The sequence below is a fragment of the Tetrao urogallus genome (genome assembly GCF_951394365.1).
Source record: "Tetrao urogallus genome assembly, chromosome: 6".
Lineage (NCBI taxonomy): Eukaryota > Metazoa > Chordata > Aves > Galliformes > Phasianidae > Tetrao > Tetrao urogallus.
The window spans coordinates 4256217-4400395 of record NC_136819.1 but is presented as its reverse complement, the minus strand read 5'-3'; the positions used below and the strand labels follow the sequence as shown (position 1 = coordinate 4400395).

At 39.6% G+C, this 144179-nt stretch overlaps 2 protein-coding genes across 2 annotated transcripts; both read right to left on the bottom strand.

Annotated features, from left to right (window-relative positions):
• Positions 1 to 30615: 30615 nt before the first annotated feature.
• SLC17A6 (solute carrier family 17 member 6) lies at positions 30616 to 62127 on the bottom strand (the record flags this gene model as incomplete). The annotated part of the gene is made up of 12 exons (XM_079537220.1): positions 30616 to 30948; positions 31308 to 31435; positions 32547 to 32657; positions 33284 to 33416; positions 36299 to 36448; positions 39947 to 40089; positions 40932 to 41018; positions 41120 to 41207; positions 42847 to 42961; positions 57923 to 58041; positions 58789 to 59041; positions 62042 to 62127. 12 exons carry the CDS (start codon positions 62125 to 62127, stop codon positions 30616 to 30618), a joined length of 1746 nt encoding a protein of 581 aa, XP_079393346.1.
• A 20840-nt stretch (positions 62128 to 82967) lies between these two features.
• Positions 82968 to 129758, bottom strand: ANO5 (anoctamin 5; the record flags this gene model as incomplete). Its single annotated transcript, XM_079537215.1, has 23 exons — positions 82968 to 83189; positions 83920 to 84025; positions 84838 to 85019; positions 86053 to 86258; positions 87037 to 87167; positions 87408 to 87505; positions 88565 to 88734; positions 90592 to 90814; positions 91428 to 91502; positions 94819 to 94970; positions 96385 to 96445; positions 96535 to 96640; positions 98204 to 98338; positions 99082 to 99248; positions 100380 to 100493; positions 100831 to 101115; positions 102225 to 102293; positions 106432 to 106545; positions 107853 to 107894; positions 113585 to 113632; positions 118389 to 118459; positions 120867 to 120911; positions 129698 to 129758. 23 exons carry the CDS (start codon positions 129756 to 129758, stop codon positions 82968 to 82970), a joined length of 2883 nt encoding a protein of 960 aa, XP_079393341.1.
• Positions 129759 to 144179: the final 14421 nt, after the last annotated feature.

Here is a 144179-nt window from a genome sequence, read left to right as displayed (position 1 = left end):
TTGTGTTTGTTGCATGGCGGTGCGATGCATAGAGATCTAAATGTCTTTGTTCTCATTATGTGTGTTTATCATTGGAAGCAAACCATGCAAACTCATAGCTGTGATCAGACAGGCTGATTTAATGGTTGTGTATATAATCAGTAATTTCTTTACATATTGAGAAGAAAAATTCTCTTCTGTGACCTTATGCCACCTTTCTATTAATTATGGGAGCAAGCTGGAGACACCCAAGAACTACAAAGCTACCAAAAGGCTTTCTTTAAGTTGCTGAGTATGTCTTTTTATTTTAGTACAGCTTAAGACATTATTTATTTTCTTGTTTGTTTGTTTTTGTTCTCTGGGCGTGGGAATGCCAAACAAAACAGTCATCTAATACAACTCAGCATTCTGTGACAGCATTTTTGAGTGCTATTGAGACTCTTAAAAACTTAGAGTCATAGTATGGACGTTATTGCCTTCATGACACTGTCTTTTTTCATTCTCCTGGGAGTGCTGGAAGTGCAGCTCAATAATATAGTTTTTAAATCACTTCCCAGGATACTGCTTAGTTCCCATCACCAATGGGAGTCTAAGCCAAAGATGGTCTTTCTTTTCTGACAAACTGGAATAAATGCTGCACTGAAGACAGGAAATACAGCCTGTAGAAAGCTTGAGATTCCAGCATTTGTTTCTGTTCTATTTAGGAGAAAATCATCTAAGTTTTGGAATATCTAAAATGAGAATTTAAAAAACAAACAAAAAAGATATGCTGAAACATCTTATTTTGCTTCATTAATATGTATAAGAAAAAATACAAGCTTTCAGATTAGGAGTACCAAAACTGAATGTTCTATTCTTGAAATGCCCTTAAATTCTTCAGACAAATGATACTTCAGTGCAATCAGAATATTTCAACTTTTTTGTTATGCAAGATACTTCATATCATATACCATATCATATATCACATAAGATACCTGAACAACAGCTTCATTTTTATTTAGTTTATTCTCCTTGCCAAAAGTTCCCTTCTCTTTAATGTCAGGACTTGGAAACAAACTGAAAAGCCTTTAGCTCTAACTCCAAGGCTGGTGTCCTGGATGGGTGATGTCATGCATTATATTATCTGAGTTGCTTCTTCTTCACTGCACATACAAAGCTAATGCTCTGACAGGTTGGTGCATAATAGTGAACTTCTCTTTTGTAAAAATATTTTTCTAGTCCCAGCTGTTCTACAGATTACAGCATCACTACTATTACAGGTAGTTAAGGAGAGGAGAAATCCTGATGTATGTAGCCAGTACGGCCTGAGCACATTCCCCCTTGGAAACTGAAAACAGCACCATTGAGGTAACTGTCTTTAATTGAATCGTCAACATTTCAGCAGAATGTAATTCTTTACTATGAGAGTGGTGAGGTGCTGAACAGGCTGCCCAGAGAGGCTGTGGCTGCCCCATCCCTGGAGGTGTTCAAGGCCAGACAGGATGGGGCCCTGGGCAGCCTGGTCTGGTATAAAATGGGGAGGTTGGTGGCCCTGCATGTGGCAGCGGGTTGGAGGTTCATGATCCTTGGCCATTCTGTGATTCTGTGATTCTGTGTAACCGTGCTTCAGTTTTGTTCTTAATTCTTAATTCAGCCACTTTCACAAGAATCACAAACTTTCAGTTTTTTTTAAAAGCCAATTTCTGGTCCTTATAGAAATGGAAGAAAACTAGGAAGTGTAATGTGATGACACTGTTATGATCCAGTGTCTTAGTGCCCAGAAAGCTAAAAGCAAAGCGAAACCAACCCCAGAGAACAGCTGACTGAACTAAATTTTAATGCATTCAAATTCTGTCATTCTATTTTTCCCCTAATCCCTTAGTTTTTAGGCTTGATTAAAAATGTTCAATTCTGGATTCTCAGATTTCGTACCCTCAAACATTGCACTGAAAGGTAGTGATCCCTTCATTTTGTAGGAGTGCTCACATTTCGTAGACCTGCCCTGGATCACCTCCAGGAGGCCTCCAGCACCTTTGGACACAGAGGAAGTCTTGGCCAAAGCAAAAACTCTGCAGCATTGCACAGAGTACACTAATACTATGCATCTAATTGCAGTGATATTACAGCCTAACATTTTTTAAGAGTAGTTTTATTTCTGGTATGAACACTTCAAGTCATATTGAAATAAACAGGGACACGTGGAAGCACAGATTTTGACTGTGTTATGCAGTCTACACATGGGGTTGTGCAATTTTGTGATGTAAAATAATCCTGGAAGCTATTAGAGTACTGTTTTCTTTTTATAATCCACATCAGATTTCTGCTCTAAAAAACATACTTGAAAGCTCCAGAACCTCTTAAAGAATTGATTATTTTTAGGTCTTTGGAGGGTGTAAGCTCTTTAAATCAAGCCATATTTTTCTTTTTTAACTAAGCCTGGCTATGTGTAGCTATTAGTAATAAACTATTTTGCATAGCCAGTAAAAGCCTTTGGTTTGTATTATATAGCTTAACATAGAAGGCGTAGTGCGTAGTTGAATACAACTCATTTTGCTACCCATGAAAACAATTGTATATTGTATTTTGAAAAAAAGTTAGGCTTATCACTATTCTCTTCTTTGCTAAAGAATGAAAATACAGCTTGAAATGGAGATAAATAATATACATTCTTGATGAAGAAATACTTTTTTTAGCTTCCTAGACATTGTCATAAATCTTAAGATATGGTTTTCAGAGCTACACAAGGTATTCAACTATTTAGTTTTTATATCAATATGAATTGAGCACACACATCCTACAGACCTGGATTTTCAAAGCGCCTTAAAGACTGCTGATTTTTTGCAGATTTCTTCACAGATAAGGAGCCAAACATTTTAATGAGTATGCTGGCCATGGTATTTACAAGTACCACCATTCTACAAGCTTTTTTTCTTTCCACAAGAGGAAACGACATTATAACGGTAGTGACAAAAGGGCAGTCACAAAAAAAGGCTCATTTATGAGTGAAATGGGTGATCAGGATATTGCCAAAGATACTATAGCCCATAGCTGCTATTCAGACCTTGCTATACTAGATGCTGCAGTATAAAATAGCCCATATTCCTAAAAGCATGAAATCCATAGAGAAATGAAGCAGGAATAAAAGCATTACTATAATAGCCTTACGTGGGAAAACGAATGAACTAATGAAAAGGCCCTTCAAATGTTATCTATTAAAGATACCTTATTATGGTTTCATCCTTTGTTTCAATTTCTAGTTCTTTCAGGAACTGAAGTGTCATTTAAAAAAATTACTTGCGCCAAAATCTTCAAAAATATTTAGCCATTGTGTTTCTATTTAAGAGAAGTGTAATGATTTTCAAGGTCAGACTTCAGGCTTGATGATCTTAAATGCATTTGATTTTCAGTTGCACTTAGAGGCTACAGTGGCAAGCGGGTTTTGCATATTGTAATGCCTGCCCTGGAAGATCGTAACTTGATCGTTTGCTGCCATGTGGATTTCACTGCCAAAGTCCCTTAGTCCAGCACAGTACGTAAGTAGTAAGGCTTAGCAATGACATGCTGTGCAAAGATAAGAAGACTGAACAGGGAGCTGTAAAATGCAAACAGGAAATTACGAGAACTCATCTATCCAGGAATGAAAAGGCTCAGTCTGACCTGAGTACTGATCAGAGACACTTTTCTCAGTTCTCAGTTTTCTCTTGAAGTTTCCCTTAGAATCAAGCATGTCAGTCCTTCTTCTGAGGTGAGACCAATCCTCTTTCAACTGAAAGCAGAAGTAGATGCTCCAAAATCCAATAGCTCAGTAAAACAAAGACTAAGGTGGTCTATATTTCCTTATTTTGTCTAACAGATCTTAACTTCTTCCTTCCCTCTTTCTCACTTCTATCCCTCTTCCCCTTTATCTTTCCATCCTTCTTTCTGTATCTCCCTTGCTCCCTTTCTTCTTCTTTCAGTCATAGCCAATAAAACAGCACGTAATAATATGTTGTCTGTCATTTCTGCCTGAAGCTGTCCCACTCTGAGCTGAGGAATTAAATATTTATGTAGGACTACAAGAGAAAGTGCATGTTTGAGACATGCAAAAGAGCTTGCAACCTAATTATAGTATTAAATTAGGAAGGGCAAGATATATTTCTAATTTTCTATCAGTAAGTAATATGAAAAATAAATTATTTATCGGAGTGGGCATTAAGAATCTGATCTCCTTTTTCCATATGCCACTGATTGTGTTACTTACTATTCCTGGTTTTCATTTCTGGACTAAACTATTTATTTATGAACTATGTACTGCTTGAGTGCATTTATCCTAGAGTTTTGTACATGAGAAAGGTTTTCCTAAATTCATATTACACATATCATATACAACATGATGACCATTACCATTTAGAAATCATAGTATAGAGAGCCATGCTGTGTTTGGAACTCAGTAAAGAAAAATTCCACAATTTGAGATGGCTAGAACAGGAAAAGAGAATCCTAGTTTGTTAACACCATCAACCTGTTATTCTCTGGCCTCAAAAATAAATACTAAAAAAGTCCAGAGAAAGGGAATTCAGAAGAATTTATTGATTTCCACACAGAAGATGAATGTGTAAGCTGGAGATCTTCAACACAGGAATGAAGACAACAGAAGTCTTTAAAATTGTGCATAGCATGGTGGTGTGCCATTTGTTATTTCCAACATCAAAAAAAAAAAAAATTCAGGACCATCAAATTAGGCAGGTAGGGACTGACAAAAAAAAAAAGAAAAAGTTTAGAGAGAAGTTGTTCTAGACCTGTAAATTTCCTTTGCTTTGGGATATTTTGGATAATAAAATACCTTGGTTGCTCTGAAAGTGATTTCCCACAACAGATACAAAGAGCACAATAGCACTATTTGATAGACCAAATTCTCAGCACTTTTTTTCCAACATAGTCATCAACATTAGCTATGCATTTTCACCAGCAATGAACAAAAGCCTGCATGCCACCCTCATAAAAATCTGCTCCAACAGATGGGAACCACCGTCACTGTCACCAGTTCTGACATGCACCAACCAACACCTCACTGTGCTCACATTCACTGCTTGCTCTCCACAGATGTTCAGCAAGTGTCGATGAATTTCAGTGAGTGAAATTTTTGACACCAAGAGGAATTCAATACCACTTTTCCTTCATTTGTACTTCCATGTCATGCATTCTGTCTGTCTGCTCCTCTGCTCCCACTTTTCACATGGCAACAAAATCTATCAGGTGGGAAGGTTCAGCCTGCAATACTGTACCACCAACATCCTCCTCTGATATCCTGGGCCAACATAGTGAAATAGGAGGCATTACTTTCAGAGCAGCCACCATACACTGTGTTAAGAGGAGACAAGAAAACTATGTGGAACAGAGATTAATTGAGGATTACTCAGTGGATAAATGCCAGTAGACTTTGGAAATTTTCCAAGCTGAAAATTGTTGGAGGCTGAGAGAGTATTAATGGGAAATATCATGTGTGCCTGCTTGGTTTGTACTGTTCCATGGGTGCGCACTTCTCTTTACTGCTGGAGTCAAAGCTATCTGGGCTGAACGAGTGTGACTGTTTCTGTGTTCTTTGATCCTTCCTTGCAATATGGAAAAAATGTGACTAATTTTGTTAGGATTCTGTGGAATTGATGAGATAAATTTGACAAAAAACTGTAGCATGAAAGATAATAGTAGTGAGGATAAAGCGTTCTAACATCCACTCATGTGTTCATTGAAATATACACGTGCCAACTGATTCATCTTGGTCTTCACATAATTTTTTTATATTCTTGAAAATTAGAAGATGTATTTGGTTATTTAGAGAACAAAACTTTCTTTTCTTCTACAACCAGAAAATGTACCTATCAATCTGAAGCAGCACTTCTGGAGAATTGAGTGTTACAGTGATACATGGGAGGTGTAAACCTAAAAGCCAGAGACATACGTGTCAGCTCTGAAACAATAATAGGTGCAGTTAATAGTGTTTTTATCCTCAGTTTGTCAGTAACAGGAGGAGCAACCCTAATTTGACTCTATGACTTGTGCATAGTAATTCTACCTCAGGAATTCACTGTGAAATTAAACCAAAGAATCCAATTTACTACTAAGAAAATCACGTTGTGTTTTCTGAAGACTAAGCATTTATTAATTTGACAGAACAGTGGATATGAAGCAATGTTGAGATGCTTCCCTTAAGAATATATCCCACAGTTACTTTTTCTTTCTTTAAAATAACTGCACATGTTACAGGAACTAGAGATAAACTTGAGTCCTTGTGTATTCACACTTCCAGAAAATGATCAATCTTAAAAGTACTTACTTTTCAGGTCCTCAGCATCCTTGTAGAAAAGTCTTCCAGGATCCCATTGGTCTGATGACTAGACAATTGGTATTCAGACTTCTGTAATTTACACGTGAGCTTGTACTTTTGTTCCTATGTTACACAGACACAAATTTCATCCACCCCCCCTTTGCCTGTTCCAACTGGCAGATGCTGAAGTAATTTAGATTTACTAATTTCTACAACTATATAATATATTCACAAAAAACAATAAGTGGTGGATGAATGAAACCTTATTTTTATGAAATTATGGACCCTTATTTCTAATACAGATAATTCGTAATTTTCTCCCCATTGTTGTTATTATCTTTATGTTCACTATGGTTCATTTTGAAGTCTCCGTAAAATAGTCATTATCAAAGATGTCTTTGAAGTCTCTCAGGAGATTCTCAGGTGTATCTGTGTAGGTATCTGGTTGACAGGTGGGCTTATTCCATTCTTCTAAGATTGAGTTTTACTCTAGGTGTAAACTGATGGCTGTCAACATAAAGAATCAAAATAACAAAACATATTTTAAATGTTCTGTCATGCCTCCTATTGCTTTTTACCACTTGCCCACTAGCTCCTTTTTTAATCTTAACCTCCACTTTTGTTCTTGTAAATCATAGCTCTATTTATCTCTTCTGAGAGCTAGAACAAATACCATTGTGTTGATTACATCAGTGACAAACCAGTGTAAATTCCTCTTTCTTTGTGGCTCCTGGTGTTGGATTTCATATTACAGGACCTCAAACACTTCTTTTCCAGACTTTACTGAAGAATCTGATCCAACATATGTCCAAATGATTCTCAAAATCATCCTTGAATGTCACATTACAATAATATGTAGTTTATTCTTTCTTCGACGGTATTATTATACTCGTTTCTTTCACATTCTGGTTCATGGTAAAGAAAGAAAATCCCAGTGGTTCATTTTTTTTTATTTTTCAAGCATAAAGCTGTTTTTCCACCTTGTCAGCCACCACTGACATTCTGCAGTGCTTTAAGAGGTGTTTTTTTGTTTGGTTGGTTCTTTTTTTGAGGATAATACCCTGGTGGCCCAAACCCAAACAGCAGTGGCAGCAGCAGTAGAAGCTGAAGTGGTAGCAGGCTTTTTAGTGAATGAAAAAGAAGAACTTGCAGAACCTGTGAGAATGTGACCCATAGGAGGACTTGTTGCCAGCTTTCTCTCTCTTTTATAACTTTTCCTCTTTCTTTTTCATTATATTTGACATTTTCCAGAGACTGAGTTTTGTTAACTGCAGGTAGCTCATGGCAGAGAACAGGGAATATGGAAAGTAGGGCTCTGATGTGGAAAGTAGACAAAAAAAAAAACATGGGAGGGAAAAAGCTTTCAAACATTGAAAATATCATTTGTAAGTACTTATAATCCCTCCTTGTCTTCAGATACTGATAGAAGCCAAAGTGCTCCATTCCTCTCAGAAATGCTTATACACAGAATCAAATGTCACTCACTTCTTCCCCTGATTTTTCCTCTTTACCTTCACTTGTTAAAAAAGCACTAGTCTTGGTTTTCAAGTTAGAATTATACACAGCCCTCTCAGCTGGGCTCCACTCTACCTCTATAATCATTTCGTACATTTGTTTTTCCTTAAAAATCACTAGAATATTGAGAAAAGTGAAAAAATAAGTCATTTGGTTTTTCAGAGATGTTTTCATGCTAACACTATTACACTGGTGCTTACCATGCATACTGGCTTAAATCTAAACACTAGTTTTCACTTCTGTGGCCTTGAACAGTCAAAAGCAGGGTGTCTTACAGGCCATTTGTATAATAGAGATTTCAGATTGAGAGAAAAATAAAATGTCTGTACGTTTTCCTGGTGATAAAATCTCACCACCATTGCATTGCCAGGTTGTGTAGGTAAGCACAGACAATAGCAGCAGGTCCGTGTTGGATGCCACTGTAATTGACTGGATAAGATTTCAGTAGCTTTTAAAATGTTGTCATAATTTTGCTTTTTTAAAGACATTAAAAATTATTGGTGAAACTTGAAAGACCTAAAATGCAGATCTCAGAGGATTCTAATGTCAGATATAGAGACATGAGGTAAATCTAGTCAATTTGGCTGAGGAGGCAGTGTTTTGGGGATAAAAATACAGCCACCAGACCACCTGGAGAAATCCTACAGATTAATTCAGTTTTTATTACTTTTAAATTTGTGACAAATCCTGATGGTAGACAGCAGTGGCAACATCACATCCTTTTTTGTGATGAATTTTTTCTATTTTGTTGCTATGAGACGTGAGGCCAGGCTTCTGCAGCATTCATATCCCCCTGCTCTTTTTAGTATATCTGGCCCGGTGTGCAGGAAGATTCTTTGAAAAATTGCCATAGCAGATGGTAAGTGGTGTTTGTAAGTGATGTGGAGCAGGAGAAGGAGAATGCTGGTTTGCCTTCATTTTGCAAGGTTGCCTATGGCTTTGTGTTGTGAGCCGTACAAAAGCTCAGTGGTCGCATCAGAGAAATGGGAAAAGGGGATTAGATAGGTTCACTATGTCCTTCATCCGCTCTCTTCTTTATTCTACTCTCACAAGTGTAAGCAAACACCTTTCAATTAAGGTATTTTTCTATTTCTTCCATTCTTTCACATCCGTCTCTGGTCACACGCTCACACAATGGGCATTGATTTGGATCAAACTGAATGATGACTGCTTCAAAGAAAAAAAACAACAAAAAGGAAGAGTTCACTTCTCAGATGCAGAAGATAAGGACATAATCCTAAGCTTGAAATGCATTTTTACTGTCTGATCAACTGGGACATTTTCTTCAGACTGTGACAAAAAAGGACCAAAGCCCATGCTTTGCCCCTGGAAGTTGTTATTCAGATTTTTGAAAAAGATCTAGAATTTCAAAGTCCGGTTTATTCTGCTGTTGCAGTGTGACTGTCTGAGTTTAATTTAATATATACAGATGCCTTTTCAACCCGACAAATGCTTTCAGGACCGTATTACAAAGGAAATAATCAGTTACTTCTGTTATAATTCTTTTTGAAGGGTATGCAATATGTTTGCATGATAGAAGAAATTAATGCAACTTCAAACTCAGGGCTCTAAAATCTGATCAATCATTTGTGCCTGCTTAGCTAGGTATGAATGTCTTTCCACCTGCAGATGCTGAGCTGGGGAGCTCTTGACACAATCTTTTCTGTGCTGATGTTTTCCAACCTGATCTAATTTAAAATGTACAGAACAAAGAAATCTGTGTAAAGTATAACACAAGTTATCTGTGTGCATTTGTGCATGCTTCTTTAAAAAGATGCTCTATATCTCTGCAAGAGCTTAAGATCATCATGTGATGCAGGTATTACCATGGTAACTACCTGTGTGCATTTTTAACTTAACAGCACAATGAGAGGGTAAGAAGAGCTGCATAAGTTCCACCTCTCCTTGTTTTTTGTAGCTCTGTCATCGTTGTGATAAAGGCATTGTCATTGTTTTAGGACTGAATGCTTATCTCTTACACATTAAATCCTAAGAGGGCATATCTGATTGACTCATTGGCCAGAATTCTTGCGTATTTGTGATTCATGGCATGGAGAAATATATTTGCTTACACTTAGGAATGAGAAAAAGGAGAGCTTTTTTGCTCATTTATCTCAATGATAATCTACTAGTCATTCTATATTCTTCTGGGATATTTGTGCAGAAACAAACATATTTCTCACGGAAGGAATTCAAAGAATTATGTTCCATGACAGAAACCATAAACAGTGTTTTAAGCTTTTTCAGAAAAACGAGTGCAGAAAATTCACTAAAATTTAATTTCCTCACATAGAATTATGATGCTTCCTCATGCTACTTTCCTTGCAATGCTGTATTTTAACAGTTGTGGAACCTGAAGTGCAGATGTTGTTTCTTAATAGGAGATAATAATTGCATTTAGAAATGCTTATGTCCTAATAATATTCCTCCAATGTTTCTAGTATTTCTAATCTTATTTTCTAGAGTTCCTTTCTCTGGGTGGGACTCAGAGTGGGCAAGAGAAGATGTAGCATATAATCTATTCACTGCTAATTTCTGTGATTCTTCAAGGAGCATTCATTGCATGTCTGCAAAGCCAAGTAGTTCAAAGCAGTTTACTGGAGTGCCCAGTATTATTTTGCTTCTAGCAATTCAATCCTTAAAGGAGAACAATAGAATTTTTGTAAGTAGAAAAGTGTGTCTGCACTCTTGAAGGCAACCTCTGAAAGGAAATAGAGGCTTGTTTTACCCCATCCAGTTATTCAGAGCTCACTGTGATGGCTTAGTTCAAATTCTTCAATGCCTGTATCTGGATAAGTAAAGAACTGGTAAAACACATTCCCAGCCATTCAGCCACAATTTTGAGACTATGATGAGCCAAAGCTCTGTTAAGATCAAGAATGACGTTATCCTTAAACTAATCCAAGTCCAATCCAATTAGACCAAGTGAATGTATATGCATATACCTGCAAGAGAGCACAATGCTTTCTTTTCTTTGAGGTCTCTCAGGTAACATATAGGAAATCTTTAGCATTGTTACCATAAACACAAAACAAAATAGTAGTTCAGCTGTAGCATATCTACACTTTTCTCCTTTGATGTCTTTCTTCCTATCCTGGACCGAGACAGGTGACTTAGGCATTCTGCTTTTCGTCACAGAAGTGAGACTGAATGATGGCACGCTGGACCAGCACCTTGGAACAGTTACATTTTTGTTAAATATCCCTTTGAGGTAAAATGTTATGATAAGTGCTGTATTCACAGCAATCTGTGCTTCTGTTAGCATTTTGTATTAAGATAACCATGATGTAACTTGAATGAGATAAATGGTAATCATAAAATTTAAATCCCAGTTTCCTGATCACTGAGCTTCTACCTTCTCATTTGCTTCAGTGTAAATTCTAAATGCAGAGACCCAAGAAAGGGTAAGAGAAAAAATATTAAATCTTCCTGCTTTGAACAGAGAGGGTCAGACTTTAAAAAATAAAATTGCTCTTGCTTCTTTCCCTTATCCACCATCACAGTTTGCCAGCTGCCAGATTTCAAGCCCCCACAAGACTACATTAGTTTCTGACACTGAGACACAGACTCAAGTCATTCCTTATGCAAGATAACAACTAAAGGAGTTTTTCCTTGATTTAGATCTAGTGAATGAATTAATTACAGTGATGGTGTCTGCTGTACATAGTAACTAGCTCCACTGGAGTGTCTCTATTATTACCAGCATTAATTTCTTTTTCCAAACTAGCATTGAACCTTAAGATCACAGAATGATTAAGGTTGGAAAAGATACTATGAACAACTAGTCCAGCCATCAACCCACCACACCCGCCATTGCATTTTGATTAGAGAAAAAAACAATGCTGTTAGTCTGCTTATATTTGTCTTCTCCTCCCACTTAAGTAGCCCACTTACGTAGCATCTGAAAGCTGCCACATGTGACATTGAATTGTCAGGTGCAAAGTTATAGAGCATCAAGATACATACAGTCCATGTTAGTGCCTTAACAGGAAAAAGAACCTTGGATGTGTTTGGTGTTTTCTCCTGTGTTAACCACTTTCTGAGTGCTGCAGAGACCTCTTGGAAGTTTCAGGTGACAAAAGAGTGCTTCTCTGAGTGGAAAATTAATACGGAATTCTGCAAAAATGTATGCAAAAAATATATTAAAAGATTCTGTTTAGGTTGCAAATAATTCAGGACTTCAAATATTTGAAAAACAAAAATTTAAAATGGCTTGAGAGTTCTTCCTGATGTTCTTCATCTGTACATTTTGTGTGTAATACAAGTGCAAAATCTGTCAAGTGATCCTTGAAAAATGTTATTGTACATGTATTTCAGACACCAGTAATTCTTTTGTTACCAAAATGTTGACAATTAAGATGTTCTTTTAGGAGCAATTTTGAATATAGATACATATACACTATCTCTGGTAACTTTAAAAGGGAGAAATGAAACTAGATGGTATGACTAAGATTTTTCAGACCTCTAGTTAGACAGTGTTACTAGGGGGTATATCCTTAAGAAGGACACAGTTGCCACTAAAAATTCTGTGGCAGATTGTACTATCTGTTGTTACACCAAGAGAGACTGGGCAAAGAAGTACTTGACCTTCTTTTTCTCTTGCAAAGGAACCAAGTGCATTCTGCCAGGTGAGGTAAGAAGCTGCATTGCAGGCGTGCTGCATCAGAGGGTGATACAGTAGAAACACTTCTCAATGACCTCATAAAATATCCTGTTTCCCAGACCTTATAGAAGCTGCCAGCAGTTTCAGGTGGCTCTGTACAGTATCAGATGCTGCTGGGAATACAGCGTGTATCTATTCCTGGACTGCCCATGTAGAAAAATTGGTTGGCTGGCTGTCACTGTTAGCTGCCAGTGTCAATTTCTTAACAGTAAGCATTACAATGAAAATACTTAGATATGGTAACAGTCTGTGCTTTGGGCAAAGATAATTTATCAACAAAAGGAAGATAAATGAACTAAGAGTTTTCCTCTGCATGTAATTAATGCCCTGCCAGTTAAAATACAAATTACTCATAAAGGTTTCTAGAGTGCTAAACGTTAGTTCTGGTATATTTATGTGTATATCGACTATGTAATCTATATTTGCCCATATTTTCAGTTTTACTGAGCACTCAAGCAAAACTAAAAAGGCGTAATAAATGAACCAGCATCACTGTGTGTTGAAGATCATTAAGATATGTTCTGGAGAACCATGTCAGAGGTGAATGACCCTTCACCTTTTCCTATTTCATCTGCACGTTGCTGTCTACTCTGCCTCCACTGGGATGAGCATTTACATTCCACGCCACAGAGCAGCTGTCACAGAGCTCCCATTATTATCATTTTTCCTTTAAAAAGGTGACCTGCCACAAAACATTCCAAGTGTTCTTGAATCCTCATGTGACCAGAGTGATGAGTAGCAGACACCCAATTCTAAGGCACTTCTGTTGCAAGGAATCCTCAGCACTCCCTAGCTGCACTCGTGGGTGGGCTCTGGCCCTACACTTCTGAATGTGTCAGTGCAATGCATGATCCAGGGAGGGATCCAGGGATGCACGTGCACTTATTTTTGGTGGTGCACATTACAAATTATGTTGCTGTGAATTTGCAAGATCTTTTATGCCAGAATCCTGACAGTAAGAATTTGAAACTTCAAATTGTAAATCTGAAAAGGGACAAAGAATTGATTTAATAAGCTTTGGACATAAGGAAAACTGTGCTGGTGAGGGAGTCCAATTAAAACTCAACAGTTGCCTCGTCTAATGTTGAATTGTGCTAAAATTTTAGTTTGAGCCAATGTTTCTCTCCACAATAGTGCAGTCTATGTGAAACTTTGCTGAAAGAAACTCAGCTTGCCAAAAGGAAAATGGCAACAGTTGTCACATCAAAATCCTGTCCTTGGTGCATAAGATGCTAGATGTGATCAACTTCCCTAGTAGAGACTGAGCGGTAGCCTGGCAGCATCCAGGAGTGACACCAGAGTCAGACCCTCTCTCTCTTTTGTAGGACTTAAAAAAGTAAGAGTAGCTATAAATATAAAATGGTGTGTGTAGAGTTTGAACTGCAGCATATCACACTGACAGCTCTTTGGTGCTATATATCTAATAGCCATGAGGTTTTTTATTTATATATTTTAAGTGTAGCTAATAGCCAGCTTTTCACTTTCAAAATAACACTTCAGAAAAGTTGATGTTAATAACTACAACATGGTTAGGCATCTCAGAATTACCTGATACTGACATAACTGTATTTTTCCCATCTCACAATACAAAACTGCCTCCAGCCTTCCATTCTTCATGTAAATAAAGGACAACATCCTCAAATTGTATACTTTGCCACTACATTTGGCAGCTTTGAGATACACAAGTGTTAGTGTCACTTACTATTTATTTTATATTCAGTATTTTTGTCATTATTTGGGTGCCAAAATGTTCTTTGTCAGCTGTACAATATGTTGTTTTTCCCCTTTGCTGAGAACCATTCATTTTTCATAGTCTGGATTTTACAAACTGTATTTCTGATGAATCTTAAAATAAGTGAAATTTCTTATACTCTAGTGGCTCCTTGTGGAGTTGCCTTTTTCAGACTGAGCTCCTGCACAAGATTCGCAGGTTGCTGAAGGTTTTCATTCTGCATTTGCTTTAATCTGCATATAGTTTTTTGATTCTCAAGTAAATAGCTACAAAAAACAACCAAGATATTTGAGGACAAAATTCCTTTGTAAAAGAGCTTACCAGTTTATTTATATTCATTTTCAATTTCAAGCTGATTTGTATCTTGGAGTTTCACCTGGATTTTCTTCAATACGTGTTGACTCATGAAAAAATGCACGTACTGAAGTCCTCAGAAATTTCAGAGGTATTAGGACCATTCTTATTCTTGTCAACCTGTCTTGAGTCATCCGAAGACAGTAGAGCTGCATTAAAAAAGCTGAATGACTCTCCTTGCAAGCCTTTTGCTTTGCTACTGGCAACAGCCAACCCGTTTCTGTCCATCTGCATGAAAAAAGTGAAAACTCTATTTCCCACAGCAAAAAGAAAATCTTTTGGAAATTGAAAATTACTGTAAAATTGAAGCAATATTAAATAGTTTAATAGATTTAAACTGTGAAATACTTAAAAGTGCAACTTTCAGCTCCAGGGTGGCACTTAAATTTGTCATGTTTGTCCTCTGAAATTTAGTAAAAAATGCAGTTACATCGTTGCCTTCAAATGGACAACTAGTTATCTGCATGCATCAAGGCAGACTCCCCATGCAGTTTAGCTAGTGGAGAATCCCTGTGACAAAAGATTCTGTGGGTGATACAGCTTCTTATGGCTGCTCTCACAGCCCCACGAAAGCTTTGAATATGGATAGAGATTTGTGCTATTCCAATGAAGCCGCCTTTGCTCCCATCTCACTAAGTTATCTTAAATACAGAGATGCAGCCAGTATCTGGATAGTGAAATGCTGAATCCTGGGAATACTACTGAAAGAGTGAGCTGCCTTTCTTTTCTTTGGTGGCCATTTAATTACCACTTACTAGGGGAGAACTGAGAAAAAGGAAGCCGAGGCTACAGCAATATGTCATGAATTTAAATTACTTGTCTTTTTGACTTTTTGGACTCTACCATTTTGGTTATGCTTTTCCTACTGATTGGTAAAGAGTCTTGTATCTGTGCCAAATTCCATCTCCATATTATGAGGGGCATTTGGAATCTGTAACTAGTACCTGGTACAGAATCAAGTCTCCTCTATTCTTTGATTCCTCACCAGGAGCCCTGGGCATGAGAGAGCTAGTTTGGCAAATAGTATTGGGAAATGAGGCCAGGTTGGAGTTAGGGGAGGTCTGGAGGCTGGGCTGGGGAAGGACAAGATTAGGGGAGGACAAGCCTGCTGCTGGAGAGGGGACAAGGAATTGAGACTAATGACTGGGGCTGGAAATTGCAGCCAAATTTGGATTGACAGAGAATGAGGCAAGAAACAGAGATTTGGGGATTGGGCACTACTGTTCTTGTAAGATCAATTAATTCATTAGATAGGAAACAGTATGGTAACTGAGTCACAGGATCGCTAATGAAGGAGGGTGATGTTTTAGTCAAGACTGTTGAATGCCATTCCAATAAACTGATTTCCTTTTTAATTATTCCAAAACTTCTAAATTGCTGCTGGGTTATTCAACAAAACAAACAAAACTTCTAGATATTCAAAAATTCTTGTTTTTAGGAAAATGCCATGAGATGATATGGTCTGATCTGATGGCATTAATGCATTTAGAACTACAATGGACACGGGAGACTGCATTCTAAACCTAAGTAGTTTTATTTATTGCCAATTATTCTGAAAAATCAGAATGAATCTGCCTCAAATCAGCATCCTAAATTGGCTATCATCTTCATATTTTTGTACTTCGTTCTCAACCTACATATGCAATCAGGGCCCTCTTCTTAACCTTGGTGCTTGAGGAAATGTGAATCAATGTCTGAAGCACTAGCACACAGTAGTGATGAGTATTATTGAAAAGCGGATAAGGAAATTAATCATTCTGACTCCAAATCAGGATTTAAATGGGGTGATAACGTTGAACAAGGAATATAAAAAAACAGATCTGATAGCTGCTAATCCCATCTGTTATTCATGTACCAAATGACACAGAGGTCTTGAAAAAAAATGCTTTAATGCATTGTTCCAGAATAAATCTGGGAAAGGAGATGACTTGTGTTGTGCTTACACAGTTTAATTTTGATGTCTCATAACTGTGAATACAGCCTGAAGATGAAGGACTGAGATGCACAGTGCAGCAGCACCAAGCACACAGCTGGCCCAGCCCGGGCACAGGGGAGCTGCCAGTGGAGCTACAGCAGCACCTGGCATATCATAGGCTCAGCATGGGAAGGGGAGAAAGAAGAAGGAGGCAGATATTGTCAGCATATAGCCATGTCATCAAGGGTTGCTATATAAAATGCCATCCATTTCATTTTTGCTATATTTTCTTTGTGAAGGATTTTATCTGCTGCAAATCAAATATTAGCATGCAGCTAAATTTGCCACAAGTCCCAGCCTCCCATCGCCGCTGTTACTGACAATTCTGTTGGTTTTGCATGTATACAGGGAGAACAGTGTCCGCAAACTGAAGAGCAAATAGCCTTTTAGGAATATAATGCTGATTTATTCTCACAGAATCACAGAATCACCAAGGTTGGAAAAGACCGTCAAGATCATCCAGTCCAACCATCCATCTATCACCAATAGCACTCACTAAACCATGTCCCTCAACACAAAATCCAAACGTTCCTTGAATACCTCAAGGGTTGGTGACTCCACCACCTCCCTGGGCAGCCAATTCCAGTGCCTGACCACTCTTTCAGAAAAGTAGTATTTCCTAACATCCAGCCTAAATCTCCCCTGGTGCAGCTTGAAGCCATTCCCTCTAGTTCTACCACTAGAGGCCAAGGACGAGAGAAGAGGCCAAGAATTTTCATACATTCAATCAATCACAAGATCAACAGAGAACAAATCAAGTTTGTTTTTATTGTTATTACATACAAGATAAAGAATACTTCAGATACGAACTGAAAACTTGTTCTAATTAGTGCCCAAAAGCAATTCAATAATTCATCTGCATATATCGTCCTGAACTTTGCTAATCATCACAAATTAAATCAATGGCCACGCACACCAGATGAAAAGACTGACTCCAGCATTTTTCCCTGGAAGATATACACTATTTCACTCCAGATGACACAGAGTCTCATGTAGATCCTACCCTGTTTATTCAGGTAACAGAAGCAAAATCACTCATAGTGGGATGTCAGGTTTCAAGCTATTCCATAAACACTTTTCCATATAAGCTCTAACATGTTGACATCAAAAAAGCTTTTAAAAGAAAATTACCTCTTAATAAAAATTATCCAGATCTCTCATTTTGGAAGTGATGGATGGTTTCCCCAAAGTCTTTGAATGCATAACATCAATATATACTGTTGCTGATAGAGTTAACTTTCAATTATCAGCAATACAATTTTGTTAATACATTTCATTGTCTTTTATGACATTTGGTTTGCAGCGCATTTTAATGGTTACCTTTAATTTGCTTTCATTCATCTAGGGGACTGTTGCCTGTCTTATTACTTCTCACGCTTTTCTTTTCCTGTATGCTTTTTAGATTATTTTATGTGGTTCTTTCAGGAGGAATGACATGAATTTGTGATTTCATTGCAGAAAAAGAAAGTCAACGTTGCTTGAATTGAAAGGAATGAGAAAAGAAATAGCAATCTGACAGAGAATGATTAAGTCATACTGCCAAGATGTTGCTGTTAATCAACTTACGGATGATTCACTACTTCATTTTTGTAATATACTTGATAGTGATAGATTCACAAGATTAGAGGAATAAATATCAAAAAGAAAATAAGCATTTCCAAGCAGTACCTTCAGGTTTACTTGTTGGTCTGAGCTTTTTTTCTGATGACATAATGCCTCTGGGTTATGTGTTATTTGTTATTCTATGGAATTGACCTTCTTGTGTGGCACTGCCTTCTCAGATGGTAGAAATGCAGGTGTGTTAAGATGCCTTGCTTAACTGGAACTTGCCCCAGAGCATGTGGAACAGCCCCTGCTTGGGGGATATGACATGTGCCCTTCTCTTTCCTAGTTCTCTTCCTTGCTGTAAGGATGTAACTTCTCTTTGCTTCAAATGCTCTATACTTCATGCTAGGTGATCAGGAGATTGCAGAAAGTTCAGTAATTGAAGGGCCTGAGTACCTGCCTAGGATATGAAAGGCAGTTGTATCAGCAGCCATAGCCAGGAGCTGCTCTGGAGCTGATCTGCTCTTTCTGTGAAATCCTGAGAAGATAAATTAGTTTGTCTTCCTTGTGTTGAAGTCAGTGTCTTCACATCACATTGCTCCCATAAGGAGCAGATCTGGTTATTCTGATAGACAAGTGGTCCCAGTTCCCCAAAGTTTCACATTCTGTGCATTAAAGCATCAGTTAGGGAATAGATCTTAAATAAAACACTGATTGTTACATGTTCAGGAGGTTTGATGAATATCATCGGTATTTCAAGTTCACAGCAATTATTTCAGCTTGCATGTTTTCTGCTGAGCACTTTTTATGTCCTCTTACATCAAATGAATGTGCAAGGACATATAAACCACTCACAAACCAGAGGATTTTATTCTAAATAGAACACCGAGTAATTCCATCTAACAACATAAACAATAAATGATGGTTGCAGTAAAGCTGTCGTTGTATGAATGAGTTTCTAGGTCAATAAAGATACTCAAATACAAGGAAATAAATGAATTAGAAAATGCTTTTTTCTAAATGCATTTCCTTTGTTTTCATTCATATGTAGCACAGACAAAAAAATATTCTCCTGTGAAATTATAGGCCCAAAGAGATAATTCTGCTTTTCTACATCTGTCTCTCTTGAATGTGTTCAGTACACAGAAATGATTGTTTTATTTGACAGGAAAGGTGTATTGATTTATGAAAAAGTCAAATTTTGAGCTTGTCAGCATGACCCAGACTACATCTGAACGAGAAAAAGAGATCAGGTTTTAATTGGCTATGTATGATTGAGACATAAGGATAGGAACCAAAATCACCAAAATTATTTTTTCTGGTATATGACTTTGTTTAAAATATTAAACATATTTAATTTTTAGTGTATTTAATTTTCAGATTGCTTAAAACAAACTGAAATGTTTTTGGAGAATATGTATGGACATATCATGTGAATTAGCTCTGATTTTATAACTCAGAGTGAAGTGATTATTTATATTTTTATTATCGAGTGGCTTATGTCAACAGTAATTGGGATTTGCATGTTCATTCAGTGTAGAGTACTGACTCGTGAAGCACAGTTGGTGTGCCAGTGTCTAACCACAGTCCTATCCTGTTCTTCATAGTCCCACCCTACTGTACACCACCATGTTACCAACTGAGAAAAATCAATGGACCATTGCCTTCAGGATTCTTAAAGCAGAGCAGATGGCTGGGATTCAACTTGCAGTGCTATCACTGATGTTCTGCATAAGGCTTGTATATGCAGACAAGCAATTTTCCAGAAATAGAATTTAATTTGTTGCTCTATCTATTCAGGGTAAACTGTTGTGCTTTATTGATCTTGTAGGCAGACATTACTGCATTGGAAAACACAGCAGAGAAAAAAGTTGAGCTGGGAATTTCCAGATTAAAGCTGCAAGCAGTTGCATTGCTTGTTCTGGTGCTTATCTTGAAGAAGATTTTAATAACCTCTTCATAAATTCGTGTGGTTCATGGCCATCTATGGCAATTGTACTGTGTTGACACATTAAATTGATTATACAAGACAAACTCTAATTATATGGCAGCCTTCCAGTTTTAACAATGCTATCATTTGTTTTTGGAATGCTTTCTTATGTGGTTCATTTTCTCCTTCCAATCCTAATTTTGCTTTTCTTGACATCTGTTTTTGGCATTATAGTGGCCTTTAACCTCCCAGGTGCTGCTGCAGTGTAGAGGGAGATAAATATGAAGGATCATCATGCATGCATCAGGATTCTTCTAAATCTGGCTTGTATCACTCAAAAATATTTTTCAAAATATGTGGATTTTTTGCCTTTCTCTTGATCCTTACATATCCATCCATCCACTTTCATTTTCTGAATATCAATTTAAACCAGACACTGTTTTTGTGGACCTTAACACATTTACATTGCATTTACAGTGCATGTGATATTCATCTGCGTGGCATAGAAATGTTAAGTCAAGCACTTAAACTGGCTACATAGAGAAGTGGCTGATGCCTGTCAATGTCCAAGAGGCATACAGATAATGCCATCAATAACATGCTGTAACTTTTGGTTAGCTCTGAAGTAGTCAGGAAGTTGGACAAGGAGATCCTTGTACTTGCCTTCCATCTGAACCTTTTAATTCTACTCTACTCCGTTCAGCATTTCCTGAAAAATATCATTTTTACTGTGTCAGTGGTAAGACTGAGAACAGGAAGCTTGAAAACTCTCACAGGAAGACTGCAACTGTTTGAATGACTGAAGGAAGTTCCATTCTTCATGGAAGCTCTTCTTCATATTTCTTTTTCAATTGGGAACAATTATAGATGCTCTGAAGGATTGCATTCTGAATTTGAGGACATCCCTGAAGTTGAGGAATATTTTTAGGTCACTCATTCCTCTAGAAATGTTATGAACCTTAACTATATCACCTTAAGGATGGAGTAAATACCAAGGACCAATTTCCTGCATTGAGAGAAAAAAAACAACTGATTTGCCTACCTTTGTGACTTGGAGAATGTAGCAGTTGTACAAGATAAGAGGTACAACACAAAGAGATTTCTGCTAATATCCCTGCAAATGTGTTTTCAGGTCAGTTTTACAGCCCTGAAAAAGTTAGGTTGTTGTTCTGAAGTTCCTCAGGATCTCATACTTCATCATCTTCTCAAAGAGAACAAGATCAACTAAACCTCTTATATATGATTTAGAGAACTTATATATGATTTAGAGAAGCCTAAGGGCTATCAAGAATGACTTCAAGGGTCTGGGGAGGGTACTGGATGGTGTGGGAGTGCAGGTGGTCTTCTCTTCCTTCAGTGGCGGGGAAGGACACTGAGAGGATCAAAAAAGCCCTCCTCATCAATAAATGACTTAAAGGCTGGTGCAGGCAGAAGAACTTTGGTTTTTTTGACCATGGGGCAATTTACTCGGCTCCTGGCATGACGGCTGCAGATGGAGCTCACCTGTCTGCAAGGGGTAAAAGGATCCTAGCCCAGGAGCTGGTGGGCCTCATTGAAAGGTCTTTAAACTAGGTAAGAAGGGGGAAGGGGACAAAATGAGGGCTGCTGAGGTTCAGGTAGTTCGAGGTTCAAAAGAGAACTTGATGGGTGATGAGGGTGGAGTTCGAAGGGATGGAGTGTGGCAGGGGAATGCTGCTTCCCTGAAGTGTCTATATACTAATGCGTGCAGTATGGGAAATAAACAGGAAGAGTTGGAGATCTGCATGCAGTCACACGGCTATGATCTCATTGCGATCACGGAGACGTGGTGGGACAGCTCGCATGACTGGAATGTTGTCATGGAGGGCTGTGTGCTTTTTAGGAAAGATTGGCCGGCGAGGCGGCGTGGAGGAGTTACTCTTTATGTGAGTGAGCAGCTGGAATGTATTGAACTCCACCTGGGGGATAGCTGTATAGCAGTGGAGAGCTTGTGGGTGAGAATCAAGGGGCGGGTTGGTATGGCTGACACTGTTGTGGGAGTGTGCTACAGGCCCCCTGATCAGGAGGAGGAGGTTGATGAGGCCTTCCACAAGCAATTGGAAGCAGCGTCACGATCCCAGGCGCTGGTGCTTATGGGGGACTTCAATTATCCAGATATTTGCTGGAAAAGCAATGTGGCCAGGCCCGCGCGGTTCAGACGGTTCCTGCAATGTGTTGAAGACAACTTCCTGATGCAGGTGGTGGAGGAATCGACGAGAAGAGGGGTACTGCTGGACCTTATTCTCACTAATAGAGAAGGCTTGTCAGGGAAGTAAAGGTCGGGGGCAGCTTGGGTTGTAGTGACCATGAGATGGTGGAGTTCAAGATCCTGAGTGGAAGAAGTAAAGCAAAAAGTAGGATTGCTACCCTGGACTTTAGGAGAGCCAACTTTGATCTCTTCCGGGACCTACTCGGAGCGATCCCGTGGGCTAGGGTGTTGGAAGGTAAGGGGGCCTGTGAGAGCTGGTCGGCATTTAAGCAGCTCTTCTTCCAAGCTCAGGATCAGTGCGTCCCTGTGAGGAAGAAATCGGGAAAGGGTGGCAGGAGACCTGTGTGGATGAGCAAGGAGCTCGTGTGCAAACTCAAAGGAAAGAAGGAGGCCCATGAAATGTGGAAAAAGGGCTTGACTACTTGGGAAGAATATAGGAATGTTGTCAGGGCCTGCAGGGATGCGACAAGGAAGGCTAAAGTCCGCCTGGAATTAAATCTGGCGAAGGGGATAAAGGATAATAAAAAAGGCTTCTTTAAGTACGTTAACAGTAAAAGGAAGACTAAGGAGAATGTGGCTCCCCTGCTAAGTGACGGGGGTGTTCTGGTAACGGGGGATGCTGAGAAGGCGGAGATACTGAATGCCTTCTTTGCTTCTGTCTTCAGTGAAAAAGCTTCCCCTTGCGAATCTGAGACCCTGGAGGTTAGTGAGAGGATCTGGGGAATGGAAGACCTCCCTTCAGTCAGGGAAGAGGTGGTCCGAGAGCGCCTAGGCAACACCAATGTTCACAAATCCATGGAACCCGATGGGATGCATCCATGGGAACTGAGGGAGCTGGCAGAGGTGATTGCTGAACCGCTTTCTGTCATCTTTGAAAGGTCTTGGAGGACGGGGGAGGTGCCTGAAGACTGGAGGATAGCCAATGTCACTCCGTCTTCAAAAAGGGTAAGAAGGAAGATCCAGGCAATTATAGGCCAGTCAGCCTCACCTCTGTCCCTGGAAAGGTGATGGAACAGCTTGTGCTGGATGTCATCTCCAGACAACTGGAAGAAAAGGAGGTTATCAGGAGTAGTCAGCACAGGTTCACCAGGGGGAGGTTGTGCTTGACCAACCTGGTAGCCTTCTATGATGTTGTCTCTGGCTGGGTGAATGGGGGGAGTGCAGTGGATGTAGTCTACCTTGGTGTTTCCATCATTGCTTATTGAAGATTATAGAGGTTTTGAGAAGAAACTTACTCAGTGCTATTTTAATTTGATAAGGGTGTGTTAGGATTTTGATTAATTCAGTGGAAAGATAAAATTATTCTGCATGAAAAGATTTCTCTCTTATTAGTACTCCAAATTTCTATATATTTATATACATATCATGTGATTGCATATGTGTATATAAACCCTATATGGTTCACATTCAATTTTAACTAAAGTTTTACAATTACATTAATGTTATAACCATCTTTTTGTGTATATATAATAATTAATACTTTAAGTAAATTTCTTCCTGCTGCTGACTTGGTTAGGCAATTCATTTTGTGATGTTGCTAATCTCTTTATCTTCTGAAAGAAAACTGGTACAGGTAACAAATCTACACATATATAAATTTTACATTGAAAGCTCATAGTGTCACACTCAGAGCAGATGTGAATAAATCTGTACTCTTTACCATGAGGTGGGGTTTTGCTAATCCAAATACAGCCGTACTGTTTGTCTATGTTGAATGCTCATCTCATTCGCTATTCCTGGTGCACAGAACCTGCCATTTGATCCTCAGGGTACAAGCAACACCTCGTCATCAACTCCTTGTCAGTAGTACAAGGTAGTGTTCCTCTTTATGATGCCTTGATTGCCAGTTTTGCAGAAAATCATTGCTTTTAGCTGCTGACCCCAGATAGTGCGAAGATCAAGAGCATCATTTGCTTGCATACATTTGTGAACAGACCCCATGCCCTTGTGCAACAATGCCCAAGCAGAAGTAAGTGTAAAGATATGCCAGTACTGAAAAGCTTCTTACAGTACAAATAAAGCTCATTGTCTCTAACAGGAGGGCTGGGAATGGGAACAGCAGCTTCCTGTATGCAGCTAAGAAAGCCTGCAGTAGGTTCAAGGATGAAAACTTGATTCAGTCCCATAAAAATACTGGGACAGATGAAACACCTCTTCCTGGATAATGGAGATCTCCCAGGAACTGCTCTCAGGAGGTGGAGCAGAGGTAGAACAGGAGCCAAGAAGAGAACAGAGATCCAGATTCTACTTAGGAGACAAACTAGAGAGAGGAAAGTTCAGGCTTGAGCAGAAAAGCTGCTGCGTCATAGATGGAGGATAGCCAGGATTTCAGAGGAGGCTGCTCAGTACTCTTAAGGCCTGTAAGTGCTCTCAAGGTCCTGATGTATGTTCAAAACAATACTAGGATAGGATAGGAGAGGATAGGACAGGACAGGACAGGACAGGATAGGATAGGATAGGATAGGATAGGATAGGATAGGATAGGGTAGGGTAGGGTAGGGTAGGGTAGGGTAGGGTAGGGTAGGGTAGGACAGGACAGGACAGGACAGGACAGGGTAGGGTAGGACAGGACAGGACAGGACAGGACAGGATAGGATAGGATAGGATAGGATAGGATAGGATAGGATAGGATAGGACAGGACAGGACAGGACAGGACAGGACAGGACAGGATAGGATAGGATAGGATAGGATAGCGTCTTGCTAGAAGATGGTAATAATCTTAAGCAATCATGCCTTAGACACAGGATAGCATGGATTTATCCAGATAGGTAGGACTATTGCTAGGAAGGGAATCAACAGAGTGGGGCCAGTTTGTTCTCTACGTTGCCTGGCAAAAGGGCAAGAGGCAATGGGCTCAAAGTGGAGCACAGGAAGTTCCATCTGCATGTGAGAAATAGCTTCTTCATTGTGAAGGTTACAGAGCACTGGAACAAGCTGCCTAGAGAGGCTGTGGATTCTCCTTCTCTGGAGATATCCAAAACCTGCCTGGATGTGACCCTGGGCAATGTATTCTATGTGATCCTGCTTGAAGCAAACGTGTTGGACTCAGTGATTTCCAGAGGTGCCTTCTAACCTCAACCAGTCTGTGATTCTGTGACTTCATCTTCTGCTTCTTCTATTCACAATTGTCTAGAAAATTTGGCAGCTCTTCTATAAGTTTACCCTGAAGTTTATTTCCTGTAATTTGTGTTTAATGTTCAATACCAAATCTACCTTTGTTATTGCTTCTTTTATGGAGAAATAGAAGTATACTCTTGTGTTCTTACTTTTTTATAGACATGAGCTTGCCAGAGATTGGAGTGCTGCTCAGAAACATATTTTGTGTTGTTCTCTTATTCCTTACCCAGAGCATTTGGAAGAATGAGAGAATGCAACTTCATCTAAAGCAGAAATTGTAAGGATAATATATTTCTAGTGTTAAAATCCTTCCAAAGATGCATTTCTCAACAATCATTTTGTAACAACAAATACTGAAGATCCTTTCAAAGCACTTGACCTCAATATAACTCATGTAGGCTTCAGTAGTTGTACATGCGAACACACATAACACATTTCATTCTTTGTCTTGCTTTGTGCTACAACAGGGTGAAAGAGTGCCAAACAAATCTAGAATAATAAAATCAAACACATTAATTAGATCAGATTGGATATACGTTGATATAAAATTAAAATATCTCTAAAACTTCCAGTGCAACAAAATTATTCACGCAAATAAATGCAGACAAATTCATAAAATGAGCAAAAGCAGTTGCTGTTAAATAGTTAATCTAGACCAGCCTTCACACTCCTTCGCAGCACATCCTAAAAGGAGCAGAGCATTTTATCTTTCAGAGGCAGCAACAAAGACTGTGATGTTATCTTTTCAACATTACAGTTTTGAACTGTGACATTTATTCTGACTTCCACATTCATTCCTACGCTTAGCTTCATGCTGAAAGAGGTCTTCATTCAAATTTGCAGATATTCTTTTGTCACTACAATTCAACCTTTACCTTGAGGATTTCTTTTTCCCCACAGGAAAGTGTTTTTATGAAATTGGGTGAATTGAATTTCATGATCACATCTGAAAGCAAAGTGCATTTTAAGACAGCTTTATCTCTGCAAGAAAAAATATACATTGACAGAAGGGATCTTACCAATATGAATACAAATAATTTAATATGGAGTAATAATACTATATGAGATTGTTTGAGGACATAAAGACGAACATTTGAAGCATATTCTAGCCCCGTCTAGACTCAGATTTTCTCATGATCTCTCTAATGCCCTGTTCTTCACTTAGAAAATAATTGATTGATAAATAAAAGTGTGAGTAAAAAGTGCTTTGTTTTTATTCAGCATAGTGAGAGAATACAAGCACAGGGTATCAGGTAGGGGAACAGAAGAGAAATAGCTGACAGAACAAGACGATCAAGGGACTGTGAATCCTGATTCATAGTGGTAATTTGACTGAGAGAGTTCCAAAAGAGGAACACTGCATCATACCAGTGCAGTGCATCTGTGGAGCTAGTATTTGAACCTGAGTGCAGAGGAGATGCCTCTGGGCAGCAAGAGCACTGTTCAGAAGAGGCTGAATAGTTTAGCCATGCTCTCTATAACTAGGAAGTAGTAAGGGAGAAGCATAAGCGTATTTACTGAGAAAAAATGTAGGAGTCAAGATGAAGGGTCATGCCTCCTCAATTCTTCTTTGCCCTTAAAATAGATCCAGCTGTTACTGCTTGTCTTCACTTAAACAACCTTGGCAAGGAACCAGTTATTTTCTCCATTTTCCTTCCTTCTTTCTCAGACGTTTCTGATAATCGCTTCCTGTATATTTTTTATGTATAGGAGTCTGTGAAGAAAAAACCTTAAAATCTGGCGTGCTTCTCTCCCTTCTTTATTCCATTTTAAAGAGGAAATAAAAGAGTCAAAGCAGAAGCAGACAGCTAGAAAGAGAATGTGGAGAACCTTAAGAGTAGTTTAGCATTTGAAGTGAAGGGAAAAAGAAAATAAACAATGTGTTTTCAGAAGACAGAAGAGCCAGGTAGATAAACAGCTATGACATGAACAGTTTTCATGAAAACATTCTAAAAATACATTGCAAAACACCTTCCTCATTCCTAGAAGCAATTTATTGAGCATTCCAATTAATACTTTTCCTCTGCCTTTCTGTTCTATTAAGTAAAGCAGTTGTTGAGTTACCATGGAACAGTGCACAGCTGAACAGGGCAGAGTATAATGCCTGGATTAAAGTCTTCCCTTTCTTCTAAATAATTAAAAGGTGTCAAGCTAATGAGGAAAAAAAGATTACCTGTGCTTAATGAAAGGAAGCTATTGGAACAATTCCGTAAGATAGAGAATCTGTAAAATCAATCTGAAAATTAAGATTAATAGTTTTAATTTTCTTAAATAGTTTTCATTTTCTGAGCTGTCCTCTTGGTTTAGTAAACACAGCAGTACATTTACAGCCCCTATTTATCCCACTTGTGGATCTTCTAGAATGTTTCCGTAACAACATCACTATAGTCCATCAAGACAATGAGCAGGAACCCTGACTCAGCATCTCATGACTACTGGTGAGAAGTGTGGAGCCCATCACTGTTCTAGCTGCTCTTTGTGGCCTTTTGTTCTCTTTGATGCTTTTAGCTTCTTCTGCTGAATTCAGGAGAATTCCTGAACAGGGACTGTTTTTAGAAGAAAACGTTTTTAATGTAGAATTTTTTGAATTTCACTGATTCCTGTAAGATGAACAAAAAGTGTTATGTTTCAGTTAAGGAGTTTTGCTGCGGGAGCAAGGAAGGAAACAAATTCCAAGGGCAGCAGTCCGTGATAGCCTTTCATTTGCTGTAGAGAATGCTAATCCATACTAGCCCTTAGGCTTATACATTTTTCCCAGTTTGTGTTGTTGGCTGGCAGACTGATTCTCCTGCTCTTTCCTCCCTCACACCTGCTCCAAGAATCCTTATGGGAGGAGGAACAAGAGCCCAGTGACAGGGTCCTGTCTCACCTCACTTCTATGCTGGGGCACAGGAGAGAGCAGGTAATGCAGGACACTGGGTATCCAGCACAGCTCCTACCTGAGACTCAAATATCATCTCTGTGTTGACAGCAGAATTGATTTTGTAGCGTGTAGAAGAAAGGCTGAGCCAACTATATTATAGAGCATCTAAAAAAAATCACAAGAAACTACAGCACTCTTTTTTATATAAAAGGATAAATAGAGCATTTTATTAACACTTTTTGCAGCAACAAAAGTGACACAGTCCACATCTTTTTCATTAAACACAGCAAAAGCTATGGTCACATTTTACATCACTTTGAGGCACAAAGCAAAATATTTTTTTCTTAAGGTTAAGGTATGATTTGCATAAAAAGAAAAGAAAAAAGAAGGAAATAGGCAAGAGTGGAAGAAAGAGTGAAAGAGTGGAAGGAAGGAAGGAAGGAAGGAAGGAAGGAAGGAAGGAAGGAAGGAAGGAAGGAAGGAAGGAAGGAAGGAAGGAAGGAAGGAAGGAAGGAAGGAAGGAAGGAAGGAAGGAAGGAAGGAAGGAAGGAAGGAAGGAAGGAAGGAAGGAAGGAAGGAAGGAAGGAAGGAAGGAAGGAAGGAAGGAAGGAAGGAAGGAAGGAAGGAAGGAAGGAAGGAAGGAAGGAAGGAAGGAAGGAAGGAAGGAAGGAAGGAAGGAAGGAAGGAAGGAAGGAAGGAAGGAAGGAAGGAAGGAAGGAAGGAAGGAAGGAAGGAAGGAAGGAAGGAAGGAAGGAAGGAAGGAAGGAAGGAAGGGAGGGAGGGAGGGAGGGAGGGAGGGAGGGAGGGAGGGAGGGAGGGAGGGAGGGAGGGAGGGAGGAAAAGGAGAATAAACAATCCTCAAGTTGTATATTGCGGTAGCAGGGTTTCCAATCACTAGCACGATACAATGAACAGACCAAGAATCCAGAATGGATTATTACATACAATAATTATCATTTGATTGAATTAGGAAATGGATCATTGTTGTCATTTTAGAGTATTAAGAAGTGGTCTGGTGTTGCTAACTTCAATTTGGTTCAGTTTGGTTTAATCCCAACAACCTCAAATATATACAACAAGCTGAATGAAGGTTAATAGACTAGAAGATTATGCACTTTGTAATGCATTGCACTTATTGCTTGGTACACTAATGTTGCAGTCACTGTTGAGTTATGCTGAAAAGACAAGCATGATGCTTGTTGGCTTCTTTCAACCCAACACTAGTTATTTGCCACTTTGGTTTATTGTGAGTTTATATTCAGTGTCCATTATTAATAGGTTTAATTGAAAGACAAATACAGGTTTTTTTATTATTATTTCAGGGATTTCTAAAATAGGAACATTTTCTATAATTACAGTATTTTCAATAAACTTATATCTATGTATATAACTGTGGCACAATGTGTAAAAATATGAACGCTATTAAGGGAAGCATAAGGGTTAAATTATTCTATGTTACCTCTATTGGTTTCAAAATATTCTGAAAAACAAATACATCCTTTTTCATAGGGCTTCTCTTTGGAATTTTTTTATAAGACTATATCTTTTTCTAGTTTATAGTGTGTTACTTTTTTCTCTTTAAAGACATGGGTACAAACTTGGAATATTCCGCAAAGAAATAGTAATAAATCTTCTTTTTTGATAAAGAGATTTGACGGTCTGCATGAACAGTCAGACTTAACATTACATTTTTTTTCTATTAGTTGATAAATGCAGGGAAGAACATGACAAGGCTTATAATTTCATAAGAATCCGTGCAGAATAGAAATAAGAATTTGTGCCCAAACATTCAGTATAAAACTCCTAAATAATTCCATTATTCATCACAGAGTAGCCTGCAGCATGTAATCACAATAAACATACAATATGCCCTATATGTTCTTTTAGGCTTGATACAATTACCATTAAAGGAACTGGATCAGTCCCCTGTAAATGCCTAGGACTCAACCTTCCTCCTTTAAGAAAGTTCTTGTCTTAGACTAAACATACAATTCCTACATTGCACTGAGTAAACGCGTGTATTTAACACAATCTCTTTCAATACAGTGTAACAAATATTTAAGTGCATTTTTAATGCTAAGTAATTTTGGCTTTCTAAAAAGAGCATTAGATGTGCCAACTTGGTTGCTTAGTTGTGCTTTACTCTGTACTTATGAGTTTTATCTCTTGTATACTGTAAGAATCTAATTGCCCCTATAGTTTTGACCAGTAAACCCTTAAAACTCTAATGTTTATTGAACAAATATAACCTAATGAATGTGATGACGTCACAACTCATACAGATTGCACTTTAATGGTTTGTTTTTTTTTTACAGTAAGACCTTCCCGCTTGATATGTGTTTACGTTTATACCACATTGTATTTCTGTATGCAAACAATCACAATGAATTTAATCACAAGCACTACAAAATATACCCAATATTTAGGTTTGTTATGAATAATCTCCTTCCTTGTAGTTGTATGAGTCTTGTACTTCCTGTTGTACAAATTCCTCTTTTTTCTCCCAACCATTAGGCCAGCCACCGTTGACCTGGGTTGTAGCACCATATGACTTGGTGGTACCATAATTTACATAATTTTGAGTAATGTCCCCTGTCTCTTCAGCTAGTTCATCTTCATGAATGAAGCCACATTTCTCTTCACTTGTCTGCTCAGGGTCTGCCCAGGGTTGTTTCTCTCCTGAAGCAAATATGCCATAGAATATAACACCTCCATAATGAACTAAAGCAGCAATGAGGAAGACATACTGCCACTCTTCACGTGTCTGTAAAGAAGAAATTTGCTAAGTCAGACCAATTCATACACTTATCTAACTCTTCTGAGCTGAAAGATTTAAACTAGTGGTTGAGGCTGTGAAGGCAAAACTAAAACATTTGCATATCCCATTTCCAATTAATTACATACATCTTCCTTTGAAAATAACTATTCATTAGTATACAAAAGCATTGACATTGTGAGCAAATAGTGAGTGCCACATGCTTCAAATTTGCTGGTTCCTGGATGCTCTCTCCTAGAGCTCTCAGTTGGTAACACATATTCTGGGTAAGCTGTGTAATGAAAAGGTCTTTTTCATGGAATGAGTTATATTAAACTGGAAGATTGGAAAACTGCATTGCCACTTACCTTGTTCTTTGTCATTGCTCCCACGATTATAGGGCATACCATTCCAGACAAGGTCCCGACTCCATTAGAAATCCCCATTAATATGCTGGCATACCTTGGGGCAATGTCTAAATGGTTGACATTGAATCCTGCAATGCAAACATCAGCAAACATTTGTACCATAACCCGAGCAATACTACACTTCTGCAAAGTAGTGTAAAGTAATTCACTCGATGGTTTTACTTAGATGTATTTTGGCTACTTATTTGCATTTATTTTTCTCTAAAAGGGTAACAGTACTTAAACACTCTTAAGGTCCTCATTTTCTTTAAAAAAAAAATCATAAAACGATACCAAATATATTTTTCTTCCCCAAACTGAAGTTCTAAAATATATCCCAGTGGTAACTCTTTAGATAAACCAGAAGATATTTAGACAAACTCTGTATTTTCAGATTGTCATTGGTGAGCTTTTCACACTGTCAGTAACCTGTTGTTTCTTCTTCCAGCCTGTGCCACTTCCATTTAGTACTGCCCATGTTCTTCTTTCACATGGACTAGCAGAAGGCAGTTCCCTACTGTTTCTGAGTGGTAGAGTAAAAAGAGGCTGTCTCTAAATGATTTATAATCATGCTTACAATCTTTGATTGTTTCCTTGCATTATCAATACCTCAATCTTGTTCAAATGTCTATGGTAACTATTTAAAATATCTTGAAAGACTTGGTTCTATATAAAGTGACTGAAGTTGTTGTCCCCAGAATAAGTGCTTCTGTAAGTGAAAGCAGAAGCTAGTTCATTGGATATCAAAAGATAACAAAAAGAGAAAAGAAAGGTGTTTATAGCTGGATAGCTTTTAGAAAATAAGACACTCTCCATGTTTTATGAAAAAGCATTGAATAATACGCAGAGGAAAAAAAAGTAAAAGGTCAATATCTAAACAAAGACATATATGTAGGTGTTTGTGCATAATGTAGTTCATTTGTGCTATATGTTTAATTCTGAGAAAATCCTGTGGTGAGCATGAGCACCTCATGGGAAAAAAAAAATAATAATTTGCTGCACTGCATATGGAAAAGATTATTTCAACACCAAAAATGACGAGAAAAATAACGACATGATACTGATTGTAGTTTGTAGTGATCACAAATAATATTTGAATTCAGAGATATGATTTAAATTTTTGTCAATGAATACAAACGAAATGAAATGTTATGTCTCTTAAGATAAAATAATGCATTAATAACAGCAGTATAATCTTACCTGATATGGCAAATCCGCTAAAGCCTACAGCAAGCACTAGGAATGAAATAGCTACTCCTTTACTGTGAGAATATCCCACCACAAGAAGAAGAGTTGCTTCCATACCAAAACCTTGGGAAATTGTAAAGAAAACCAGGCATCAGATTTAGCACCCTCTCATGTGTCACAGACTTTATAGTGGTAATATTGTTCAAGAGACAGATGCAGAACATTACCCTGGAATGGAATAGAATCAGGCATTTCTTTCCTCCCTAAAAAGCTTGTATCTGATAATCTATATTTTATTGTTTATTGTTGCTTCCTGCCACCTTCAAACTCAAAATAAAAACTGTAATTAGGCTGGAACTAATGGGAGTATACCCTCAGCCTGTGATGAACTTTAAAGCTCTCATCACTGCCATGATTCATTTCTGTAAGTTTAGACTCTGAGAGATGAGGTCTGGAATCTGGGCTCTCTTAGTACAGAGGGCTCAGATACATGAGTATGTCAAAAGAGCTCACCTGCTCCTGTAGTAATCGAAATGCTTTTAGAACTATCGAACATGTCTTTTGAAATTGGATGTAGGAACAGATGTGTTTATATTAATTTATTAACAACATCTACAACACACACAAAAAAAACAACCCTGAAGTATTAGTCGTATATATGTAAAACCATGCAAATTTAAAGTATGCAGTACACTGTGTGCCTATTAAGTCTGTACAAGAAACTTTTCTAATGAGGTGGGAAGCCTTACCTCCGCAGTTCATTATCTTTCTCACAGTGGTGGTGGAAAGAATTTGTTTGCTTCTTAAGAAGTCGGCAATTTGTCCCCCAATAGGAACAATAATTGTCATCACTAGATGTGGCACAGCAGATAAGATACCCACCTAAAATAATGATGAGAAATAACAGAGCCTAAATGGCAAGAAAACTGTCATTTTTCACTTTCAGAACCATTCAGACATTGTTTCTCTTTGATTTCAGACGTTTTAAAACTAAGAATTGTTGTTGCATTTCCCAAAGAGCAGACAGATTTTTAAGGACATCCAATGCCTCGACACTTCACATTTATAAACTGTTCTCATTGTTTAGATTTAAACCAGAAGCTTTTTTTCCCTGACTTTATAGCCTTTCCTTTTCAGAAAATTAATGATCTAATATGTCTAACCGAATTGCTGCATTTCTGTTGGCAGTGGGCTTGGCACAGCATCACCCAGCAAAGCTAACATGTCCAGATGTGTGAGGTCTGCAAAAAGATTCCCTGTGGATCACCCTCGTACATACATTTTCCTTTGATTTCTCAGTAAAGATACACTGCAAGTGGCATCTGGACACAGGACCCCTCTGAGAAAATCTGCTTATAGTGAAAGATAACATACTAAATATCTGTTGGTGATACACAAAATGCTCTGCGTATTAGCAAACTGATTTTGTGATGACTGTCCCAAACTGTAATATATTTGTAGATTGTTCCTTCAAAGCAGTAGCAGGTATCTGTGAGCGTGGCTCCAGCTGCCACCCGCTATCTCCTGTAACTGCCTTGCAGATGGCTTCCTTCTGGATGTGTGACATTTTGTTCTGTGAATTCTGATTATTGTCTATATCTCAAAGTGTGTGCAAGGCCAAGGCTTTTGCAAATTTCCTTTCTAAATAGTATATCAGCCTGTCCTGATGGCTGAAGTGAATTACATGAGTGTGCAGAGCAGATGCATTCCATGGGAATGGAAAGAAGTTTTCTCTGTGCTTTCACTGAACTTGTAGCTCCCAATTAGCTATTAACTATGAGTAAGTCCTGGTATTGCAATGACTACTGTGGGGTGTTCCTGAATAAGTGATAACTATTCCTTTACAAGCATCTGTCTACAGCAGATGAAGTGATAAACACTATGTTTTCTGCCATTGGTTACAAAGCTCCACATTTCTTTGAACACACTCTAAGAAAAAATCTTCTAGAATAAAATGACCAGATTAATTCTATACGATGTGACTGTTCTTATTGCATCCATGGCAGAAAATGTTTCAGCTGTAGCAAAGCTCTTTAAAATAACTCCAGCTACATTTAAAATTCCACTGTATACAATTCTGAGGAGTCAGTAGGCTGGCCTGAAGTCTCAAGTACCCAAACTAACGGATGTTTTGCTTTATCTATTAACATGCTACACAACACATAATGATTTGGGACTGAAATTCCAAATATTTTATTTTCCATCCTTATCTATTAACATGCTACACAACACATAATGATTTGGGACTGAAATTCCAAATATTTTATTTTCCATCCTGATGGAACTATCATGAATCATTTACACTTTCACTTTGATCTTTGCATGTAGTACAATATATAGAAAATGGTCTCTGAAGTGACATGCCAGTTCAGTCCTGTTCCAGTCTTTGAACATTGGGATATTATCAATCTGATCCTCTTTTTACAGGTGGCCTTTTTTTTGTTGTTGTTGTTGTTTTTTGTTGTTTTTTTTTTAATGTTATAGCAGGCTCACAGGGTTAGCTCAGAAGGCCTAATTTTTTGAGAAATTAATTTTGATTTTGAAGCCCATCTTTAATTTCAGGCTAGCTTTACATAATTTTGACAATACCCCATATTACTGCAACACTTTGGTACCTCCTCAGTACACAGTAATTACTGCTTGTAATGAAAATGCTAAGTCATGGCTTGATGCAGTGATTGAGCACCTGGTAGGAGGCAGGTCAGCTGCATGCAATGCACCTGAGTGAGCAGAACGGCTGGAGCCAGGATCCACTCCTTCCCAGACCTCATTTAAGAGTTGGCAATGTAGCTGAGGGTGTCTTGCTGGAGTTCCCTGTCTACCTGAGGCTTCTTTCCCTTATTTCTGTGTTTATGGCTGTTGCATTTGAACAAATCCTCACTGCGGCCTAGGACCTTGTTTGTCTGCTGTCATTGCTGTGCTCTCCATCTTGTTTAGTGTGGTTCAGTACCACCTAGAATATCAAAAGGATGTGAATACTTGAAATATACAAGTCCTTATTGCTTTCAGAAGAGGGAAATCTATATTGGTAAAAAGCTTACTATATTTTCCTGAGGCTTGTTTGATTGTGCCCCATTTAAGAGGCTGACTGAAAATTCATGAGCTAAGTGGAATGTTGGGTCAACCCTAAGGTATCATGTTTTCCTGTCAACTGTTTCTCTTCCTAAGTAGAAGAAAGGATGCTGCTCTCCCCACACTAAAAGGAGGTGTAAGACGGTGATAGGTTGGCAGGGACCTCAAGTCCTAATGCCCTGATAAAACAGGTTCCCTATAGCAGGTCATACATGTAGGTGTCCAGAGAGGTTTTGAGTATCTTCACAGAAGGTGAAGAAGGCAGAATGCAGAAGTTCTTGGGTATATCAGGGTGAACTTCCTATGTTCCAGTTCTTGGATGTTGCTCTTTGTGCTATCACTATATATCTCTGAAAATATTCTGGTCTTGTCTAACTGCCTCTCAAACTTTCAATGTTAATAAACATTGATCAGATTCCCTCTCAGTCTTCTCTTTTCTAGGGTGAACAGACCCAGGTCTGTCAGCTTTTTGTCCTGTGGGATATGCTCCAGACCCTTTGACATTGCTATTATTTCACACATAGGTGCTGGTAAATGGCCTAGTAGCCATGAAGGATAAGATCTGAAACCTACAAAGAACAACCACATGAAAATGCAGAACATCAGGGTTTGTTTTTTTCTACCTATAAATACTACAAATGTGACTGATTCTTGCTTAGTGAAGATGAAAGGTTCAGCTTGTTCTTACATACCTTGCTTATTTCAAATCCAAATACTTCCTCAAAGTAAGCAGGCTGACTAATAAGTAACAAGTAGAAAGTCCAGCTTCTACAGAAGTTTGCAACAATTATTGCATAGACTGGCATAGATGTAAAAAACTTTCTCCATGGAGTTTTGTATTTCTGAAACATAAGAAGGGGATACAGTCAATATTTTGATCAATAGTGAATATCTATCTCCCTTTTCTATTCCTACTTTTTACCTATTTTCTAGTAAGTTAATATATACACAATTCTATGTACTGGAATTCCAGTGACTTTAATTGTCCTAAAGTACATGCATCCACAATTGGATGCATTTTAAAACCACTTTAAATTTAATATAAAGACATAAATAAAAATTACACAGTACACAAGTGGGGAAACTCAGTGATCCTGATCTGTACCACAAAGTTCAGTTACAGATGCTGTTAGTTCTATAATGTAAACATGAATACACAATGCCCAAAACTACATTTCCTTTAAAGAAATCTGTATCTAAGGTGTTACTTTCACAAGTACAAGTGTGCAAGTACATGTTTTTGTTTTTTTTATCCACATTTTAATCACACATTTTAATATGTAGAACTTGATCTCCAAAATTTGACTTTAGTTTCAACCAAGTCTCAACTATGAAGCTGTTTGGTCGATATATTTTGCTTTGTTTTATGACTCTTTTTAAATGAATTGTTTAATGAAAAAAGATGACAGATGGGCAGAACTACAGTCCTGCTGAGTGGCAACACCTCTCTGTGAGCTCAGGGTTTGTTCCATCTGTGTTGATTCAAGTGCAGGATCCAGATCCCAGTGAGTGTCTGAAAATTGCCTGAATATTGAGTTTTTTTCAAAAAGAAGTCCAACCCACTGGATAGAGTCATAGAATGGCCTGGGTTGAAAAGGACCACAATGATTATTGAGTTTCAACCCCCCTGCTACATGCAGGGTCGCCAACCAGCAGACCAGGCTGCCCAGAGCCACATCCAGCCTGGCCTTGAATGCCTCCAGGGATGGGGCATCCACAGCCTCCTTGGGCAACCTGTTCCAGTACTTCATCACCCCGTGTGTGAAAAACTTCCTCCTAATATCTAACCCAAACCTCCATATCTCAGTTTAAGACCATTCTCCCTTGACTTATCACTATCCACCATCATAAACAGCCATTCCCTCTTCCTGTTTATATGCTCTCTTCAAGTACTGGACGTCTGCAATGAGGTCTCCCCAGATCCTTCTCTTCTCCAAGCTAACCAAGCCCAGTTCCCTCAACCTTTCCTCATAGGAGAGCTCCAGCCCTCTGATCATCTCAGTGCCCTCCTTTGGACATGCTCCAAGAGCTCCAAGTCCTTCCTGTACTGGGGGCCCCAGCCCTGGGCACAGTGCTGCAGATGGGGCCTCACAAGAGCTGAGCAGAGGGGGATGATCACCTCCCTCTCCCTGCTGGCCACCCCTTTTCTAATGCAGCCCAGAACACAGTTGGCCTTCCGGGATGCAGGCACACACTTCTGGCTCATGTCCAGCTTCTCATCCACCAGGACCCACAAGTCCTTCTCTGCAGGGCTGCTCTCATGGGGTTCTTTGCCCAGTTTGTATAAACACCTGGGATTTCCCTGACCCAAGTGCAGCACCCTGCACTTGGCCTTCTTGAACCGTATCAGGTTTTCATGGCCCCACTTCTCCAGCCCGTCCAGGTCCCTCTGGATGGCTTCCCTTCCTTCCAGTGTATCGGCCGCACCGCTCAGCTCGGTGCCATCTGCAGACTTGCTGAGGGTGCACTCGATGCCCTCGTCTGTGTCGTCGATGAAGATGCTGAAGAGCACCGGTCCCACGACCGACCCCTGAGGGACACCGCTTGTGACTGGCCTCCACCCTGACACAGAACCATTGATCACAACCCTTTGCCTGTGTCCGGCCAGCCAATTCCTAATCCATCCAACAGTCCATCCTTCAAATCCACACCTCTCCGGTTTAGGGAGAAGGATGTGGTGAGGGACCATGTCAAAGGCCTTGCAGAAATCCAGGTAGATGACATCCATCACCCCTTCCCCATCCACCCAAGCTGTCACTCCATCATAGAAGGCCACTAGATTGCTCAGGCACGATCTGCCCTTGGTGAAGCCATACTGGCTGTCTCGAATCACCTCTTTATCTTGTAACAAAGCTTCTAGGAGGATCTGCTCCATGATCTTCCCAAGCACAGAGGTGAGGTTCACCAGCCTGTAGTTCCCTGAGTCTTTCTTTCTCCCTTTCTTAAACATAGGAGTAATATTTGCCTTTTTCCACTCACTGGGGACCTCACCAGCCATTTTTCAAGTATGATGGAGAGCATCTTGGCAACCACATCAGCCATCTCTTTCATAACCCCAGGATGGATATTATCCAGCCCCATGCACTTATATACATTCAATTGCATGAGAAGGACTTGGATTTATTCCACTATGGGACAGAAACCACTCTCCACAGTGTCACCTAGAGGCTCATGGTCCTGGTAGACATGGGAAACCTGACCACCTGTGAAGACTGATGCAAAGCACTCATTGAGTACCTCAGCTTCTTCTATGTCTGAGGAAGCCAGCTCCCCATTATCTTTCATCAGAGGGGGAACACTCTCCTTGGCCTGTCTCTTTCTGCCTATGTACCTTTTGAACCCCTTCTTGTTGTCTTTCACATCCCTCGCCAAGTTCAGCTCCATCTGTGCCTTAGCTTTCCTAATCCTATCTCTATACATTTGGACAACAGCCCTGAATTCCTCCCAAGATACACAACCCCGCTTCCACTTTCTGTATATTTCCTTCTTTTCCCTCAGTTTAAGCTGCAGGTCCTTACACAGCCACGATGGTTGCCTGCTTTCCCTGCTTGACTTTTTCTGGGGAATGGAGAGCCATTGCGCTCTCAGAAGGGTGTCCTTCAAGAGCTGCTGGTTCTTTACATATGCCATTTGTATTCTTATCAAATTATACTTAAGAACATCTTGAGAACATTTTCATATGTAAACTATACATTAAAAAAATATTGCCAGTATTTCTAATTCCCTGTTCAATCTAGATTAAAGTTTTTTTTGCTTAGAGGAAATTCCTGAGGCTTGATAGCATGTCTCCAGCAGTTGCCTCTGTAATGGGGGATGTTCTTATGAATCTACTAGAATGTTCTATTTCATCTGGCAGTCTTTCCTTAAAAGCAAATACAGAGTAGACAGGATTTGCTATTTCTGATGTCTTGAGTTCCTTAAGGTGGTGCTATTCCTCTAGTTTACTTTTATGAAGATGAACACAATTCAGAAGGGATAAATTATGAACCACTTGAACTCAAGGTAGCATGAAAGGCTCAGTAAGTTTTCAATTCCAAATGCAATTCCAGCTTTAGCTCTAGCTCTTTTTAAAAATGTATTTTACATTAGTAGAGAAAGACCAGACATGAATTCCATGACTGATCCTCTCGCACCTCTGTTCTTTTCATGCAGAAGCACTATTCACCAAGAAACCCTTCAGCAGATTTCAGATCATCCCCCATCCCCCCCAGAAAAGTTCAATTGTTGTCTGTCTTAAAATATCCAACATACTGCTATTTTTATGTTGATTCATTTTGGTTTTATTTGTTTGGTTTTTATTGTTCCTATCTCATAGGACATAAGTGTATGAATATTCTTACTTCCATTGCACCTAGTAGGTTGGCACTCTCTCCAATGCTTTCTTCTATGTATCGCCTTTCTTCGTCTGTGATTGTAGGATGCTTTGCAGGACTCTCATACGAAACCAAAAGCCAAAACATGTACCAGACTATACCAAAGCTCCCTTTGGAATGGAGAAAAAGGCTTTCAAAAGAAATGCACAGTAAAGTAGCAAAAAAAGAAAATATGTGGATAATTGTAACGAATTTAAATTGCAAATGTTGTTACTACTTCTCTACCAAATCATTCTAAGAGCCAAATCCTGTAAAAAACAATTCTGTAAGATGTGTGCAGAGCCTTGAAGACTTCTGTTTCATTTACAGAGTGACTTCACTCTACGTGAATATCATTTATATTCTAACATTAACTTGTACTATGCAATGATACAACTCCCCTTTTATGTTACATGTAAATGATGGTCCGTTCTGCTTTAAGCCACTATTGTTTGATTACTACACTACATCTTTTTTTTTTTTTTTTCTTTTTTTTTTTTTAATCTTCAAAGGACAAGATTGTGGCACTGTTTTCAACATAGTCACATACCCCCTGAGTAGTTTAATAATTTTCTGTGATATTTCCCCTTAATTCACATCAATTTTTTGATTGAACACCCTTGGGCCATTTTTTTTTTTTTACTATCAGTGTAATTTAAGGTAGCAGAACTACTGTGGGTAGAGGGGTGTACTCTTAAGTTACAGTTCTGTAAGAGTGATGTTACCTCTGAGAATATGGGTTTCTATAGATTTCCATAGCAGGCTGCACTACTACTAGAAGTGATGGTTTTTCCAGTCTTGTTTGATAATGTTGCTCTCCTTTAAATTCAGTTCATTTTCTTTTTCTCAAAACTGCATTTTTAGATTATGGAGACATTCCTGTTTTGGAGGGGCCTCTTCATGGTTACTTTTACATCTCTACATGGGGTAGAGTAAGGTCATGCAATACTGGAGTGAGATGAGAAGTGCATACCATACACATAGAACACCGAAGACCACCCCGTATATTGCACTAGAATCCCAGCTAAAGGCATTGCAATAACAGCTCCTGCATAGGAACCTACAAAACAAGATATATATGGATGAAAAAGTGAGGAAATTAAGTCTCAAAGTACTCCCAGGTTACAAATGAAAGAGAGACAAAAATGGAAAGTTACTTACCACAAAAGGAAGTGGTTGCTAACCTACTTCTTTCTAATGGGGGGGCCCACTTGCTCCAAATCCCATGGCAGGCAGGGTAGGTGACCCCCTGGGAAATGGGCATGCCACAAGTTAGATGATGCTGATCAATCAAGCAGTTCATTTTTCTTTTTTGTGTGAATATTTGTTTTAACACTGCTACAAACAAGGTGCTGAGAATGCTTTACATTCCTACAGCAAAGTCTGAGCACAGGCACAGGAAAACTTCAGTTTCTATTAAAGCTACAGTGGGTTTTGTTCATCTCTCCTGATCCATCTCAGAGGGCTAACGGTGTAGATATAAAACATAAATATTCTTTTTTACTCTGCCTCCCAGTTCCCAGGACAGAATGGTGAAGAAAAAGAGAATATAAATGCACAAGTATCAGAATCAAAGGAGGGACAAAGGATGGCCTTCCAACATTCCAAATACAGTTTAGCAAATAGAGTTTTCTTTTCCATTGCTCTAAAACAATCAAATAAGATCAACAAGAGTTAAAAAATATAATGTCAGAAGTAATTCACTATCTTCTAATGAACCTTTTTGAGCTCTTAAAGAATTGTGTGGTGTTTTTTGTTTGATTTAAAAGGAGTTATCTTTTATGTCTTTCTTCAAAACCACCCTTTAACTCACAATAGGAAAACTGCAAGGAAATCACTGCATCTTACAGGGTTGAAATTTTAGAAAATGTAATATGAAATATGCTGTGCTTTTTCCCAGAATTCATGCTTGAGAACTACTGTGGTACTATTCTCTGAATAGTTATATACAGCCACTTTTCTCTTTTTTTGTATTTATTTGGTATTTTATTCCCTCTGGAAAAGTAGGAAAATGTTGAGTTTATCACTCTCATGTTACTAAAAGCTCTTCAAATGCTTTCTTTCATTTTCAAAGATTTTATAACCAATTTAATGTGCACTTCAGTTTTTGTTACTTAAGATCACATCTTTTTAAGACTGCCATGATGTATTGTAATCCTTCCTCAAACAGTACTGCATGAGCACCTTAGATTTACCATTCCTTTCAGCAGTATCACAGTAATTAATGATGAATAATTGCATCTGTTTTTCTCCTCAGTGGTCAAGCACAACTATGTCCAAGCAAAGTACTTTTCAGGATTTCAATATTTATACACTTATAGTTCAAGAACTTAAGTGCAAGCCTTCTAACTTCCAGGCATATTCTGTACCTCCTTTTTGAGTCTTAATAAACAATAAAGTGCATAAAATAAAGTGAGCTTGCACAGCCCGTGGGGAGAAAGAAGCAGGAATCTCATGCCTAAAGTCTGAAGTAAATTTAGAGGACAAGCTCATTCTTTTCCCCTCTTCAATCACTGTAGAACTCAAATTGATTTCATCAAGAATCTGATCAGAGAAGCTATAAGAGGTCAGAGTCTATGTGAGAATCTTCATTCATTATTACAGATTTAGTTTGCTGGACAGCAAATAACTACTGAGTATAACAGCAGTGCAAGGCCTGTGCAGAACAGGATTTCAGTAAAACTTCAATGTTAGTTCTTGCTGGCTTCTCAGCAAGGGTAAGCTTTTGTAATTTTATAGGTATAGGAAAATCAAATTGCTGTAATTGTAAAAATTGTAACACTGTACTAAAAAATCAGGAGTAAATTGGAAACTTTTTTCCTCATCAAATGAGATGATTGCTGTTTAAATGCTAATAATCATTTGCCGGTAATTTTATTTTTCCATACCTCTACAAGGCCCTGCAGGATCCTGACAAAGATGACACACCCGTAATGCACCCTGGCTGCAGATGGTATCAACATGTTGAGGGAGGATGTCAGCAGTATGGCAGCACCAAATACTCTGCAAGGGTGGAAAAAAAAAAAAAGTAAATGAAGTAACTTCTGTAATGTTGACTTAAAAAAGACTTATTTCACAGATGTTCACATACCAACACAAATAAGTTTAAATGTATGAAATTTACATAGGGAATATGCTAACTGCTGGGCAGGATAAGCATCTACTTTCATTTAGTCTTATAGTCCGTGTGATAGCACTCAGACCAAGCACAGACATGCAGATATCTATTTTGCCTAGTGTCTTGAGTAAATACATCTTGTGTAATCATACCTGTATCTTACTCTTTATACTGCTCCACTCTTCCCTAATTTTTACTTTTCTTTCAACCAAACCTAATTCAATTCTCTAATATCTGGAGAAATTAGAACTCCAAATGTTTTGTTAAAACAGGTAGCTGGGCATTAGAGAAACTCTCATAGGTGCTTTGATCATAAGAAAGTGGCAGCACGTGTTCACTAATTCTAAAGTAGAATCCCCTCTTATAAATGCCAAAGCAGCAGGAAGAATTTCAAACAGAGATGTAATGTTCTTAAACACAGGAGCATTTTCCATGGGGAATGAATTATCCTTTCTGTTGTTTTTTTCTAGGGGCCACTTACTCATAGATTTTGACTTTGACAGCTTCCCAGCAATTCTGTTGTTTAAAGTACATTAAGAAGTACAAGCATGAAATGAACTATCATTTTAAAAAAAATCCACTTTAAACTGTCCATTTTCTTTGTACAAAGTCATGTAGTGCTAAGAAAAATCCTGAGTATGTGTTAACACTGTGGTATCTGATGTGGAACTGATTTGACAGAGCCCTCATCTGTTTAAAACTACAGCCTGATGCAAACACTTAAATAGCAAGCTGAATATATTCCATGTATAAAAGTTTGACAAGTAAGAAATGGCAGCCATACAGAGAAACACTGCTTGGCACTTAAAGGAAGCTTCATTAAACAGCTTCAAACCTGATCTCACTGTGTTCCCTGCACTCTGTATCTGATGGCAGACACGACTTAGCTCTGTGTGCAGCTTCCTCCTGCCTTCATCTGGCAGCATGAGCAGTGCATTTGCTGGGCCTGACTGGTGTATGTGTTTGTGTCAGCAGGTTTGGCCTGACTTTGGTCATTATTCTTAATTTTTGTCTGTTAGTTGTTCTTTTGTAGCTTTGTGTCAGTGCGTAGCCTTGCTAGAGCTAGTATTAATCAGCACAACCCTTTTAAAGTCACTGTTCCTAGCAAAATCATGTTAATATAGAACGTGAATTGTTCTCTTTATAAGGATGAGATCTTCAAAATTGTTATGTAACTGTTTATTCAAGGAAATTTAGTATAGTTTTTCACTTCTGTATCTGGAATCTGCTTCTGTTTGCCACAGTTGAAAGCCGTGTTTCCTAGAATTTCTTTGTTCTCATGTTCACTAAAAAGTAGCTGTTTCCTTGAATCTGTTCCTTCCAGAAAATAAAGTAAAATGCAATTCAGAGAATGATCTGAGTCATATATCTTCCAAACAAAAAATCTTGCCTGTATTTAACACATAAGTACTAGTGAACATTCAGTTACACTGAGGATCAGATAATAGAAGAACTCAACAATGTTTCTTGAGCATCAGCTCTCTCTCAGAGCCATGCTTTATCAAAATCTTTCTCAAAAACAGATCTGTAATTTTTCTTCCAAATAGCTATGGAATTGAGGTTAGCATAAATAAGAGTTAAATTTATGATTCTTGTCAGAAATGTCTCTCTAATTTGCATTCGAGAAAAAAATTAGAAACTACAATTTTAGTGCGTCTGTTGTAGAGAGCCCATTTCCTCTGTAACTCCCAGTCAATGGCAGATGCATCTTTCATTTGGTTTGCATTTCTTTGCATTTCTCAGTGCACACTCATAAATAATATTATTTTTTTGCCTTCTTACGTTTATTCCCCCCTCTCCCCCATTATAACTGAATCCTTTTTCCTAATGAAGTATTGTGATATGCTTCTGCTTTTTTTGATACAGATTTCCTGTATATTGTTTTAAATATCTCAGCTAACTATTTTTATAATGATTTCTGGCAAATAAGAATGCATTTCTAAGGAATTTTACTCTCCCACGCACCAAGCCCCTGAATTGTATTATTTCAGTTCTTACCATTTTGTTGCCTTTATTAAGCTACTGATTATATGACTTGTTTACATTTTCTCCTCATCCTAACTACTCATTCATCTGCATAAATCTGATAAAAAAGGTCAGACAGATTACGAATATGTTAAGACATGTTTTTCTGTAGGATCCCCGTGTTTCCATAACAAACAGACCCATAGTGTTCATAATTGTACTTACTGCGATTGAAAATGATTACGTTTATTTCTGAACAAACATGATTCTCTTTGAAATGAGACCAGCATGCAAAGGGACAAATATTCCTTCCTATCCAACACTGCACCGTTCTTTTTATACGTGTATGTGTCTGTCCTCTTAATATTCTGGTATTATCTTGAACAGATCAACATGACTCTCAGTGGATACAGTCTTAAGCTACCATGCCTTCCCACGCATTCCTTTGGCCATGGCTTCTGCAGCAACATGGACTTGTGCTGAAGGCTTTATATGTCAGGTGCAAATATGCCAACATTTCTTAAAGAGGAAGCCAGATCCTGCTGTATTGTACTGAGACCAGCTGAGGAATTGCAAGTAGCTGTGCTGTTGAATTTTCGTTCAGAGGTGTCCATAAGCATTTGTTTCATGCTGGGCATGCTCTAAAAAACACAAAACATATCTAAATTCCATGGTATAAATTAAGAGCTTTAGTAGATTTAAGGTAAAATCTGGGAAAAACTGCAGCAAGCCACAGAGATGGAGCAGGCCAATGACAATGCCATTATTCTCTGCCTTGGCATTAGGAGGGAACTAAACTGTTGTGATAACCCTTCAGCAGCCCCTGGATAGGAGGAAAAATTTCTTTCTGACCCCAAAACAGCAAGTGGTTTAAATATATAGAAGAATTTATCCATACACAAAGGACAAATTAATAAACATGGTAGTAGTATGTCAGGGAGGAGGTAAAAATGTAAATCCTAGCCCACAAAAGTGACTAGAATCTTTGAAAGAAAGAATTATGCTTTGCTTATCTATTTCCATTTCTAGACTCAGTAGATTCAGTCCCAAAAGACAGGATCTAACATTGAACCTCAGTGTTTTACTGACAAAAGCATTATACAGAGGTTGTGAGCTGGGACTTGGTCCTTCTGTAATACAAGTAGGAATAACAGCAAAATCATATTTGACTGAGAGACATTCAGGATGGGAACAGAGGAAGGAAATGACTCTGACAAGTCAGGAGAAATACTTAGAATGGAATGAAGTTGTGGGAAGAATTAATCTTTTTGATTTTCAAGCCAGTTGGCTCATTTTCCTCTTTGGGGAAAAACTAAAGAGAAAGAAATGCACTTATTTTCACCTCTGGATTTCTAATCTCTATGAAGTCTCACTATTCACATCTGCTTTTTTCATGCAATCCATATTACATGAGCATTCTGCATGGAAGCGCATTATAGATTTGGTTACTTGGTTGAAAGAAGTGTCAGCTTATAAACTGAACTGAGAGCAGTGGGAATACAGATGCTTGCCAAATGCTGAACACCAGATGGGTGACATATTGGGTTACGCATATGATATCTGAAATTAAGGACTCCTGGTTGGAAGCATCCTTTTACCCGAAGGACTGGGAGTGAAAATTGCTCCAATGACTCCATAAACCTAGAACTCTTTTCCCATGTGCATGGTAGGACTCAATTCCCCAGCTGTCAGAATCTAGTGCATTTCATTGATGTCATTCTTTAATGTCACTGAAGATTTAACATTATGTCTCCTTATTCTCAAATAATTGTGGTCTACTTTCATTAAAAATAAACAGTTAGACAAAATAATATGTCAAATCTAAAGCATATGGAGTACCTTAACTAATGTCCATTCTTTAAAAAAGGAAAAACAGATAGCTGTATATGTTCAAAATAGTAAATTTAGCTATTCATTTCAAGAAGAAAGTGCTTTAAGACACTTTAATATATGCATTATGAATAAGTTATGAATGTCACGTCATTAAAATCCCAAATAATTAAGGGATAGTAAATGCTGGTCACCTAAGACTACAAAACAAGATGATGTATGCTTGGATGGAATAAAATTGGGAGCTATGAGTGCATAGAAAGTATCACATCAGATTTCGTTATAAACTAAACAAGTTTTCAGTGACTTTACTGGAACAACCATCAAGAACAGTAACTGAGTATTTTTCACCTCCAAAAAGTCAATGATCATCATTTCACCTAAAGCCTCTCTGTAGAGTAAGAAAGTTTGTTGTTGTTGTTGTCATGATTTCTTAGGGAATCTTGAAGAAGTACAACATTCCATACTGCTGCGGTAAATTAAATCCGTTGTTCTGATTGAAAAGAGGAACCTATGGAAAATAAAGCCCATATTCCTTTTTGTGACACACGACCTGTCTACTTCACAATTTTACAGTAATACTGATCACGTTACAAGGACTTGATTTTAATTTGGTGAATTATTGGTATTGAACATTTTATACAAATTATTATCTTCTCTTTTAATGCTGTCTGAACTTTTTTAGTGGTTCAATTAATTGCTTTTAGCACCTTGAGAATATTTCTTTGCATGGCTTTTTTGTCATCATCGTAGATGAGTTAGTATGACCACCAGTATTTAATGACTCTTCATTGATGTGAATGCTTTCCCATTTTTTCCCACAGTCCTATGACAGCTAAGCCAGTAGTAACTGAGCACAAGTCTTTCATATAGGCAATTCTTCATACAAAATCCAGTATCTGGCCACTAACAAACACAGAATGTTTTTCCTGGTCTTAGATGAGATCCCTCTGTTTAGCGAGAATGTAAACTAAAGAGGAGTGAAAACATGAACATTTCTTGAAAAGCTTTTCCAGTGTAGCCTAAAAATATTATTGCTATTTCCTTCCTTACAGAAAATAATGTATTATGTTGATGAAAGAAAACTTATTTTATCAGGAGCAGCTCTGGCAGCTGCAGCTGTTTCACATAAATAAAGTTTTTTAGATTATTCTATCAGCTCAAGATTGCTAAAATTTATCTTCTGCTCTGACTTCATGGACTGTCATCTTTTGACAAACCTCCTACAAAGGGCCAGCAACAAAACATAGAGTTGATTATGCTATTTTTTTCTTTCTTTGTTTTTTTTTAACAATCCAAATAATGTCTTGTCTGTGGGGAGCTACAAGGCTGGATATTGGATTAAAACTTTTTAAATGTTTTTATTAGTGAAATTTTTAAGCAAAAAATACAAGAGCTGGCTGGAATGTCTGTAAGCATGCAAAGATTTATCAGGATCATTTCTTCAGCAGATCTTGCTAGCAATGACAATTTATCTTTATCTTCATTTTTTTCTTTGAGTTATCTGTATGTTCAGTCACTGTATATTTCAGATTGTTGGCTGCTACTTAACATTCCCTTCTTACAAGGTGTCTCTCCAACTATATTAAGTGTGATGGGGGTCTTCTAAGACTTTGATGTAGGGCATTTTGAGGACTCAAATTTGCTATAGCTTGATCTGCATGTTTTGAAGATGAGCGAATTCCAAAGTATTCCCAAGTCTTTTAGTAGAATAAACCTTGCAAGGCCTGACTGAGCCAAGTGCCAGAGAGAAATGCCGTGTATGGATTAAGCCAATGTCTGTCAGGAATATGAAGTCCCTTTTTGACCTTCTGCCTTCACTGAGTTCCATTATTACCACTGGCACATAGAAGTCAAACAAAGTCCCCAAATACTTCTTACGAAGATCCATTTGTTCTTCAGAGATATATTTGATACAGAATGTTTTTTTGTTTTGTTTTGTTTTGTTTTTTTAAGACTTTGGCACATGATGACAGCATCTTGGTAATTGATGCTGGATGTAAACCCTCCTGGGCCATTAAATTCTGATCAATGCTCTTCCCAGCAAGTGGATTACATCATCCTTTCATAAGCAGATGAAGTTCCAACTCAGAAGTAATTAGCATGTGCCCTACTTATTTTGGAAGCATTTCCAGCTTGTTACTTCCTACATCTGATAGATATCTTGCACTCATGTTGTCTTATTTTAGCAGTTCTCATATCTGCTGTCTAACCCAATAGCAGTCCTATCTTCTTTCTTTTGCATCACTAAGCAAGCTGGGCTATCTCCATCCCATCTTCCTTTTCTTCATTCATTTGATCACCCAATTAGCCCTCTCTCTCTCCTGTTTGAATTCAGCTGGGAAATCTCTCAAACTGTAGTTTTGTTTTACAGCTCATTATACCCATATATGTCAAGATAAAACTCAGACACATTCCTTCTAGCTCATTAGCTTTGGGTTGGCTTGCTCTTTAAATATGTAATTTGCTAGATCATGTTTCAAACCTAGGCCGTCTCATTCAAATTATCTTACTGAGTTCCATGCCTTGGACTGTGATTCATAACTACCTCTCAATTTAGAGATATATAATGCAGTTATAAAATAAATCATTCATGTTCATACTTCAAAATATTTTATGGATCTGGCAATGTATAAACCCAGAGGCTATATTTGCACTGCCTGGTGGAGTGTTTTCTGATATAAAGACTAAGTGTTATAGATGACAGTATCCTCACTGCTTGGGTTAAATGTGGATTCTTTCAGAGCAAAATGACAGCGACATTAATATTTTTATGCAACAGCCTCAATTGCATTTTGTAGCATGAAATCCAGTGTTGATACTGTATTGGGCTGAAATAACAAAGCAGGTAGAAGTGATTGTGGATACTTGTTGGGAAAAGTGCCTGGCATTATCTATGCTGTGTAAGAGAGGGCTAGATTTTCCCCTCTGAAAGGTTATGAGGAATCATACATTCAGCAGGGATTCTGGAGAATGAAGACCTGGGATAGAGCTGGAAGAGAAGTTAATTGGCAATACTGACATATCTGGATGATATCTTCTATTCTATATCCAAATGATTCAAATAAATCTGCCTCTTGTGGACTTGTAGTAGTCCACTTAAAGTAACACATGTTTTTCTCAGCAAAAAAAAAAAAAAAGAAAATAATAGTTTAGCCTATAATGTTAATGATAAATACAGAGCTTCCAAGCAAATTTCTAACACTGTTAATGATGATTTGCTTACTTCTACCTTATGTCAATGTAAAGAGTGCTTGTACTAACTTCTGAAAAAATTGTTTTTATCCATATTATATTGCGACAATTGTTCGTATTTTTCCAGCTGTTCCAGCTTCAGTGGTTACCTTCTAGACTGCAGACTGTGAGTAGTCAATTTGGAATATTTACATTACTTATGTGTATTCAGTGCGTACCTGCCATGTCACTTGCTCATTCCCTCTGTAAACTAAATAACCTAAGTAATCCTGATAATATTTCTCTTACTCTAGTTATCGTTTCACTTCATAGTTCATGCTGATAACCCTCCTTGGGATATTTTCTACTTCAGTTTGCTTATTTGATATGAATTAAGTGAAAATGAACCCCATGTGGGCTGACGTTCTGCAATGTTATATCATCATTTTGGTTTATTTCTAGCACTGACTCATTTCTGCTTACTTTCTTAACCTTTCTACTGTGGACATATTCACCTTAAATGTCCACCATGACAGTTCATGGCTCTATGAATGATAGACAGAATGTAGAGGTTTTTTTCTGAATCAGGTCCTTTGTTTGCATAAAATGACATAGGGCTAATGAATCTGGGATTATGCCATGAATATTAGAGTGGTCAATGAACTCAGCTGCCTAGCAAACAGGCAGAATAAGCTACCTTTAACATTAGGGGGGAATGCTTATTCCCAAGTGCCAGTCTTTGGCTGAATTGAGAGAATTGAGAGAGAAGATGGAGAGAATTGCTTATAACCAATCTATCCAGTAACAATCTGTGGCCAGAAGCCATAGTACAGCAGCTCTATCTATCTTTTTAAAAACATGATAAAAACAAGTTACTTTCATTCATACACGTGTAGAAGGGAGGAGGGGGATATGTCTGTGTGCCTTTCATACTAAATCCTGTTACAAGCCTTTCATGAAACATTAATATGTAAAAGCCGACCTCCCGTCATCTAATCTAGTATAATAAGGGCTTGGGTACATTATTAATTTTTGTCACACATCTGAGCCCCCCTTTTATCAACCAAAAACCCCATCCAAATCCCTTGCTGCATCATTACATTGTGAAAACAGCTCCATCATTCATGACAGAAAAATGGAAAGACCCTGAGCCATATGGCAGAGGGAACAGCAGTACCAGCCACCCAGAGATGGCTCTCCAGTCCCCTGCTTGCAGTAACTGGTGCTTAAAAGACTCTGCAATGCAGTAGGGCAACAAAATCATCTCATTTGGGATTTTTAGTATGGGTTTTTTTGGATTTTTTTCTTTTTTTGTTCAGAATAGGCTGCTCTGTCTGGAAACAGACAAACCCAACGCCAGTGTCTGGGACTGTAGACCAGTTAGATCTGCATGATTTTGAACTGAATCATCTCATGTCTTCAGAAGTTCAGAATTTGGCTCCAGTCTCACCATTCTGTGGTTATGCACCAAAAAAACAGCAGCATATTATATCTACGTATGGCAGAATGTAAAGATGTGTGGTTGCTTGCTATTTCAGTTTATATGTTTTGTTTTGTTGTCGTTAAGACTAAGTTAAGGAGAAAGATATTATGATTTCAGTGACACGTTAATGACAATGAAAATGTTTGGGTCTGAGATGAAATGCTCTGATGTACAGTTGTCTGAAATATCACTCAGTCTATTCATGAAAATAATCCTACTGGATTATGTGCTGGGTATGAGGTTTTAGCCCTTGATAACAAGATGAATGGCACTTGGAAAACAAGAATTTGAAGAGAGAGTTTGATTTTTATGTATTTTCATTCAGATTGGAATGTGACAATGATGAAGAGTTCAACAGAGATGAGAGATAATTGAGTTGTAGAGAAATTACATTAGAGAATTATCCTTAATGTGGATAGTGCCAGGATTTGTGGTTTAACAGATAATGGGAAATACAAGTCATATCATGGAATTATAAGGCAATTCGTTATATATTTCTTTAACTAACTGTCATTCTATTCTGCTTTCATTAGGTCTTTGTGTAACAGAGTTCTCATGATCAAGTATATACAAGTTAAAATAGTCAGCCAGCATTGCTTTACCAAAAAGTCTGTGATTATTACAAATCTCTTTTTGAAACACTATTTGGCATCTACAGTCAAATGTGTTTATATTCTAAATATGTAACTGCACACCTGGGAATGAATTCCTGAGCATGTATAATCTAACAGTGAGCCATTAACTTCAGGGAATCATTCCTGAATAGCAGTAAGTATGTGTTTAACCTGTTACTTCGTAAATCAGTGAAGAAAGATTGCCACAACATAATAAGGCTTTTGTGAGGACAATGGTTTAATTACAGATTTTCAGTATGTCTTTAAATTGTTTTTAAAGGGTATATCAGAAAATATGACTGGTTACTTTCAACGTTGCTCTTTATACCCCCATTTATCTGGCTGCTTCTTACTGATTCTTGTTATATCTTTCAATCTTTACATCTTTCTAAAACACACATTTACATCCAATGTTTTTTTTTTTTTTTAGTAGAGCTATTTGCATGTTTTATAATCATATTATTTCCAACTACTGTTTTTTATATACTGACACACTGAATATATAGTTCCTGCTATTATTTCACTTTATGACACAATATTCTATTTTATAACTACTTCTGTGACTCTCCTGTAACCCATTTATGATTTTTTTTAAAAACTCATATTAATACTCTTACCCAAATTACTTGCAACAATCCACAGTAATTTCCATTGACCTAAATACACTGACCATTCCAAAGACAGAAAAACACATAGGATTACACTGACTTCCTTACAAGAGGATCACATAGAATAGCTTAAAATCTCACTCAGCATGACAGCTTTCCAGAGCTTTCTCACTCCCTGATGGAGTGTATTATTTTGTGTATTATGGACATGTATTATTTTGAACAAAATCTTTACCAAGTGATCCTTAATATATCACCAGTTTGCCTGATCCATTTTTTTTTACTAATGAGCTTATCAGTGTTCCTGAAATGGCTGATGAAATGTGAATGCAGCAGTAGGTGTTGTTTAAGGACTGCTTAGCATTATGATAGCAGTAGATATGTCCCTGGGCATTACTTGCACATTAATCTCTTCATATTAGTCACACTGGTAGAGTATGACTAGCCTAACTGCAGGCATTCACTTGGTTGTGAAAAACACAAGAAGGGGCTCCATCACACTGCATTTGACTTGGGCAAATATCCTGGTAACCTGGTGTCTTATACAATATACAGGCAGAGAAAATAATATTCTTGGAGACAGAACATCCCTGGAATTGTTTTAAAGCATTTAAACATCTTGGCCATCATGTTCCATTTAAATCAAATACGCAAATGAAATTTGAAGACTACAAAGCACCGATTCTTTTTTCTTCCTCTTAATAAGAGGTCTTCAGCTACTGAGAATTATTCCTTTTTTAAAATTTGTTAAGAAGAGGCAAAGTCTGATTAACCCCAGCCAAAGTTATTTTAATGACTTCGGTAGAAATTAAGACTTAGTGTGTTTAGAAGATTGAGAGTTTCATGGTTTCTATTCATGACATAGTAATTGCATGATGATAGCCCCCCAGGAGAGAGCCATTCTCATGCTCACATGCAAACCTGTAGTTTAAAAGCATTAAAATCGGACTTGTGCTCTTAAATGGCATTAACTGGCACTATGAGTAACAGCTCTGCTAATTACCTAGTTTGGATACACTGTATTAGTGCATAAGAGTTGAGTTTACATGTTTCCTTGCACTTTTTCAGGGAAAAATACCTATAAACAAAACAAAAATATCTCAGGTTCTTCTCACGGAAACCGCACTCAAACAATTGAAAATTCACTCTGACTTTAGTGAAAAACACAGCACCGAATCCCCAATAATCTCAAAAAATATTATCACTTTTTATTCATTCTTTTGAGAGAAAACTTTGATATTACTAATCAGAATGCATTGTATCGACAAGCATTTATCTTACTTTGGAGTTGTTCATCTGTTTTTGACCCTACAGTCTCAGAAGCCCTGAATCATTGCTGGTTTTGTTCTTGATGAATATATTTACGTAAACATCTCTACAAAAACAATTCTACTCTCATTGCAGAGAATATGGGGAGAAGAGAATTATAGAATAAGGCTATACACAAATTAGTCTGTGAAAAACAACCTCAATTAAATACAAACTGTGCTGGATGCTTTGTGACAAAACACTTTCTCAGAGCTCAGAGCATATCTCAGTACTCTCTGCTATCATTATGTAATGCTTCCTTGATGGCAAGATTAATTGCTGATTGACCTAGAGAAAAGATATTGCTGAAATAAACCCTACAAACAGATCTCCACATTGCACTTCCTTTGTTCCTTCAGCCTACTGTGGCTGTTTGTACATTAATTTTGTTCCAGTCCTCCTCTGCAAGAAAAGTTCTCCAGCCTTGCAGCAAAAGGGAATCCTCTATTTCTACACGACTGAAGAGTCACAAGTTTAAAGCTTCACTTATTGCAAATGAGGGTGCACCTGAAGCCCAAGTCCATGTCTTTTGGAATGTGCTGAATGTTCCTTCTTTCTATGGAAGTAAACAAAGGTTGACAGGTTCACTGACCTGGGTTTGTTTAGTCTCTTCTTTCATGTAATTAGTGATAGAACTAGAAGGAATGGCCTCAAGTTGTGCCAGGGGAGATTCAGGTTAGATATGAGGAAAAATTTATTCTCCAAAAGAGTGGTCAGGAACTGGAATGGGCTGCCCAGAGAGGTGTTTGAGTCACCATCTGCAGAAGTGTTCAAGAAACATTTAGATGTTGTGCTAATGGATGTGATTTAGTGAGGAAATATTGGTAGCTGCTGTACAGCTTATCTGGATGATCTTGGAGGTCTTTTCCAACTTTGATTCCCTGATTCCAAGTGCCACTGACCACTGGCAAAGTAAGTGCTCAGGAGAAGTATTTCTCTGTGCTCTCTGGAATTTTACAAGGTGGTTTTATTTGATCACATTGGTTCTACAGCAGCATAAACCTTCTATAATTTATACCTAAAATAAAGCATTTTCCTAAACGCTTTACTATAGCAAACAATATAAAAGACTATAACAAAATTGTCAGTGATGAATACTAATTGAGACCAAAGCTATCTACAGCAAATTTCTGAAAAACTCCATTTACTACTTAAAAATCTGTAAATCACTGTATGTGTGTAAATTGCTATATGTGATGTGTCAGAAGTACAGGGGGCCTATGCATGGTAAGAGCAATGGTTCAAAGCAGAACAGAATGTCTGTGCAGCAGGAGCCTTGAGTTCTAGTTAGCAAAGAATCTCAGTTAAATGCTACCCATTTACAGGCTCCATTGAAAAGAAAATATATTAGAGAGTTCAGAGCTCAGTGTTGCTAATTCTTTATTGGCAGGAGGCATTTTAAAATAAGGGTGGAATCAAAACAAAAGGTTTCAGCCAAGCTTGAAATGACTGCCCTGTGTGTAGAAAGGTTTACTTGATACCACTGGAGGGTCATTTCTTCTATGTGTTATGTCTTAGTGACACTTTCATGTTCTATCAACCCAATCTCTATAATTGGTTGCTAGATTGAATCCTAATGTCGAACAAACTCAGTCCTGTGCACTTTGCTACTCCCTGTTAACCAATAAATCTCACAAAACACACCTTAACCCTCTTCCCAGTTTCCATCCTCGAGACTCTTGACACTTGGGAATCAGTTTTTCATTCACACTATCATCTTTTGATACAATAATTATTTTTTTCCACTCTCGGGGAATGAATTACTCTCCCTCTTGAAAAATCTGGATTTTTTCTTCAACTAAGAACTGTTCCTCATAGCTTGTCTCCAATCTGGAGATGCTATCGTAGAGACTTATTTTTTATGTGGAGGACATCTGACATTATGTTTTCTATATAAATTCAAATTTGCCCTTAGTGCGAAGGAAACTGTTGATTCACAAATTCAGCGATGCTTAAAATAATTTTAAAAATGTCTTGTCTGTCATCCAGCATAGTTTGAATGGAATGGCTGAGGCTGAAGAATATATAAAACAACAGAACTTTACAGCTTATGATGTGATATAGCTTCTAATGGTACTTTAGGCTCCCTGACTTCTTCTGATGTGGGGTTTCTTGCAAAAGGTGTAGACATCAAGCTTTGCACCTTATTTTGAGTGTCATGTGACCCTACAGCAATCCCCTTCATTTCAAGCTGAATATCTACAGATATCAAAATCTGTAGCAGGGTTTGGACTCCTTGATGTGTTGTTGTTCCAGCCACTACATCTAACAATCCAAGTCTCTGTTCTAAGCCATTTTTTATCTGCAAGCTAAATTAAAGTCACAGACATCACCTATATTTTACCGTTTGTAATTACTAGCAGCTAGTTCCTTTAATCTGTGGTTTATCTGGTCATTTCCCTCGTTGTTGTTTCAGAAGCTTTCCATGATGCTAATAACAGATCACGAATCTATGAAAAATTGGGTTAAAATATGTCCAGGTTAGCAATTAGAACTGGCCTACCTTTACTGATGTAAGTGTAAATATCCATATAGAGGAAGAAAGCTTGATTGCCCAAGGTCAGGTAGAACGTGTAAACAAACTACTGAGATTTCTTGGGACTCCGTGCTTTTGTCTTGTAAATCTTTGTAGCTGCGCCACATTAAATCTGTATTGATTCTAATTACTGACATTACTAGGGCAAACAAGGACAGGCTTTTGTTTCTCTGAGTCAGATTCGTCAGTCTTAACTCAGGTAAGACTTCCATTGATCCTGAGAAGCTAGGCTCTGCAAAGATGCCAAAAAAGCTCGAAGAAGGAACAGCTTCAACAGCTGTTGATTGCTACTCGAAATAGCCTCTTTAGATTTCTGAGCTATTAACAAAAAGATGGCACCTGTAAACTCACAGACAATGCATATCCCACTTCAATACATACATTGCATTCTGGGTTTGTTTATCAATGGATGGTTATCTCAGTTACAAAGGATCTGTAATGTAGATATCTGTCTAAAAGGCATTCACCTTGGAGAGAGTATTTTTGCCATAGCTCCCCTCTTTCTCAAACAAATACAGGCCAGCTTTCTTCCCAAGCAAAGTGTATTCATCAGCCTATGCCTACCTTTGATGTTGCACACTTCTGAGAAGAGATAAAGGTATATACTGCTGATTTTAGTATCCATTTACACTTAGTTTGTTATGGTTTTGAAGACTGGCACTAGGACCTTTGCTGTGTCGTCGACCGATGAGCCTGGGGCATTAAGAATGGATGTGAAAGCGTCATGTGTCTTGAATACTCAGCGGATCTAATTAACAGGTAGAATCGCACCCTGGGTGCTTGAAAAATGGCCAGACACCATAGAAACCAGTCCTTAAGTCCCCGCACCATCTGCACTTTCTTTTCATTGTGCAAGTCTCATGGAAACGTGTTTTCGACCATTCTACGTTCGTTTGCGTTAATGGAAAATTCCTGCCGATGGTTTTCTTTTTTCACAGGAGAAAAAAAACAAAAATTCTTTCGGGGAAGAAAATAATGATCTCTCAGGCTTTGAGGAAACAATGAATCTTTGAACTTGCCTCTGAATGCGGCTCTTTAGAACAGCGCTGCCACAACCTCCCCGAGCTAATTTGAACGAGAAAATAACGAGAAAAGAAAAAAAATACGCCGAGATCTCTCGCGAAACCAGCGAGCAGTTTGGGAGGGAGGGTGGAAACAGCCACTTCTCCTGGTTTCCTACTTTCCTTCTTTAGAGCTCCTACATCCCGGCCGGGCGGAGGTTTTTTCGGGGCCGCCCCGGGCGGGGAGAGCGGAGCTGAGCTCCGGGCCAGGAGCCGCCCCTTTGTCGCCCCCGTGCATGAAACTGAGGAGATTTAGGTCGTCGTTACCTGTTGGCTGCCAGTCGGGACGAGATATACCCTCCGGGGATCTGGGTGATAATGTAGCCCCAGAAAAACGAGCCGTGGATCATGCCAACCGTCTCAGGATCCCAGTTAAACTTCGCTTTCTTCCAGAGCCAAGGAACCCGGGAGAGAAAGAAAGAAAGAGAAGAGAGAAGCTGTAATCGTGCTAGATTAAAGAAAGTTCCCGTAAAAAGCTTCACCGTGCCGGTCGAGGCCAGCGATGGCACCCGGGACAAGGAGCTCCTGCTGCCTTCCCTTCCGACTGGATCCTCACCGCACCCACACCGGCCGCCCCCCGGATGGAAGAGCAGCAGAATCGTGCAGACCCCCCCGGCAGGGATGACCGTGGGCTCGCTGTCCCGTTACTCGTCTAGGTGTCACACAGCCTCTCGCCCGCTACGCTCTAAGCAGATTTAACACGGCATTTAACGCCTTTTCAATGCAAATTATTTCATCCTGCTTTATCAAACATTCCTGCATAACCTCCCCGTTTACGTTTCACCCTTTTACAGTCGGTTTATTCGGTGTGTTCCTTTCCCTATATTTATTTCACGAGATAGCTGCGTTTTCCTACGTGATGTGCAAAAGGAAAACGTATCTGCCCGCTCGTTTTAGCCCCAAACGGCTTTGCGCTGGGAACTACAATTGAAAAATAGAAATAATTGGCAGAAATGAATTATCTTTCCCCAACGAAGGTTTCGGGCTACCAAGGGCGGCGGGAGGCGGGCAGAGCCGAGGGGCGGCACGGGAGCATCCTTGCAGCGGTGCCCGGCTGCCTGCGCTGAGGTGCCTGGTCTGAAGCTGGGAAGTGCACCGAGAGGGCATGAGAGTTACGAGGGAAGGATTCCCACCTCTTTAATAATTTTTCCTCCTCGGTGTATGGTGCTGTTATTGACCATGTCCACGATGGCCACTCCCAAGTTACATCGGATCCCGAAGGAAATGCAGAATCCCAGTCCACTCATGATGGCAATGATGTACCTCCGGGGCAGCCCGAAGCAGGTACAGTCGCAAAGCGGGGCTTTCTTCTCGGGCATTTCCATGGGCTTCCCATCTTCCGTCAATTCGATGGTGTCCCCGGGCTTCTGCCTCTTCTCTAGGACTCTGACCGACACAAGAAGGGAAAGTCAAGCCCTGCCTCCCCACTGCCTGAATGCGCAGCCACCTCGGGTAGCTGAACGCTTAAGTTCACAGCCCCCCCCGCCCCTTCGGCTTGCTTTGGATGTTTACTCCTTGTTTTCCGTTCACCTTCACTTGTTCTTCAGCTGTGACCTGTGGGAGTCACGATTAGTCATGCCCAGCTCCCTTCCGCCCCGCGACAGCCCGCTGCAGAAACCCAGGGAGGAGCTTTAGCTGAGAATTGCTCATCTATCATTAAAGACTTCTGCGTAAATATGTAGGACACATTAAGAAGACATCATCTGTAGCCAACTGCGGAGGCGCCATGTTGGGCAGCCCAAGAGGTTGAGCACGGAAACTGGAACGGTGTTCTGGAGAAGGTTTTATTCTCCCTCTGCCGTATAGAAACACCAAGGAGGAACGAGCTCTGCGTGCATTTTGCTTCTGGATTGGGAACAATAGAAAGAGTACCAGAAAGGGTGGGGCGGCGGTATTGCTACTTATTTTCGATTTGCAAAATGGCTGGCACATGCAGTGGGAAATAAATAAATAAATGACTGTCTTTAGAGAACTGACGACTTTGGGGAAGCCTTTGTAAAGATCGCATCTACTCAGCTAGGGTTGGGTTTCTTTACTAACTCAGCTCTGAGCTCGATCTCACCGTTCGCACTTCCTTGGTTTTACACGGGAATCCTATCAGACAGAGAAATCAATGTGCAGGAATCTGGAGGGTGCTGGCCATTTGAAGCTATGTCGAATCAACAGAAAAAAATCATGTCCCTCCCTCTCCCCTTAAAAAAAAAAAAAAAAAAAAAAAAAAGGATGAATTCCCCCTACCCATCCCTCATCCCCCAAAAAATAAAAAAAAAAAAATATCCCAACCCCGCAAAAGATTACTTAGCAAATTCTATCTCTTCTTTGGTGTGAATCTTTAAAAATACCGAGTGGATAATAAAAGATATCGGATGTATCAAGCTGATGCTCCATGATGAATCTCTGAATCTTCTTTTGCAGCAAGCGAGATATTGAAAAGACAGAAATATTAACGGCTTTCATCCTAGCTCCGTTCTTACCCAGGAGCGAGTGCTCCATTTCCCGACATTGGGCTCTCTCCTGCCACTGCCCTAACCCCCGCCTTAGGAGTGTCTTCTCACCTCAGACATTCTCTTCGGAGGAGCTGCTCTTTGAGGTTAACTCATCCGGCTAATAGGGCGCTAACAATTAGCAGAATTAGGCTCAGATTGTTGCCTGTGCTTTGAAGCAAATGGGAGACTTTATCCCGTGGTTACTCGGTTGAAATCCTAACGATTTTTATTTGCCGGGAGTATTATTTCCGTGCTTTAATACTGCATCGTTTCTTATTGTCTTAAATTGCGAATACAAGAAAATCCCCCGTTTTTTTTTGTTAAAAATTCGTTTGTGCGAATAAAAAGATGCACGAATGTCTTCCCATTAAACGGGAATATCTTCCGGAAGACGTTAACATATAAGGGTGGTGAAAAGTATTTGAATTCCTAGAATCGGAAATAAAATAGGTCAATCCTATGCCTTGGAGAAAAAAAAAACAACAAACCAAACAAAACAGAAAAAAAAAAATGAAAGAGGTAACTGGATAATTTATTAATTAATGGAGAGTTCAAACGGAGTTTTACTGGAAAATACAAATGCTTTCTCCATTACTCACTGTATGATAATACAAAAAGCAGTAGAGACCGTTGTTTCATTTATGTTTTGTTGAATCCCTTAGGGGAAAAATAGGAAGTTTATTTCCTTAAGGACATTTTTAAGCAGTTACTCCGGATTATCAATTAGTCCTTTTTATTTTTCCTCACAATTTAAGATGATATAATGATAAAATGCAGGATATTTACTACGTCGCTGTTGGCTTCAGTTTTGCTTTTTTGCTTTTCAAAGCTGTACTCTTTCCACTACAATGAAAATTTCACTTTTGTCTTATCACTTCAGTAACAGTTCCCTTAAAATGGCAGCAGAAGTTGTGATTCATGCTGTGGAAGAACCTTGTGCTTGTGCCCAATACTGCCGCATAGGCACGGAAAAAAAGACTTCTACATGACCTACAGTAGACAGATAAATCCGCAGTTAGCTTTAATCCGCAATTCGAAACAACGCTGGGATAAGTGTTGGCAGACGAGAAGATCCAAAATACATTGGAATTTCACAGGCTATACTCAAACGTCCTAGAGGTCACTAAAGTCACTAGCTTGGATGGGGCACGATGTGTCAACTTTAGTACATACCCTTTTAAATATGCGTGGATTTGTGTCTGTTTTCTGTCTATACAGATCATGAAGATGGTGGAAATTTGTACACACAGGAACATGCAGGCATGCCTGTGAGTTTAGCAGTTACAGTCGTATATCACTTATAAGACAAGTGGATGCTTCTCAGTGCAGATGGATAAATAATTAAACACATCCCTCCATACGTTTCAGCCTCAGAATTAAAAAAAAAAAAAAATCATTTGGACATCAATTATTTATACATATCCTTGTTTATCTTCCTCTGACGGTGGATTACACAAGGGCTAAGACTAATCAAATCTCAGAAAGATTATTATTACTAAATTATTACTATTATTTAATTATTGGTGAAAGCAGTGATAAAGGTCTTGTGAGCACGTTTCAGAATTAATAAAAAGCAAAGACAAGGGGAGCAGCTCTCTGCTGAATATGGTTTCTAGATGGGATCCTGTTTTTGTGTGAGAAAGATGGGGTAATCTTTGGCTACATATTCACTGGCAGCATCCACGAATCAGATAGAGAAGTTACAAGGGTGCCATATTGAGAAGCTTCAGCAATAGTTTCCAGTATCCAGATTACACCGGTGATATATAAACAGCTCCCAGCCTCTCCACCACTAAGCTCCCCAGAGCACACCTATTCCACCTCGACCAGCAGCTCACGATTAACAAAAGCTTTCAATTGTTTCTAAGAACTAGAGTTCTCTAATATATTTTAGTCTTACCTGTAGAGTTGACCAAGAGATTTTCCGGCAAAATTTTTCAATCCCTCCTTGCCAGGGGTCAAAATCCTTTGTTTTACCGACTCCATTCCTGCAGTGATGCTCGCTGGATTCTGCTCTGCTCTGGATAGGGCACTGCTACGAGCAACGATGGTTCATATTGGTTTAATCCCTTAACTTTTTCCCGTCATTAAATGGCTATCAGTGCAGCTCCGAGTAAAGGGAGAGTGAGAGAAAGCGTGCGCGCGTGTTTGAGAGGGGGAGAGACGGCGTGCAGAGCCTGGGGGGGGGGGGGGGGGGGGGGAGGAGGGGGGAGAGGGCGAGGGAGCGCGCCTGTGTGCGGCAGCGAGAGGGAGGCTGAGCGCTGCAGGCAGCCCCCGGCTTTCCCGGCAGCGCGGAGCTGCGAGGCACGGTCAGAAAGTCTTCTCGGCCCCGTAAGCTTCAGCGGTGGCGGGCTCGGAGTGTGCCATAGCCGGCTGGGAGGGGTTGGAGTGCCCCCCGCGGGAGCGTTGCAGAGGAATCGTGGTTTGGTGCCGGAGGTTTCCCCGGCTGTAGAACTGAGGGGGAGGGGTGCGATTAGTCCCGGTAGGCAGTGAGCAGCGCGCCCGAAGCTCCCGGCGCCCCGGAGCTGAAGCGGTCGGAGGGCTCTTGGAGCGCCGGTCCGCTCCGCTCTGCTGTCGCCCGCCCACGTACGCAGGTCGCGCCCCAAGGCGGCGGCGAGCGGCACCTCAGCGCCTTTCAGCACCTCGGTCAGCGCCGCGTCCCACCCTCTCCGTTCTCTTCAGCACCGCGGACAGCGCCCGGCCCCGGGCAGCCACTGGACGGGGCCTCGAGGCGCCGCTGGGCGAGCGTGGCTGAGGCCGAGGTGGGGTGAAAGGACCGGGCCTTCATGCTGTCAGCTGCACTGCTGGGGAAACGGGGCATTTGCTGCAAATCATAGAATCATAGAATGGCCTGGGTTGAAAAGGACCACAATGATCATCCAGTTTCAATCCCCCGGCTACGTGCAGGGTTGCCAACCACCAGACCGGGTTGCCTGGAGCCACATCCAGCCTGGCCTTGAATGCATCCAAGGATGGGGCTACAAATAGTATAGCTCTTGCTACAAATAGCATATATATTTATCTCTTGCTGCATATGGACTTCCAGAGCTTATTTCATATCATATTAGCAATCATTTTCTATTAAATGCTTAATAGTTTAATACTGTTTATGCCCTCTGCATTTGTGTATTACAATAGGCCCATGTGACATTTAGACCCCTTTGGTAGTATATATAGTACAGGAATGAGCTTGGCACCTTCAGATAACAGAGTTACTTTCCTTTTCAGGATCTAGCTGCAATTTTCCAACTGTTATCATTTCACAGTAGATTTTACATACAAAACATTTTATTTCTCTTAAGACTCATGCTAATCTTAAAGCCCCTGTAGACTTGTTAATTACAAAAACAAACAAACAAAAACTTGTGATCTAAATGATTTCTTCTAAAATTATTGATCTCCTTTACTTACTTAGCCAGTGAGAAAATTTGGCTTCCTGTTGAAAATGTATGTTGTAGCCACAGTATCCTAAAAGCAACTGCTCTTTGGATTTATATCAACATTTGTTTCCAATGTTGCCCTCTGGTGTTGGGTTAGTGAAGTTTTACAGCAATGGAATTCATAAATGAAAAGCTAATTATTTTAATGCTGTAATTCCAGTAATGACTGATCTGTAGAATTCAAATATTTCTTTTAAAAGTTGTAAAAGGACCATGAAATATTACAGTAGCAAATAAAACTACATGTAATTGAAACATTTCTAACTAGCATCACAACACAAAGCTGGTTTCTATGTTACAGCATGTACTGAACATGGTTTTCAGCATATGGTTCCACACAGAATCATCATTCCCACTGCACTGCTGAAAGGATATTTTCCTGTACATGCAAACCTAGACAGTTATATAAGCAAATCTTCCCAGTGTGCTATTGCAAATGCTCAAAGGAAACCTATATACAGAAAGGGATGGGAGAAGCATTTAGTAGAGAAAAAATAAGATTGAATTCCACAAAGAAAGCCTTTATAAAAAGTGATGAGTGCTTTTTTCTTTTTTTTCTTTTCTTTTCTTTTTTTTTTCCCTTCAGAATTTGAGGAATTGTGATATCTGTATGGCAAGGGTATTCTGTTTATTTACACACTACAAGCAAGAAGAGGCTCTGGCCCTGATTTAGAAAGCTCAGAAGTGTTGTTGTTTCTATGGCTCAATGTAGCAACATGAATTTACATCAAAATCATAGCATTTCTTAAGGAAACAATATCTGATATTGGAAAGAGAATTTCTTGTACAACATGAGCATGGATTTAAGGGTTAGATAAAACATTCCTGAGTGTTTTCCAAGAGAGAGTAAGTTACTCATTAATTGTGTCATATACCCATAATAGCAAACTATGGTGGGATAATGAAAAACTATTGTGAATAGGCTGCTGATGTGAGCATTCAGAGTAGAAATTTTATGTCTATCACATCCTATACGCTGATACTCTTGAGCTACATCCTGACCAAACTCAGCTCTTACTGTTTGAGATTGAGAATTGATAGGATAGGATAGGATAGGATAGGATAGGATAGGATAGGATAGGATAGGATAGGATAGGATAGGATAGGATAGGATAGGATAGGATAGAAAGATAATGTCAGCAGAGTTATAAACGATGCACAGACTTATCAGCTTTTTAAGTATTATATGTTAATTTTTTAATCCTGGGAGAGTAAGACATATTTAAAGGAAACAAATAATACACTAGTGTATAACAGTAATGTTATCAATATTGTTATCAATAGTTATTTCTATAATGAATAATTGTCCACATTCTCTTCTCACAAAAAGCCTAATTTCAACTCAGCTGAAATAATCATGAGTTGGCATCAGTACCAGGTGAAATGAAACATGATGCAGAAAATTTTAGCATGAACATCATTGCTAAGTAAGTGTTCACGTATTGGTCAGAAGCAAAGACAACCAGCCAAAAGCCATCCAGTGAGAAATAGTTCTGAAAAATCTCTAAGAACATTGGAGGGAGATTTCTGTAAATAACCCATTTTTATAGGTTTTTGACTGAGCTATTTTAATAAGTGAATTCACTCAATTTTTCATATTTAGTTTACATCTTATTCTCAAAATTTTCCACAGCAAACCTCTGAATTGGGTCTAAATATAGCATAATCCATTTTGAGGACCATGAAACCAGCACAGCAGTTTACATTTCTCTTGCCTAAGATTTAGCATTGTTAAAGCAAACTATACCTTCAGCTAAAACATTTAACAGTGATAGAATAATAGAATCACCAAGGTTGGGAAAGACCTCCAAGATCATTCAGTCCAACCATTCACTTACCACCAATGCTTCCCCAGTAAAACATGCCTCTTAATACAACACCCAGAAGTTTCTTGAACACCTCTGGGAATGGTGACTCAACCACATCCATCCTCCAGACAGATGAGCACTGCCTGCCAACTTGGTGTCATCTCCAAACTTACCGAGGGTGAACTTTAATTCATTTTTTGACCTTACCTTTGCTGCTAGTACACTGACAAATGGATTTGCTCTTTCCCAGGTGTTGTGCACACAGTGGTTACAAATGAATATGCATTTCATGATCCATTTTTAAAAGAAATTCTAGCAGATCTAGTGGTTGGCAACTGAGTCCACGGAGGTTACAAATGAATGGTCCCTTCCAACCTATGCCAGTCTATAATTCTGTGTGTTTCTTTAAATCATACAATCACATGTGTTACTTCTAATACATTTTATTTTCCCTGTGCACAAGAAGATGCCAAAATGTTGTTCTTAAAAACTTTTTATCTCCTTTGGAAAAAAAGGTTCGAGTTTAAAATCTTAATTATGCCGTTAAATGCATGCCTGTAATACCAAGACACTTTGGACTGAGGATAGCTTAAATATGCCTTAAAAATTATGATGCAACTCTTTTCTTCTATTTATGGTAGCTGTCTACTGAACCCAATGGAAGTTGATGTCACTTTCAGATAAATGTTATTTTTTTAGGGGGGAACGTGAAACTGTAAAATCCCAAAGTAAAGCTCAAATAATGACCTTGCTTGTCAGGAAGGAGGTTTTCACTACAACCCTGCAAATACAAGTATTAATTTTTCTTTTTTTTTCATGCCCCAAAGAACATGGACATACTGAAACATACTAGAGCATGTATGCATGTGGACAGAAAATGCTCATTCACGAGGACTCTTTCCCTTCTTAGAAATAGGAATCTGGAACTTTGGGCCAAGATCACAGGGGCAAATAGAAAACATAACAGTGTACTACTGGACAGAAGACCCACACTATTCTTACGAGGCACTTGCTACTTCCAGGCTGAATTGGAAGCACTTTTCCTGGAAATCTCTGCACTATTATAGGTGATACGTACTGATGATTTGTTACACAGCCCAGTGCTTGGAAATCTGCTGCTGCTTTCGGAAAAGATAACAGTCATTTACAAATTAGGCAAATAAACAAAAGGAACCCCATAAAAATGTCTGAAAACCGTTCTTTTTGGTAATAAGGAATATCTTGTTTTAAACATACGAGTTCTCAGTGTTATTTCTCAAGGCAGTATCAGGTTTTCAGATGATCCAGGGTGTGTTTGCCTCGCGTTCTGCCAGCGCATTTTTCACCATCGTGTTGAGGCTGCTGCTTCTGCCCCCAAGTGGTAAAAACCACCAGCAAATGACGAGTGAAATCTTTGATTTTCTAATAGCATACCACATTTCATGTGAAAACAAAGCAGCAGGTGGTTAGAAGTTAGCTTATATGGCTACTCCATGACATGAATTTTTCCAGTTGTTCTACACTGAGAATGTCCTGTTTTCCTTTTCCCAATTCTTTTGTAATATTAGCAACAAAGCAACCCTCTAAAAGAAATTCAGCCAATAGCAAATGTCTCTTAGACTGCCAGAGCAATTACACTGGTATTTTAAAATGTTTATTTATTTATGCTGTGTATCTGCACAGAAGTTCAACAGTATAGAATTCAACACTATAGAAGTGTTTATCTTGAAAGTAGATCCGGGTGCTTATCTTTCTGCCAAATAATATAGGAACATCTGCTCCTTTCAATTCCTGTACTTCTTCATGAGTTAAATGCAAAGGACCCCTGAGGAAGTCGAGCCATCTGTCACACTACAGACAGAAACGCACCTACCTCTGAGGGTGAAACGGAGTAAGAATTCTCTCAGAACACAGACGAGCCATGCAACACTTGGTGAGTGGGATGCAAATACCCACAATGAATCTTAGCCAAGGACTGAAGCATATTATCTTTTGCTAATATGATGGGAATCTTCTTTTACAACATTAATCTACCACTTTATTGTGCCACGATATACATCGTTGGTTGGTTTAACGGCACAGGGAGGCTTTTACACAAGAGTTTTATTCTTAAATAATCAGGTCTGTTTTCACTCCTTGGAATACCTTGATATACATGTATCAATTGAAGAATTTATGATGATGCCTGTTTATTGCTAGAATTAGAAAACCAGAAACATCTTTTCTGAAATTGCAGTAATACCTCTCTTTTCTGCCGACTTGTCTCTTAAAATTATTTTAAAATGTATTAAGAGAAGTACTGAGAGGAATTGCTGTTGATCCAGATCACAGCTTTGAGCAGCACTGCAGATATTAGTTTAATAGAATAGCTATTAAAAATAAATCAAAAGTAACTTCACGTGCACCATTTGTACAGGAAACTATTGGTGGTTTAAGAAAAAACAAACAAAAAACAGCTCATCATATGTATTTGAAAAATAGTTGTGCTTACTGTAGCAGGGAACTGACATATGGGTTTGTGGGCAGACTCTTAGACTGCAGTGTTGAGTCTGGGATTGATATTCCTGCCTGAATTTGTCATTTCATTTTTCCATGCCTCAATTTTTAATGTTAATTTTTTATAAATATACAGAACATGGAGAATAATTCTCCCTTATGTCAAATACGGGCTTATTGACAGATTTAATTAAATCATAGTACAGAAAATGTTGTGTGGGAGGAATGTATGGAGAAACTGTTACATTTAATGCAGCTTCTTAACAGAGAAAGTCACATGTAAAACTGTAATCTATACATACAAAGCATAATTTTCTGGTGATAGAAACAGCCAATACGTTTCATCTTCACCACTGAGCTCTGCAGAATAAGTTCCGGTGATTTAAGGACACTTGTCTACTTTCTACTGTTATTTCCTAGCCCTTCTGTGTAGAAAAGTACTGAAATGGTTTGTATAACTGCACCAATCACCGGTTCAGGCTGTGACTTAGCATTTCCACTACAGGTTCTTATGTCAAATCTTTGCATCTGCATCAAACCACGCAAATTTTTGGCCTCTTCTCCCAAGCAACAAACAGGACCCGCAGAAATGTGCACAAGTTGCACCAGGGGAGGTTTAGATTAGACATAGGGAAAATCTTTTTCTCTCAAAGTGGTCAGGCACTGGAATGGCTGCCCAGGGAGGTGGTGGAGTCGCCGTCCCTGGCAGTGTTCATGAGGTGTCTGGGTGAGGAGCAACGAGATCTGGTTTAGTGCTTGTGGTAGCAATGGTAATGGGAGGACAGTGGGACTAGATGATCTTGTGGGTCCTTCCCAACCTTGTGATTCTATGATTCTATAAATCCAAGGAAGCAATGCCAGCATATCCTTACCTTACTAATATTTTAATTGAAGATCCCATCATTTTACTTAAAATATACAGTCAAGCATCACTGATTGTATGAACACTAGAGTGATCTGACTTTCTGAGCCACCATTTTCCTGTCTTTAGTAATGCCAGCCTCCCACTAGCCCTTCTCCAGCAGGCCCTGCAGGATCTATGTGAACTCGAGACCTCCCATGCATGTTCCCAAACGCTTTCCTGCCTGTGTCTTTAGTACTGTCACGCCATCTCTATGCCTTTTTCCTCTCTCTCGCTGTCTCTTTTTTTTTTCTTTACAAAAGTACTTCTGGTAGACTACTTCTCTGGAACTTAGAGGGAAGTCTTAACTCTGGAACTTCAAAGCTTCTGGAAAATTTGAGAGGAAAACGTTCAAAAATATTGATGAAGGGAAACAATACAACAAATACTGCAAGTCTTATTTTATTAGAAAGCTGGATTGAAACAACCAGCTTTCATTACTGTGGTTTTAGTTGATCTCAGAAATCATTACTGTATAGGAACTGTTGAGTCATGGCCTGAACCACTGATTGAGCATCTGGAGAAAGGAGCTGGTCAGCCCCAGGAGCACAGGTGAAGGCAATTCAGCTGAATGAACAGAAGGGTTGGAGCCTGGCTGCACCTCTCTTAGACCCCATTTAAGGCTGACTGCTATTGAGGAAGGATCTCTTCCTGGAATTCTTCCTTGGTTAAGCTTTCCTCTATGAGCCTAGAATCTTCTGATATAGGTGAGCAGTCTTTTTCCCTTCCTTTATAGTACCTCTCTATTGTGTCAGTCCTTCCATCATCATACCTTTGTTGTAACTCCTTTCTCGTTAAATTGGTATGTACAGCTGCTACAACTATGAGTGGAAGTTATCCTCAATATATCTTTTGAGATTCTTTGCTTTGTACAAACCATTAAGTTATCTCCACTTTGATCCAACAAATATTTAAAAAAGATAAGTACCCGATATTTTCTTTGGACAATATGTTCATGGTTTTGAAGGTGTAGAAGCTCATGTTACTCTTCTTACCACAACATGTAAAGGAAAACCAATAACTTCAGAGGTAATATGAGCTCAGGGAAGGTCTTTCCGTTGCTTTGCTGAATGCGTAAGCTGTTCCTCCTTCCCAGAAAGCCTTGGGACAATGCATATTTCAAGATAACAGGAAAACCTTTGCTTTATTTTAGGGCACTGTTGACTAGATCCATGTTAATTACATTGTGTTCTGTGGAGCGTGGGGAAGATCGGGGTATCACATAGCCAGCTTGTTGCCAAGGCATCAGACATCTGTGAGCTCTAAATGTAACTAAAATATCAATTCCTGAATTAGGAGCCTTTTTCTGAATGTCAGAAGGAGTATCTTCAAGCTTAGACTCCCATGTGCATTTCATTTTATAATCTGGTGTTTTGGTGTAAACATACATTTTTTTTTTCCTTGTTTTTTGTTATAAATACGTTGTCACATACCTGGTAGATTAACTACTTGATTCCACCAGAGGAAGCTGTGATTCCAAGTATATTGTGTAGTGCCATGGGGTGATACGAACTTTGACAGCTGTATTAGAGTGGCACTGCTCTGGCAGGAGCAGGCTTTGTGGACACAAATTGAAATGAGTATTGTGTTTCTGGATCCCTATTTAGCATGCTAATTTTATATATTTACACACAGGATTAAGGTTTTGCACGCCCGCTTAGTTAAGAGTGTTGTTCTGATTCACTTCCAGGTTTGTCCTTCTCCTTCCTTCCCAGGCTCCTCTGAATGCAGTGAGCCACAAACTGAAATGTTTCAAGGAGTCCTTCTGGCTGACTCAATTCTGTCTGTGTCAAACGGAGCCTCCTGCGTATGTCTTATCTCATCTCTGTGTGCCCAGTTTGGGTATTTTTAGCTATGCCAGGTCTTCTACAAGGGAAGCGCATGGTAATTCCATGTTTACTGGTCTTACTAAACTTAAAAGTTCAAAATGTTCGAGAGACTTAGTCTCTACCTTCAGCCCATACCAGGTTCAGGCTTTGCTCCTCTGTCTCTTAAGTTGGCATTTGCGTTCCAGAAGCCAGAAAGAGCTTTTCTGCCCTTTGGTTTTCAGCCCAACAGCCCTCATCTGAATAGCTGATGTCTACACACGAGTCTCTGTGGCCTTCTGCTGCACCATGTCTAACTATTACAACTCATGTTCTGTAGCTGAGAAACTTACTGTCTATTCCTGTGGCAGAGGCTTTCTGGCTGCTTCCTTTTGAACCTTATGGGCACTCTCTAATGGGGAGGTCTTAAATAGCTTCTTTTCTCACTCTGGGAGAAGCGATCAGTTTCACCATTAATGCTATCTCTGTACACTGCAGTGTATGAGCCATGAATGCTGCTCTGTTTGCTAAAGACAAATATAAGAGTGTAGACAGATCTTACGAGGCAGTGCTCCTTATTCTGTTTTAGTGCTACATAAATTTCTCACTACACTAGAAAATAATAATTTAAAGGAGGAAAAGGACAACTGTCCAAGTCTCTGCTTGGGCTGCATTCCTCCCTAACTGAGCAGGAGGCATGTCTCAGCAGAGTAACAATAAAGGAATTCAGGATTTGGCTTTCTGCATGGAACTAACCTTAATGTGCACATTGCATTTTACCAGCAGTCTATCTTTAGCTAACAGCCCCTCATATACAGAATCACATCCTCTACAGCCTGCCTGAAGAAGTGATGCTAGGTCCTCAGAAGTTCTCTCACCATTTTGTTGTTCTAAAGGCCTATGAGGGGTATGTATTTCTTACAAACTAAGCCTGCTTTATTAACAAAAAATATGCATTACGCCACAGTCAAGCAAAAACCACAACTGAAATGTGTAGAAATATGAAAGAATACGAGCACAGTTCTATGCTGTTTGCCAGGTGTCCTAAGATCACACCCAAGGGGCTGCAGCTAGGTAATTAATTTTTGTAACACATAACTTGTTAAATTTAGCTGTTCACTTTCTTGTTCTCTCACTTAATATTTTCCTCCAGTTCCAAACTGTAGGTCTTAATTTATATATAAACTCCTGTAAAATCACCAGGGCTATTTCCAGAACAAAAAAGTAAATTGTCTTATAGTCATCTGAATCATGCTATGAGTTTTCTGCACGGATGCCCTTTTTTTTTTTTTTACCCTTTATCATGCTGAACTGGAGACTTGATCTAATGTGTCTGCCTTTCTGAAGATATAATTAGAAGGGGCTAGAAAGTCAGCAGCTGAGTCCTTCTCCCACCACGTTCTTCCTCACCATTTTCAACCCTGATGCCAAAAATCACATTTAGCTCTAGATTTTAGATGAGGATTAGTGCACTTTCAGCTTCCCTGTTGCAGATTTAGCTTCCCAAACCAGAATTCATTGTATCAGCTGGGATAGCTGGTGATTTTTGTTTGTGTACAAAAGTGGTGTTTCTTTCTTAACTAATTATTTAGGAATTACTCATACATTAAGTAAAAATGGGATAAACTGGAAGTTTTAGACCACATACTTATATGTTGGTACATATTCTTTTCTTTCTTGATGTCTTATGCGTTCCAAAGGGCTGAGCATGTCAAAATCATTTCAATGGTTACCTTCTGTGGTCTTTGGATTGGCATGGTTCATGGTGTTTTGACTTTCTATTAGGAATAATAATAATACAACAATCAAAGCTCAGAAATAACCACATTCCCAAACTGAATGGCTGGAAAGAAAATAGTCTCCAAAAATGCGTTCTGTTGGTAACATCTTCTTCACTTCCAAATTCTCATCCACTGGGAGGCCCCATGGCTCATGGAAACACCTTTCCCTGGAGGTGTTTTATGTTTAATAAAAAATCTCCACTGAATCCCTGAGTTCAATCCAGCTCATGTTACTACATCACTGGTGATGGATCAATCCGCTCTGCTCTCACAGATGAATTTTCTTGACAAACTGCCAACTTCTTTCCGTTTACGACAAGGATATGAATCATTCTCAGATTGCTGCGTGCTTCATCACCAGTACACGTCATAAATCACTGAGAGGTAATTTTGCATCTGGTTAACATTACACCTAAGGGCTTCGTGCAGCACGTGCCATTGCAGTGTGTATGGGCATCTTTCCTTCGTTCGTGTCTTGTATTGTGTTTTCCAAAAGGCTTCATAAATTGATTGCTTGTCTTTCAAAAGCTGCCCCATACACTACAGCACTTTTAATAGACCTCAAAATGATCCATGTTAATCCTTTTTCACTAAAAGGATGGATGACTAATCGTGCATCCTGAAGGAAATGGGAAACTATCTCCAGAGAGGGAGAAAAAGAGCAGGATTCCCCTCATAAGCCTGAGTGGAGTATAGAAGAGGTCAGATGGTATAAATAAAAAAAACCCTCAAGTTTCTCTACTGAAAGTCCCTCTCAAGGAATAGGATCTTTAATACAGTAGGAATTTCCCATGATTTCTAGCTTTTTTTTTTGTCAGAAATAGCTACAATATCTACAATGAAGCACGTTCTGGAATTGCTTTCCCACACCCCTGACAGGTTGTCAGCCTGAAAACAGGCCAGAACTAGAACTTTCTTGGGGTGGTGAAAGCTGTTTTTATTTCACATACATGTGCCCTTCCCCCCCCCCCCCCACCAAATTCTCAATGCCTCATCTTCCCCTGTAGTAGGGTGATAAAAAGTTACAGCTCCAGTGGTTTTTGTGTATGCATAAATGTTTAATATCAACAGAAGTGGGATGGCCAATGTATGGAACAGCTGAATTAACCTCTTCCTCCAAGCTTTTTATTAATCTCTTTTGTCAAGGATTAGAGGGATAGAAAGAGATCACCTTCAAAACTAAAGTAATTGCAAACAGTTGATAACATTGACAGACATTGAGGCCAATTTCCAATACACTTAACACTTAAACATAATTTTTCTTGCTATTTGCCACTTCAAGAGAAATCAGGCTCAGAAATTCATAGTTTTCTTTGTATCAGGAAAGAGTTCTGAGGAAAATGAGCATGTGTAGCTCAAGTTTTGGAACTGGTGACCCGGTCTGGCAGAACAATGTGGGAAACTGAGAATGTCAAGAACCACAAAGCTTCTTGTCTTTGATGATAACAAAATATAATGAAAACTTGTTCTTAGTATTTTAAGCCTTTCCCCAAAGCATACTTAATTGCCTATTTAGAAATCTTCGTATGGTTTAAAGCCTTTTTTCAGTTTCAAAACAGGTCAGTAAGACCTCTATTTCATAAAAAGTCTTATTTTTTTAAAAATGGGAAACAAATCAGGAAAGAAAGCCAAAGGAATGATTTCCAAAAGTGGGGATTCAAAATATCCTAACTCGTGTCACTGGCATTTTTAATAGTACAGGTGAATACAAAAGCAATAAAAGAAATAACAAACATATTTTGATGAAGAGATCAGTTGTGAATCTTAAAAATAAAATTTTGAAATCATAATATTTATCAAGGTTTTGGTTTTTCTGCTTGCTCTGCTCTTTGGCTACTTTATTTCATTCCAAATTGCAGAATATTCAGGGCTGGAGATCAACAATTCTGTCACCTGAAGTCATTCTGTATGATCCTCAGAGTTCCCTGAATTGGTATCTTCAGAATACAAGCATTGGCGTCAGTATATGGTGTAACCCCATCTCAGAAAACAGATGGGGTTTTGCTGCTGGCTTCATGGCAGGGAATGTTTTCATCTCTAACACCGTGGGAGGATGGAGTTATAGTGGATATACATGTCTTCAGCTTTTGACTTCTTCGAATTGTGCTGTTACATAAAGAGGAAGCCAGTCTGAGAGCAACCTGTTCTCAAAAATCCCCTCAGATAGGGAGCAGAAGAAAGGATTGATGCAAGCATTTAGGCTGCACACTGCCATCCTCAGAAAATATCCACCCACTCAGTGGGTTTTCTGGCAATGGATCGATGCTCTCAAAAAGAAGCAAGTCATTCTGCACGAGTGTTACAGGAAATAAAGGAAGGCAAAACTGATCAGAGTGGAGAACCCAAGCTTGGTGAGTTTATTCCTAAGAAAATGAGAGAAGGGCTCCACTTAGCAGTCTCCTGCTGCAGTTACACCCAGGGAGAGATGGAGGGCTAGAGAGGTGTAGCTGCAGATCAAACATTTTTGTTGTCTGCAGATGTCTGAAAAACTGGCACACCTCTCAGTGATTCTCCATTTTCCATATGGAGATGTGAGCCCTATGGACAGGAGGCCTATGAGCACTGTCCAAGAGGACATCTGCAGCTCCATGAATCTGTGTCTGTTTTCTATCCAAATGCAGAAGCATAAAGTATGATGTGTCCACTTTACCTGTCAGAAGTCTGCTCTCTGCACTGCAGCTAACATGAACATCCCACAGTTGGTTGGATCATTATTGCCAGTTTTGAGAAGAGACTTCTGGTGGGACTGTATTTTTTGGGGTGTTCTGCATTTTACTGACAAATCTGATCAAAAGCATTAAAACCAACAGAAATTTTCCTAATTACTGTTTTGGATTGGCCTTGCTGGAACATCTCTAGACCGAACAGCATACTTTAAGAATGTAGCAGTAAAAGAATGTATTCTTTGAAGAGTACATTGACTCTATATTATTTACTTTTCCTGTACTCAATAATATCAATCCTTTTCCTGTACAGAGACTTAATTATACAGCTTCAGAATGACAGAAAATATTGTGCATTTGTTCACAAATAATTGGCATTTGTTTCAGAGTTAAATAATTCACCACGATGACCCTCTAGGAAGTTGTAACTATTTTCTCCACAAACAAAACTGAGGTTACCTGGCTCAGCATTTGCCCCATCCTCACCATATGCATGAAGCAACCTGTCCTTGTGCCCAGGAGTGAGGCAAAATACCTTAAGGAGGCTGTGTGAATCCATCACTGATATGTGGAGGTACATGCAGGAGAATAGGGGGTGCCCTGCACACAGGGAGGTGTCTTCTTTCTTGATTGATGTTTGAAGCAGAGTTTATCCTTGCATTGAAAGTGAAGCAAATGCTCCGAAACCTTCCTTTGCATTTAATTTCTTCCAGCTGCAAAAGTAGAATGAAGCCTGCTTTACCCTTTCCATTGAATCAACATCTTAGATACTTCATTTCAGTTCCTGTCTTAACTGCCAATAAAAAAAAGTAGCCAATAACTTGCTATTTTTACATGGATACCCAGCAAAAGCATAATAAAAAGGCTCTGAGCAGTTTATAGGTGTACCATGATGCACACAGAATCTCAGTGTTCCTGCTCTCAGAGCATGAGCCTTTTCCATTGATAAATCTTTGTAAAAAATTGCCTTATGATGGTGTAGAAGGCTGCCTCACTAAAAAGAATGGAAAAAGGCAGAGGGATGGTGTATGGGAACTGCTGAATCACAGCCTGAACCTCTGATTGAGGGTACTCTGAATGAGTCAGCCATGGGAGTGCAGGTGAAGGCAATTCAGCTGTGCTGCCAGAAGGGGTGAAGCCTGGCTCCACCTCTCCTAGACCCACTTAAGAGCTGGCTACCAGTAGGGAAGGATCTCTTCTGGAGATCCCTCCTCTGGGGTTTTGCAGTGAGCCCAGGATGCAGGTAAGCTTTCTATCTGTTCTCTTTTTGTTGTTATAACCTGCTTAGCCAAACTCTCTTGTTTATTTCATAGTTATAACATCTTTTTATTCATTGGTTATACAGATAGAAAGTGTGCTTTTCCCCTAGACAACTGCATGCCACACCTGACATCTGTCAGTTTCTCTGGCCTGAACATACACACAAGCTACAGAGGCACTGAAGTGCTTGAAAGTATCATTAATAAAGGATGGTTTGGTTCTTGGCTGACACATAGGAAGTATTTCTTGAGAAATTCTATTTCATAGAAGGGCTTGGGTTGGAAGGGACCTCAAGGATCACGAATCTGCAACCCCCCCTGCCGCAGGCAGGGCCACCAACCTCCCCATTTAGTACCAGCCCAGGCTGCCCAGGGCCCCATCCAATCTGGCCTTGAACACCTCTAGGGACAGGGTATCCACAGCCTCTCTGGGCAGCTGTTCCAGCACCTCACCACTCTCATAGTACAGAACTTCCCCCTGATATCCAACCTAAATCTTTCCTCCTTCAACTTTAAACTGCTTCCCCTTGTCCTGCTATTTTCCTGCCCTCCCAAACAGTTGACTCCCCTCCTGTTTATAGGCGCCCTTCAGGTACTGGAAGTCTGCAATGAAGTCACCCTGCAGCCTTCTCTGTTTGAGAAAGAGAAGTCCATGTGTATGATAACTGTTGAGTCACAGCCTGAGGCACTGATTGAGCCCCTGGGGAAAGGACTGGGTCCCCTGAGAGCACAGGTGAAGGCAATTCAGCTGTGTGACTGGAAGGGTTGGAGCCTGGCTGCACCTCTCTTAGACCCCATTTAAGGGGCAGGAGCTGGGGAAGGAGCTCTGGTTGGAGATCCCTCCCTCATGGAGTTTCTCCCTGCAAGCCTAGGTCCTCAGAGATGGGTGATATGTGGAGGTACATGCAGGAGAATAGGGGGTGCCCTGCACACTGGGAGGTGTCTTCTTTCTTGATTGATGTTTGAAGCAGAGTTTATCCTTGCATTGAAAGTGAAGCAAATGCTCCAAAACCTTCCTTTGCATTTAATTTCTTCCAGCTGCAAAAGTAGAATGAAGCCTGGGTTTGTCCTTTTGCTACTCCTGTCTTGCTTTTCCATTGCACTAATCCTTCTCACTGTAACACTATGAAAGGAAGTCTTTGCTAGCAGATGGGTGGAAGTGTTACCTGGCACACAGAATTCAGTATTTAGTAATACTGCCACTTCTGAGGAAGTCAGAAAAGCTGTCATGGCACAGTGGCAATCCTTATGAGAGGGGAAAGCTGGAAATGCTTTTTGCTTGTAAAGCACTAGTATCTTAGTTACAGCAGTGTGGAGTCTTGACACCTTACAGTACTGAACTGCTGGTTCAGCTGGTGGTCACATAATTAATGATTTCCATCACGTGGTGAGCTGTATTTATGCAAATCTCTTGACCCACTTTTACAGGCACACATACATAAATAGAAACAGGTCCTTTATGTATTTACAGCTCTGTTTATAATTCTTGAACTTGTAGATCTAACTAACAGTTCCTTAGCTATTCTCCTGTTGAAAACAGCTGTTTTTATTTTGATTGTCCCACCATTTCTTGTTTGGCCTTTAAACACAGCAGTTTCAGGCTGGCTGATTAAAGACATCACTCAGAGAAGTAACCCAATGATGTTTTACAGCAATTGCTCTGCCTTTGGACTGTATGCAATCGGATCAGAGCCTGATACCAGGGAACAAAGAATCATTCTAAAAAGAGTAGTTTTTTTTTAATATCTTTATTACCGCCTACAATGAATGGTTCTGATTAGATTACACAATATCTTGAAAAGCCAGCTGAGTTTATATCTCCATTTTTATTCCAACTTAGCTTAGATAGATACGCAACATTTGCTGGGGTTTCTAGTCACTTTTGGCAGTGACTGCAGATCTACCATGTAGTGTTGCTAAGTAATAGCTGCGGGCCTTCAGGCCACCAGACAACAAGGCTCAGGCAGGCAGCACCTGGAACACAAAACGTGCTTCTGACTGCTTAACAGCACTGCTTTGCTAGGAGTTAAAAGAGGAATTACAAGGAGTTAGACGCTTACTAAATGCTTTAGATTGACTCATTTCTGACTGAGAAAGCATAGTCACTAGTTGTTGCAAAGGGAATGTGCATATGCGTCTTCCAAAAATTGATGTGGAGGCTGAATTTCACATCCTACTCAGCTCCCTGCACATTTCTCAGTACACATGCTTATGTAAAAAAAAAAAAAAAAAAAAAAAAAAAAAAAAAGCCAACTTCCTGAGCTGCATCTGAATGATGTAAGTGTGGGGAATTTAAATGATTATTTAAAACCAGAACAAGATTTAATATAGCTATTCCTTTTCAAGGATTCTGGAACTGTGCTGCAGAGTGATGACCCTGGGCATGCGGGTAGACAGACAAGAACTGTAGCTGAGGCTCATTGTAATTACAAATTAATTTAATTACCAAATAATTTCTTGATTACTTGAAGCGTCAATATGGTAATGATCGCATATGTATTTTTCCTTTTACTTCTTTCCATGTGTTTAGGGAAGGAAGCATTTCACATCTAAGCGAGCCCTTTGGTAGGGTTGCATTTGCTCTTCCTTTATCCAGTCTCTTTGCCAAACCACAGGTTGGTCCACCTAGTGACCTGTCATTCTAGCTCTGGTTACATCTGACATGAAATGTGCAGATTTCAAACTTTGGGTTACGATTTCCTTTGAGGTTGCTGCTTTTTTTCCTCCATGATTCTACCTGTGAATGGGGTTACATGTGCCACCATCCCCAGAGGTGTTCCAGAACCATGGAGATGAAGGATGTAATCAACAAGCGTGGTGAGGAGGGGATGGAGTTGGACTTGGGGATCAGAGATCTTTTCCAACCTTAATGACTTTGTTATGTACTGTTTGTACTGTACCTGAAGGCTGAATCTTTTCACTATACCATGGCCTTCTAACATGAGAAACTTTCAAGGCTAAGTTCACTCATAAGGTATCCTATACTCATTTCATCACAGTTGATGTGCACTGCTTACAATGCACGTAGAATTTAGCCCACATTTCCCTTGCTAAGTAGTTTCTTAAGGAAATGTAAGGCAACAAAATTACGCAGTGTGGCCATCGTTTCAGATGGTGGCCAGATGAAGGTTTTCTTACCAAGTTTCTTACTCAGGCTACTGAAATTACTACTGTAGGAAATCTGTACGCAGCACCCAAATATCCCACACGTTGAGCTGCAGAAATCTGTACAAGTATTTTTCTCTGTGAGGCTCTCTGGGCATATTTCACTTGAAGAATTCTTGGCATTTTCACAAACAAGTTGACAGCATATTAAAAATAAACACTGCTTTATTTGCTAGGTTATTAAATGTACATATATAAGTTAGCTGAATGCAATGTTTAAAAAATTATTCCAACATTAGTGTATCATATATACCAGCAACATACGTAGCAGACAGATGCCACTTTGATTACATGACAGTATGAGTCAGAACAGTACAGAAGTCCATGGATTTTTCACTCTTTCCCACTGTTTCCAGCTGATAGTATTACATAAAAAACCTAAAAATAATAATATCTTCTAGAAAAAAACAGCATAGTGTTTTATAGTAGCACTCATTTTGCAGTCATTTGCTTGGATCATATCAACCTAATACATAAATACTAGATTTCAACTGAAAAAACAATAATCCCTGATTGTATGACACTTGAAAGGCCAATTTGATTTTTTTCACTAATTCTAACGAAGCAATCTGCTGTAGCTTTACCTGCTGCAGTTCCACTGTGGAAGTAACTTCCCTTTGGTCAAAGGACACCTTCAGATGCATACTTTGAACATCTCAAATCCCAATCTTTTAACGATAACTACATCCTTGAACTGACCAGACCATTTTTCTGTTTTTGCCACTTTTTGAGAGCGCTTCAGGAAGCAGGTACTTAGACCATTATCATCCTTCTAAGTGTGCCAACAAGCTTTTGCCAAAACACTGCTGAATGACAAGCAAAGGCCAACTGTTACACAAACAGGCTTCGGATTTCTTTGTGACATTTGCTCTTAGTATGACAATGCTCTTTCTTGCCAACAGTTTTCTATTATACCATGAAGTAATGCTGTGGAGTGTAAGGATAGATTCCTTCATTGCATATTTTAGAGAAGTAGGTCCCGGATTTTTTCATTTTTGCTGCAAAAGATATTTCTACAGCATCAAATAGGAAATGATGTCAAAAAACGCATTTGGAAGAAGCAAGAAATGGAGGCCAAGCATGAAATCAAATTCAGGGCCTTTGCATGGGACTTCTGAATATCAGTGCTGTTTCCTGAGCTCAGGAATTTCCTTGTTGTTCTTAATCTTGCTTTTTAATTGCAAGAATCATTCACAAGACAGCAATTTTGTTGACAACTTTTCGAGTGCAGTAACTTGAAAGGACACTTTATTTATTATAGGACCTAAAGAAGCTAATGTTCCATACACAGGAATCTAAAGCTGAATTTTCAACTTTTTTCAGTTTCAGGCAGATGTGTATATTTTGCATTAAAGTATCACTTTGCATCTCATTACTTTACTATCTAAAGCAACAGTTTGCTTTGCTAACAGGAGAAAACAGAACCATGAAATCTAAATTAAGCAGTTTAATTAACAGTACATATGTAAGAAGCAGCAAAGTGCTTGCAGTATATAAGTTCTGGTGTCACTTACATAATCATGGTGACTGATATTTTTCTTTGGCTTACATATTAAGCAGCAGAGCTAGCTTACTCATACATGCATTCCTGCAGTAAATCCATTATTTCAAATGTATCTGAGTATGTAAGAACACGGTCAGTTCATCATAAACGTGAACTACCAAGATGCTTGATCTACTAAGTCAACTTACAGAATAAGCTGAATAACTTACAGAAATGGAGAGAAATGTACATCTGCTTCAAATCCTTGACTGGCAGCCAAACCATGCAATGTTTGCTCGAGGTAGGCACTTCCGTGTTAGAACTTTTGCTAGTATTTACAGTTCTACCCAAGACACTGATTACAACATTAAGGTTACTAGACAAAATTGGCTAGGTCTGTTGAAACAAAAAATGGAAACTGTAGGTTGTGGATCTTGTAAACAGTACATCATTGGCTGATATGGCATTCAAATCCAATTTTTTTTTGTATACTTGCAAGGAAGCATAACTATCAAAGTGCAAATATGTTACAATCTCTCATCTCTCTAGCCAGTGTACTTGCACATGAGAGAACTCAACAGCTTGGTGCAAGCTGATCCAAGCAGCCTAGGTATGGACAGCTGGGCATGAATGGTTTGCATAGCACTAACAAAGACAAGTGTGCCAAGGCAGGCATTGTGTGGCTAGCACTATAGTTATGTGTGCAGGTTCACAGTATCATGATGCCTGCAAGCACACTTTGGAAATGCTCATTTCCACATAGTGATTGTTTTCACATCTTTTGCCAAACGCAAATAAACAAGGCACTAATTGTGGAAGTGTTGATATGTTTTAAAAATACAGCAAAATCATAAAAAATGCATAACTGCTTAAAATTATAAAACAAGGGCACATTCATAAACAGCTGGTAGCTCCTATACACAAGTAGTTATTTACCTGCTTACAGCTTCTATAACTTTGTAGAAAGGCCCCATGACAGAACAAAAGAAATTCCCTCTTGGGGATTAAAAAGAAAAGCTCCTATGTGTAAGGACAACAACGTAAACATAGAGTACTTGGCATTCCTAAAATCATCTGAATATGAATCCTGTTCTCTATACAATCATGTGGTTTGATCAATTAACACAGGGGCCCAACTCCCAACCTGCTGTGCTCTGAAGTCACGCTCCACAGCACACGGTATGGGCACGTGATTTTAAGGCCTTAGATGGCATTGACAAAGATGGGAAGAATCCAACCAAAGGAGCAGCTTGGCCCAAAACTTATGTCAAGCACGTTCTTCCAATGGCAAGTTTTGTGATGGAGAAATAAATTAGCTGTATTTCTCCAAATCATACATCTTTTAGAAAATCAATTAGATGATTCCACAGTATCTCCATTTAAAGAGCAAACTCTATTGCTGGCGAAGCTTAATGAAAATAAATTACAGTGGGTATTTTTCCTTCATTAGTAAGTACTACCTGAATTCTGTGCCTTAAAATAATTCCAAATGGAATTAAACTGGTGTATCTTTAAAAACCTATTTCCTTCTAAAAAAGAGTACAGACGTCATAAGCCAGGAAGAAACACTTCAGAAAACATGGTGGATACAAAAATGCCCTAAAACCCTATCCCAGCTATCAAGAGTGCTTTCTGCTTTTAAAGATTCACATCACAAGGCAATGCTCAGCATTTTCCATAGCAGAAGTCCTCTGGGATATCTTTCTCATTCAGCTGGGATACAGGGTAAGGGCTTGGTGGTAATGACTGTATGATACCTTGTGGGTCCTTTTCGCTAACATTCCTTGTATTGGGGATCCAAATTGTAGGATTACAAGATTACATTGATTATTTGAAGTGATGCATACACAGAGAATGGTGCCTAAGTCATGTCCTTAAATAGTTTTCACTAAACCTAAAATGCTCAGTATGACTCTTAAAGTCTAAAATCTTTGGACTGAAAGCAAAGGGCTGAAGCTGTCCTACAGCTTTCAAGATGATGCATACTGAGCAAGTCACAGATAAAGAAGCTAAAATGAGCTGAATCCCAAATAGTTGTTTTTTCAACTACATTGCTCTGGATAACTCCATTCTCCCTTCTGTGGCAATGAATTCCTTTTCTGTAGCTCGTTTATCACCTTGACACAGTCTCTCCTTCAGTTTTTCAAGTTCGTACTCATGCAGGATTTTCTGTGTCAAATATTTCTCACGTTTTATCTTGGCTTTCACATCTGCAGGTACATCAGGAATCATCCAAGCTACAAAGAATTTGACGATGAATACAACATGCTGCAAAACAAATAAATGTGTAAATAAATAAAATAAGGAAGCCAGAGGAAATGAACTGGAGGAAGCAGCGTAATGTAAAATAAACCACTCCTCTTTTTGTCCTGAAACAGAACACGTTTCATTTGGCTGTCCTAACTAACAGTGTGTACCTGAGTTGTGCCAAAAGATTAAAACATTCCCTATTATATAAAAGCCTTAATCCCAAACCGTTTGTGAAGTAGGAAGCCCAGGAGGAAAGCATCAGGGTCTGGATTTCTGCATCACTTTCTAATGCCAAGTGTTTCTTTAAAAAAATTCATAATGCCGTGCTGATAGCGATCTGCTGGGGAGAACTGATAAGATACAGGAGGGGAAGTGATAAGGATTACACTTCAAGCACACCCCTTTCCTCTGCAAGCTCTAAAACACGGGCTTCATGCTGCACTGCTAGTTATCCAAATTACTGACTTAGCTATTTTTTAACCAATACACATCACCAAAAAACACTTCCAGGATTTTGAATACAGATCAATTCTTGCAGTCAGTTGTTTTCACTGTTGGTAATCTGCAGTTTAACTTCCTGAAGTTACAAGCTAGACTTGGAGTATCCATGTAGGACCTTGTTATTTGGTATTACTTAGGGAAGAGGCTACTTTATACTCTCAACAATTCTGTTTTTCTGTAACATTAGTAACTACCTAGAAGGTCTATCAGGAGCTAACTTCAGAGGGGAATAACATAGGGAACATACCTCCATAATAATTATAAATGCCAGCTTGGCAGCAAGAATGTGCCAAAACTGCATTGTGTGTAAATATTTCCTCTCATGATCTGGAGGATACCGATAGTCTCTGTACCTGTTGAACAGAAAAATGTGAAATGTCACATTCAGCCTGAGACAGACTACAAGCTCAGTGACACTTACAAGCAAATACAGCTGTCACTTTAGGGACCTTTTCATCTTGATTTAAACGGTCTGTTTCATTTTGCAGGAAAAGGTTGCCTTGCAATTTGTTTCAATCTTATGTTTGTTTAAACACTCTCACTCACAGCCTCAGCTTATAAATGAGGACGTGTGAGAAGTGAAATTTTAGATACAGCTTCCTTCTCTCTTCCAGGCAATTACCAAATAATGCAGGAGTGATGGAACTTACCACGCAATAATTGACAAATATAGAGTAAATGCAACAGATGTTGACAGATTGTGTACTGAACAGACGCCGGGCTTAATGGAAGCACAGTCTCAATCAGGTGTTTACACTCACATGTGTAAGTAGGACAGACACCTGAGGCTTTAAAGCAAAAGCATCACAGAGCTCTACCTTGATTTCAATTTTTTTTTTTTTCTTCACCAAATCAAATATAAATGCTACTCAGGACTTCTCTGAACTTCTTCTCCAATTCTTCTAGAAGCCTCTAATACTTTGACTTTCAAGGCCACATCTCATTTCCACCTTTGGAGTCTAAACTGCCCCTTTATCACAGTTCCATGGTCACCAGAGCACTGCAGCCTAGAATCCTTAGAAAATTTTGGCCAATGTTGCAACTTTAGGGACATAAATTTCAGAACACTGAAAATGATATTTAATTTCTAGTAAGCTACGCAGAACTGTACTGGCTTTTTATGTTATAAAAGGCACAAAATATTTATTATTATACCAACACCAACCTGCATTGTGTGAAACCTTCTGGATTCTCTTTAGGCTTGTTTCTCTCAGGAAAATCTGAGATTTCAAACACTGACAAACTATTGTTTATGTATCCAGACATCGGTGAGACTTCATTTTCAGAATAAGCATAGTAGTAAACTAAACGAGGAATCATATCTGATGTGAATGCAACAATAAAAGCCTGAAAATGAAATTGGAGAAGAAATTGAGCATGAAAATTTGTGAGGGGATCCATAAAGAGTTTCTGGTACTGTGACTGTTACATAACCCAGGATCCACTAAAGTAGGGGTGAGCACAGTCGTCCTGGAAAAGAACCTGCCTTTATCCTCTGCCATAAGGACCAGCTAATTTTAAACACTTGGTGAACAAAACATATGAATAGCTATTTTAAGAGGCAGTCAATCCTTTTCTCTAGAAGAGTACTCTGACTTCAAAAATCATTTTTCCCCTTCTTCTCATTTAAGAAATATCAGCTACTATATGCAGTACAGGACAAATTCCTGGTATTTTTCCCACCCCAAAGCAATAGCATCCTCTAACAGTGATAACCACACTCCTTGGTGAAAACGGAGATGCAAGTTTAAATTCATGTGAGAAAGGCTGAATGTGAATTCAGCGAGGGAACAGCTAAATTATTTGATGAAAGAAGAGAAGCCTTTTTCTCCAGCTGTATTTAAGAAGTCAACTATGGCTTCTGGCACACTTTGCCTACAAACCCGAGATAGTTGAAATGCTCAGGTATTTCACTAGTTTGGCAATAGCTGTCAGTAGTCCAGCTGCCTAAGACATCTACAGATCTGATACTGCTGAATATTCTGCATTACAAAGAAGCAATTCTTGATCAGCAGCCTGCTTTACATTATACTTAATATAAAATACTGACATGCCATTTTGTTTTCAGTGTATAAAAAGTAGTCTGAGCCACTACCCCTACCACCACACTAAAGTTCAGACTGGTTTCTGCCATTTCAAAATGACAGAAGGTGAAGACATGTGAAGGAAAGATTACAGTCCAATGAAATAAGGATTGAAAGCTCCACATATCAGCACATGGACAAGACAAAAGGCTCAAATGGACCATATCTCCATAGGGTGACGTGATAAAGTGAATGGTGTAGATGAAGGAGATAAAGCATTAGTTGGCTTTTAAATCTGCACATTCTGAGCCCATAAAAGAGTGGAAGAGTTGGTTTGGCATGGTTAGCTTACTTACATTAGTGACAACAGACAAGATGGCCATTCCATTCAAGATTTCTTGCCACACTCCTATGCTATGTGCTTTTAGAGCCACGGGTCTTCTGTACTGAGTGGTTAACTTCCAGGAGTCTACTCGAATCTCCAAGATATTATTCATCAGAGCAAGAAGAGGAGCCAGGGGAAAGGATGCCACAAAGAGAGTAATGAATCCAAACTGAATGACTGTAAGCAAGAAAAGAAAACTGTCAAAATCTATCCCTACGAAAGTTCAACTTGCCAACTGCAGACAGACAGCAAACTTCCATCGGGCTGCACAAGTCTTCTCCATTACCAAAATGAAACATCTCTTTCAGAATGTAATAGTCCTCACTGCAGACCTAACACTGCCACTTCATTTTAAGGACAGGAAATGAAACACAACCTCTTGTGTGGTTTAAGTAGCAGATAGCAATAAATCCCAATACAGCAACACACTCAGGTTTTGTAAACAAATTTAATACGCACATCCTGTTTACAGAACCTCTGGAAAAACTCTTTGTTACTCGTGCTCCCCCTGCTGGTCTGCTGGTTCTCAGTGCACACCTAAAACAAATGGATTCCCTCTGATCAGGTTCACAGATCTCACATCTGCAGCACACACCCTAGCAGCAGATTTGGCGCTCATCCACCACTTTGAATTTCCACTGACATCAGCTTGGAAACAAGAGTGGGATACAGACTGAGACAGCTGTTTGCAATGAGAAAAATGCTCAGCATTCAAATGAGGGAAACAGTGTTTACTGTGTTTCTGTGACATCCCTCCCATTCAAAGATGTACAAGGCACCTTTTCATTTATTTGTAATTGGGCTTACCCATTTAATCATTTAGACCTATTAACCCTCTCCTGTTTACCAGATTAAAGTGGTGCAATTTACCCTCAACAACTAGTTGAGATGCAGTCTTCCTGTGTCAGTGCAAAGTACCTTATCCTCATTCTGAATCTGTACTTTTAAAACATACCCATTTCCAGGTATTCATAGAAAAGGCCCAGGGCTCCAAATATCTGCAGATCGTGGTCCTGCTCCCAGCGACTATACAAATTCTCTGGATTACTTCTGGCTTTGCGGCGTCCCCACCAGTTACAAATCCAGCTGCATTTAGCAAGAAAAAGTTAAGAATAAGAAAAGCAGATCAAGCATTCCTTCCTCTAAGCGATCTCCTTGTTTCAATATGCTTTTACAAACATTTTCACAAAGAGAAGCAAAAAAAGTCAAAAACTGTCTACTTTCTATGCAGTTAATTTGCACACATTGTTCTTAGCTTCACCACTGCCAATGCTTGCTACCACTCCTTTCCTTACAACACAGGCATCACAGTGTAAGAGAACTTACGGTACAATGGCCTCTTGGATATTTCCCCAGATCTGTTTGCCAGCCATGACTATGGTGAGCTGAGTCGTCAATTCAATCAAGCAGCCTGCAGGATCACACTGACAGACAGATTGGGGGATTAATGGGCATTAGTAATGGACATTACCCAGACAAAATACATTCTACTGCTGTATAAATTAAAGAAAGGAGAGAAGAAAAGGTCTTAAAAATTATTAGGATGATAATTAATTCTCACCTTGCCTGCCAGCTAAGATACAGTTTTCAGCAAGGCTGTTATAGAAGGGCATTAAATGCTCAGCATGCTTGATAAAGCACATGTTCAAACATAATGATAACTGAAAGAGTAACTCAGAGATGCTTCAGACTGGTCACTATGAGGAGGGAGCAGCAGGATCTGGGTGCAGCAGTTCTCCCACAGCCCCAACCAGGGGAATCTATGGTACCTGAGCAGCTCTGAACACCAGGCCAACCCTGACCTGGCAAGCACCTGCATTTTCTGTTCATTTTCCTACACTGGGGACATTTAAATAACTGCCAGTATTCAGTCTCTGTTGTTTGCTAAGAACACTGTTTTCAAAATTTCAGCTCTTTATTGTGGCCTTCTTAAGAGTTTAGTAGTCAAGTTGTATTAGGAGATGCTCTATCACTAACCACACTATTACTTCTTTGTACTTTGCCTAAAGTTCTTCCTCCACTACTGAGTTCCACATAACACTTCATTAAACATTGTGTTTCATCTCTGTACAGCCAGCATAATTAGCAGTGATGTATGAAAGAAGCAAAGCCTTACAGAGGTGCCTCTTACTAGATGGTTTCTGTGAAAAATCTAGCTATAAGTTAGCAGGGACACCCAAAAACCAGCAGCCATTTCCATTTCTCCTAGTTTTTTTCAGTAGAGAATTACTTTTAAAACATATGGTGAAATCCACTGATATTTCAGGAGAAGTGGGGCCAAGAATAGCACTCAGATTTCTCACCCATGTGCCTGAGAGTCACAACTTTCCACTGCCAGGGTTTCCCTGACTACCAATAGCAGGAAGAGTACTTGGAAGCCCGCAGACCAGACCTGCAGCTGGAAATTTGTAACTCCAAAGGCTGAAGGGGATGAAGAGTTTAATTACTTTATTATGAATTCCACCTTTATCAAGAAATCCTACCTCTTCATTTCGCCAGCGATTAAACATGTAGGTGTATGCACCTGGGTAACCAACAAACTTTCCTTTGAAGAAGGCCACATAGAAGCAGGATGAATAGTAGTTGACAAACTGGAACAGAAACATTTTCATAGTGAGCCTGTTCTCATACTCCATGTGAGTTCTGGGAATCTCTGTGAAATGAGAAAACATTACCTTTATTTTCCTTCATTCTCTCACGGGGATACAGTTTCCATAAATTCTCATCACCCACAATGCCCTTACATCACAAAGAAAATGAACACAAAATCAAAAATACCCTCCAAATTCACTTCAGCAGTTGAAGCACCTCTTCTGAGGCATCCTGCTCTTAATTTACAAGGCACTGGTCTGAGTAGGCAAGCAAGTGGAATCCATTCTTGAACCCATTCTTGAATTCCATTGCCTTCTTCATACTCACAGAATCACAGAATCACAGAATGGCCAGGGTTGGAAGGGACCTCAAGGATCGTGAAACTCCCAACCCCCCTGCCACATACTACCTAATATCATTTGCTTTACCCCCAAATCTCTTATATCAGAAATAGGACATCACAACCAGCAAATAGTAGAGTCTTCTAGAATATGAAAATTCTAATGTTGACAATGGGCAGGATAAGCAATATTTTTGCTTTCTTGCAGAGAATGATGCTAGTGCTGTTTTTGCAATGTTCTGCATACACACAGCTTAAATTGACAGCTGAAACTGGACAGGTCCTTTGCCTCTCAGATGAGAAATTCAGAGTGGGGAAGAATGGTGTAGAGTACAGGCTGCCTGGGGAAGTGGGAGAGTCCCCATCTTTGGAGCTATTTCAAAGATGCATGGACATGGCACTAATGGACACGGTGTAGTGATAGAACTCCATAGCAGGGGTTGATGGCTGGACTTGATGACTTTGAAGGTCTTTTCCAACCTGATCTTCTTGGCTGTTGACATCACTAAGCCTTTGCTTAAGGTTTGCCTACTTCCATAATCACATTATCCATCACGTTTATCTTCTTAAGGTAGCAGGCAGCCCTAAGCATATTATTAATAACATACCCTGTTAAATGCTAACATACACCTAATTCAGGCTAGAAGAAAGGAGAAGAAAGTAAACCACAAAAATTCAAGTTCCCCTTCAGGAAAATATGTTGACCTCACCAGTCCAGTGCTAAAGTCATTTCACATTTGAGTACTGTCGTGTTGACTAAGTTTGTGGTTTAAGTTTGTGTGATTGAAGAACAGAAGGCATCCGACATCAGCGTGCTATAGAGCAGGCAGTGCTCAGAAAGGTGAGGTGGTTTTTTAGGGACAGAAGCCACACCTCTAAGCTTCTGACAGCTGCATTTCATAAAGCTGCCACGGGAGGGCAGCAGTCCCACAGAAGTAAATGAATTCCTTTCTCTCTTAACCAGAGGCAGCACTCTCTTAAGAAATTCATCCCCCACGCTTCCAAGCAGCAAAATAACATAACTGAGCCCTTATGATTGTCATTCGTGCCTTCTGAGAAAGAAAAGAAAGATCAACATCTGTTACTTGTTCTGTCTTTTCTTGGTCTAATTTGGTCAAGTGAGGCATTCAACACACACCTCATGCAAGAACTTGTGTACAATTAATCAAAATGAAGGCAACGTAAGTCCTGTTAAGCTTCTGTAACACACACCTTCCAATTCTTCTCTCTACTTGTAAAGCCTCAAAATGCAAAGATAATCACCCAACTGTTTTTATGGCAGCTGTACAAACCACAATCATCACCTAATAATTTTCAGCTTCCTAAAAACTCAATGCATAATGATTTTTAATTATTTTAATTATGTTCAGAATTGCGATTGACTCCATCAGGCTAGTTTTAGTACATGCAAATGCAGCACTATGAGAAAGGAGCTTACAATAACTACTGAAATGCAAGGAAAATGTTTAACATGGCCACAGATATCAAATAAAGTTGCAAACAATAAACTACTCTGTTTTCAACAGGTTCTACCTCCAGCCATTCCTTCTGAGTTCTGACTTCATTTACACAGCTTACCCATATCAGTGATCCAGACAGCTATTTTCTCATATATGAAATTCAGTATCATGATGATGACAAAATTGAGGCAAGAAGCTGTGACTGAAGTTGCCAGCTGAGGGGTCAGTAATCCACTGATGGGCTGCAGAGTCTGAGTATTTTCCATGAGGCTGGCGAAGGCCGCATATACAGCCAGGCGATACACGATCACAGCTATCATGCTAGCTATAATCAGGGACACCTAAAGGAAGGACAGATTTCAGACACACAGCTCAGTATAGCCACAACACATGCATCTTTTGAAATAAGGTCAGCATCATGCTTTACGAGTTATATGAATTTTATGAGAAATTCAATTCTTTTTGAGTTCAGCAGCACTGAAATGCAAAATAGACAAATAATTTGTTATATTAGATACATTAAAGCACTAAAATTACTTTGTAAGCAGAAGACAAGCGGAATTGTGCAGAAGGATCTCAGAAATGGAAATGGGTAAGACAAGTTAGATTATACTGTCCACCCTGAAATTCACTCTGTGGATATTTCTGTACTTCACAGTAGTGAATAATTATATTTCGTTTATTTACCTTTGCTGCACAATTTTTTCACTAGAGCATGTAAGTCAGAGAAGTTACCCCTATGCTATAAGATCTCTTCAAATTGCTACTTACTGATGGATTTCCAATGTTTCGTTTCTTTGCCCTCTGAATTGAAATGCATTTTGCATGACAGCAGGAAATCAGCAGAACAGTAACAGGTGGCAAGCTACCACTCTAGCATGTGTTAATACCATCATTAGTGGTGATCAGCAACTGTGATAGATGTTAACGTGATGATTCAAAAAAGATGCTCACCCAGAACAACACTGTAGTTCCTGAGATGCAGAACCGCACAGCCTGGCTAGTTAGAGGCAAATAAGGCTCCATTTCCTGAAACAGTCAAGCAAGCACAGCACAGTTCACAAATCTATCATCTTATTCTACCTTCAAGCAGCACACAGAGCTCACAACAGCTGTGTGAAAGTAACCACATCCAAGGAAAACTGCTCAGAACCACTGCTCTCTAAAGGAGTAGATAGGATAGGATTTTGAAATTTTGAGCAGGAAAATAATAATAAAAACCATCAGGACAGAAGTGGCCATAACAATGCTAAGAGTAAAGATGGTACCTGGAAAGAATGGTTAAACCTTTGCAAAATATCAATTAGTAGATGAAGGAAAAACATCAACAAGAGGACAGAACCCTTACTGTAATGCTAGGTAAGCTGTCGTAGAGTGCTGAGGTCAGAACTGGCCTAAATTTTAGGAAATTAATGCCAAGATTTCACAAAACAATCATTTACTTGGATGTACCATGTTTTTCCACACAGCCAGAAATCATTTTCCTCCACTCCTTCAATTTTAGAATTGAAGAAATGGCTACACTCATTAGTTGCCCATCTCTGCCACAGCATCAGGCAGCTAGGTCTTACCCAAAAGAGTATTCCCACATAGCACAAGAACAGCTTTCCATGTTGGTGTAAAGGTCTCTCTTTCTCAATCAATTCTAATTCCTAGAATACCACATCGCATGTATTAAGAAATGCTCATTTAAAAATTAATGCCAATGGAATATAATTTAGTAGCAAGTAATCTGAATTTGATAAATCTTCAGGCCAGAGCACCGTGGCATACTTCTGCCTCTCTTGGACAAAGAAACCCTGGTTACTAAAGGCCAGCACAATATTAAGCACATTATCATAATGATTCTGCTATAATCAGCAAAAGCAGACTTCAATTCTGTTCTAGTTAAATTGTTGAGCACCGTGAGGATGATGCCAATACTATTTTAACAGCAAATGAGGTGCTAATTAAAGCCTGAAGATGGCTAATTTCTATTTCAGTGCTCCTAGTACTTTGAATCATGGCCAGGAATAATCATAGAATCATAGAATGGCCTGGGTTGAAAAGGACCACAATGCTCATCCAGTTCCAACCCCCTGCTATGTGCAGGGTCACCAACCAGCAGACCAGGCTGTCCAGAGCCTCATCCAGCCTGCCCTTGAATGCCTCCAGGGATGGGGCATCCACAGCCTCCTTGGGCAACCTGCTCCAGTGCCTCACCACCCTCTGGGTGGGAAAACTTCCTCCTAAGGTTTTTAGGTTCCTCCAACCTAAACCTCCCCTGTCTCAGTTTAAGACCATTCCTTGTTCTATTACTATCCACCTTTGTAAACAGTCAGTGCCCAGTCAAGTACAGGAAGGCCACAATGTAGTCTCCCCAGAGCCTTCTCTTCTCCAAGTTAAACAGTGCAGAAATGGTTTTGCAAAGCTAGCCTTGGGATGCAAGAAACTCAGTGACCTGCATCTATATCATCTTACCCAGTCTGCAGAATTAATTTATTTGAAGTCACTGCTCAGTATTGCACATTATCTAATGTAGTGAAATTATATTATGGTGTGGCCAACCTGCTTGGTTTGCTGTAACTGGGAATTGATAAGGATCACTGCTAAACCCAGCTGCACAAAAGCTTCTGAAAATCCCAAGGTAATAAATTTATGTGTCATAAAATAAAGGATTGTGCAGCCATTGAATTTTTATGGCAAATGTTAATACATAGTTGTAAAGCGCAGAACAGTGCAGTATCTCAGTCACAGATAAAAACATATCAAGGTCCAATTTCTATCTCCTGAATGAATTCCAAATAGGTTGCCTGACTTATGAGAGCAGCATGAATGTAGAGAGAACAGCCTTTTCCCTCAGACAGTTACATTAACCCGTACCATATTTGACTGCTGTGGGTGCTTCATTTCACCAGCCCAAAGGTTTTGGTCCCCACTGTAGGTAAGCACTGCCCACAAGCCAGGCCATTACTTCCCTCTCCGCACACGATCATGTTTTGCTGCAGCACAGGACCTCAGAGCACACTAGGGCCATGAACTACTTCTGATCTCCCCTCTCCTTCCACGGCAGCAGAACCACAGTTGTTCCGCTGTTTTTTGCTACTGCACAGCTATGGAAGGAAGTGGAGGTTTTGAACTGAAGTGTACACAGGGAGGCAAACTAGCACACAGCACACAGCATGTAGGCACCTGTTTGCAATTAGCTGAACTAGGTTGGCAGAGCTACACTCAAAATGATAGCGCTTGTCTTCAAAGATCTCTGTATGACTGCAGCGTGCAAGCTGCTGGTATGACAGCAAGAACGTTAATGCTGAATGTGTAGAGGGGGAAAGAGAGACAGAAAAACTCACAAGAAATAAATTTAGCACGTGTATTTCCTAATAAGAATGGAGACAGACCTGAAAAACAAGTCTACTGTTGATGTAACAATGATGCTTCCCAAACTCTGACTAAGTTCTGTTTGGTTTTTTTTCTGAAGACTGAGTTACCTTATTGTACTCGTGATTAGGAAAAGTACATTATTTATACACAACTCCAGAATAAGGAAGATTGATTTAAAAATACTTCAAATTAAGGTGGTGGATGTTGCACTGAAACTATCTAAGCCTTAAATTTGAGAAACAGTTCTTACCTAACTTAAATGTAAATGAAGATGATTAACTTCTAGTAGGTATTAAGACTATTTAGCATAGTCAAAAAGCATGGTTAATTATATCTCTATTAGATTCCATAGCATGGTCTTCATCTCTCTGGTGTTCCCCAGCAATGTGTTTGTATATCTGAGGAAAAGCCACAGCTGGTCACCCTGGTCTGTCTTTAGGTGAAGACCACTGCTCCCTAATATGCTGTAAAAGGATGAGAAAGAGCGCTTAGGAAGGTGTGAAGATTTCAGAGACAGCTGTGCTGAAATGTAAAGGGCACCATAAAGATGGTGTTAGACATCCGAAAGGTACAGACACTGCCTCTGTCTTCCTGATTTAATGCATCAGTTTCCTGGGGAAATTTAAATCCTTAGAGGATAATAAATGAAAATTATTAACATGTGCTGTGGTTTAAGAGATGGACCATGCCCATCATGTGAGAGGCTGAAGTGCAGAGAGGCCTTGCTTCCTGTTCATTTCAGCCACTGAAGCAGTGCTGCCCTGGGGCTAACAGCCCCCTGGACGGCAGGGTCATTAACTGCAGCATGCTAGCACAGCTACACTGCTGCCAGTTGCTCTCAGCAGAGAAATCTTTTCTTCCAATGCAATCCATACGTGTTGCATGGATCTTTACCTAGTGATTAGATACAGAACTCACACACTATCAAACTATCTTGGCAGCACACAACTGAATGTGTGTGTCCACCCAGTCTGAATGTTACCTGAGTAACCGGATTCTTCTTTTTTTGGGTACATTTGGCCTCATACTCTGGCCTCAGCTGGAGTTGTTGCTGTTCCTCTTCAAAATCAACCAAATCCCACTCATATTTCAGTCTTGCTTGCCGCCTCTTCCAGAACTCCAAGAAAAGTGTAACTGTTGGATATGTTAAATATAGTTAAAACAGAGAAATGAAAAACCTTCTGAACCAACTAAGCTTGTTTCTGTACTTCAGGCTGTTATTTTCTCTCACAATATGACACATCTATTTTTATTAGCTACCTTTTGAATTTCAAAGCTAAGACTTAAACAAGTTTCAGTACACGTATTAGTTAATTTAACTCCAGAAGAGGATGAAATGGGAAATGCCAAGTCAGGAAATGGCTATTGGTATGGTTATAACAACCATGCTCAATTACAGCTGTCATTACTCCTCACATACAAATAATAATACAGAATTAGGAAAAAAACCCTGTGATAATTCAATTGATTGCTTGTGTATAATTGTGTAACACGTGAACAACTGTTACAAGTAAGCAGAGCTGTTTTCAAATATTACATTCAAGGATTTTTGTTGCTTTTGGATGGCTATTTGACATGATGGTCATTCCAGAAATAGGGGACGTTCAATGCTTTGTATGGTCAAAAGGGAGCTTGGCTTTAAGTTTGTTGTTTAATAACATTATATATATAGATATTAGAAAGAACTTGTTTGATATGTAAACAGCTATAAAAGTTACATTATCATATAATGTTTTAAAAGCCTTCTGTAAACTAATTTAAAATGTAAACCTTTGGCCATCTGATTGCTCTTATTTGAGGTGGAGATTCCGTAGCTTATACAGCCAACAGGAAACCTTATCTTTTGCAGTTCCAAAGTCTTCTCTTGGTATTTCCTGAATGAGTAATCTATGTCACTCAAAGGCTAGAGCTTATAACCACAGCAAGTTTAGGGAAACAGCGATACAAAATCATCTTATTCAAAATTATTTTTCTGAGAAATCTCTGAAAAGGTGACTTGCTAGATCCTTCGATAACAAATACATTAGCACACAGATCTGTGTCTGTTAATGGAAGACTTGTAACCAAAATGAAGACTTAGTTGTATCTCATATAGTGTTCCATCCAGCAGACATGGTATTTAGGGAATGAGAAATAACAATCTTGGTATCCTGCATCTATAAGGACGGATGAACGGAAAAGAACTTATGTGCAAAATGATCTAATTTTAAAGTCTGAGCCAGTTTCAGTTAGTGTGAGCCCATAATTACAGGCAGTCTCAGAAAATTCATCTGTTTCCACATCATCGAAACCCACTGTAATCTATAAGCTTCACTGCAACAGAATCCAAGTGATTTTCATCCTAACAATGCTGAAAATGCACTGTAACCTATAAACTTCATTGGAACAGAATCTAAGTGATTTTCATCCTAACAGTGCTGCTAATAATCACTTCTGCACTGGAGGCAGGATATTAAAGCCATCCATCCTCCTTCTTCACACCTCTCTCAACAGTTTGGTCAAGATTTCTCTACTGCTTTACTTAAAACTTATTAGCAAATGTACTCACCCCATATGCCCATGAAAATGGCAAAAAAAAGAGTTGCCACGTTGTCAAACAAATGGGAATACTGCGACAGAATACAGAGGAAACATTCAGCAACAAACCAGTTTTCAGTGTGAATAAACATGAGAAAGGGCTGAAGAAGCAGGTACAGACCTCTGAGGACTCACAGGTGGTGTTCAGTCTCCAGTACTCACACTCTCGGTCACAAAGAGGACACATGATGATCTCTCCTCCAATTGCAGGATCACAGATCTCTTTGCTGAGAACAGAAATGTTATATAGTATATGTTTTTACAGCATTTTAAGAGCTGCTATATGAAATGTATTTCCTCAAAAGCAAAGATGTTGAAGCTTCTTTTGTTGATGTTGAAGCTCAACATCTGCACCTTAACAGAGAAGCCAAGGGCAAGCAAAGAAAAAGAAGCTGTTACAAGGAGGCTCACTAGCTAATCCCCTGGCTTGGGCATTCTATTTTTTTCCAGTAATGAAACAGAAGTCTGAAAAGAGCTGTACTGCACTGCTCTTATGTGAGATACAAACCACATTATTTCACATCAGGTTAGTAAGATGCCCACAACACCTTCTCCAAAAGAAAGTGTTAATTCAGATCACCATTTACAATATGATTTACTACTTGAATTTAACAAGCTAGTGAGTGAATTTTATAATCCAGTGTATACCTCTCCTGTCCAGAGAAAATTGAACATACACAGCACTATTCCCCAGTGAATTCTGAATGTAACTAGTGCAAATCTCACAGTGACAGAATAGAACAGATGAGAGCAACTGTATTCTGTGCAGAGATAAATGTAAGCAAAAAGCTAGCTCCTGAGTTCTAATTTGCTACCTTTTGCAGTTTACACTTAACGTTTTATCAAAGACTCCTTAGAAAAACCTAAAGCTCACCCCTCTTTTCTGCCCCACCCAAAATCCTTAAATACAGTAAATCTTGGGGTCCTTGAAGAAACCAATAAGTTTATTTAAAAAGAAGAAGACTCTGGCTTCTGCCATAATCAAGTCATCTCTGATGGCAGAACATTGCTGACCTGTACTGCACTCGTGCTTCCAGCAGTCAGCAAAATTGATGACCTACATAAAATGGTCAATACATACTCCATGAGTCAGATTAAAATATAAAAGCATAATGCAATGATATGCACTTGAAAGAAACAATTTTAAGATATGTCAGTAGTATTCTTTAGACCTTATGTACTGTAGGTACTCTGATATTAGAAGCTGTTGCCAAATGGCAATAAAATACTGCTTTTCAACTACAAGTTGAGTTTCATATTTCCAGCCTTTAGCAGAGGCAGAAGGGCTTGCTTTTGCTTAGGTTTTGGAGTGCTTTCTGCTGGACTGCAGGAGCTGCTGTCTGATCCCAGTGCAGTAGAGACCTGTACCTTTTGCTGAGCATCTCAAAGGCATCTTTTCACACAGAGGGTGGTGACACACTGGAGCAGGTTGCCCAAGGAGGTTGTGGATGCCCCCACCCCTGGATGCATTCAAGGCCACAGGCTGCACAGGCTCTGGGCAGCCTGGTCTAGTGGATGCTGACACCGCACATAGCAGGGGAGTTGAAACTAGATGATCATTTCAACCCAAGCCATTCTATGATTCTATGATTCTAATAGTTAGAATAGTCAGTTTTCTTCTGAATGTTCTGACTGTAAATGACCACCATTTAGGTCAATGCAGATAGGTGAAAAACAAAATTATTTGCTGAGTTTAAAAGCTCATTACCCATCTTTCTACATGAACAATGTTTTTGCTTTACTTAGCTTTCACCATTTCAAGCTCAGGAGATTTTTAACATTACACTCACCTGCTCATATTTTCATCCATTGTAAACAAGCCATAAAGAAAACAGATTACACCAACAACTGCAGCAAGGAATAACATCTCAGTGTAAAATCCTAGCCAGGCAAAATAGATTCCAATCTTTTCACCATAGTACTTCCTGTGTACAGAACAAACAAACAAAAAAAACCAAATCAAACAATTTGAATGAATAATACACATTGCTTCTTTTCACCCCCCTTCCCCACTCCCACATCCTCCACCAGAGCGCCAGCTTCAATCATTTTCCCAAGAGGATAACGTAAATGAAGATGCACTTTTTCATTCTCCATGGAGTCATAGAAATGGGCACAACAGTTCTGATCACACAGTTAGAATGTAAAGGCAGTTTATCACAGAAATAGACCTGGTTGTATGGCAGAAGGGCAGCTGCATGAATTCAGTGATGCGGTCGCTACTAAGCTGATATGAGACGAATCAAAGAAATGTTGGGTAAGGTTAGCTTAACATCATGTTTAACACTGAGTATGACTCAAGCTTCAGAAAATGATTTCATCAACATTTTTTCAAGTCTACATTGAAATTTGAAAATTTCAAATCATTCTTTAAAAATTGTGGCAGATATTTATTATAAAATGAAAAATATTCCCTTATATGCCTTCACATCTATCAATTCCAGGAGTGCTGGCTAGCCTGGATAAGGCTTTACTTGCAGAACAGCATTTTCCCAGTTGCTAGTTAAAACACACACTACTTCCTCCAAGTACTCAGTGCCCTCTTATGTGCCTGATTCTCACCAGGTCTTCACCAAATAAAAATTTCCCAGCAAGAAAAAATTCAAATCTGTAAGCTTATTATATTCAAATTGGCTTTCACTGTAATACAAAGGAGACAATATTTTACCTGATGAGATCCAAAGGCTGCTCTTTATAGAACCGCAAGAAACGGGCCCACTCCATGTACAGTGTGTATCTCTCATTGTCACAGTTTGGATCACTTGCCTTTTTCCAGTACTGGCACTGTGAGCAAATCAGAGGAAAGGCAAAACAGCTCATCGACAGATTCAAACACTAAATTGAAAGAAGTGAGCATTAATAACGTACATGTCTTAACAGGCAATTAAAATAATTTGCAATTCACTCAACCACGCTCTCCTTCAGCACTTTAAGAAGAAACTTCTTCATATATGCATGTTCTGAGATAATCTGCATTTGCAGTAAACATCACAGACATTAAAACAACCTGTTCTGGTGGCCCTGCATGTGGCAGGAGGGTTGGAGATTCATGATCCTTGAGGTCCCTTCCAACCCTGGCCATTCTGTGATTCTGTGATTCTGTACTGTATGGGGAGACTTCATGCTATGTTACACCAGAGCTGCACTAGTACAGCACATGTACTATGATACTCATTTGCTTCAGTAGGTTACTGCAGCAAATGGTTTTTACACTAGTGCAGTGTATGCAGCTGCAGAAGTTCCCAGAAACAGAAAAAACACCATTTCACTCCCGATTCAGGAAAAATAATGGAAATTTAAATCCTTTCCTCTATAGCTCAGAAGCAGTCCTTCATTACATATTCCACAGCTGAAAGCATTTCATTGAGAGCTGTACAGAGAATGTAAGTCAGAGCTGTGTTCTGGCCCTTGTCATTGCATTAGCATGTACTCAGTGCTGTGGTTTTTTGAAATTGAATGAAAAGACACACAAAATGAAATTCTGGCACTAATTTACTCTAGTAATGTTCATCATGTATGGAAAAGATTTTCATAGTACTGCTCCTTACTGTGTTTTGGTGCTTCCAACAGTAGGAGGTACTTTCTGGCAGTAGTACAGCCTAGAGTCACATCAGCCACACTCTCTCCCTATAAATTTAAATTTATCTTTCTAACATATTACCACATAATCTGTATCATAAACATTATAGGAATACACTATGGAATAAATTTCCTAGAAATTACGGGACTGACTTTTTAAAGTAGACCCTAGAAACTCATCAGTGGGAAGAAACCTCTCAGAACATAAAAGCCCAGCAGTAAGACTGGCAGATATTTCTTGTGTACTGCAAAACAGAATCAACTACCAGGACAAACTGAAGGGATTTGAGCACATTTTCATTTCTGCTGTAAACTGCAATGTCAGAGTAGGTGAAAGATAAAAAACATTGATAAATACTCAAGAGAGTGGAATGCTAGAATACTTACATCGTGAAGAGGGTAAGCAGCTGAATAGGTGCCATTATTCAGCAGTCTTTTAATCCCAAACTTCTTCTTCCCTTCTTCTGTTCCATACGGACATCGTGTAAGTATGTAATTAACCTGAGATTCAAACACATGAATTTCAGTCCTTTCCTGCTTTGAGGCCATTTAACAGAACTGTAATGGCTGTGCACTGTGTGTAATCTGCAAGACTAATATGTGAAGGAAAAAGCTGTTCTTCAGAAGGTCCTTCTCTGCATGACCTGCTCTACAGAAGTGCAGAAGAGCCACTTTTAAACACATTAATTCAGCGTTCTGAGAAAACTGTGCAGACATCTAGGCTTCCTCATATTTACCCACAGGCACAACAGCTTACATTCTCCTTCCCTGAACATATATTCCTACAGTCAGTGTAAATCAAAGTGTAAATGAAAGTGGACAGAAGCCACATACGTACTATTCTGTTTCTCATGGACGGCGAGAAGAAAGTGCTTTCATCATTAATGAGGTACAGCTCCTGCTTGTCCTTGCTGAACGGTGCAGTGAAATAATCTGGCTCTGGGTGCATCACCTTCTCAGGCAGCCTGAATGGTGTAAGCATGCAGTCCAGGGGGTTCTCCACCATTGAGGGAATGTCATTTTCCTTGATGGGAACTTTAATGTTCAGCACTTCTGCATATGTGATCAGAACCTCCCACGGGGCATGGATCTTCACAAAGTAAATTTTGCCATCTTCAGATTCCTGTCCCACAGAAGTTAAAGCTGACATCAGAATTACTGTGTTTTACTGCAAGATTTATCAGTATAGTTGTTAGATGCTGCTTATTTCTTTTTACAGTTTTGAAAGCTTCTCTTTTTTTCAGACTTTAAATTTTAAACATTGAATAGGTTATGTGAATGGCTGACGGTTAATGCAGGTAATATTTACATCACTAAATGCTTTTCAGACTACATTCACCTTGCACTGCAAGGCCTAAGCACGCTCACTGCATGCTGAGGGCATTGGAAATGTGAGGGTTCACTGTGCAGCACTGCCACTTGGCAGCCCAGCTGCCCTGCAGGTTCTCAGGGCGATTTCTTTCCTGGAGGAGCAGTTCTTATACAGCAAAGCAGATCAACACTATCAAGAGCTGCAACATCCATTACAGCCCTGCAGCTATGATAAGGAATAATCTTATTTTGAGGCATCACCCTATGTGTGTCATCGTAGCATGTCACATATATGCACACAGAAGAAAGTAGACAGCAGATAATGTAACATATTGCTCCACGAATCTCCATCTAACGCTGTATAGCCTGGACTTCATCACAGTTTATTTTGCCTCACTCAATCTCTGGAAGAAAGAAAAATCTAAAAACATACTGAATGTAAAAGCAGCATCTTCTGCTCTCCACTTAAAACCCAAACAGTAACACAGATCAAACATCCTGAAGTTGTTACACCAGGGTTTGTCCTTATGGGAACTGCCACATCCAGTGAGCAGATGTTAATCTATTCACTGTCTCCCAGATATGTTGCTAACTGGTGAGATAACATCTAGCTGTGACCATACCCTACACACAGGTTTAAGCTACTTTGGAACCGATTTCTTTTTGTTTTGAATTCAAAAACAGTCACTTCCTCCTGAAACATAATGGCTTTCTTTGCACAGTCCTTAGGAACATGCCTGGAAAAATAATTTCACTAGACAAATATAGCTAGACTTAGCTCAGTCACGCTCCACTGAAATCTGCTAGAGCTTTTTGTAATTTTTCTTACAAGGCAACAAAGTGCTATATGCTAAGTACTTATCTGCAGGTCTATTTGTTTAGTACTAGTTTCTTTCAAGCTGCTTTTTGTTCTTTTCCTACCTTCTTGTCTTCTGTTTCCAGTTCCAAACCAGCCTTCTGCAGATTGCTCTCAAATTCTTTTCTTCTTTCCTGAAGAGAAATAAACACATTTTATTTGCTGGCCAACTCACAATTGCTCCTAACCCACTGGTTAGAAACAGGTTTGTATGCTGCGTGATCCTGTTAAGTGGACAAGCAAGCCAAGTCTTGAGCATTTCTGAGTTGGTGCAAGTGTTATCATTAAGATCCAGCAGTATTTCTAGTAGAATGGAAAAACTAGATAATAAGAAAAATTTTGGAAGCATTCAGTTTGGGGTTAATGTTATCTGTTAACGTTTACAGTGTCTCCAGTTTAATAACCCTACCTGATGCAAACGTTCAGGTACCAATTGCAGACAATTCAATGTGTTTCATAAACAGCTTAGCTGGACAGGTAGATAAGGCTACAAAATGATCATGTGGGAGCGCAAATGTGCTTTACCTGTGTCAAGTCAACATGGACTTCAGGCAGAGATAAGTAACTGTGCCTGTGGCAGTATGCAACAGGCATGGAGATATCCTGCTTGAGCCCTGCACTTCTGCCAGTAATTGTAGGCAGTGTCTTCAGGCAAGAACGTTTTCCTCCCCTCTTTCTCCGCAGGAGCAGTTTTTGCTCCTATTGAGAGACTGAATTAATTTCCCTTTAATTGCATAAAATTTGCTGAAGAAGTGCCAGAATAACCGCAAGCTATACTAAATACTGAGCCCTGGCCTCATTAGAAAGCAGCAGATGGACAACCAGTTGATTTCTTGCTAAAACTTGCAATGATGTGTCATGTGTTCTCTACCACAGTCTTACATGATGTTTTTTAAACACACACATCATGAAGGAAATAAAAAGCCAGCGTAGTTTACAGCCAATTCCCTGTTACTGTGTATGTGAGGAGCAGGCTGCCCTATTTACATTTGAGTTTGCATAAAGTACTTGGATCAGTGAATGCAAACTGAGGAACAGCTCTCAGATCTATGCTAAAATGCATTGATACTTTAACTATGTTACTAGCAAAGCTCTACCTTATTTCTAATATCTCATTTTGCCAAATATATTTGATCATTAAATTAGACACTAGATAACCTAGCAAATAGGTGAGCTTCATATCCAAAGAGATGTGCTGTTCTGGATGCCATTTTCCCCCAACAAAGCACACTGCCTGTGTTCTTTCCTTGGCAAACCCTAGAGGAGATCCAACATCCAAGCCAGCTCAGGCTTCTGCCAACAGAGATGCTCTCAGCCAGCTCTTTAACCTGTGCAGCTTAATCACTGGCAGAGCCAAAGGACACAAAAACCCTGTCTGACTTTGCTTCTCTTACTATAGACATAGCAGGATAAATTGAAATGCCCTAGTAGAAGTTTTACCACCTTGCTCTCTTCTCATGTGCCACCTTCCCTGAAACACTTGTGAATGTAGTTCCCAGCCACCTGACACAGCCATCTTTCAAAGGAAATCAATCTGCTGGAAAAATAAACAAACAAAAAAAAAATTTCCCCTCCTTTCTATCCAAACACTCTATTTCCTCTTATTGTTAGCAAAGGCTTAAACTGGACAAAAGCACCCCTGTCCCAGTGCCATTTTCTTTTGTGTTTTAATATATATGTATAACAATCTTATATTCACTACCTTAACCATAAAAAGCTACACTTTTGGGGCACACATTTGGAGTTCCACTTCAGACCCTGCCCTGCTATTCCAGTGGGATACAAAAAGCCCTGTGGGACAGACAGTGATGGCAGGCCAATCCCCTTCCTCACATTTGGCTTAAGCACATTTCTTAAACCTCTCAGGAGCAGCAGTAAGACAGAAACTCCATTTTCTGAGACAACTATGGCCCATATAGGGTATAGAGCAACCTAGCACTCACCTTTCCAAGCTCTGCTGTGGCTAGCCGATGGGCTCGGGGAGGGTAGCCTTACCTTCTACGTATCTGAGCTCAACAAACTGCCCTGAGAAGATTAACAAGGCAAGAGCCAAAGTCCAATAGCACTAAAATACCCAATGCAGATGCAGCACTGCATCTTTAGTTGCCCAGGATGGATAGAAAAATCTATTACAGATCCGTTCCTTGATGACAGAAGAATAAAGCCATTAAGTTTTCCAACATATTTCTTAATCAAACCCTCACCTCCCTCACTCTCTTCACTTTTCCCTTTCTGGCAGGCAGGGAGCATCAACCTTACAAATAACCATCATGCCTTGGTCCTATGTGAATCATTTGTTAGATATGTTTTTGGAATGTTATTTTTTCCATATTCTCATACATTTTGATGTATCAATAAAATACTTCTGATTCTCTGCTCTTTAAGGAGAAAGAAAGCTGCTGTCTCACCAAAATATCATCATAATTTTTTTATACAGCGATCTTGTGGTTAGGATTTATTCATGTAGACTATGGAAGGCAAATACAAAATAGACTTCAAGCTGGTCAGTTTCTGGAACGAACAGCTGGTCTCATGCATCTGTATCAGGGACATGTTAAAACACACAAAGGAGTTATTCACCCCCTTCTTAGAAACGCAGAATAAAGCTGTTTCCTTCAGACAAGGAAACAGAACCCTTTGTCAGACTGTTTTTCTCTTCTGATGAACACTTGCATTCTTAGCTGTTACAATTTGATGCATCACTGTGCTGCAGTAACAGAAAATGTGCCATTGCCAGCACAGGATCTCAAACAAATTCCACAACCTGCACTACATCAATATTTAAACAACAACAGCACAGTACTCCTGAGCACAAAAGCCTCCATTCATTTAAGGCATGTTCATTGTACAAAGGTCTTTGCTGGACATAAATACAGGGTACATTTTGTTTTCTCTGCAGATTCTCAAGGACCATGTGAAAGGTGCCCTACCAGTGGCACCTGCAGAGCTGACCTGCACAGACACAACCACAGGCTTCCTTTCAAGGAGTTGCCAACACTTGTGGTAAGAAACATAGAGAATTAAATCCCACAAAACTTGATGTAGGTTCTGCAATTTCGTAAGACAGAGGCTTCTTCCTATCAAATGCATCTCTACCTCAAAAAGGAACTATAATATTAGCCGCTAGTTTTCATGTGGTCTTTTTTTCCTTCAGTAAATAATGACACACTGGCTAAGACTCCTGCCACCCACTAATGAGCAATAAGAAAGAAAATGCTGCAACAACAAAAATGAGTAATTAGACTGAGCAACTGGCTCATCTTCCTTCCAGCGTTAGGTATTGCCTAAATACTCCCCATTTCTTCCCTCGTGCTATTTGAATATGATTAATGGAAAAGGTTTATTTTAAGAGTTGCTTTCACTTATTTTGCATCAATATATATTTCCACTCTCTACATTGACTGGTATTCTCTTCCCTCTTTTTAACATGCATTTTACTTTATGGTAGAAAAAGGAATCTAGCCAGGATTATGGCCTGACAAATAAGCAAGGTGGGTTTGATAAAGCATGCCCTTGTAAGAATCTATGTTGCCACAGGAAATATTGCCATTCAGGCAACTAGATCTTGCTGGGAAACCCAAGGATGATCACCAATTGACATTTTAGAGGGAGCCCTTGCTTGCTTGTTCCAGCTGTAGTGTACTTTGTTCCATAGGAGGTTCCTTATCAAAGTCACATTAAGTATTTTACTGGAACATATGTAGAGCAAATAAAATCCAAGCAAAAGCTCAGAGAGATGCTGTGCTTATTCAGTAACAAAAGAGTCCTAAATAAGTCTTAAAAGAAGAATTGGATGGATTCTAATCTAGCTCTCTTTCTGCTAAAGGAAGATAAGGATGAAAAATCAAAACGCTGCCCATTTGCACAAAAGAATATATGTTATTGCTACAAGTAACCTGGATAACATCTTACTTAGAAGAAAGTTCCTCCATTAACACTATACAGATGTAGGCTCACTAAGGCCTCATCTACTTCTAAGATTATTAAAAGAAAGCAAAATCATTTGGCATTAAACTGACTGTATAATATATTGAACGACCCAAACAACTAAGAGATCAATTCAGAAAATGAAGTCCCGAAAATCCAATGAAATTGGTTCCAAACACACAACAGCACACTACACAAATTTCTGTACACAGAATGGCGTTTTACACATTTAAGAGATGTTTTTACAAAGTTCAGTTCCAGTTGAGTGCAGTGATTTGAAAGGCTTAGCAATTGATATTTAGATTACAATAGATAATTGATGAGACCTCAAAAAAGCAAACTTACCAACTTCTTTTCCCATTCTTTATTAAGATCATCCACATAGGAGAGAACAAAATCAATCCTCCTGACACCATCCCTGAAGAATATTGAATCTTTGCTTTCATGTCTTTTATCGATCTGCGGAAGATATGGGCACATGATTAAGAGTCAAGTACTGCTATTGCTCTAAAATAACAAAAGGCAGAGCAGTTTTCTTAAAGTTGCCTCAGTTTTTCAGTTTTTTCATAGCTGAAGGCAATTTTTAACAAGGCCTCTGTGCAGTTGCAATCATTTTCACATTAACTGACTATAACCACAAACATCACATGTAAATAGCTGGTATACAAAGAGTAAACGCAATGCATGCTAGTGTAGCAATGCCTGTGAACAATGCTTTCATTTCTTACACACTTTTTAGAATGTGTCACAAGTGATCAAGACAAGCATTATTCTGCAGTATAAGATTTTCTGCAGTTAGGAACACCACTCTGCACCAAAGCATTGGAGGGCACAGCTCAAGAACTTGAAGCAGGCAGCAAGAAGTGAAACCCCATACATCTCTTTCTATGCAACAAGAGTCACTAAGGCCAGCTACTACAGAGAATTACGTCCCAGAAATGATCATGTACAAACTGGCACACAAATGACACAGTGGTTGTATTTCAAAATTGTATATTTACTTCCCTGAAGAAAAAAACAGATGAAAAAAAGAGACACATTAATGCAACAGGGAAACTGATACTCTGATTGTACTATTGAGGCTCATGTTTTCATTTATCAGCATATATGAATTTTGTATCAATAACACTGATCTTATGTACTAATTGGCCAGGTTGGATGGGGCCCTGAGCAGCCTGGTCTGGTATTAAATGTGAAGGTAGATGGCCCTGCCTGTGACAGGGGATTGGAGATTCATGATCCTTGAGGTCCCTTCCAACCCGTGCCATTCTGTGATTCTGTAATAGGTTAGAACAATTAATGTTCAGCAAAGAAAGATAATTACCTCCTTCTATTATGAAAATTAATATTAGGTAATATTATTTACAATTGCATCCCCATTCAGGTTACAAATTGCCTAAAGGACTCCAGGTTCATACGGCAAAGAGCTCTCTATAGCAGATAAACACAGGGCTAAATTTAATTCCATGCTAAGGAAGTTGGTTGTTTACTTTTATTTAATGACAATCAACAAATTGGCATGCAGTTATATAGAATCCAAGTGAGTTTTATTTTAGTACAGCAGGAACAAAAAAGGGTAACTCAGAGAGTCACATCTCTCTCCTTCTTAAACCATATACAGATGCATGTGAAAAAAGGCTCTGGAAAAGCACAAAATATTTGCAATGGTGAACCTCACTCCCAGTTAACAGAAGACATCACACAGTGAAGCATGTTATTACTACAGCCACCCAAGGCACTTGCAATATCACTCATCACTGTTTTACCCTGAGTCGCCGCTTCAGGAACAGATTATATCTCCTTCCACTCTGCTGGAATAACCAACAAGTAGTTAGTTAGCGTGCCATTCCTCTCTAAGTCTCAAAGGGAGATGTCTCCAGCAGCACCCCACACTTGGTGTCAGTGAGCAGTGCTTAACAAAGCCAGGAAATGCCTCCAAGTATCAGCAAAAGCATGATCATCTACAAACAGCATGACTGTGCTTTTTATTAAAGGGAAAAGTGTCCTGGCATTCTGATAATAAACTAGGGTTTTTAAACAGCTCTGAGAGCGCTAATTACCATTATTTGGATACTTCAGTGTAGTTTAGAAGAACAGTAGGAAGACTTTCTGGAATGTAATGCAAAGATGACAATATGAAAACAGAAACAGGCAGTAGGTAATGAATGGAGCGTGCATGGTCCTATTACACCCATGTTATGTTGGATCTGCTGAAAAGCAGAAGGAAAACAGCAGTCATGTAATCCCAGAGCTGAAAAGGCTATGTGCATAACGTCCATGTATTCCAGGAATCGTGTTTATGTTCAAATATGCTCAAGTTTGAAAAATAAATGCAATCCCTGTGTTTCCATCATGCTGTACATCTTTATGCACCTTCACCACCTATACTGGTGCTTACAAACATAGCATGCAATCAGGCAAGATTCAGATGCCTGAATCAATAATCATGGAATCCAATAGGAGGAAGGGAATGGTATTCTTTCTTTGGCTCAGCTCTTACAGTTCTGTTCGTTAAAAAAAAATAAAACAACTGCATGATTTGCAGCTGTTAGCCTGATTAGCACACAAAACCACACTGAAATCTACACAGTATTAACAGTACTGTAATTATTCAATGTTACAGTTAAGTGAACCCTAAGCTGCACTCGAGTACCATCTCATCTCAACCACCAATTTAAAAAGGCAGAGATGCTCACAGAGTTTGTCCTCATGAGCAAACAAAAGCCATATACACAAATATAATGACAACTTCAAAAAAGCTCTTGCCAAACGAGCATCCAAAATTCTTTGTGTAACATAGTTACTAGATCATTCCCCACAACCGAAGTACTGTTTTTTTCAGTGCCATCCAAGTTTGCTTATTCTCCATGATGTGTCGGAATCCCATTCAGTCACTAAAGATCTCAGCAGCAATTTAAGAAGATGCAGCAGTCACTTCTGGATCAGTGGTGAAGAACACTTCTCAGCTGTCTCCTGTGCATAAATTTATTCATCACACATAACGACAGGCATACTCACAAAACCCATAAATTATTCCTTCCCAGCGTGCTACATTTGAATGTCACAGGAAGAACAAGATTGGTCTTGCATATTCATGCTGTTCTGTGCCTAAATGTGCACTTATGGGGCTAAAATGCCTGAAATGGTGATGGCTTGCAATGGTTATATTTGCCAATCATACAACGCTATGGATTATATTTTACTTCTTCACAGGTCTTCTCAGAACTGTGTTCAAAATAACTCATCATGGACAAGCCACGGTTATTAAGTTATACCTCTCATCATAGCAGATGGTCTTTGATGGGCTTCTCCTATAATACAAGTAACCAAATTAAAACTTCCTAGCACAACAGACAGACTGCAAGCAGAAGCTTTCGGATAACTAAATGATGCCCAGTGAGGAATTATAGAGGACATGGAACCAGCCTTCTCTCAGAGGCATATGGTGAAAGTCACAAGTTTCAACAAGGAAAATTCCTGCTGGATTTGAGGGAGTGGCTAAGCAGAAACAGGTCCAACAGGTTACCCAAACTGTGTCATCTCCATCCTTTGGATCCACAGCTCCACAGACAGCAACCACAGCTGGGGGCTGGAGCTACATGGCTTTAAGGTCCTTTCCAACCCAAGCCATTCTACAGTTGTAACCTGATCCACATCTGAAGTTAGCCTGGCCTTGAGGAGGAGACCTCCAGTGCTCAATCTAACTCCAATCTAAGTCACTGCATGACTCCATGAATCAATGTGCCAGTGCTCAGCATGTGCCAGTGCTTCCAGAAGATGAATAAAGCAGATTCACAAGGACTACTCATTGTTCTGAAGTCATTTCTCGATTTTCCCAGCCTCACCATCTCTCTAAAAGTGAAGTGATTTCATAGCATCTGGGCAGATGAGCTGAACACACTAACAACCTGGCTAAATTTTCTTTTCATCTAACTACAAGATAACCAGCACATACTAACTATACCAGTCATCATAGTTGAGCTTGTGATTGTTAGCTTGCCTAGACACCTGCCTGATGTTAGAGCGCACAACCTTGGTTTTAACCACCCAGCAATCTCAGTAAGCAGACTGCCACCCCGTATGAGACGAAGTGCAGCCCTGCAGCAAGAGCTCCTGACTCACAGGGGAGACTGAAATGTCAGCACGGAAACAAACAAAGCTCAGCTCAATGCAAAGTGAAGCTGTCAAATATTACAATGACTCCTGCCCAAACAGGTTTAGATGAAGTGTGTAAATGCTAGCTGGCAGTTGTGCTCTAAACTGAGCTCCCTTCAAACTTCCTCGCATGCTAACCGCTCTCCAAGCACTCCAGGAGAAAGCCTGGCCGCCTTCTCCCACAGGGCTTCAGATATGCTCTGCCAGGTCCAAAGCAAACAAGACCGTCACCACTAAGAGCAGGGGAGAGCAGGCAGCTGGAAGTGCTGGTGACCACTGAGAACCGTAATAAAGTGCCTCAGAGAAACTACTCTGGGCTGAAGCTGAGTGACACAGGCTGTAGTAAATGTTTCCTTAGCCTTACTGACTCACCTGAACAAGCATCCGACCTTGCTTAATACAGTCAGCTTTTCTTCCATGCTCCACTACAAGTAGCGGAAAAGCAAGTCTATTCTTCAGGTGCCATTATACCAGGCACAGATGATTCAGTCCTGTTTATTTTCTCATGATTCAGACAGATTTCTATTTCTGGTCACTCACATAACAACAAAGTCAAGTTGTTATACGCTGCAAGGGATAACTCTCTATTATGTAAAATGAAGTTTCCTCCAAACACACCTTGCTACTAAGTGTTTCAGCCCTCTCTATGTCTGGACTTGACAAATAGAAGAACTGCCTAGGGCAATACTTTTCTGTCTGAATTTTACTCTGAAAACTTGAGCTTCCTCAGAGGCCCATGCTAAGAAATGCAGCTCCCATATACAGCTCTTCCTCCCTCCAGAGCTTCACGTGTCACAAAGATCCAACTCTGCAGCACTGGGACTGGAGATCCAGGGGTCAGTGTCCTTCATTGCCTTCTAGTTTGTGTATCTCAAGAGTGGAAAGATCGTTTAGAGCTGTCATTTCAGTAATTAAGTGGTACTGAGCACCTATCCAAGATGCAGAATCTCAATATTATCTACAGTAGTTATACTACAATGAAGAATTCCCAGCAATGAGTAATGCTAAATTACATCAGTAACGGCACCCATCAGCACATCTAAGAACTGCATAACCTCAGTCCTACATTATTAGGTAAGAAAAATTGCTGAGATTACAAGGAAAAACATGCAACATTTCATTTACTTGCTTGCAAGATAGTTTACAAAACAAATATTTACTTATTGCATAATTCAGATAGTCATGCACTAATCAGTTTTTATTGTACACACCATAAACAAACCAGAATGACTACAATATAAAGCAATTAATCTACTTACTGATGGACAGTACTGATGGACAGTAGGCTGAATATGAGCCAGCAGTGTGCCCAGGTGGCCAAGAAGGCCAATGGCATCCTGGCTTTTGTCAGGAATGGGGTGGTGAGCAGGACCAGGGGAGTCATCCTGCCCCTGTACTCAGCATTAGTGAGGCCTCACCTCGAGTGCTGCGTTCAGTTTTGGGCACCTCAGTACAAAAGGGACATGGAGGTGCTGGAGCAGGTCCAAAGAAGGGCAACAAGGCTGGGGAAGGGCTTGGAGAATATGGTCTATGAGGAGAGACTGAAGGAACTGGGGCTGTTCAGTCTGGGGAAAAGGAGGCTGAGGGCAGACCTTATTGCTCTCTTCCAATACCTGAAAGGTGCTTACAGCGAGAGCGGGGTTGGTCTCTTCTCAATGGTGACAGGACAAGGGGAAGTGTCGTCAGGTTGCACCAGGGTAAGTTTAGGTTGAATATCAGGAAACACTTTTTTACAGAAAGGGCTGGTAAGCACTGGAATAGGCTTCCCAGGGAGGTGGTTGAGTCACCATCCTGAATGTGTTTAAAAACCGTTTGGATGTGGTGCTCAGGGACATGATTTTGTGGAGGGTTGTTAGTTAGGGTAGGATGGTTAGGTCATGGTTGGACTCGATCTTTAAGGTCTTTTCCAACCGAAGTGATTCTATGATTCTATTTATTCACTAACAATCCATTGCAGGAAAGAAAAAAACATATAGAAACGCAGAATATAGAAAAGCAGACAAAATTAGAGGTTTAAAAATGAGCCATGGTGCAAAAAAACCTCCAGATGTGAAAGAGCAAGAAAAACCCAACAGCTTAAAAACAGAATGAACACTATCACTGCAAATTTGAGTACAATGTGTGAATACTTCCCTTTCCATGGAACAAAACATCTTGACAGCTACAGGTAACGCTCAGACTGGAGTTCTGCTGAGCCAAATGTAACCATTCAATGAAACGTAATTTTGAAAAGCAAAAAGCTCCTGTAAACGCATTTACACAACAATTGCAAATACACAGAGCAAGGAAAAGGAAAAAGCAAACTCCTCCATAGTTAATGCACACTAAACAAAGCCACTGTCACATCTGTTACTGAGGTTCACTTCAATATTCTTCCCTTGAGCAACCCAGGTAACTGAAGCACTTACCCACTTCCAAAGAGTGCATTTACAACTCTCTGCAGCCCCATTTCCAGTTATGCTTCACGCAAAGTACAAAGTTGCATCAGAAACTATAACCTTTGCCATCATAAGAAACAAAGAGAAGCCCCACATCCTTTTTTATTGTTATTATTTTTATTTCTGCATCTTTCTAACACTTGTGTTCAATTCCAAACACACGAAAGCTTGAAAACATGCATTTCAGAGCAGTTTTTAGGACACTCAGGATGTTCACGTTACAAGTTGAATGTGCAGAAAAAAGCCCTCTCTGGATGAAAGAAACTATTGAGCAGGAACAGAACCAAGAAAACTAAAAAGTATGCTAACAGAGCATATATGTTAATGGAAGACACCAGAGCCCCATGTAAGCAAGCAACTTGAATACACTTCAGCATGTACTTCTCCACTTATGTTAAACAAGTTTTCTTATTTTTTTTCCCCCCTCTGTAAAATAATGGAGATTGTTTTCTAACGTATTTGGTAATTACAACCAACGTGTAGTAATTAAAACGTGTTAAAGTATCATGCTGACTCAGAATCCTTCATGTTATGATAAAAAGGGATCCCAAGTTAATCACACCATAGTCAGAATGCCCTATATCCCATCAACCCAAAAGAATAACAAAAAAGCAAACTTTCCAGTTTTCTTCACCAACAGTTAACTTCTCAATTTTGACATTTTATTCACCATTTGAACCCTTTCAATTACCTTGAATTCATCAATTAAGCCATCACATGATGTGGTCATGAGGCCAACAGACTCAAAAGCCACATCTATTTTAACAGGCTAAGAAAGCAATTTGTTTGGAAGGATGGCTGCCTCGAAACTGGAAAATTTTTTAGTGAGGGACTTTTTGGCATATGGTAACAGAAGACGTCACACGAATTCATGCAAGGAAGCATGAATGTTGCTTACTGCTTACCACTTGATGATCGGGGATGAGTAAAGTAGTCTCAGTGCTGTTTAGACCCTGCCAGGGGCATCACGGGAAAAACATAACATTGTTAGCAATGATGCAAATGACGCTTCAAAAAGAAATAAACTCTTTGAGGAGAAACAGTGTAGCTTCTGGTTTAAATCACTAGAACGCTGTTCTGAGTGATGGTTGGATTTTCAGTTCAACAGTCAAAGTTTGAGCAGAGCTCTACTTCTCCAGGTAACTAGGTCCCTAGCCTACAGAATTACAAGTTCACTGACTTTTTCATTTTTATTTTCATCTAAAACTTTACTTGAGAGAAAAAACACAGGTCTGCTCATATAATTTTGTGAAACAAACACTGCTTTTGATCCTACTTATGTTGAACTAATGCAAACATGGCCTTTTCCATTCTTCATTAATGATACCATCCCTGAGCATTTGCTCATCTAAGCAATAACACCCTTTTCTGAATTCAGCCAAATAAACAGAAAGAAATTTTTCTTTTTGCAAAAAATCTACATGAGAAGCAATGCCAATACAATGGCTCTACTGTTCTTTATCTTAAGACAGTCTGAACAGGATTTACAAATCTAACTCTCGTGTTACTGTTGCTACTGGAAAAACCCAGCTGAACATGAGCCACAAGTATGTCCAGATAGTCAAGAAAGACAACAGTATCCTGGTGGAGACACCATTTCTGCAAGGTTTCAAGAAATATGGAGATGTGTCACTGAGGAACATGGTCAGTGGGCATGGTGGGGATGGGTTAGACCAGGGGATCTTTGAGGTTTTGTTCTAATCTTAACGATCCTATGATTTGTGGAGCAACGCACACTGATACTTAATTGCAAAGTTTTCTCCAGTTATGTTCTGCAAATATCAGCCATGTAAAGCACTGTACAAACCGGAAACCAGTGGAGGCACAGCCTTGTCTGTCAGTGGTCTCCTGAGGCTACTGATCTGCCCATGTCCATGGCAGAAGCCATCCATCAGCTCTTCTTCCACCTCTCCTTCCTGTACTGCTTCTGCTCTCAGCTTCCCATCTCAGCTATGATAAGATGTCAACATGGGCCTTAGACATCCTTAAAGAGCTGCCCACACAGCTTTACTCAAAGATAGAGCTTGAATATACCTAGTGAAAGAGTATGCTGAGAAATGAGAGCATACAGCAGTCAAAGTCTAGCCCAAGACTTTGGTGAACTGCTTTCCTAATAATCTAGGGAACTTATTTCACTCTCAGTACAATCTGAAATTAATAAGTCATGGAAGCTGGATTTTCAAAGTTCCTGACAGTCAGCATACTATTTCTTGTCCATTCAAACTCCTGCACAGAGACCACTTTTCCACTATGTGCTGAAGTCCATGTACTGCACAGCAGGGCTTTTCTCTTTATAGAGTACAATCTCCAGAACAAGAACTAAATAGTGCTTTCAGAAACACTCAAATAACCCCAACTCCTTCAAATAAAAGCCAAAAATCAAACACTTTGACACTGGTGGTAGCAGTGTTCACCTGGTCTTTCATACTTCAAAATCTTCCTTCCTAAGTCTAATATATTCTCTTCTCTACAGTATTCCTCCATATATTCTTCTTACAGATTTACATAAACTACAAATGGGTTTGTGTTTTCATCTCCCACCAAACATGCTATCAATGGAATGAACTCATGGTATTTTTTTCTTCTCTCACTGCACAAGCATTAAGCAGGGGGAAAACAGATTTTCAGTTTTTATTTCATTCATCTTCCCATTTGCCTGAAGTCTTTAAGATTCATTTATGTACTTCTTGGAACAGGAACTCTATAAAGACTAATTTAGTAGATTCTGCTTCAAGACTAAATTAGGACAGTTGTCTATCCTTAATGGGAGTGGCTGTCTATGAATTGATTTCACAAAGACTTAATTGGAAACAGATCCCTTTGCAGCACCTATCTGAAAACATTCCTACCACGTCCCTTTTTTCTCTTTTCCAGCCTGCTATTTGCTGAAAAGACCTCTTTGCCTCCCTGCATGACAAAGCATCTAGAAATGATTCATGCTGTAAAGCTTCTAATATCCAGGCCTGCTGAATCCTAATTGTCCCTTGTTTCTTTTGGCCCTGAGAGTTAAGTAAATAAATAAGGAGACTAATAAGCAGATGAAGAAAAAAAAAAAAATAAAGTAGTAACAGATTAGAGCACAAATGCAAAATCATACAGGAAGGACCACAAGCATTGCTGACTGCAGATTTCATTGCTTTTTGAGTTCTGGACTTCATCCGACTTCTGCATAAATGCTGACAGGCTTCACCACAGACTGCTTTTCACCTTCTTTTTTATTTTACTTCCACTGTCCCTTGTATACAAATCATTTTACTGTACAAATTGCAAAAGTCAGGAATATGCCACTATATTAGGGCTAATGTTTTCTCTTTAGAATCTAGATGTTAACTTCTCCCAATCCTCCCTGCTTCTAAATTAGTCAGGAGACCTTATTTTTACTACTGCCAAGTAGAAGTATGACATTATCCTAAGTTATGGGTTTTTTTGGAGGGGCAGAGAAAAAACACAATCCAAGCATGCTGTAATTGTGACCTGATGGAAATTCAGGTAACTCTCTTCCACTACTGAAGTTACTGAAGTTAAATGGCTTTGAGACTTCAGGTGTTCATACAAAGTGCACCCAAGTTGCAGGAACATAAATTTAAGCACCTGGTTAAGCAAGAAGACATTTACCCACCTATCACCAAATCTGTAAAATAGAAAAGCAAACTGGCTGCCAAAACAACAGAACACACTGACCTGAGTTCAAACAGGTCTTTGCAAAAAGAGGAGAGACAGTGGGTTTTCTCACATGCCTACTCAACTGCTAGGAATGCATTAAGGATGACAAAGGCAAGCTAGCAAAGAACTGAGGGAAAGTAAAGTCTTTCAGTTTATAAAGAAGAAACTGAAGTTGTGAAGACATATCAAGATAAAGGATTAGCATTATATGAAAAAAATGAAGGCTATGTTACTGTTGGAATCGATTCATGGAAACACTTTGCTTGGATATAAAGGACATTAATCATTACAAACTAAGGCTGTCATGGCTGATTACAGTGCTTGGCAAGATGATTAGGAACAACTGTATAAATTTATGCCAAGTTTGTGTATAGAAAGCAAAAATCTGATGAATGACTTTGTGTGAAAGGATACACGGTAGGGTGATGTAAAGCAGAGAGAAGTATCAATCTAGATGTAACAAGTGTCAGATGGACAGCTGACCTGAAGAAACAACCAAATTATTCTGTCTCCTCTTAGAGAGAAAGTCATTAAGTCAACCACAGACATGTTAGTATGACATTTCTTTGTGATACTTGAGAACAAATTAAGAAAAATTACTACATAAGGAACATATATAAGTAGAAAAAGAGAAAATACAGCATGAATTGACCACGGAGAGCATCTGGGATGTGTTTGTTGCAAGCAGACTGCCTCCCAGACAAGAAAATGCTGAAGATGAAAGCCTCCTTTTCTATAAGATTTGAACACATTAAAGAAGTTCAAATCCCATGTCCCCAAACATTAAATATGTCACATATCCTTTTTCCCCACGTCTCCTGCCCTTTCCCACATGAAACAGAATTCTTTCAAGTCTTGGTGAAATGGGCAATCTTCATGTAAACACAGGCATTCAAAAGGAACTCAGAAACAGCTTCAGACTCTGCTGCCTATCACGGTGCAATGATTCATACAGTGTAATTTGAGCTCATGCCTGCTTGGGTTCAGTACAGTATTTGCTATGTCTGTTCAACAAAATGTTTCCTGGAGAAGAAGATCACTGTGGGACTGATACAATAGAAGGGGAGGAAGCAGACTGAACACAATAACAGATGAAATATTGTAGATTCATAAAAAAAACATGTGGGTGATATGGTGCACGTGCTAGCAAAACAAAGATCTGTGTAATCTAAGAAGGATGAGGTGTCCTGCCTTAACAAAGTCAACTTTAAATTCACCTTCAAAGGCAGATGAGGAAAGGTATTCTAAAAACATAACAAAACTACACTTTGCCAGCACTCAGTTCCATGGCATCATTTCTGATGAGGGCTCATAGGCAACTTAAGACTATACTTCAGCAAAGCAGCTATTGCTATTCTCATCTAAAACTCTTCCTATCCTCCTGTAAACACACAACAACAATTAAGAAATTAGACAACAGAAATTAAAACATCCATTTCAGAAAATATTTCAAAATCCTTTTTAATTTCTTTCTTAACTGAATAGTATCCACGTACCCCCATTTATTTATTGTGTACTCTGTATTAGGAAATGAGGCACTAAGACAAATGAGTAAACGGTGACACATTTCAGTTTGCACATCTTGCAAGGGAGAGGTGCTCTTATAACTCGCCTTCTTTTGGCTTTCTCAAAAAGAGCTATACTGTTAAAAATACCTGCAGCACAGGAATGGAAGAGAGCCTTGATTGTCTAGTATCAAACTAAGTACTGGCTTTGTGGAGGAGCATGATGTTTTCCCCATTAACAAAACACCGAAGCAACCATGTGATTCTTCTTTGAAGACTGATACTGAAAATGCTGTAAAGCCCCAAATTGTTTTCCACTAATGTTAAAGCTTTGTGTTGTGAAGTTCCTCAGTGAGTAGCAGCATTACTTTCACAGTTTTGCTCCTTCAAAACATTATAGGAAGAAAACACATTTACATGTATAAAGATATACATATGAGAATCTAGCAGCAGTGTTCTTAATCAAAATTAATTTTCTTTTTCATGGCACTGTTTCTCTCTCATTCTACCAGCAGTACATTAATCCTGTACTATACCTTACCTCAGAGCCACTTGGGACCTCAGATCCTGCAGTTGAAATGGTTTCACATAAAGGTCCATTGCTTTCTTCCCCTAAAGAACATTGAAAGAGAGATTTGTATAAGTACAGGCCTTTAAAAATATCCTTTTTTTGAAAGTGAAGTAAAACCAGAAGGCATGGAACTATGAGCAAGCAAAAGCAACATCTAGAAAAATATCTAGCTACGTGAATGGTTCTTTGAAGGGAGAAAAAACCATGAGACATCACATTCAGCATGTATTAACTTGCAGTCACATAAACATTCCTAACAGTGACAAACCAAACCCATCAGCATCTTGTGTTTGAGAAGATAAAATTATTCCTTGCCTCAAATGTCCTACAGGTTACCACCTAATGAGAGTCCAGACCTTTGCTGCTTTGGTAATCAAAGTTCAATTATCCTAGTTGTTGTGTGTTAACTATTAAATTATTTTTTTGTTGCTAAGGGATTGATGGCATTGAACATCACAATTACAGATGTCCACATAATAGAGACAGGATAGCAGAATCAAGAATATTATCTTAAGTTGACTTTCCCACAGATACAGTTGGTCTGCCAAGTAGATTACCTCTTAAATATTAACATAATGAAGGAAGTTACATTGAATACCTTTAAATCACTGTAAGAGGTTGGCTGAATCTGTGGATCTGAACATGCTGTCAGAAGTTTCCTCTGGAGTGCAATCCCGAGGCCCTTAAGCTGGGCTCATGCTCTAAGAAGATTTTGCAAACAACTCTGTCCCTGCTTATCAGACTGACAGACCAGCATCCTAGATCAGGTATCTAAATAACTCCACCACCATAAATGGAAAAGGATAAATGCCTTTGTATATAGCTCATCACAACCCAGAGCAGGAATCCAACAGAGGGGAATTATCATGCTCCTCCCTGTCAGACAGCAAGGAAGCATCAGTGGCATAGCTCATGCAGGACAGAATATCTGGTGCACTTTCTAACAACTACAGCTAGTTTAACTCCTACCAACAACATAAACCTACTTTTTTTTTTTCTTTTTTTTTTTTCTTTTTTTTTTTCTTACGAGTCTGAAAGACTTATACGTATAATTTTTTATATGTGCTCCTATAGAAAAGTTTGTTGTACATGCTGATGTGCAGGAACATAAGGAACAACTTCTCAGAAAGACGGGTGATGCAGTGGCACAGCTGCCCAGGGAGGTGGGGGAGTCACCATCCCTGGGGTGTTCCAGAGCCATGGAGGTGTGGATATGGTCAGTGGGCATGGTGGGGATGGGCTGGGATTGGACTTGGGGATCTTACTGGTCTTTTCCAACCTTAATAATTCTATGATTCTCTCATATAGGAATCAAGACCAGTGTCAAGTCATTTATAAAAAGTTTGTGTGGAAGTAACTAATTTAGGTTCACTTTTCCCACCCAATTACATCATAAATGCTATACTCTAAGACAGAACACCAACAACAGAAAACATTTAATGCAACAGCTTCAGAACAGAACAGAACCCATGTCACCTTCCAACAACACAAACATTCAAACAAGAGAAACACGTGGCACAAAATGGGTAAAAACAAACATAATAAGAATCTGTAAGTCTTTACTCAAAAAAGCAGCAACCATCAAAATATTCAGAATAATTTCCTTGAGACACTGTTTCTGCAAGAATACTCCTGCAGAGAGAGGCTCTACCTTACAGGTACCTCTAGGAACCTCTAAGAACAAGCCAACCAGGCAGCTGCCTAGGACAGCCAAAAAGAAAGGGAGCATCACCATCACTCCACTGCCTGCATTGCCCATTGCACTGGGAAGCAGTTGGCTACTGCAACTTTGGTTGAAGGTATCAAGCCCAGGAGCAGAAAGCCCCAACATCACACAGCTCCCCACTGCAGAAGCATCCAGGCACCTCGGCCCTGGAGCAGTGACATTCCATTTGCCTTTACTGCTGGCTTGAACCAACTCCATAACCTACAACAGCCTAGTTGGTTGTCTTCTCTGGATTATGGGTTCTGTCGTCGGGAAAATTTAACCTCAGGGACATGTGTGATTAAGAGTTTTACTATTAACTGCTTTTTTTGGTTATTAGCTCAGCTAATAACTTACACAAATTGTGTGAGAAGAAATCCTCTTGGTCTTTCTAATCCAGGGAAATAAAACTGAATTAAGGCTGGTGCAGCATACAAAAAGGCAAAAAGAGAATGCAGAACCTAAGGTAGTTGAGATATACAACATTATTAAATGTTCACTCCTTGACAAACATATAAGCAGGTTCCTAGGCAGCAAGACAAGGAAACGTATATCTAAGTGTAAAGAAGCCACAACCCAGAACTGCAACAGGTACCATGAATGGAGATGCTTGATCAGTTCTTAACCAAGAGGCTTTCAGAATTAAAAACAACAGTAGTAAGTAAAAGAGTAAAAAATTAGGAGAGTAACAATAGAGGACATGCACAGAAGGGAGGAAGGCGTAATGCTGCTTAGTGTGATACCTTCTGACCGCGACAGCTTGAACTTGGTGAGAACTGCAACGTCATCTTTAAAAGGAAAAAATGCTTCAGTTAAAAGTCTCAAGTCAAATCCCCTTCTAACATGAACACGTTTAATATGCCTCCTCTGTTCTTCACAATAAGCCTCAATAACTGAACAGACGAGCCTGCAGTACGAACAACAGATTAGACAGAGGACAGAGAACAGGCTTCTCCTGAACCTCAGCACTCGACTTTCAGTCCAGGCCCTTCATTCAGCAATATAAGCTGAGCTTTTGCTTTCCCATGCCAGCAACAGGGAGGATAAGAATAGTTTCCACTACACAAGAATACATCTTGAAAACACGTCAAGAAATTGCATTCTTATATCCTAACATGGAATGCAGTGATACACTGATGAAACCATCATCTGTAATGAACGGCTTTCTTCTTCAACACAACTTGTTCTGCTGTACGTAACAAGATGTGAAACCATTCATACACCTAAAAGAATGGTCTCCAACAGCCTTACAATTCCATGCACAGCAATTTCTAATGCCTTAAACATGTATGTCCCAGGAGCTGTGCATTAGTGGAAATGAGCGAGTGTCCTATGACCTGTAATTTCGATTTCCACTATCATTAGCATACACTGTCCTAAACTGTACCCAACTGAAGGGCAATCTACTTATAAACTTTCAATGTGTCATCCTGAAGAATTACAGTTCACTTCTATTTCAATTACAGACCTAGATGAACAACAGTAATCCAAAACAGTTCACAGAAATTAGCATTCAGGACTGAAGACCGCAGAATACAAACGTGACTGATACAGCTTGTCAGAATTTATGTAGCTTACTCCACAAATAAGCAGCACTTCTACTAAGTCAGTCTTCTTATTTCCACAGCAAGCATGAAGAATTTCTTCTTGTGCACTGAACTGGTGAGTTATTCTACAATAGTCTAAATTTGCTTACAGTGCCCGACTTCATTTTTCCTATATAAATAAAGAAATGAAAGCAACGCGATTCCACATTTGAACCTATTTGATTAAACAGTGTTTTAATAGGATGAGCAAGTTGTCCTTCAAAAAATTGTCTATGCATTCCACTTTGAAGGACCAAAAACCCTGAACGGCATAGGCACTACCAAGATTACAGTTTCTTAAAGGCACTACAGTAGCTGCAGTTTACAGAAGGAAGCAATACATAGATATGCCTGAAGTCACACATTTAAAATGAGATAAATGGATGGAATGCCACATGGATGACTGACCTACCCTTCATGCTACAGTATGACAGGCAGTGGAAAAAATTCTCTTATTTTATAAAATCTGTATTAACAGTATAGTCAAGAGTTAAAATAACATGCAAGAAAACAAACAGTGCAAAACAAATTGCTTATTTTGAGATGTTAACCTATAAAAATATCGTAATATGAGTCAATTTCTTCAGTGTTGTCACAAAAAAGTAATGGTGCTGCTGGAGATCAAGGCCTCCTGTAGCCCCCTGATAGATGGGACAAGTCAAGCAGCAGAGCTCAGCAGTGCCCAAGGACAAACACCAAAATGGAGCTGGATGGTCCCAAGGTGAAGCAGAACGCAGACTTAAGACACTGTAATAGCAACTTTCTTACTCAGCAGAAACCAGCAGGCAAAATGGACTTTGAGACCCATTACACCATTCTGCAAACCTCTGACACCTCAGTTCACAACTATGCATGTTCCTAGAGTGGAGTCTAGATGCCCTAGGTGAACTAAAAACTTAAACGAGGTAGCTACTTTGTGCTATGAACACAATTCCTAACATTCACCCTTACCAAGGAGTCAAAGAAAATTTTATTCCTGGATGTCTTAAAGAGACCATATCAGTAAACTCCTCCATTATTCAGCAACCTGTCTTTCTGAGGGGAAGAGAAGAATCAATACAAGAACATGAATACTTACTGCTAAATCAATACATGATTTACAGCATTGCGTCCTGCGCTCCCAAAAGATCAGCATGGGATTGCTGCTGAACTTGTCAGTTGGGACCTACTCTGACTGATTTCTACTCATAGGGAGCCTGATTCAGCAACGAGTCACTAACAAAAATGCAAACTGAATATATACTGCTCCAGAATAAGGTCACTCATCCCACACAATTACTATTTTATACTCATATAAGCTTGACTTGCAATAAAACTGCACCCCTGTTCCCTGGGACTAGGATCCCAGCCTGACTAGATTCCCAAACCGGTGCCAGCATTGCCTAGGGGAACTGGGACCTACCTAGAGTGCTAGCTCACCAGCAAGTTCAATAAGCGTTATTACTTCATCTCGTATCAGCAAGAGTAACAGCTGCACTCCTGAACCAAAGATTCCATCTCAAGGTCATGCTTGAAGTGGTCTATACACAGAGCTGCTCCTGAAAATTTGAAGCTATTCCTAAACAGTGAAAACATTAATTTTCTTACAGATCCAAGATAATGTACTAGGAACATAGGTAAAGAACTCTATGATTTCCTCAAAAAAAACAACCAAAAACAACAAATCACCTTCAATTATTACCTACTTCATGGCCATCATGTGTTTAATTATTAAATGGGCAATTCCACAGAACAGGTGTTTATCAACACATTGGTAGTAAAAGAAAAAAAAGAAACAGTATTTTAAAATCTAACTAACAAAATCTGGTAATTTGGATGAAATACAGTCCGTAGTTCTAACCTCTAATATAATAAATGGGTATTCTGAATTAGAACTCGAAGCTTACTCCTAGCTGCCTTCCTTTCATAAACCCATTGAACCTCCCATCTTGATTAGAAAGCCCACAGCTTAATACGTTAGATTTATGTAAATCTGTTTTTAGCAAAAAACCACAACCTGAATGATGTTTCTATGTGGTTAAGGCAATAACTACCACTGCATTGTAAGCCCTGTCTAAGCCACTGCATCAAATGTGCTGTGAGTGTGGAATGTGGCATTTATACCTTCCAGGTACCATCATTATGCAGAATGGCACGCCAACCAATTGACAGGTTCAAACGCAATTAAAAAGGAGAAAGCCCAGACCAAAAGTAGTTGGACAAAGTGAGGTATTTTTACATGTGTAAGATTTAGGACCTAGATGGCAAATAAGACTCAGAAGAGCAGGGTGGTAGAACAGCAGCCTGCATTAGACCTGGCAGCTTGTGAAGGACTATGGCAGTGTTTGTTTGCATTCAGACTATTTATATGCCAAAGGCCATTTTTCATCAGCGCTGACTGCAGAAGCAGACAAGCAGCTCAAGCAATGGCTGTGCACATATATGGAAATGCCAGGTGCACGCTGACCGCACTCCAGAACAGAGGAAGAACGGACAACTGCGCTATCGCTTTTCATCACAGCTCAAGGGAATTACAAGCACTTAAAAAAGTGTTAAGTACAGGCTTGCTTTCCTAGAGACCCATTTAAAATCTCATATCATTATTCATTCATGGATTGCATTGAAACGTGATACGGAATCTCTGACTTCTTTCAGCCACTGCAGCAGTTCTCATAAGCAGTGGGGGGTCCCCGGGTACCATTCATTCTGTGGACACACAGTACATCCTAGCATTAGAAATCTCCTTCAGAAGCTGTATGAGAAAAGCAACACAAACAGTGAGCTACAGATGGGGCAATAGTGGAGAAAAACAGAATGGTGAGAGGAACAGCAAGAACTACAAGGAACATATTTGACTCGTACCTTTACTAACAAAGTGAAAAGCACTGTGAACAACTACATCATCCACTTTCTGTCCACTGCCATATTCCTCAGCTGCTTGCCACACTTAATTTCAGATGGACATTGAATTTCACCTGCAATTCTTGGTTCTTCCTGTCCCCATGCTCTGCTTCAGCACCCTTTTTGTCATACTTCCAATGACACGTGCCACTGAGAATTTTGCTTCACTTTCTCTTACTAAATAACATAGAAACATATTGGCATATGAGTTTGCAACACAATGCTTTCTATTCAAGTCACTCAAACGACATAGAGCAAGCAGGGAAATCATATAGAAGACCCACAGAAACGTCCCCTACCAGTCAAGAAAATAAGCAGGGTGGTAGACCACAGCTCCCATCACTTATAGTTTCTGATGCAGACACCAGCTGATTAGCAGGACCAAAATAGCATAGACATCCAACTTTTTGATGGTCTGTGAAATACATCTGCTTGTCATTACTTCTCAGTGTGGTATATTTCCAGTACATTGTAAATGGGCAAGAAGAAGCCCTCCAATTTCCTACCTGATAGTTAAGAAAACCCCTTTGAATAACAAACCACAGCGCCTTTTCTAATTTTGGAGTACTGCAGAAAATTAAAGACCAGCCATCTACATGACAAGCCTTACCCACAATGCTTGCTGGTGTTCTGCTGTCTTGCCAAAGGCCTCCGATTTCACATTTACCCTTGGGAGCCTGCTAAGGGAGACATGGCATCACAGGAGATTTCCAGTTATAAAACAGCACCTTACCCTAAGATACTCTCCATAGACGCTCATCTATTCTTATTTTTTTCCACCATGTACAGATCTGTATCACACTACTGTATTTCAATTTCCTCTCCTCCCTCACCAAAGAGAACTGAAATCCCATCACCCAATAAGCTACAAGATTTCTTGAGAACACCAGATGACAACTGTGCAAATAGGATCTAAGGAAATTTCTTTCCTCATTCCTTGCACATCAGTTCCAACTAAAATAAAACTCTCTGGTAGCATAAACTAGTGACAAAGCAGGGGCTAAAGAGAGACAGTCTGAAGGCAGCCCTACAGTGTTCCACTTCTATCCCAATGCAGTGTGATAAGTGATCCAAGTTCACCCTTGGATGTATTCTGAATGCATATAAATAGGTTCAGAAATCCTTCACTGGATTACCACGGTATTGAATTGACTTTGGTAAGGAGTTAAGCTATTTTCTCAGCTCCTCATGAGTAGCACACTTGAGCACTGATGTTTATGTCGTATCTCTCACCCTGCTCAGATGGGTAAATTAAGAATTGCCTTATGTTACATGAAGAAAGCTAATTACTACTTAGAACACACCACCACAGTTGCACAGGGCACACATCTCCACACTGATTCACACAGTCTGCCTTACCTTAGGCCATCTCAGCAGCTGCAGCCAATTCAGCTACCAGCACACCTTCTCTTGGCACCCACCACGCTACAGCAACCAACACCAAACATCTAATAGCCCAAAGCTCTTGCAGGAGGCTCATCAAGAAAATATGAACATGCCTACAGTATAATCCCAAGTGACCAAGTCCCAACCTAGAGTCAACCCCACCACTCCAAGAATTCATCTTCACAAACAACTCCTGATATTTTATTCAGCTTTCTGCATCTTTAGCTAACATCTCAAAATCTTTACCTAGCTGTATTATGATTGCAAGAGGCATTCCTATCAGGAGGGCACAAAGACCCTACTCCCCCTTGAATCTCCACATGCAAAAAGCTATTCTGAAATACAGTGAAGGTGCTGCTAGATAGCAAAGTACATCCTGCCAATCACATGGCTATTCAGTTCAGCCCCACAATAACAAAAACAGTAGAAAAGTTCACTGCATCACCACCTTGCCACATAATATAAGAAAAACATTGCAACAGTTGCACACCAGATGATATTACCAATACTTTCTAAACTATACATTTATGGTAGGAGACTTCCTGTTCTCACCTGTAGACAATTCATTAACTAGACATTACATGTAAAGAAATATTTCTGACAAACTATCTGCCAGCAGTAACTTCAAAAGCGCATTCTCAGCAGTTATTGCATCTCATCCCAGTTTTCCTTCATGTTCTAGTAATTACTGATCATTTGTATGGAGAAGTTAAGGCACCCTTCTAGTTTTTGATACTACTATAAAAAAGTATTACTACTGTTCTTGATCAAATTACAAACAGCAAAAATCCACATTTTAGCTCAGCTTTCAGTTCTTAATAAGTGCTGGCTAGCGTCAGATAGACTGCTTGGAAAGCAAACTTAGCATTTTGTTTATAAGTGAAGCTGCAACCCTTTTTTTATTTACATAGAAGCTAAAAAGAATTCATCTGAGATGGGAGAAACAGGTCAGTTCTCTTGTACTTGACTGAATTCAACTGTATTTCGCAGCTCTCAGAAGTGTCCAGAACATCCCACGTAACTGCCAGGGGACAAATAAGGCAGGTGAGAGCACACAGAGCTTCCTATGGAGCTGCTCCATTTTGCCAGCCACTGAGCTGCAGAAAATGTTTATCAACAGTCCAAAGGAAAATCTTTATTTTTTGATGCAGTCTCAGGATAAAATTAATATTTAAGTACTGCAGTGGACTGGGATTTAAGTTTTCAGTTTTTCATTCATAGCATCACAGCAAAATTATCTTACTGAGCACACCAACGTAGAAGGCGGTACTTTGCAAATTGTTGGAATCTGTTTCACAAAGCAGATTTTCCTATTACAAACTGTAGTTTTCTGTTCAAACAAAGCTTACCTGTTGGATGCCCAACACATATTTAAACTGTGCCTGGCAGTGACATCTCTGCCAGTAAAGAAATCTCATGCAGGAATTATGTGTTGCTTGGTGAGGTTAATGGCATATTTTCTCACTTGCCTTTTCTATGCTGAACTATGTCTAAATGCATTGGAGCTGTATTTCAATACCTGGGAATACTCATTCAGAGAGATTCTGTGTTAGTTAACCCTCCAGTTTTTTCCTGTGGGTGATAACCCACTCAGAGTTTCTACAAATAGATCAAAAATTATTATTCCCTCAGTAATTAAAGACAGCTGTAGTTTTGAACACAGGCCTATATTTTCATTTCATATTGCAAGTATGAATCAATTTCGATTAAGTTAGTAACATTCTCTTAAACATCAGCAGCACTTGGCCCTGAGCAGCGATGCCTTCTTAGCAGCCAGCACAAGTGCTGTTTGGAAGTCACACTATCAACCTCTCCTGGCATGTTTCTGCCTTTCTCAGAGGAAAACAAGCAAGAAGACAAAGCACGTAGGCAAATATTTGAATGTGGAGCAGTCAGGTACCTTTTTTTTGAAAGATGAGCCATGGCATCAGTCCAGTTCTTTACTACCAAAAGGGAATGTGAATAACCTCTTCCTTCCTTATAGAGCAGGAGTTGGATTTGGGCTCCCCTTATGTGTTCCATGCTCTTTAAGCTGCATTCATCTGCATGGATCTACATCTCAAAACACAGTACAGATCCAATTGCCAGCTTCCAGAAGCTGTGGCATTCGTATCTTAAGCAGAAAATATAATGCCGAAAGGCAGCACAAAAGAAACATTCCTAACAACATACTGCATCTTCTTCCTTTGATACTTACATTGGAATTTTGCAAGTTCACTTCTTTTTTTTCCTTAATATTCAGGTAGATGATGCTCATCTTGAATGAAAAGCAAAACCACACACTTCAAAGTGGAAGTTATTACCTCACACTGGTCTCATTCATCAGGAAGCGAAAGAACTTCCTCTGCAGTAGAAGGTTTGGCACTTAAGTTCCAAACACAGAGTGCATGCTCAACTTTCTGCTGCTAGTAAGTAGCTTTTCACTACCATAACTTGTTCTTCAGCATTCAAGTTTAATTAAATGCAATAGCAAACCAGAATTAAATACACGTACATCGAGATATGAACATGTCTTAAAGGCAAAAATGCAGCTTTTCCTTCGGCCTTTTTCCCATTTACCCTCACCCAGACACGACTGTGTGATGGCACATCTGACATCTATGCCTGGAAGCCTCTTTAGGTTTCCTTAAGAGTACAAAGCATACATTCAGATCTTGGAGAGGCCTCAGTGGTAACAGATGCATATTGCTAACTTTTGCAGACCACAGCTGGAAGGGCAGATTTTATCTGATTTTAATCCAGACTTTTTTTTTTAAATAACACATGAGCAAGCTGCTAAAAGTCCAATCCCTTTAGCCCATATTAAGTTCTTTATCTGTTTTAGAAAAGTGCTTGATTAAAAAGTGAATTGAATTGGTGCATGACTATGTACAGTTATGTGCCAATAATGGTGAATGCTGCTATATCACACTCACCCACTGAAACCCCTCCCAACTCCTTAGGTTCAAGGTTTATTACTTAAAAAAAGCCCAACACATGACACTCCTGGGAAAACGGAGCACTGTGGAACTAAGTTCACATTCCTGACTTTCAGCATCACTCCCTGCCTGGTTACCACATATTGACTAAACACGTTTTGGTCTCCAACTCCTTCAGGAAAGCAGGCCGGTTCAGGAAAGCAGGCGAGCCCTGCTCCATGCTAGCAGTCAGCGGGTCGGGCCATGACTCAGGGCTCCCCGCAGGGCTTAGGAAGCAGCCTGCAGGCTGTAGGGCCAGAGATGGCACACGGGGAGCTCCCCCTCGGCTGTCCCTGGGTAGCACCCACAGGCACTGCTTTCTCAAACAATTTTGTCGAGGGTTTTGGCAACCACACTGTTGCTGGAGGAGTTCAAAACAGGTTTTCCCAAAGAGAAGCGATGTCACGGAGCTTGCGAGGGAGAAACAGCTCCCAAGACCGAGCCCCATCACGCGGGGCGGTGGTTGTCCCGTGCCAGGAGGTCTTCGCTTCTGAGACCGGTGGCAAAGCACGGCTCCCATCGTATTTTCAGGAAGATCTTTCCGCGGCAGATATCATCTCACCCAACCCCCGCCCCGCGCCGGCAGGGCGCAGCCGACACCCGCATCATCGCATCCCTTCCGAACGCTTTCAGGCCACCCACCCCGACGGAGGAGCGGCGGTGGGGCTGCCACGCAAAGGCGAATCCCCGCCTCCCTCGGTGCCCTCACGGTGCGGGCACCGAGACCAGCCGCAACCCCAGCCTCTAGGTGCGGCCCGTGCCTACCGTCGGCCGACAGGGCCATCTCTATCAGCGTCTCGTTCGCCTTCTTGCCCAGGCGGTTCATGGTGGCTGCCCCCACAGCCGCTCTCGCCCCGCTCCCGGCTCGCCCGCCTCCCGCAGCTCAGCGGGGTGAGTCAGGGGCGGCGATGCATGCGCAGTGCCGCGGGGCGGAGCGGGGAAAGCCGGGGCTCTCCCTGGGGAGCTCGCTTTGTACCGCCGCTTCCTCTCTCCCTTTTTCCCTCCCACGGCCGCTTTGGTAGCGGTGGGAGGCTGCTCCTCCCGCTGTGGCGACCCGACGTGGGGCTGTGCTCAGGCGCGGACATTTTGGCTAGGGCGGTGCCCGGGCACCATTAGCACTGCTGTTTTTGATTTTTCTTTTTTCTTTTCCTTTTTTTCCCCCTTTCTTTCAGGAAAAAGACCCACGTGTTGAGAAACGTGGCTGTTCTGTAATCCATTTGTTCCCCTTTCCCCCCCAGCACAACCAGCCAGCTTCCACCTGCATCCCTCAGGCTATCACCCCCAATTTCTCATCTCTTCAGTAATCAAGGGTACTTTCCAGCCCTCTGTTGGCTCAGTGCATTTATTTCACTTCAGGGCAGATCTCGAAGCCTTCCTTCAGATTAGCTTTTTGTACACTCAGATTTCTCTGGCTTAAGTAACAATGTTGTGCAACAAACCTGTTCAGATCTGTGTTCCTTGAGCAACCAGCGCACAGCAGCAGTTTCAGGGCAGGATTTCTTAATCACAAAGCTCAAGTTAGGCGGGTCGAGCCACCCAGTTACAGCAGCTGGCTGTGCTCCGCTCTCCATACGGCATTAGGCCTTTGTGGCATTGCTGAAGTGTATGACTGAAGTATATTTTTAGATGGGAGCAAGGCCTAAAAATACATCTGGTTGCTCTCCAACATCTGCGACGCTCGGTTTGGCTTTCAATCTCAAGATGGAGGGAAAGGAAGCCATCCAGAGAGACTTAGACAGTGGGCCCATGTGAACCCAATGAGGTTCAACAAGGCCAAGTGCAAGCTGTTGCACTTGGGTTGGGGCAATCCCAGGTGTTTATGCAGACTAGGCAAGGAACCCTTTGAGAACCGCCCTGAGGAGAAGGACTTGGGGGTCCGGGTGGACGAGAAGCTGGACATGAGCCAGCAGCGTGTGCATGCAGCCCCTGGGCTGCATTAGAAAAGGGGTGGCCAGCAGGGGGAGGGAGGTGATCGCCCCCTTCTGCTCAGCTCTTGTGAGGCCCCATCTGCAGTGCTGCGTCCAGGCCGTGGAGCTCTGGGAGCGGGTCCAGAGGAGGGCACTGAGATGAGCAGAGGGCTGGAGCAGCTCTCCTGTGAGGAAAGGTTGAGGGAACTGGGCTTGTTTGCCTTGGAAAAGAGAAGGCTCTGGGAAGAGCTCATTGCAGCCTTCCAGTACTTGAAGGAAGAGTACAAACAGTAGGGGCAACAACTGTTTACGAGGCTGGACATTGATAGAACAAGGGGGAATGGTTTTAAACTGAGACAGGGGAGGTTTAGTTTAGATATTAGAAGGAAGTTTTTCAGTGAGAGAGTGGGGACACACTGGAACAGCTGCCCAAGGAGGTTGCAGATGCCCCATCCCTGATGTATTCAAGGCCAGGCTGGATGTGGCTCTGGGCAGCCTGGTCTGGTGTTTGGCGACCCTACATATAGCATGGGGATTAAAACTAGATGATCATTGTGGTTCTTTTCAACCCAGGCCATTCTATGATTTTATGCAGGGTGTGGGGACAAAGCATACCACAGGACAGGAGTGTTTGGATAGCTCACAACAGCAAGTGACAATGTTCAACTCAAAGGCTGTATTTTCCAAAGCTTTAATTTTATTGGAGCTTTAAGTACCAGAGAAATGCTGTTATGCCCCATAGCAGATGAAATTAGAACTCTCTATTTAGCATGCAAGGCTGTCGGTGACCATCACTGGTTTGTGCCTGTTAATGACACGCTCCACCCAGCATGTGAAGCTGTTGGTATCCAAACCTGTGTGAGCACTCCAGGGATGCTTTTCAGGTCTCTGTAATTGCACAAGTGCATGGTTTCTGGAACAACCAATTTTGTGTAAATTACACAGTGGCTCGTGTCAGGGACAGGCATCTGCTCTGTGAAAGACCTTGTGTCCGTGGCAGGCACTCAGGAGGTACATGCAATACCCAGCATTTAAGTTTCTTGTCTATTCTGAGCTTGAAGAGCGACTGTCTTACTTGTTTTCAGAGCATGCCTAAGTGATGCAGGATCATTCTTCCTTCCGAAGGCACAATGCTTTTCTCCCTCTGCTTGTGTTTCCACTGATGATCATAAAGCTATATATTTGCAACGAGTGAGGTCAAATTGTTCAGCTGACTGACCTTTTTTTTCTTCTTCTGGCTTTTCAGTTCAATGACTCATTGCAAGCAATAGGTACTACCAAAATAAAGAAATGGGGAACCACACTATTCACGATGATTTTAGTCCTTTAATATCAATTGGGAAAAAAAATAAATACAGGAATGCCATTGTATTTCTGCACTTGGTGGTCTGGTTCCTAATATATAATCTGTTCCTAATATAGTGTATATATATAAAACAAAAAATAAAAATTCCAGAAGACTGTGTATATTAGCAAGCATCAGCAGAAATCACTGGCAGTGATTACACTTACAATGCTCAGCAGCAAAACATAATCTTTAAGTGTCTATGCTAAATGAGAGCAGATAATTTGTAGCCCTTATGAAATCTTACGTTTAGCCCTTATAAAGGCTTTTTTAAATGCATGGAACTGGCTTAGGAGCCTTCATATTTTCAAAACTTATACAAATGCAGAGAACTGTGGGCACTGGAGAGCCAGGTTTTAAGAGTATCTCTGCTCCCAACATCTCAGAAAGGTACTCCATGACCTGCTCAGAAACATAGCTCATGCTCTGGGATCCTTGCTTTTGAAAGTCCTGTTAGAGGACTGACTCAATTTTAGACACCAAAGCATGTTAGAACACTTAGCCTCAAGTCTTAAATCAGGTAGAAAATAGAGCTCTTGTGCATATCAGTTAGATGCTTTGAAAAATTTTGTTGTCTATTATCTACCTACTGGGAATGAATATAATACATACAGCTGTTGGTTTTACCACCTGGGGACCCAGAGGTTATTAAGGTAGCACATGCTTTCAGGATTCCATATGCTGCACATGGCAGCATCTCCATCGGAGTCACAGAGGGCATAGTAACTTTCTGCTGCTGAAAATATGTGTATTGTTGATTGTACTGTTTCACTTAGGAAAGTTTTGCAGGTGTTTAGAGTTTTAGTAAGTTTTCACATCAGACTGAGCATAAATTTTGAAATAAAAAAGTGTGAGTTTAAAATAGATACAGTAGAAAAGGAAAGCATCTCCTTCCCAGTCTCTGTGACTACTGGAGGAAGCACCATGAACTCTTCTGTTAATGCACTCTCCTGTTACAGTTGGCACAGTAAAGAAAGGAATGTAATAGGCACTGGTCAGAGAAAAACCCCAAGGGAGCTTTTAGCTTTCTGAAGATTCACTCCAGCCTTCCTCAACTATCTCTGCTTTTTACTTAGTCTGTGTTTGACATCTGACTCTCTTCTTGTGCGGCTTTTAAGGGTGAACACAGCTGCACGAATGCCATGCACTCCAGGAGCCCAGGAAATGTGCTTACTGAAGGAACAGGCAGTTGAATTTGTACATGAGGACAGCATGGTTCTATTTGCATTCTGCCAGGCAGCCCAAAAAACATCAGGAAATGGCAATGATAAGAGGACACTTTCAGTAGCTCTGGTGTGAGTGGCAGAATGTTAGCAGTTCTCAAAGGAAGGAAGTTGTACATGGTACGCAAAAAGATGTAATTACTGCATTTTTTTCCTTTTCATTGCTTTTCAGTTTGTGAGCTGTATGTAGTAGGTGGTGCAGACACTTTTGCAGACTATGGTCTGCCTTTTTGTTGGCCTGAGCTCCCTCAAATGTGCAACAGTAGAGCTAAGATTAACTCTGTTTTTTGCTCTACCCCAGGGCAAGGAAATGGCATGGGTGTGGTCCCAGCTAAGCCCAGCCACATCTCAGCTGGGTACCGACTGCTCCAGGAGGAGGAAAGTGTGAGACAGCACCAGCTCTGTGCCCTCTGTGTGACTGTCTAAGAAGGGTTTCAAAAGAGCTGCTGGAGATCAAGGTAATCTTAACAGCAATCTGTATTCCATTTCACAGGCAAGCACACATTTTAAATGTGTAATTATGCAGTTGCACTCTAATAATTAGATTCCTCAGTTTATAAACGACATCAAACTTCTTAAAATAATCCAAGGAAACCACAAGAAAGACCACAAAAAGAAAGCTATGTTGCAATTTAATGAGGAGTAGAGGGAACCCATCTCCCTCATGCTACTGGAGACATTATAAAGGTACCTTAATATCTAAAAACTCTACTCATTAACTACATCTGAGGCACGATTCTTCACTCTTGCCAATTCTCCATGAATACAATTCCAGTAATTTTGCTAAACTGCTCCTAAATAGCATAAATAGCATGAGCAAAGATCAGTATTTAATTCTTATGGGTTCTGCACTGACAGTTACATTCACAATAATAATAATATATATATATATATTGAATGCAGTAGGGATGAGGAGGCCTACTTCATCATTTCTGGCACTTAAATAATAGCATTAAGATAAGAAACTGCACCATTTTAATAAATACCAGCCTGCTTTCTCATCCATTTTCTCTCTTCCTGTTCTATAGTTTCTCAGAGTTTAGTGCCCTCCTGTGGTAGTAGTGATTTCTCCTGTGAAATTAGGTATGCTGACACTTCGTGTTTTGTTTTTTTTTTTTTTTTTTTAATTTATTTTGTACCTGTTGATTATGCCATGGCTATAGATGGATAAAATGAAGTTGAATTATAGATACAGTTTTGTTTTGTTTTTTTAAACACAGAGGACTGTGGATTGACTAAATAAGGCTACTGTGTGAAGGCTGAGCACTGGAGTGCTGCAGAGAGCTAAGTAGCTCTAGCAAAAACATTTGGAAATTCAGTTCACTTCAGCGTGCATTAATCAGTTTAAAAAGTAAAGCAGGATGGAATTATAAAGGTACAAGGAGAGTGCTCCCTCTCTGATGAAAGGTAATGGGGAGCTGGCTTCCTCAGACATAGAAAAAGCTGAGGTACTCAATAAGTGCTTTGCCTCAGTCACAGGTGGTCAGGCTTCCCACGTCTGCCAGGGCTATGGCTGTTTACAAGGATAGAGATAGGACAAGGGGGAATGGTTTCAAACTGAGACAGGGAGGTTTAGGTTGGATATTAGGAGGAAGTTTTCCCCCTCAGAGAGCAGTGACACACTGGAACAGGTTGCCCAAGTAGGTTGTGGATGCCCCATCCCTGATGCATTGAAGGCAAGGCTGGACGTGGCTCTGGGCAGCCTGGTCTGCTGGTTGGTGACCCTGCACATAGCAGGGGGGTTGAAACTTGATGATCATTGTGGTCCTTTTCAACCCAGGCCATTCTATGTCTATGATACAAGAGAACAAAACACTGCAGTTTTGTATGAGATAAAGTGTAGTCAAACTTTTAAACACGCCTTTTAATGACTTGTTCTTCTCCTGCATATGCATGCTTTTAACTCTGCTTGCTTACATATTTTATTGTGAAGGTTCTTAAAATTGTACAAAGAGATGAGCAGCTTTGTAAATATTTCTGGGAAATGGGAAACTTAATATCTTGCCTTATTCAAGCATATTCAAAGCACAACTTATTTTGTGCAAGACATTCACAGCTACCAAGCTGGTGAGAATAATAGAAATAATGATACAAGCATCTGATCCTGTGAATTGTATTGAATTAACATGCTCTTGTTTATAAAATTCTCTGTTGAAGAACAATCCTATTCAAAGCGTGAGTTTTAAGAAATTGTTTCATATTTGCTGTTATAAATTATTGTCCAATTCTGCATAATTGGTAGACTTACAGCAAGTTTTCAAAGCTTTCATCTATGTAGCACACGCATGGCACCCTAAAAACAGCCCAAACAATGGAAGCATCTTCTGACGTGGGCTTCTTTGACCCAAATGACCAAGTGTATAGTATCTTTTTAGCCTGTCTCCTTGAGAGCATTCCACAGTTTAGCTCCAATCCCTTGGTTGACGATTTCCATCTTCTCTGACCGCATGCATCTTAGTACTTTCCTGTTCTTTGCCACCATTCCCATTTTCCTCCCCTTCAAGAGCAGATGATAGAAACTGCAAAGGCCTGCTGTCTAATGATGGTCTAGTTCCAAGGCTGCAAGAAACAGTTTTAAGCAGAAATGAGTGAAGACAGATGGCCCAGAGAAGAAAACTGTATGTATGTGGAGTCGCCGTCCCTGGTAGTGTTCAAGAGGCACCTGGATGAGGAGCTACGAGAGATGGTTTAGTAGCGTGTGGCACTGATAGGAATGGTGGTTGGACTGGATGATCTTGCAGGTCGTTTCCAACCTTGTGATTCTGTGATTCTGTAGTCTTCTTCTCTATCTTTTCTGTCTCCATAGAAAACAAGAGAAAAATGAGAGTATGTAGGGCTGTCTGCTGTAGGGAAAACTGTGATGGTTATAGACAGAAAGGAAGGTGACTAAGGTGTTTCTGCCCTGCCCAAACACTCAGGTTTTCCCAGATTCTTAGGGCCGTGCACTGGCTGATGTTATCTCACAACCCAGCTGGATGTTTGGAGGTGCTGCTGGTTGGAGGTGTTGATCCTGGCCTGTAGCCTGATAGATATAACAACAGTGTAACAGGGTGGAAGGGGCCCTTTGTTGTAAGAAGGAAATTAAACAGTAGTAGTATGATGTCAGCCTTGATCCAGTATGACTTAATACAGATTTTTTATTAATCCTAATGAAACTGAGCAGTGAACTTATAGTTCTTGTTTACTGCATCCTTTCCAATTTGTTTTGTACTTCTCTTCATAGTTTTCCCTTGCAGCTGTGTGAGATATAGTAACCAGATAATGTTTCCAGCCTTTCCTTAGGCTCTAACAGATCATTACACCAGATCCTGTCTGAAAAATGCAGCACTTATCTCCCCATCCAGGGGAACCCTCCTGGAGGGTTGTCAGGGCTGCCCACACAGTCCGTCATTCCCAGCCACAGTGCATGCTGAGCATACAGATTAGTTATGTGCACCCTGTGAACACAATCAGCATCCAGGAGCAGCAGGAGTGGAAACACACAGGCACCCTCAAATGTAATCGGAAGGATTGGGCAGAAAGCAAAGAGACAAAGTGAAATGGAAAAAAACGTATCCAAAAGTCAGTACTTCATAAGTAAGATAAATATAAATAGTAAGATTTCAGAATAACCAAATAATTCATGTGTATATTATAAGCAGGAAGACAAACAGACTGTGATGAAAACTGAACATAAAAATTAGAAACAATAAATAAGAAAAATGTAATATCAAAGTGAAATATTCATTGGCTGCAAAGTATATTTAAATTTCAGGGGAACAGAGGAAAGTCCCTCAAAACGTAAGGTGATTCTTTATTGCATCTGGCTTCAAAGAAGCCTACCAGGGCTAATAGTATGATTTCTTATGTTGTTTACCTCTAGCTTCAAATAATGAAGAAATAAACCAGTGCATAATTCTGTAATTTTTGTACAGCAAATCTTATACTTCAACATTTTTTTCCCCCATGGCTGTCTCTAAGAATGTTAATTCCACTTTCTTGTTAAACTGTTGAATTCATAAGAGGAGCTCTGCCATCTCTAATTAAAGCCAAATACTATTTCATGAGGTCATTACTATGAAATGTATGTTGTATTGTTTTCAGAAGACAAACTAGTGTTAACTTTCTAATTACATCCTCTTGAATAACTATACAGGTACTTCACGTATTTGGAAGAATCTCATCTGTAATTTCTTGTTCTTATTACTCCTTCAAACTTTTGTTTAAATATGAAAAGATGCAAGATGATAATATGGGAGTTACTTATCCAGTAGCCATTGATTGGGTAATTTCTGAAATCCTCAAGTTTCACTATCAACATTTACTACAAATTTACTACAAATTTATACAATATTTATATCAACATTTACTACAAATACATAGTTTTGGATGATTCTTTCTAAGTTAGATCTCCAGGTAAGTCTTTTGAGTGTTAGCATTTTTTGAAATGCTTGAAAACTCTGGGTTTGTCTTTATCATTCCCACTGCCCTAGATATATTGTTTCCCAACTTCTAATTCAGTATTGCTGTCCAAAAAGCTCTGAAGAATACTTTTCTCTTTTCACAGTGCTCACTAACTTTACCTGAATCAGTGGAAAACCACTGGACAAAAAGCCACTGTCTCATCAGTTTAACAGATAAACACTCAAATGTTCACCGATAGCCCTCTGTATTATAGAGTTAAGGAGAGAAAGTGATCTATGTGTGATCTGGTACATAAACTGATACTTCAAATAATTGGCATCTCAGAAAAATAGTCTGTGTTTCATAGATTTAAATTGAGTGTGATTAAGAACTGAACTAGTATAAAACACATGGCATTGTTTGACCTGGCTTCTGAAACCAGTCTGTTGCAGAAGGACTCACTGATCATATTTTCTTTCATGTCTTTCCGTGAGTTACTGAAGAAGCTCCACTATCAGGAGATGCAAGTGTAGTGCTCTTACTTTGAATTGCTTCATATTGTGCCCTATCAGCTCCAACATGTGTTACAGGATCAAACATGACTTTAAATAGGAGAGTAACACTGACTTTTCCTGATCCACTCCTTACATTAATCACAAGTGACGCTAAATGCAATTGTTCTTAGCCCATTTTTGCCATTCACTAAAACTATCCCAAGTTAATGGAATGGACTTTAGTTACATAGAATCACAGAGTAACAGAACAAAAGGGATTGCATGGGACCTTTCAAGATAGTCCAGTCCAACCCCACTCCCACTCCCTGCTAAAGCAGCTTCCCTGGAGTAAGAAAGTGTCCAGATGGGTTTTGAATATCTCCCAAAAGGGAGACTCCACAACCTCTCCAGGCATCTGGTTCCAGTGCTCTGTCACCCTCAAAGAAAGGAAGCGTTTCCTCTGTTTGCACAGACCTTCCTGTGTTCCAGTTTGTGCCCATTGCCCCTTGTCCTATTTTGAGGTACCAGTGAACAAGACTGGCCCCATCCACTTGACTCTCACCCTTTAGAAATTTATAAGCATTGCTAAGATCCCCTCTCAATCTTCTCCAGGCTAATAGTCCCAGAGCTCAGCTTTTCCTTGTAATGGAAGTACTCTAAGCCCCTCATCTCTGCAGCCATCTGCTGGACTCTCTATCTTTCTCAAATTGAGGAGCCCAGAACAGGATGCAGTCCATTGTTAAAATTTTTGAGTTTCCTAAGAAATTGGCCTTTTAGTAGTATGCCTGTTATTTCTGATGCGATTTAGTTTTTCTGAGTCTGACATCCTGAGAATTGAAATAGAATGACAGTTTTAAAACCAGTGAGTAATCACTGCTCTATCAATTATTAGCCAGGGAAACTCCATCTGGATTAGCTACTTTTGCCTCAGTCTTAAGCAGCTTTTCTCTTCATTTTCTTTGTATTTTCACAAGGTAAGGATGCCATTAAACTGCATTCCTCCGTTCTTCCTTGTAAAACTGATAGCCTTATCACATTCTTCCTGCTACGCTTAAATGAACACTGAACCAAGCAGAGCATTTCTCTTACTCCTCACACTTAAGAGCAGCCACGCTATTTTTGAAAGATATTTTTGACTGCTTATCATTTAGTATTTCACACCATAGCCCATAGGAAGTGCTAATAGATGAGAGTGTTTTTCTATCTAAACGCTCTAAGATTCACATTTAAAATAATACAAAAGAACTTCTTATTCCAAAGACAAGCAAGTTTTACACAATTCTTTCCTGAAGTTTACTTCAGCCTTCAATAGAGTCAGCATACCAAGCTGCTTCATGATGTTTTGAGAAGCTTATTTCATGTATTTCCCATCAACAGTCACATTTTTTTTTTCTTGTTGCTGTCACTAGCAATCAAACAGATCAATACAATAGGAGAGTTCAGCAAGATAGAAAGGTGCTATCAGGGAAAGGAAAAAGATTGCTTACCTGAATTACAAGATTTCAGATTCATAGGGGAAAGCTTGACCAAGAAAGGATGGCAGTCAGACCTTAAATAAGGTCTAAGAAGCAGCTAGGCTCCAACCCTTCCAGTCACACAGATGAACTGCCCTCACCTGTGCTTCCAGGGCTGACCAGGTCCTTTCCCCAAGTGATCAATCAGTGGTTCAGGCTGTGACTTAACAGTTCCCATGCACCGTTGTTTGCTGTTTTTATTGCTGGGGCACAAAATGCCATGAGTCTTTCTTTTGCTTTTCTTTCATAAGAAACTCTGGAATGCAGCCATGTTGCTTTGCATGATTATGTGGTACACTGAATGAAATCACCACTTGAGAAGCTAGATTTAAAATTTTCACCGTGTGGATTCCTAACACTGACCATTTCACCACTGATTTTAATTGCAACAAAAAAATGGTCTCAGACAGCGATAAGATAAGCAGTGTCATCCACTAGTGTTCCGGAACAGTTCCCTTTGTCACTACTGATCATTATATTTTATAGAAACAGTCCAGTGATAATCTATCAACTGCACTGTGAATGATAAAATGGTGAACAGTGGGAGCACTGCTCCGTGTTTTTATACTGTGCATCTCAGAAGTTACCCAGCTAGCAGGGGTACATCAGGAAATAGGGTCCTGCATGAGTTATATGGAAAATGTGATGGATTTTCCTCAGGTTTATTACACCTGTTGTGAACCTGGCCAACAGAACCCAGCTTTGTGCAGCAAATAATCCCCAGTGGTATGTTTCAAGCTATCAATTTGCCAGTGGAATCAGTTGGTTCAGCAGGGTATAAATAAATCTGTGCCAAATCCAAACAAATGGCTTGGCTGGAGCCCCATTTTACTGCTTCAAAAAGCAAAGTAACCAGCAGGAGTTGCAAGATGGTAGGGGATTCACAATTTCTTCAGTGTTATGGTCCATAATAGTGTTGCATTCAACTCCTGGCAGAGTAACCTAACGATAGTTTAGTCCTTCAGTTCTACCTAAGTTTGTACATCAGTCTTTCCCAGCTCATACCTATGTAGGTCACCCTAAAACCTAAACCAGTTCACACATAATTTAGTGGATTCCAAGTGAAAAGAAAACAAAAGAAACAAAAAAATCTATTCACCTGCTAATTTTTCACTTCTGCTAATTCACAAGGATTGAATTCACAGCTTTGATGCTGCCTTGTCAGCTCTGCCCTATAGTAGCTTCACTTCCAGACTGCCCTTGATGATCCTTATATGTGCCCCATATACTCGTCAATAGCTGGGGATAATTAAGCATATGCAGGTAACAGATGGGCGGGGAGAAGGAAGTAGGGAGAAGGAAAACAACAGGCAAAACGAATCATAAAGCAAGGTAAATGTGCAAACAACTCTGGATGGTTAACTTTGGAAAAGCATGAATCCAAGCTGAAGTCATGTACAGGCCTGCAATAACTGTGTTACTTTAAGAGAAATGTATTTTCTTACTTGTTAACAAAATGTCCGTCTGTAAAATCGTAACAGCTAGGCTAACATCCAATTTGTAATTCCCCATCCAATTCAAGACATAAAACTGACTTTCCATAGCATGGATACACTGAATTTACTTCACAATTTTCCCCTCAAATTTTCAAGCTCTGTAATTGTGTGGGGAGTGTAGTATACAATGCTATTGGCCTATATGTTTCTTCCTACAAAATCAAAAATCGATAGGATTCATTCCTCGTTTACAAATAGTGGTGAACAGTAAAAATGCTTCCCAGTAGAAAGCTAAGGAGAAAAGAGAGACACGTATATATAATACAGAGAAGAGTCTCCATTACATTTCGTCTCCTATGTTCTCCAGATACCATATATACAAGGGTTATACCGAGGTATTCTTGTTAATGAGCATTTGTTATTCATTTTTTCTCAATTGTTCGGAATGAAAATGTTTTCCTTTGTATATAGAAAATATAATCCCCCCAAAAAACAAGATCCTCCCCACCCCCCCTTTCCTTCACCCTTTGCAGCTCTCATTTTCTTCTTCTTTTTATGTTACATCTACATAGAGTGAAAATTATGTGTAATTTGAGCCATAAATCTTGAAGATTTACTGCTGCATCACTTGTACAGGTTTTTGTTTTGGTTTTTTTTTTTGTCAGTGAAAGTTGGGTGGTTTGTGTTGTTCCTGTTTGTTATTTTTTATTTTATTTTATTTTATTTATAAAGATTCCTCTGTCTGGTAACCAAGCTTCTCAGAGTCTTTTATTCCCTACCTCTGTTCTCTCTTCCCATCCCTCAGGTACTACCTGTCTCCTCTTACCCACATCTGGATCCCTTTCCTTTCCACCTGCTTCTGATACCCCTTATTCTTTCATTCCTTCTTTAATCAGCCTATCCTCATATGCTTAGGTTCATTCATCATTCTCTTGCCAACCAGCTCAGAACATCTCAGACTTACAGTGTTTTCCCTTAAGGAGGAAACAAGGATATAGGAGCAACATAGGATTTCTGCTGCTTGCATGGTTGGCCTTTTGCTTTTCCTGCACATTTTCCACATATTGTCCCCTTTCTTGCCTAGCAAACTATGTTTCCTGATCTCTGAAAGAGATTTTTTTGTTTCAAGGCTTAGATGCTCTCACCTTCTGGTGTTTGGCATTATCCCTGTGGAGCAGCAACCAAGCAGTTAATGTCACCTCTGATACGCCCTTGTCTCTTTGTGAGTATCTGATATTTTACATATGAAAATACAAACAGCTTCAGCACTGAACTAATATCAGCTGCTCCTGACATTTTGTTCCCACCCAGCACAGTTACTTTGGAAGTGTTAATCCTATTTACAGTGAGTAAATGTTCATGTTTGAACTTATTGATGATGTAATTCTATGGACCTAATCCTTAAATGCTTAGTTTGTCTATCATTAGACAGAGTTTGCATTAAACTTACTGGCTCAAGACTTTTGTTGTGGTAATAATGTAATTGAAAAAGCAAAGTAAGCCCATCAATGGCATTCATTTTTATCTCTTTCTTAGATGAGGAGAATCAACCAGAAAACAAACAGAACGGCAAAGGTCTTCAGGCATTAGAAGCAGAGTGAATGGAACTGTTTGTTATAAATGTTTGTAATGGTACGTTAGGAATAATTTTCATTTCTTTCAAATTAGCATCTTAAATTCCCAGGGGCTTTTCTGCAGGTTTAAAAAGCACAGAGAAGAATGCTGTCCCCAGAAAAGCTATTCAGTTTAATGTTTTCCTTCTTCACTTGCAATAAATCATTTTTCTCAGTGAGGCTGATCTTACGTGCTGCTCCTTGGTTTCAAGATACTTCTTGCTGCACAGTATCCAAGGATGTAATCTGTCATAATATGATCATTCAATTTGCTGCCTTTGGTCATCTGTGGCTAGGATCTCGTACATGGTGTTTTGATTTGGTTTAATGTGAAGGAGCGTGTTCTTCTTTTGCTTTATTGTTAAATGGTTTTTCAAGAAGTATTCTTGCTTTGTCTCTTTCTTTCACGGTGATACGACAGTGTGTAATGGCAGGAATAGCACTGCAGCACCCATGGAGTACCTCTGCTGACAGACCCACCAGTTTTGTTATGAAGGTATGCAAAGCTCTCACTTAGGTAACACAAAGCAATATTTTTTTCTGTCTGTTTTAGAATTTAGAGATTCATGATCACTCACTGGCTTTGTTTGATCACGGACATGATATAACAGCCATATCTATTCAATCTAACATTGATTTTCACCAACAAATGTTAATCATTTGAAGGTGAGGCTTTTAGAAAGAAATTTACAGATTTTTCCAACTTTGACCTGGACTTGCCTATTTCTGTTCCTCCGCAAGCTTTGAGACAAAAGTGCAAAGAATCTCTTACTGTTGGCCAATATCAAGATATTAGCCTGAGAAAGGACAAATGCCAGATAACCAGAAATGGTGAGGTAGAGTTGTTGCTTATGAATATCTCCTACCCCAGGGAATCTCTTGATCTTAAAATGACTTCACTTTCTAGACTTGTTGGTGACAGAGTCAAGGATAAGGGAACTTACTCTAAACTACTGGGCTGGGTATTCATCTGTCATACGGGGAAACCGACTTCATGTTTCAGCCCGATAAGCTGGCACAAAACTTTCTCTTAGAAAAGCATAAGTGAATTATGGATGACTCAAACACAGTACAGAAAATTACGTTAGCATACATAACACAGAGAGGTTTAAATATGATTACAGCAGCTGCACACAACAAAGTATACAATAGTAGAAAAACAGTGGGAGCAAAACTATTCCTGCTGAGTAACCTTTGTGTGCTTAGAGAAGCAGATTCCTGTCTTTGTTTTGTAGAATCTAAATACTTGCCTTGAACACTTTTTTTTTTTTTTTTTTGCCAAAAGCTAGTATGCAGCACAGATGTTGAGTTAATGATCAATTCATATGAAGC